This window comes from Drosophila santomea, chromosome 2L (genome assembly GCF_016746245.2).
Source record: "Drosophila santomea strain STO CAGO 1482 chromosome 2L, Prin_Dsan_1.1, whole genome shotgun sequence".
NCBI classification, from domain to species: Eukaryota; Metazoa; Arthropoda; class Insecta; order Diptera; family Drosophilidae; genus Drosophila; species Drosophila santomea.
In genome coordinates this window covers 19,793,529-19,910,821 of record NC_053016.2, presented here as the reverse complement: position 1 = coordinate 19,910,821, position 117,293 = coordinate 19,793,529, and the positions used below count along the sequence as shown (strand labels likewise).

At 40.1% G+C, this 117,293-nt stretch overlaps 14 protein-coding genes across 24 annotated transcripts; 5 read left to right on the top strand and 9 right to left on the bottom strand.

Annotated features, from left to right (window-relative positions):
* Positions 1 to 1,542: 1,542 nt before the first annotated feature.
* On the bottom strand, positions 1,543 to 44,298 carry LOC120448769 (voltage-dependent calcium channel subunit alpha-2/delta-3). 2 transcript variants are annotated; one of them, XM_039630957.1, is made up of 17 exons: positions 43,704 to 44,298; positions 40,146 to 40,676; positions 32,603 to 32,684; positions 20,661 to 20,771; positions 9,640 to 10,113; positions 9,067 to 9,348; positions 8,304 to 9,011; positions 8,028 to 8,241; positions 7,764 to 7,969; positions 7,443 to 7,672; positions 6,979 to 7,011; positions 6,693 to 6,797; positions 6,361 to 6,622; positions 5,803 to 6,288; positions 5,583 to 5,738; positions 5,366 to 5,522; positions 1,543 to 5,298 (listed from the first exon to the last, which is right to left on the bottom strand). In XM_039630957.1, the coding sequence occupies exons 2-17, from the start codon at positions 40,256 to 40,258 to the stop codon at positions 5,105 to 5,107; spliced, it is 3,813 nt and encodes a 1,270-aa protein (XP_039486891.1). In that variant the 5' UTR covers positions 40,259 to 40,676; positions 43,704 to 44,298; the 3' UTR covers positions 1,543 to 5,104. The 2 variants fall into 2 exon arrangements, with proteins under 2 accessions (XP_039486891.1, XP_039486899.1); XM_039630965.1 differs by lacking the exon at positions 6,979 to 7,011.
* On the bottom strand, positions 15,319 to 15,780 carry LOC120448784. Its single transcript, XM_039630977.2, has one exon. The coding sequence runs from the start codon at positions 15,716 to 15,718 to the stop codon at positions 15,539 to 15,541; it is 180 nt and encodes a 59-aa protein (XP_039486911.1). The 5' UTR covers positions 15,719 to 15,780; the 3' UTR covers positions 15,319 to 15,538.
* LOC120443942 (phenoloxidase-activating factor 2-like) lies at positions 17,815 to 19,686 on the top strand (the record flags this gene model as incomplete). Its single annotated transcript, XM_039623389.1, has 2 exons — positions 17,815 to 18,087; positions 18,178 to 19,686. Coding segments are annotated over 2 exons (1,581 nt in total), but the record flags the coding sequence as incomplete, so codon positions are not given.
* LOC120443941 (phenoloxidase-activating factor 2-like) lies at positions 29,474 to 30,410 on the top strand (the record flags this gene model as incomplete). The annotated part of the gene is made up of 2 exons (XM_039623388.1): positions 29,474 to 29,530; positions 29,595 to 30,410. Coding segments are annotated over exons 1-2 (873 nt in total), but the record flags the coding sequence as incomplete, so codon positions are not given.
* A 1,100-nt stretch (positions 44,299 to 45,398) lies between the features above and the next one.
* On the bottom strand, positions 45,399 to 65,401 carry LOC120452106 (G1/S-specific cyclin-E). Of its 4 annotated transcripts, none has more exons than XM_039636185.2 (6): positions 64,972 to 65,401; positions 57,932 to 58,059; positions 54,778 to 55,141; positions 46,767 to 48,037; positions 46,476 to 46,701; positions 45,399 to 46,354 (listed from the first exon to the last, which is right to left on the bottom strand). In XM_039636185.2, the coding sequence occupies exons 2-6, from the start codon at positions 57,949 to 57,951 to the stop codon at positions 46,082 to 46,084; spliced, it is 2,154 nt and encodes a 717-aa protein (XP_039492119.1). In that variant the 5' UTR covers positions 57,952 to 58,059; positions 64,972 to 65,401; the 3' UTR covers positions 45,399 to 46,081. The 4 variants fall into 4 exon arrangements, with proteins under 4 accessions (XP_039492119.1, XP_039492127.1, XP_039492125.1 ...); XM_039636193.2 differs by having other exon boundaries at positions 65,142 to 65,401; XM_039636191.2 differs by lacking the exon at positions 64,972 to 65,401 and adding an exon at positions 63,587 to 63,743.
* Positions 65,402 to 66,893: 1,492 nt separating this feature from the next.
* LOC120458438 lies at positions 66,894 to 68,343 on the bottom strand. The gene is made up of 3 exons (XM_039646081.2): positions 67,970 to 68,343; positions 67,798 to 67,899; positions 66,894 to 67,139 (listed from the first exon to the last, which is right to left on the bottom strand). Exons 1-3 carry the CDS (start codon positions 68,222 to 68,224, stop codon positions 66,993 to 66,995), a joined length of 504 nt encoding a protein of 167 aa, XP_039502015.1. The 5' UTR covers positions 68,225 to 68,343; the 3' UTR covers positions 66,894 to 66,992.
* Positions 68,344 to 69,218: 875 nt separating this feature from the next.
* LOC120444058 (exosome RNA helicase MTR4) lies at positions 69,219 to 73,252 on the top strand. The gene is made up of 2 exons (XM_039623565.1): positions 69,219 to 70,388; positions 70,445 to 73,252. Exons 1-2 carry the CDS (start codon positions 69,305 to 69,307, stop codon positions 72,514 to 72,516), a joined length of 3,156 nt encoding a protein of 1,051 aa, XP_039479499.1. The 5' UTR covers positions 69,219 to 69,304; the 3' UTR covers positions 72,517 to 73,252.
* LOC120444060 (neuroligin-like protein glit-1) lies at positions 72,873 to 81,748 on the bottom strand. 4 transcript variants are annotated; one of them, XR_005615616.1, is made up of 7 exons: positions 77,466 to 77,638; positions 77,271 to 77,403; positions 76,373 to 76,801; positions 75,038 to 76,257; positions 74,658 to 74,969; positions 73,897 to 74,592; positions 72,873 to 73,831 (listed from the first exon to the last, which is right to left on the bottom strand). XR_005615616.1 is itself a non-coding variant. In XM_039623566.1 (7 exons), the coding sequence occupies exons 2-7, from the start codon at positions 77,630 to 77,632 to the stop codon at positions 73,989 to 73,991; spliced, it is 2,865 nt and encodes a 954-aa protein (XP_039479500.1). In that variant the 5' UTR covers positions 77,633 to 77,638; positions 81,684 to 81,748; the 3' UTR covers positions 72,873 to 73,988. The 4 variants fall into 4 exon arrangements, 2 of the variants coding, with proteins under 2 accessions (XP_039479500.1, XP_039479501.1); XR_005615615.1 differs by having other exon boundaries at positions 72,873 to 73,789; XM_039623566.1 differs by adding an exon at positions 81,684 to 81,748 and having other exon boundaries at positions 72,873 to 74,592.
* Positions 81,749 to 83,188: 1,440 nt separating this feature from the next.
* Positions 83,189 to 84,786, top strand: LOC120456066 (leucine carboxyl methyltransferase 1). 2 transcript variants are annotated; one of them, XM_039642658.2, is made up of 4 exons: positions 83,189 to 83,582; positions 83,740 to 84,165; positions 84,229 to 84,545; positions 84,629 to 84,786. In XM_039642658.2, the coding sequence occupies exons 1-4, from the start codon at positions 83,337 to 83,339 to the stop codon at positions 84,663 to 84,665; spliced, it is 1,026 nt and encodes a 341-aa protein (XP_039498592.1). In that variant the 5' UTR covers positions 83,189 to 83,336; the 3' UTR covers positions 84,666 to 84,786. The 2 variants fall into 2 exon arrangements, with proteins under 2 accessions (XP_039498592.1, XP_039498601.1); XM_039642667.2 differs by having other exon boundaries at positions 83,190 to 83,582; positions 84,229 to 84,533.
* Positions 84,787 to 85,056: 270 nt separating this feature from the next.
* Positions 85,057 to 86,869, bottom strand: LOC120456060 (zinc finger protein weckle). Its single transcript, XM_039642647.2, has 4 exons — positions 86,666 to 86,869; positions 85,715 to 86,602; positions 85,309 to 85,655; positions 85,057 to 85,235 (listed from the first exon to the last, which is right to left on the bottom strand). Exons 1-4 carry the CDS (start codon positions 86,789 to 86,791, stop codon positions 85,199 to 85,201), a joined length of 1,398 nt encoding a protein of 465 aa, XP_039498581.1. The 5' UTR covers positions 86,792 to 86,869; the 3' UTR covers positions 85,057 to 85,198.
* A 650-nt stretch (positions 86,870 to 87,519) lies between these two features.
* Positions 87,520 to 90,118, bottom strand: LOC120458107. Its single transcript, XM_039645636.2, has 5 exons — positions 89,999 to 90,118; positions 89,846 to 89,941; positions 89,559 to 89,791; positions 89,382 to 89,504; positions 87,520 to 89,278 (listed from the first exon to the last, which is right to left on the bottom strand). The coding sequence occupies exons 1-5, from the start codon at positions 90,011 to 90,013 to the stop codon at positions 87,649 to 87,651; spliced, it is 2,097 nt and encodes a 698-aa protein (XP_039501570.1). The 5' UTR covers positions 90,014 to 90,118; the 3' UTR covers positions 87,520 to 87,648.
* Positions 90,119 to 90,223: 105 nt separating this feature from the next.
* On the bottom strand, positions 90,224 to 91,650 carry LOC120458108. Of its 2 annotated transcripts, none has more exons than XM_039645637.2 (4): positions 91,425 to 91,650; positions 90,988 to 91,378; positions 90,517 to 90,691; positions 90,224 to 90,459 (listed from the first exon to the last, which is right to left on the bottom strand). In XM_039645637.2, exons 1-4 carry the CDS (start codon positions 91,501 to 91,503, stop codon positions 90,283 to 90,285), a joined length of 822 nt encoding a protein of 273 aa, XP_039501571.1. In that variant the 5' UTR covers positions 91,504 to 91,650; the 3' UTR covers positions 90,224 to 90,282. The 2 variants fall into 2 exon arrangements, with proteins under 2 accessions (XP_039501571.1, XP_039501572.1); XM_039645638.2 differs by having other exon boundaries at positions 90,226 to 90,459; positions 90,988 to 91,363; positions 91,425 to 91,646.
* Positions 91,651 to 95,715: 4,065 nt separating this feature from the next.
* Positions 95,716 to 95,957, bottom strand: LOC120458763. Its single transcript, XM_039646538.1, has one exon. The coding sequence runs from the start codon at positions 95,950 to 95,952 to the stop codon at positions 95,716 to 95,718; it is 237 nt and encodes a 78-aa protein (XP_039502472.1). The 5' UTR covers positions 95,953 to 95,957.
* A 7,351-nt stretch (positions 95,958 to 103,308) lies between these two features.
* LOC120458238 lies at positions 103,309 to 109,482 on the top strand. Of its 2 annotated transcripts, XM_039645823.1 has the most exons (3): positions 103,309 to 103,424; positions 103,490 to 105,116; positions 105,189 to 109,482. In XM_039645823.1, exons 2-3 carry the CDS (start codon positions 103,514 to 103,516, stop codon positions 109,412 to 109,414), a joined length of 5,829 nt encoding a protein of 1,942 aa, XP_039501757.1. In that variant the 5' UTR covers positions 103,309 to 103,424; positions 103,490 to 103,513; the 3' UTR covers positions 109,415 to 109,482. The 2 variants fall into 2 exon arrangements, with proteins under 2 accessions (XP_039501757.1, XP_039501756.1); XM_039645822.1 differs by having other exon boundaries at positions 103,490 to 109,482.
* The last annotated feature ends 7,811 nt before the right edge of the window (positions 109,483 to 117,293 follow it).

The window sequence follows — 117,293 nt, the reverse complement described above, 5'->3', positions numbered from 1 at the left end:
TGGCTGGCCAGTGTCGAGCAAATAACCACGACAAATAACCGAAATCATACAAAATGCAATTGCAGCCACACACAAAAAGCCAAGAATTCTTTTTAGTCGTTCTTCAAATCGTTTCCCAATAAAATGGAAACCGTTGATTTTTTTGCCCGCTGTTCGGATTTATTTAATTTGCATATCGAAAAAAAAGTATAATTCTTTTGCGTAGACTAATTTTCACAGTCGTACTTCTTTTAATTGATTAGTTCTATATTTTAAATTTTGTATTGTTTGCTTTCCAAAAATATTTTTCATAGGCCTCTAGGTATGAAATCAGATTCTTGTTCAACAGTAGCTATATAGCAAGTGACCGTGAAGCCTTCAGATTGAATTCAATTAAACTCTTCATAAAGTACACGTGTTTTAATTAATTACATATTGTACATATATGAATGCAATAAAATTTTGCTAGTTTAAAAGCAAATTTATTTGTTCAATGATAAATCTATGTGAAGTTCAATCCAGGCTCAGGCCTGCCAACGAGTCCCGGGAGCCTTCTAGTTCGCCAATTAAATCAAATACATAATTGATAAGCGGCTAATTTAACGGCTCGACGCACAGAGCTGAAATGGCAACAATACGGGGCAATAATGACAGGAGTAACAATATGCACGAAGGGTCGAATTAATGACAAGTAACAGGATAACGATTTCAGCACGAACTCAAACACAATGGCAGCCAGCTCAAGCCGAAACTAAAGTCCCACTCCCACTGACATTTATAGTTTATTTGATTTGAATTTTGTTGACAGTACATAGAGTGCAAATATTCTCCACAGTTGCAGGTCCGTTTTGTTTGGCTAAAAAGTTTTTCAATAAGATGGTGTATGTTTGCGTCGGCCTTATAAATAAGTTAAACAGTTATGCGAAATTTAGTTGATTACCAAATGTATAATTTGAGCTTATCCTTGGGGAAGGATCACGTGCCACAAAAACAGACTTCTATATCGCAATTTGGCATTTGAATTGTGTTTGCCATTCGTAATTGCGTACCGGAAGTGCAGGACGTCATTAATGATGCTCCCAATGCATTGCAATGCATTTTGATTCCGTGCTGTTGCTTCGTTTGAGGGTGGGTTATGTTTAACAATGCAGGCGAAAGATTTACTGGCGCCACCTGCACGGCCATTTCCCTTACCAAATGACAGCTTTAGAGAAAGCTTTATAAAAAACTTCACATGCTGGTGACGCTGGCGTTCAAAAATGGCAACTCAAAATGTTTAACAAGAGACTTGCTTTGAATTTATATTTAGTTGGCTAATATACATATATAGAAATTAAGAAAACAAAAACAAAACATTTTATATAAATGGCTCAACCATCGAGACACATTTATTTTGGCGCCATCTACATGATGCAACGGACTTCTAATAATGGAGGTGGATTTCTTATGTCTTTAATAAACTATTCGAAGAAAAAGTAGATAGAGTTTTGAACAACAAAAAATTCCCTTGCACAATAAAAAACAAAGGCTAATTATTTTATAATACTTTTTGTCATTTATTTCTTCATTCTCTGTTTCCTTATGCGCTTTTTCTGTTTCTTCGTTTATATTATGTATTTATAATATTTTTAGTTGTTCATCTTCCTGTTTAATGTTAAATCTTAACATGGTTTTAAATATATTATTTATGTATACCATTTACATATAATTTCCAGTTTGTAATTAGAATAATGAGCAAGTTTATATTAATTTATAGTTAATTTATGTAAGTATGCGGTTTACTTTGTTATTTTTCCCTTAACAATTAGACTTTCGCAAATGTGTGTTTATTTTGAATAATGTTAAATAGTTTTCACGTTTTGTAAACTATTACGCAAAATTCTTTGTAGACTTCTTGTACAAAATAACAGGTTAAGATGTGCCATTGGTGAGCGTATTTTAATGTGAGATTTCTTGTAAAACAAATAAAATTTGTTGTTATCCATATTTTAAGCCCTTTTGAATAATTTTGATAGTTATTTTCCGCCATTTTGTGGGTCTCTGGAACATATTAATGACTTACATGTGTATACGTATTTATATGTATTCCATACTGCTTTTCATCTGTATTTAAATTTTATATTTTCAAATCTCATAATGACAAATTTAATGGAACAACAATTGTACAATTTAAAAGTTGCTTTGGGTTTATTTTAGTCTAATTTTAATGTTCGACAGCAATAACAGAATTTTTACAATGATTAGTACTTGATAGGATGACTTTAAATTAAAGTCAGTAAATGTTTCTGCTTTTTAATATTTCATAAATGCTAAGTTCTTAGATTTTGTCTAATATGTTTCTCGGTCTCAATTCAACTCTAAATATGGTAATTAAAATGAGAAAAATTAAGGTAAGAAAGGAACGGCAAATCATGAATAATAAATTTTACGGATTTCTTGTGTGAGGTGAGAGAGATGAATATTCAAGGACATTTTTTATTACATGGTATATATGAGATTCTTTTTGTTTTCGTTTTGTTTCGGATGGTTTTATATAAATTTTCCATATGAAAAGATGCTTGTATATAGGGATTATAGAGAGCAAAAGTGAGTTCATATTTTAATAGTAGGTCGTTTTGTTTCCCTTTTCTTGTAGTTTTGTTTTAGCAAAAAGCACGATTTCCAAAAAGCAAAAATCGCATGTCAAAAAATTTGATTTAATTCGTAAGTTAATAATATTAGTATAATTCTTTTTCCTTTGGTTTTCCATTTTATTAAGACCAATAAACATTACTTCGCTTTGTTTTCGTGTTTCTCAATATATTCATATTCCTTTAGAAAATTATGGACTACATATACAAACATTCGATTTCCTTATAAAAATAAACAAACATAGCAAATCTTGCAGAACATTACTATTTTATTATATATTCCAGTAGATATAAATTTCGTGTTATTTATAATTTTTTTTGTGTGTTTGATATGGAATTTCAGTTTTGCAAAAAGTTGAATATACCTTTATTACTTTTGAGTTGAAGTTATGCGAATAAATTGAATGCCATTTTACAGTGGATTTATGGTGAACAGTAGTGAGTGAGAATGTAGCTGATACCGGAAGATACCAGCAGAGTGGGAAAAAAAAAGGGGAAATGTTGTATAGCGATCTTAACTGTACTGTGTATTGTGTTCTGCCTTCGGTGGCCTACCAGGTATTTCCATTGTCGTTTCCCACACATTCCCACCCACGCCACTTAAAGTCAGTCAAGGTTCCCAGCCATACACGCAAACAATCACTAAACATCCAATCATGCACGCACTCCAGCTCAGATTACGCATACTGGTGTCTTACCTTCGTACTGCCACACCGTCCAATCAATCGACATTATTAACGTTTAACAAACAGCTCTTATGAGTTATGACTTACAAATGAGTACTCGGTTTAGGTTGTATGTTAAATTTAGGTTTATTACATATTTGCTATATATTAAATATTCTGCTAATTCTTCTTCTAATGCTTGTATGATCCTCCTTTCAATGCTCCCCTTCCTGCCGGTGCCGCCCATTAGCCAGCCCTAACTACCTACATTGTCTAACCTTCTAATGGGTGTACGAATGTTTATTTTCCATTTTTTTTGCGTTTCCTCCGCCCTCTTTCAGCTTAAAGCTAAACAAGAGGAGCGGAGCGAAACTTTTGAAATTGTGTATGCTTGGTTAATGACTTTTTGAGTTAAATGTTTTAATATATATATTTCCTTATATAATCGTATTTTTTAGTGTTAGTTAATTAGTAGGTATTGATTTATAAATTGTTTTACTTTGTATGGATTTCATTTTCGTTAAGTATTTGTAATGGAAGACATTTTTTATACAAGTTTAAGACACAGAAAATATTCTTTCTTTATATTTGGTATATTTTTGTAAGTGTTTTTTTGTGTTTAAAGTGAGTGAGATTGAGTGTCGGTGTGAATATGTAAGTGTTTCATGTAATTTGCTTTTTATATAGTGTTGTTTATTAGTTTGGAAAAGAAATGTATTTTTATTTCAGAACTCCGATAGATATGTAAATTTCTATGTAGACCTAATAACTTAACAAAAGGAAACGCAAAAACACACTGTATAGTCTAATGTAATTAAAACAATTAAACTAATTGATTTGGTTTTTGCGCTTCGCTATTTGTTATATGAATGAGGTTTGTATAAAAATGTATATAAAATAAATTTTTATTCCCTCTCCACTTTGTTCTTTTTTTTTGTGTTTTCTGCAAAACTAATCAAATATTTATATAATAATTAACTTGGTTTTCTTTTGTATTCGTTTTGTTTCTGTTCAAATTTGGTTGTCAGCCATATACATATGTAACTGCCTACATATTTTTTCCGGTTTTGCTTTTGTTCTTAATGTGTTTTTGTTATTTTTACATTGCTGTCGGGTATTTCAAGTCTTACATTTGTTCAGTGAATTCGATTTTATTTGGTTGTAAAATATATAATACTTAATATTTGTGCGTACGCAGTTGAGTGCAAAATTAACTCCGTTTATTTAGTATTTAAGTTGTACGACAAAAAAACCGGAAAGAAATGAAATATTTATCGGTAGGAATTTTGCTCATGCTGAATATTTTTGATACTATTTACATAATCCGACTGATAACTATTTTACCTTCATTATTACATTTATTTATTTATTTATTTATTTTGCACTGGTTCTTGAAATTGCGCATCATATTGAATGATTAAATCAATTAATAATTTTTAAAGAAAAGTTCGATCTCTAAAGCTTTGGACTAAACAATTATTTTTTAAATGCTAATCGTATTGCACACATACATACAGAATTTATGTTTAGCTATCTTTTTTTCTAATCGTCCTGGAAATTATTGTCTACAAACATAAGGATATAAACTCGATAGTGTTATCAATTAACGTTGCTCGTTTGCAAATCTTCTAATAAATATTTGATTTTTCTCTTACCAGGTTCAGTGGCAAGAGGTTTTCTAACAGCTTTCACTTCTACCCCAAATTAACAAACTCTAACTGCTTATTTCCTTCGAAAAGAAATTCTGGTGCCCTTAAGGTCTCCTCCGCTATTTGCTTTCAACACATATTTAGTGCAAACTTAATTTCCAAAACTTGTTTAGTACTCATATCACGCGTTGGCCAGCACAAAGGTCACGGTCACCATCAAAAGATGGGCCACAATCACCGATCCAGACATGTGCAGCAGGGTGCTACCACGCCCACATTGCTGAATTTCGATCTCCTCCGGATGATAGTTGATGCACTTTTTGGGGCGCCTTCGGGACTCTTGCTCCTGTCCCTGGCGTCTCGTACTGCAGGCTCCTAGAATTAAAAAAAAAAAATTTTACTTTAAGAATGGTTTCTTCATATACATCCCAGTGTTACCCACCGATTACGCCCGCCTCCTCCAAGGGCTCAATGTCCAGTTGCTTGGAGCCACATGGACACAAGGTGTCCACCACCAACAGGATCAGATTGCTGTGCGGGATCTTTTGAACGCTGAAAGGACGCTCGCATCCAGACACATGACAGTTGGTTAGTTTACCCTGAAAAATAGAGACATTTCATTACATTTCCATTTCGTTTCTCCATTGGTCTTTATTTACTTTGAGTGGATTGTTTTGACCACCCTGATTCAGGCGCTCCGGCTGAAGCATATAGAGATCCGTGCGGAGATCACAACGTCTGGCATTGTGAGGGTCTGGTGAAAATCTAGGTCCAACGTGAGGTTTATGCTGTCTAGGCGGTGGTGTCGTATATTCCTATGATAATAAAAATGTTTTATTTGCAGATCCTATCCGATTGTAAAATGAAATTTCTACTCACCACGTCGGCTGTGGTGAAGAATTCGTCCATTTCCTGATCCACCTGCATATTGTATTCGTTTTCATTACCGAACTCGTATTCATCAGAGTAATTGTTGTCCACGAAAACCACATCCTCGTTGTCATAAGTATACTCTTCCTGCGGCCAGGCACGCAGCGAAGCAGGCATAAGGGACAACCAGGCGGCACTTAGGGCCAAAAGGTGATTGAAGAACCAGGATCCAAGGCGATTGGGTTTTAAAATTCCCCCCGCAGCCGTATATGGATTATCCGCATCGGAGCAGACACCCTGATAATCGTTCACCGTAACTCTCTTGTAAATGCGATCCTGCACCAAGGAATCCATAATGGTGCCATCGATCTGCCCAAAGAACTTGCCCGTGTGCTCCATCTCTTCGGATATGATCACAAATCCACTGTTGTCTAGAACATAGCAGTCCAAATTGTCCGAAGCACAGGTTCTCTTGCAACCAGTCATTCCAGTGCACTAAAAGGATAAAAGTTTCAATAAAATCCTTAAGCCATAATAATAATTATTATAAATTAATAAGACACTTACGGCTGAGGTGATGTTTATAAAATGCTTCGCTAAAGAATCGTGCTGAAACTGCAGACCCACAACTCCGGCTGCAGCTTTGTGACCTCGATGCTCCACAAATATGGCATGGGAGGCGGTCACCAGAGTGGCGTTCGACTTAATGGCATAGCCCGATCCAAAGGGAACGCTGTATACAAAACTGTCTGGTTCCACCGAATGTTGGTCAATGGCCCTCTTATACCAGGATGTGTCCATGGCTCTAACATTATCTTCGCTGAAGTGACTGTTAGAACATGGAGTAGAAAACAATTAAGATATCTTCACAAATTATTACAAATAAATTGAATACTAACGGCTCGGGGGTATCCTCAGGTCGCTTTACATGATCAATCCACCGGAGGAGACCCGATCTCGTAGCCACGAAAGAAGTAGCGACCACAAACTTCTGGTAGCCTTGCCTAAGATTAAACATGAATATATTTAAGTTTCATTGGAATCTATAAGGTTCTAATTAATTGGGGCCAGCGCAAGATATTTCTAAGGAATGTTTATTCAAGCCTTCTTCATGTGGCTGGTCCTCTAAAGCGATTGCATTTCTTTATTCTACTCCAACTTTAACCAAATTACTCTTCGATTTACCTCTTTAGGATTGCCATCAATGTGGCGATGGGACTATAGAAATTATTCATATAAGAGTGGTGCGTATCAGTTTAAATTGCATTTGTTCAAAAAAACATTTTCAAATTATTTGCGTTAGGGAAAATTTTTGCATTATGGTTATTCAGGTGAGACAGTGCAGAGATTAGCAAAACAGAAAAAGTGTTTGCCATTATAGAAATAGAGTGAGGAAAATATATGCGGAGAGAAAATGGTTTTTGTGCTTTAGTAAAATGCGACAAAAAATTAAGAGATCATTCTTAAACTTTTAAATAAATGTATATACAAAAATATTTTAAGTGTGCGTCTAAAACTAATAATAATAAATAACTTGCACATACTTAATTTGGAAGAACAAAAAAACTTTAATACAGACAAAAATATGTGGTTTATTAAAACAAAAATAAAAAAAAAAGAGATATCTATCATATTCCATTCAAACTTACTGCTTATCCTCCTTTCCGCTGGAGGATCCAGTCGTGTTCCTATCGAGTCCATCAGTTACCATGGCATCGCGCACCAAACTCTGGAGGAGGGCTCGATCGCAAAAGTACGGCTCAGCCTTGCGAGATCCCTGAGAGTTTTGGTGCTGCGATCCAAAGTGGCTCGATCCTGGCGCATTGCCGTTGGAGCCACTGTGCATGTTGTGATGTGGCTGCGGCGACTTAGGTCGAACCTGATTCAAGACGAGATTTTTCGTATAAGTAAAGCAGCCAGCTGAGATAGCCACCATGAGAGAACCCGTTCTCCCAAGTCAGATTGCTTACCGACATCCACTTCCAGCCGGGGCGTCCAGCACGAGACAGAAAGTGCAATACCTGCTCCTCCGGCGATCCGAAACTGGGCTCCTGATCGCGCGAGGAGTACTCACCGGAGCTCTCCCTTTCCTTCTCCAGATCACTCACGCTATTGTACTCACAATACACCCAGTCGGGATGTACGCGCCAGTTGTCTCCCTTAAAGTATTCAGTAACTGAAAAGAAAGAAGTGTATTAGTTGCAAAATCAGAAGGGTACCACAGAACATCTTACCATTGTTACGCGAATGCCGAATCTCTTGCTGGGAGACAAACTCATGGCTACCGTATTTCTCCGGGAGCACAATAGCCAGTGTGAATGGTGTATCCTCGATGGGGCCGTAGAAGTACCGATGTGTCCTGGTCGAAACCCTTTTTGATTCATCGTAATGGTTCATCACAGTGAACTCCGTCTCCCCCTCCTTGGGTTTTATCATGTCACCGCGCATCTTATAAAGAAACAACAAATTTAGAATACATCATGTTATAAAATATAAATGTTGTTACCCACCTCGTTTAATAGGTTCTTATTTATTTCAATGGGTTCGTTATTGTTGCCGAACTCCGTCTCCGGCAGTTCCAACTCCGTGATGTCGACCGAGGCGTACTTGGGCTTCAGCTGGTCGATATACTGGTTGGCATCGCCTAAAGGACGCAGATCCGGATGGTAGAGCACCCGTCCGTTGTTATCTACGATAAACGAATAGCCATTCGGTCCCAGCTTGTGCTGGGGGATCACCTTGCGGATCTCCTCGATGGGAACATCGGTGCCCACCACGCCCAGCAGATTGGCAACGCGCACCGAATGGTTCCGTCTATCGAAGACCGGAGTTGAAACTGTCGTCACCAGGCGTCGCTGGTACTCCGAATCGCGGCCAAGTCCTCCTGACTTTCCAGCCACAAACACTGGACTCCAGTGGACCGGATGGTCCGCCTGGTACATGATCATTGGACGAGCCATCACCAGGGCATAGTCAATCACCTTTCGGCGAGCTTCATCGTAATCGTTGATCTGGACGAAGAATCCCTTGTTCGAGCAGGCCATGTCGTGGAGATTACTCCTGCTTCCGGAATCGCTGCCAATCAGGTAGGTAAATATTCGGACGGGCATGTGTGGCCAGTTGTACTGCTTAATAACGTCCTTGTGCGACTCCGAGGTGCTTTCCGTGATCAACATGATGGCCTGATTGCACTGACTCCCAGCCCCAGATTGGTTGTACTAAATCGGGGTACTCGTTAATTTTGCTATAACCATGAATATATGAACCGTTTACCTTGTGCAGCAAACTGAAAGCGTACTCCAGACCCGCTGTAAAGTTCGCCGTATCCTGCAGCTTGATGGCCTTTACCGCGGACTTGATCTCCTGGATGTTGTCGGGCGTGGCCCGAACCATGCGGTCCTTGAAACACGGCACTGGGGTTTTTACCACCTCTGAGAAGGTAATGAGGTTCACGAAATCATCTTCACCAAGGGTGTCCAATATGTTGAAGGCGGTGGCCATCCCCAGGTCGAAGGACTTCTCTGTCATGCTCGACGATGCATCCAAAAGAATCATCTGATTGGAAGAAGGCCCAAGTCCAGTTAGTTATTTATCATTCATCATTAACTTTGCTTATACTAATAGTAACATAAACGTATAATTAAGTAATACAAAATAACAGTCTGGAAAACAAAACATAACGGTTGGTTTCCTAGTTTAGGTCGTGGAAAACTAAAAACGTTTTATTAAATATTTAATATGCTCTTTTGATTAATTCCAAATATATATAATTTGTATAGTTTTCGTGACATAGCAGCGGTAGTATATAATATAACAAAAATATAATATAACATTATATATACTCACAATGTCCTTGGGCGACGAGGCGGCCTGGACGAACCAATTGTGCGTGCGGAAGTCGTGGATGAGCTTGCTGCCCTTGGAGCCCTCCGGGGGCCAGGCGGTGCCCGGGAAGCGGCGCAGAAAGCCTGTGGAGGAGCCGAAGTATTGCCACGACAATGCCGGATCTTGCTCTAAGTTGTTCTGGAACAGCGGATCCAAATGGCTGCTCCACTGCAGCGACGACTTCACGTCCGGCTCATCCAAGTCGACGCCGTGCGGGACCAGAATCGAGCTTAGACTGAGATTGACCGGCAGGCGCTCGAAGCGCCGCATGAACCGGATGTCCATGTGGCGGGCTCCGTCCGCCAGCTTCCCATCGGCATTGTATTCGTTGATCCGCCGGGCATCGTAGTGCTGCTGTCCTCCCAACGGCGATTCCGCCTGCCCCTGGCCCTCCAGCTCTGATAGGGCTGCCTGCTCGGCGGAGTCCATCAGGCGCTGAAAAAAGAGTTATTTGGTTTCAGTCACTGTCATCAATCTGCTTAAATATATCCCTAGGGGTTGGAGAATAGGGGCAAGTTGCAAAACTTTCCGCGCTTTATGCAATTTATTCTTTTCGCTACGACTTAAATTGCACAAAGCTCTGGAGTTTGCATGGCTTCATTCCGCCTTCTTTTTGACAAACTTTTAGTTCGAGTTGGTTGTGTATGTGAAGCTTAATTCAAAGCGCTAGTTATCCACGCGGAAATATCATTCCTGCACAGTGTTCGGTATGCAGTTCAAAAGTATGCCACATTTTGAAATACATATGCACATCTTTTAATAATGGTGTATACTCTTGCTAATAGTAAATTTATTCGTGCTCGTAGAGTATGACGGCAGGTATACCTTCGTTAAAAAGTATGTATATTTTCTGGATGAAGTTTACTGTCCGAGTCGATCTCGTCATGTCCGTTCGAGCGCTGTGATCTCGGTAACTATAAAAACTAGAAAGTTGAGATTTTTCCTGGTGAAGCGGAATCAAGTGCCCACAAACCATCCCAAACGGTTAGCCCACATATTTATAAGGTTTTGCAGTTTTTTATTTTATTATTGGTTTTCCAAATGTCTATCGACATAGCAAAAACGTACGCAAGCCATCCAAAACTCTTATGCAAAACTTTGGAAAATTTTTTTGATATCACTATCTATAACAATTTGTAGCCCATCATAATCCAGTCGGAATCAGAAAAAATGACCTAGAAGCTGCAGAGGGTCTAGCTAAGTTAAGGCATAAATTATCTTCACAAATTAAGCTTGGTGCCCACAGTATACATTTTCATAAGACGCAAACAAGAACTCTAGCTGCAACGAAATTAGACCCAAAGGGGGCAGATCCCCACTCCGAAGGAGGACAAACACCTGCAGATATAGACACCACTGGGGATGGGCCACGCCCCTTTTAATCCCACTCCCGCACGGGAAAATAAGGATAGGGAATGGGAACTTAGGTGCACCTGAAGATGCTGCAGTGGCTGTCGAGCTAAGCTGCATGTGGGTGCATTGAAATAGTTCAACTACTTTTGCACAATGGGGACGCAGAGCAGGAAAATAAAATAAAAATGCTCGAGCCCTGGTGTTCTCGGTGCATGGGAACAACCAGTCCGAGTCTGAAGAAGATTTCAATGTAAATTGGCTGCCGTTGGGCAAACGCTGGTGCCACGGGAATGTGTCAGCGGCTATGGTAGGTATTGGGGAAAGAATGCCAGATAGAACGGGAGTAGTGGTGGTGGTGGGATAGAAAGTTGTTGCACCGAAAACTTCTTTCCAGGTGGAGCCCCAACTCTCAAAGTTATTTGCACATTTTCCGAGAGTTCGAATTAGTTAAGGAGTCTTAAAGTTTGCCCAAAAAGGTGTTGAGTAGCGAGCTAGTTAAGGCATTAAATAATAAACACTGCAAAAGTGAGTCAATAGAAAGGAGCACACTGGTAGTAAGTGGCAAGGAAGTTTCTATCGGATTTCGAGTCTTCGGTTAGCTGCAACCAGCTGAAAGTTGGTTTCAATGGCTAAAGGGCGGGAAAAATAGCAAAAGTTCCTTCAAAGTAGTTATTCAATTTTGCCAACTCCGATGTTGTCTGAAACTACAGGGAATATGGTTTTAGAAGTAAGATAACCACTAAATTGCATTCTACATTTATTAATACTACATGTTTTTAAAATTCATTGATAACAATGGTTAATGAAAAATTGTTTTCCCCCCCTTTCCATTAACTTAAAAGCTGTTTAAAAAGAAATCATTGCTTCATGAATAGTACTCTCCAAGATGTCATTCATATGAACCCGTAGTTATTTGCGCCGACCAACGATGTCATACCTATGTAAATAATTGCCAACATGCGTAGTCGCTTTGTCTAACACAACTTGGGATGGAACATGAATAAGTTCAGCAGACAAAACATGGCCGTGTATTATACAATTTTTGTTGTATATTTTTACTTCAACAATATTATGCACTTATGGAAAGGTCGAGGCAGTGCCGCCCCTAAGCAATGCACAGGAAGGGGGCTGAAAAATAAAAAAGGAGAGGTGTCTGTGTGGCGAAAAGGGTTGCATAGATGGATGGAATGGGTGGGCTTTTCGCTTGGCGACCCGACCCTGAGCAATGCCCTCTCGCACACGATTCTTAGTTGACACCAGCTGGCTTCCCTGTCGCTCGTCTGTGCAGCTGTCGACATCTTAACATTCAAAAGCCAACAATGACAACGCCAAAGATGGCTGCGAATGGGTATGGGTCTGGTTTTGCTTCTGGGTCTGGAAGACCGAGGCCGAGACTGAGACCGAGGAGACTTGCTCAAATGTCAGCGGTGCAGTGTATGGGTGGTGCCGGAATTAGCAAAATGCAGCTACTTGCACGCAATTTGTTCGCCAGAACTATAAGGGGTCTGGGCGTTGGCTGGAGGAGCAACAGCCTGAAAGTGTGCTGTGCAAAAAACTGAGGACTGGCTGGCAAAAAACGAATACGAGTTGACCATTTGCCAAGTGAAAAGCCAAATCCAGGCGAATGATTTTTCGGTCCAGTTTTTTCCTCTCCTACTGGATAATGCGAGATATGTGTTTAAGCCACCTTCCCTTCCCTGGCCCATGACCATACTCAGCGAATTTTTTCCCAATATATTTGCCATCTGAATGGACGTGCCAAATGTTGGAGCAATAAGTTTTGCAGCCGAAAAAGAAATTTATATTACGTTTTAATATGAGTTCACCTTAATATTTAAAGACGTGGAGGTGGAGGTTTCAGATGTTCTTTGAATGAAAGCCCCTGATTAGTATAAGTAGACCAGTTGAAAAAAAAACTAACTGACATCAAGTGGGTGGCACCTGTTCCGTTACCTGTCCTCTTCAAGTCGACTCTGTTCTGCTTTGGTCTTTCTGTCCTGGCCAAATCTGTTGGGAATTTTTAGCCACAAATGCGACTGGATGACTGGGATCTGACGACGCATTCACACTTTTATTTGATGCTTTCTACTTTGGGGATTATAAACACCTTTTCTCCCAGCCAAAGTGCAACTGGGTGGTTTGGGTGGTGGGTGGTGGAAGGTTTCTTTTTTATTTCAGACTAGAACTTCTGTTAGAAAGAAGGTTTCTTTTTTATTTCAGACTCGAACTTCTGTTAGAAAGAATAGTCTTTGGAGTAAGGGCTTTGCGTTGCTTAACGTTTACGAAAGAAATACCGAATTAAATAAACACATGATAGACCTATTTGTAAACCTATTATATCAAAATCCACCTTATCTTTTTTCAATTAAAAACCAATATACATACATATATATTATTTGTTTTGAAACTAGATTGTGCCATTGTTCTTAATATAAAACTCTGTAAAGTGTGCCACTTCTAAGCCACTTTTTGCGGAGTCATCTTCGCTACTATTGAATGTAACGATCCGTAAATCTATCCCAAGTGCAATTACAACTTTGAGTAAGTGTCAACAAATTTGGTGCTGCCATTTTGAAGATTCTTTTTTCTCTCGTCTTTTTAGCGGAAGGCAAATGCTTTTAGTGTAAAGACATTTTTTGCATCGTTGTTGCATGTTTCTATTTAAAAAAAACCCAAACAGCCTTCCAATATACTCAATACCCATAGACATACCCACTTGCCCTCCATCTAGCTATCCATCTCTCTCTCGCTCTAGCAACGTCTGGCCTCTCGCTTGCACAATGTCAACGTCAAAGTGCAAGTGGCATTATGGCAAAGAAGTCAACATCGCACAGGATGTGGGAGTGGACGGGTGAGTTTGGGTGGTGGGTGGTGTGGCTAAAACGAAAACTAACCAAACAGAGGCACTGCGCAAAAAGTTGTGTCTGTTGGTTTTTCATATACAGGAAAATACTCTAAATATTTTTATCAGGCTATTATGTGCATTGCATTAAATGCATTAAATGTATAAACCTGGTATATATAATTAAATAAACTAAAATCTAAATCACTTTTTTTTAATAAGATTGAAAATTTCATTATTTAGAAATATCAATTTTAAACTATTTCAAAGATAATAAAGGCACATTAATCAAAAAGTAAAATATCACCATATCACTTCAATTCGGAAAGAGGCCAGAGGGCCAGCACTGTTCAAAAATAAATGTCACCAAGAGCAGCGGGCGTGGCACTGTTTTTTTTCCGCCATTAAATGCAATTTTAAAGTCAATTTTAGCTTGCAAACGAATGCAAATAAATGCTGTCAGCGACAGGACGCGATTAAAGGAAAAAGTGAGGTCCTTAAAGGTTTCTGGTTGCAGTGGCTCAGTTAGTGGTTCAGCTAAAACGCCATTGACAGGCGTTAAAAGATATCGAATTAGCAACGGCGATTGCCGTTTGTCTGCATACAAATTATTACGTATACGCCTCCGAGCAAAGTGGAAAATGAGATGCGTGAGTGCATGTGTGCGTACGAGTATTTGCGGCATCTGCAGTTCCCTTTATGTTTACAGGCAATTAGCATTTTAATGCCGCACCAAACAAAGGGCAACTGCAGGTGCCCAACCGAGTGATGTGATGCGATGCGCTGCAAGGCCAATGGTGTCAATGGGGACTGGGAAAGATAGAGGCTGCACACATAGGGCTGGGATAATAACGTCGATGGAGGTTATCGCTCAGGTGAAGGGGGTAGGGGCCTGCAGGTGCTCGGCTGGTCGCGCTCAAGCTGCTTTTCATTATTTTTCATGTTCGACATGAGCGCAAATTGTCGAGAGCAGGCAAAGGGGCTCCAAATACTGTAGCAGTTAGTACGCAGATCCCAGCCAGAGTCGATTTAAGTACCATAAAATGTGCTCACAACTATATCCGTCCATGAGTATCACTTTAAATTAAACACAAATCCTCTTAACAATTAAATTTCTATGATTCGCAAGAAAAGCATTTTTAGGTCTTCACCTCTTAAAATATTGCGATAGTCATAAATCAAACAAGTTGCCTTTTTAAAGATTTACAAATAAAATAAATATTTTCCTTGATTATCTATCTTACAACAAAAGTATGTTAAACACTGAACTATATGAATAAATATTTCCTTTAAAATTACTAGAACCCAAAGCTTTATTTCCTTTAAAATGACTAGAACCCACAGCAAAATTATAAGAGCTTACTTGGATAAACAAGGAAACCATTATTTACTTTCATTACAATAAAACGTATAATTAACGCGTTTTAGTTTTCACGAGTGGGGAATTAAATTGTTAATAGGTATTTTATTCAATGAACTAATAAGAGTAAATATTCTGAATGCTTAATAAACAAAAAACCAGTTTTAAGAAGTGTTTTCCGATATTTTTTTCTATTGTATCATGCGCCTGCATCTGCAGTTGCTTATTGCCAAATAATCATCCAAATTTCAATTAGAATCAGTTGTGCATATATTTTATAAAATTAGATATACTAATGAATAAAACTATCCACGTTGATGCTCTTTGTTTATACACTCCAGGTATCTTTCAATTTCTAACGTGTTGATATGCAGGTCCCCGTTTTTGGCAAAAAATCCACCTTGACATCCTTGAGGCGCTGCCATGCAACATCCAACAATAAGGCAGCCAATTAGCAAGAGGAATACAAAGGTCCGCGAATCCATTTCAATGTTAACTGCTTGTGGCGAATGGCGAAGAGATACTGGTCACTTATTTTAGCTTTAAGTCCAGAATATATACGAAAATATTGCAATCGCGAAATTCCCAGAGATAAGCTAAAAACAAGAGAGAACGCTATAGTCGAGTTCCCCGACTATCTGATACCCGTTACTCAGCTAGTGGAAGGGAGAAGGAGAGTCTTAAACACAGTTTTTGGCGGTTTGTAGGCGTTATAGTGGGCGTGGCAGAAAGTTTTTTGGCAAATCGATAGAAATTTACAAGACCAATATAAAAATGAAAAAATATCAAAACATTTTTCAAAAGTGTGGGCGTAGCAGCTTTGGGCGGTTTGAGGGCGTTAGAGTGGGCGTGGCAAAAAGTTTTTTGGTAAATCGATAGAAAATTACAAGACTAATACAAAAATGAAAAAATTTCAAAACATTTTTCAAAAGTGTGGGCGTGGCAGTTTTGGACGGTTTGTGGGCGTTAGAGTGGGCGTGGCAACATGAATCGACAAACTTGCGCTGCTTCTGTCTCTGGAGTCTGTATGCTTAATCTCAACTTTCTAGCTTTTGTAGTTCCTGAGATCTCGACGTTCATACGGACGGACAGACGGACAGACGGACAGAAGGACGGACAGACGGACATGGCCAGATCAACTCGGCTATTGTTCCTGATCAAGAATATATATACTTTATATGGTCGGAAACGCTTCCTTCTGCCTGTTACATACTTTTCAACGAATCTAGTATACCCTTTTACTCTACGAGTAACGTGTATAATTATAACAGATCTCTCCGAGGTCAAAACACGTTGCTTGCGACAGAGAATTCCAATACGAACTAAACTTTTAATTAACTCAGTTGTATTAACAGGTCAATAAAAATATTTTTCTCTAGCCCAAGTAGCAATTATAAGCCGCCATGGCAACGTCTCTGGTAATCATATCTCGTCCGTCAGCTTTAAGCCAACAAACCGGTATGATTCCTCTGGCGATTATGAAGTTGGCATTTCCCAGAAACTGCTTCCACATATACAGCAAAGAATAGCCGTATTTAGTATCAGCAAGTACACAGCCCAGAATTTGACGTTGGTTTCTTATTTTGGGGATGATGACAAAGTTAAAGCCGGCTGCACATTTGAGTTCAAGCTTTTATTGTATTTTTCCTTTGAAGAACAAATATGTAGTACATAAATATTTATTTTCCGTCATTTGGCTTCAACTTTTGGACCGTTCCTATATGATATAGTTGTCCGAATTCAATCAGACTAAAACCGAACTTATATATTGTCAAATAAGAACTTCTGACTGTTATTAATAAAATCAATATAATGATCACGGGTTTACAAATTAAGAACAAATAAAAAATTATTTGTATATACCACACACTGTATTTTTTGTGCCCGGATCAGTGCTGCCGGAGGGTCAGATAATGCGCTGATTGATTGATAACCTGTAAATTGTGTTCGACTTTTTCCAGCCCTGCCATAAATTTGTGAATAATTTCATAGCACTGTGAAACCTAAATCATGTGTTACATTTACATTCATATTTACATACTTCTTATTTATTTAGGATATATTAACAGAAGTTTCGGCAATAGTCTAACGTTAATTATAATTCCATTATATAAATGCAAGAAGATCATGCTGTTGGGCATTAAGTGCAATTTCCCATTGAGGGCTCAGGAGGAAACTTTCCATCAGACGAATTGCCTGACATCGAAGACGAATGACTATAGGCAGAGAAAGGAACTGAAAGAAGTGAAAAGCCCTAGTTTATTATAAAGCAAACTTTTCCGAAACAATCAATCAAAATGATTCGCTTGAAATACATTCAACGGAGTCAATTTTTTTAACAAGCCAGTGACATTAAATAGGTATAAAATATGGTAAATGGTACAATTTATTTATAAGATATAATCTCGGCTAGTAATCCTGAACCAGAATATATGTATGTATATATAATCTTGAATTGGCGATGTATAACATTTGCCCCACAGAAAGACATAACTCAACTCTATGTATGCAATCAGAACACATAAATAATTATATATAAATGTATACATTAATGCGATAACGCTGGTCTTTTTTCATATCAAAAAGTCCGCTGAATATTCTGCTATTAGTTTATTTCGCAACGTTGAGTGGAGTGGATTTAATGTACGGAATTATTTTAATAGTGTGCCTCATCCTGCTCGCTGGTCATGTCCAGTCGCAGGATCAGGAACTTTACCAAAATTGCGGTGGATCATGGGATCACCATTGCGTCCCACGTCACTTGTGCAAGTTTCAACTTGATTTTCGATCGACAATATCATACCGCAACCTAGGATGTGTTTCCACAGCGATATGCTGCCCCAGGAACCTAACAGTAAGCTTTAAAATGTATTGGGACGCCATTAGTCTTATATACCTAAATACCTTCGACTCAAATATAACTTTATTACATATGTTATTCCAGATCAGCGCGCCAACCTTCGTCCAGTTTCAGCCTATGAATGATCCCGAATGCGGATTTATCAACCCGAATGGTGTGACCTTTTCATTTAGTCAGGAAACGATCTTTGCCCAGGAGGCGGAGATACCATGGATGGTGGCCTTGCTGGATGCCACAACCCGCAAATACGTGGCTGGTGGCGCCCTTATCGCTCCATATACGGTGATCACGGTCAAGCAAAAGATCGAAAATATGAACGCCAACCAGCTTGTTGTGCGGGCCGGCGAATGGGACTTTGATACCAATACCGAGCAGCTTCCTCATGTAGACGTTCCTATTCGGTCGATTGTCCGTCATCCTGGCTTTAATACATCAACCGGGGCCAATAATGTGGCGCTTGTGTTTCTCGTCAGATGGCTTGAAAAATCCCGGCACATAAATCCAATATGCTTGCCCACGGCTCCAAAGAATTTTGACTTCAGTCGCTGCATATTTACCGGCTGGGGTAAGAAGTCCTTTGATGATTCCACCTACATGAATATCATGAAGAAAGTCGAATTACCGGTGGTCCCAAACCATCTCTGTCAGCAGAAACTTCAACGTTTTAACGGAGACGATTTCGTCGTCGACAACAGCCTAATGTGCGCAGGCGGGGAGCCTGGAAAGGATTCATGCTTCGGTGATGGTGGGTCTCCACTAGCCTGCCCGATGAAAAACGATCCGCAGCGCTATGAACTGGCTGGCATTGTAAACTTCGGCATAAACTGCGGATTACCAGACGTCCCAGGTGTTTATACAAATGTGGCCAGCGTTATCCAGTGGATTCTTATGGAAACAGGCAACGCCCCCCAGCCTGAAAAGCGCGAGGACGTTCCCTATGCAAGCACAGTAGCTGGGGAAATCGGGCAACTAAACCTGTGGAATCAACCGAACTATGAAATAAACTTTCCAAATATAGCAACCAATGGATGGCAGATCCAAGAAGCTAATCCAGAACTGGCCTCTAAAAATAGTAATAGTAAAAATCAGCTAATTACTTATTACCCGGTTACAGAAGACGAGAGACCACTAAACCTGTTGAATCAAACGAACTATAGAAGAGACTTTCCAAATATTGCAACCAATGGATGGCAGATCCAAGAAGCTAATCCAGAACATGCCAATGGAAATAGTAATAGTAAAAGTCACTCGTTTACAGAAATCGAAAAGCCCAATTATTATGAATTTCCAGGAAATGATCAACAAATTGTTAAACCCCCTCAGCAAGACAACGACTCAGATGATTTCAATAGTATAAATCATTCGAAAATGGTATACGAGTTCGTACCATAAATTTGTATAATGAATTCATTTTAAATAATGCGAAAATCTTTGATTTGTATTACAAGATGTGAACGGCTAATAATTATGCCGGTCTGGAATACTCTGTGTTTTTGCAAAAACTGTTTTTTATAAAAGATATTTATATATTGTTTTACCCAATAGATACATTTGTTCGAAACCTTTTCAATAGAGCGTTATGTGAAAATTGTATACTTTTTTGGTGTATTTAATGCAAGAACCTAGTTGATATTAGCTGGATTTGCTTTTTCTTAGTCATTCAGAACCAATTGAATTTTTATCGACAATTCACTGTATATTATTAACCCATCGTGGCCCGTGCAAATTACCCGGATAGTGGGGGACTTCATTGACACGCAGTGGACACAGTGGAGTGCCACAAAGAGAGACAGACCGCAAGGACCGCAGAATGGGGATGTCCTCTGTGGCGTGGGCGTGGCCGGCAGTTAGTCCTTTCGCCAGGAGCGGGGCTTTCCGTCCCGTGACATTGCTCGACACGCACACGCAGCAGCTGCGGGCACCATCAAAAACTTGGGCTTGTGGCGGGCGCGCTTTAAATTCAATTTTGCGCCGACCCTACAGATTCACCACCGCCAGTACCACCATCGCAATCAGACTGGCCCCACGGCAATTTATTGTTTTCCACTTTACGCCAGTGTCCCACTGGAGACGGTGTCCTGTGTCCGCGTGTTATTATTTTGTCGTGTTTTTTAGTGCCGTCCTCAAATTTGAGAGTTGGTGGGGGTCGTCACAATTCCCTTGAGCTTTTTGAGAGATTGAGCCACTTGTCAATTGTAGGCACTTCCGATTAACAGAAAGTTTCGGGATGGTACAGTAAAAACCAAAATCGGAACACAATTTCTTTATTACCATATCACGTAAGAGTAATCGTCTTTTCTAGCTGTGCTATTTATTTGGATAAAAGATTGAAGATCTGCTGATTTTGTTTGTTACTGTTGTTAATTAACACTTACAACAAAAAAGCTTATTTATATTTTCCCCAAAAATATACATACAAAAATTTTCTTTCAATCTTAAAAGCTTTGGGGTACGCAAAAAACATTAAAAAAAAATTTATTCAGTTCCAATTTTACAAAAATTTTGGTAAGTGTACCAGAGCAGGAATGTTTGGTGGTTTGAGGGAAGAGTAGAAGATTTTCACTTACCATGACAGCATTGCGCTTGAAATCCATAAAGTTCTTTACCTCGGCGGCCAATTCACGCAGAAGGATAATACCATCCTTGCGCTTTACTTCGATTTCGGTGTCCTTGAAGCGCTGTTAATGAAAAACGAAATCATCAGATACACAATTCTCAGTACATTCTACAGGCATAAACTATACAAGTGATGAGCGCAGGTTCGCGAAAGCAAAAAAGGGTTAAGGGGCCATAAAACTTTTGCGCTTTCTTATTGTCCAACATAAAAGGTTGATGTACCTCGGAAATGGCAATCTGAACCTGAAATTACTTAAGTGGGCGGAGTTTCTATGGCTTCAGGCGACTCTTAAATTGATACTAAATTGATTTTAATGTATCTTATTAATTAAATAAGGTTTTCATTAGATAAAGGTAGGGTTTTGGTGACATTCTCTTTTAAGCCATCCAGCTGCTCATAAAATGAAAAATTGATCGAGTTAAGAGATCGAATAAAGTTTAACTAACCACTAAAATTTAATTAAATTTAATTTGTAAACACAGTCCAAAATGCACTTCTTCACTATTATTAAAAAATTCGCCACTGCGTAATTCTTATAAAATTTTACAATTCATTGCACTTGTCCTCATACAACACTCTCACAAATGAAACTTATGCTAACTGAAGTGAGACACGCACACATTCTAGCTTAAGATTGAAGCAGAGACACGCATTTAAAGGCCAAGTTAGTGGCTCTGATTTTCCTCACCAGTTACTAGAGCCAACACACGCACACGAAGATGCCCATCGCCATTATAATGATTTTTCTATTAAACGTGTTGTCATCTGCTTAAATGGAAAATTCTGACGAGTTTTCTTCTCTGTTAGTTTTTCTCTCTGGTAAATTCCCATAGTCATAATCAAAAGACCAGAGTAGCAGGCAAATGGAAAAGAAATGGGCTTCGCAGGCAAATGCATTTTATGACTTTTCCATTCATTTAAGTGGCACAAATTAGCAATTTAGAAGTGGAGTTATACGGGGGCGTCGGCCACGCCCATTTCAAATTGTCACTTTTCAAACAAACTGTCAGTTAAATTATATTAAGCTAAAAGTCCTGTGTGCGTCTATACATGTCCCAAGCGAATTAATTAGGAAACTTTTTTAACTGATTCAGTGCCAGCAGCAGCAGCAGACAAGAAACTGCTTGGCTATGAATACATATACGTTCCCAAAAAAATTTAATTCAAATTAAATATAACTATAATATTGTACAACAATTATAAGCTCTTATTTGCTTTGCGCAAATTTCCTTGCTAACTAAATTAAGTGAAGACCATATTAATCAATCCCTTTGACAATTTGTTAGGGATCACTTTATTATACCCGTTACTCGTAGAGTAAAAGGGTATACTAGATTCGTTGAAAAGTATTTAACAGTCAGAAGGAAGCGTTTCCGACCATATAAAGTATATATATTCTTGATCCGGATCAATAGCCGAGTTGATCTGGACATGTCCGTCTGTCCGTATGAACGTCGAGATCTCAGGAACTACAAAAGCTAGAAAGTTGAGATTAAGCATACAGACTCCAGAGACATAGACGCAGCGCAAGTTTGTCGATTCATGTTGCCACGCCCACTCTAACGCCCACAAACCGCCCAAAACTGCCACGCCCACACTTTTAAAAAATGTTTTGATATTTTTTCATTTAAGTATTGGTCTTTTAAATTTCTATCGATTCGCCAAAAAACTTTTTGCCACGCCCACTCTAACGCCCACAAACCGCTTAAACCTGCCACGCCCACACTTTAAAAAAATGTTTTGATATTTTTTCAGTTTTGTATTGGTCTGGTAAATTTCTATCGATTTGCAAAAAAACTTTTTGCCACGCCCACTCTAACGCCCACAAACCGCCCAAAGCTGCCACGCCCACACTTTTGAAAAATGTTTTGATATTTCATTTTTGTATTAGTGTCGTAAATTTCTATCAATTTCCCAAAAAAAAATTTTGCCACGCCCACTCTAACGCCCACAAATCGCCAAAAACTGTTGAAGACTCTCCTTCGCGCTTCCACTAGCTGAGTAACGGGTATCAGATAGTCGGGGAACTCGACTATAGCGTTCTCTCTTGTTTTTGTATTAGTCTTGTTGATTTTTATCGATTTGCCAACAAATTTTTTTCCACGCCCACTGTAACGCCCAAAAAAATACTGTATTACTGGCACAAGGAGCTTATCCCCCGCTTTGTCTTACTTGTAATATCACTGAGCATTAAAAATTCCGATTGCAATTGACTCACATGTAAAAGCTTTGAAATAGCGGAATTACATTTACTAAGAAAATAATTTAAATTTTGAAGTCGTTAACAAAGATCTCTTTAAGGGAAATTCAAATTAGAAGTTTAACGCTAGCCAAACATCTAAATTAATCCAATTTCAAGCACTTTTCCTTGGTACGAAAATCGATCCTCCACAGTTTTAACCGCTAGGATGATTTATGGTTGCAAAAACCATTAGCAAACTATTTCCAATTCAAAGCCAATGGTCAAAAATGGAGTAGAGCAAGGTTAAATCGAATAGACAATCCATGGGGTTAGGAAAATGCATTAAAAAATTAAAAGAATGTCAAGCAAGAAGCCGAAGCTTAACAAAAAAACAAGAGAGAACGCTATAGTCGAGTTCCCCGACTAGTTTTTTTGCAAATCGATAGAAATTTACAAGACTAATACAAAAATGAAAAAATATCAAAACATTTTTCAAAAGTATGGGCGTGGCAGCTTTGGGCGGTTTGTGGCCGTTAGAGTGGGCGTGGCAAAAAGTTTCTTTGCAAATCAATAGAAATTTAAAAGACTAACTTGCGCTGCTTCTATGTCTTGGGAGTCTGTATGCTTAATCTCAACTTTCTAGCTTTTGTAGTTCCTGAGATCTCGACGTTCATACGGACAGACGGAAAATGAAAAAATATCAAAACATTTTCTAAAAGTGTGGGCGTGGCAGTTTTGGGCGGTTTGTGGGCGTTAGAGTAGGCGTGGCAACATGAATCAACAAACTAGCGCTGCTTCTATTACTCTGGAGTCTGTATGCTTGCTCTCAACTTTCTAGCTTTTGTAGTTCCTGAGATCTCGACGTTCATACGGACGGACAGACGGACGGACAGACGGACGGACAGACGGACGGACAGACGGACATGGCCAGATCGACTCGGCTATTGATCCAGATCAAGAATATATATACTTAATATGGTCGGAAACGCTTCCTTCTGCCTGTTACATACTTTTCAACGAATCTAGTATACCCTTTTACTCTACGAGTAACAGGTATAAAAAGAATCAATAAAGGAAAAAGTTTTTACTTCTAGATATATCTATATGCGAGGCTAGCACGATATTAGCCATGTCTGCACGGCCACGCCCACAAAAACCTCACCCAACTTTCATACGACGGCAACATTTTATAAAGCAATTTCCACGCGAGCAACATCGAAATGCAATGCACGCCTGAAGGACACACGCGTGTATGTGTGTGTGTAGCAGTGTCCTGTCACGATGCGAAATGCCGGGGAGTGTGGTGGGGGAGGCGCTGCAAGGGTTGTGGCGCAAAAAACTATATACAATATGTATACAATATGGGTAGCACTCGAAGAGCGAGAATAGCAGCAGCAGCATCCATAGAAAGTTTTCATATTGCGGTTGACTCTGGAAAATGTTGCGCAAGGAGGAGCCCTCCAGCGGACCTCTGTCAACCACCCCACCCACCGTCCTTATCGCCCAACCACCCACAGGCGGGTGCGTATGCAGCTGGTGCAGAATTTAAACTGGAGCAAGGACATCCGGGGGCGGAACTGCGAGAGAGGAGCATTCCTGAGCTTTGGCTTCTGCTCCTGTTGAATTCCATCTTAAGTTAAGCAGCTTACGCATGCAGCTGCGAATGCAACAGCCAATGCAACAGCAGCGTCGGCTACCTGGACCTGAACTCTGGCAGAACTCAGATGGAAATTTTAAACTTCTTTTGCACTGAAACAAACAAACTTTCAGATTTGAAAAACTTTATTGAACACTTATTCTGTACATTCTCCATAAAAATTTCATTATTGAAAAAATCCCACAGAGGTTTTGCATTTCGATTAAAAACGGAAATAAAAGGTCATTCTTAGGGTTATCAACGGTTAATTAACGAAAAAAAACCAAATGGTCTTGCGTTGAAGATTATTTATATATAAAAGGTTATAATATTTTTTAGCCATACAATCTAATTGCTTTTAATTTTGCTTACAAAAGGAATATAACATTGCCAAAGAACTTCATATCTATGGCATTGTGTGTTCGACAATAATTAAAGTAAGCATTCCCACCAGTGCACTTGTAGCGTTGGGAATATTGACTTTCACCCTGGCTTTCTCTTGTCTGAGTTATAATGCTCTAAAGAGCCACGACGAGCTCCGACAGCGGAGAAACTCCTTGGTCTGGTTTGGCATTTTGTGGCATGGTCTGGAAATGCGCTAATTAGATTTTAATGAAGATGTCGCTGTCGCTCCTCAACTCCTGTTTGTAGCCCCAACGAATCTTAGCGCCCCAACCCTTCGGAACTGCGAGCAACAATATCTCGCATCAACGCGCATGTTTCCCTGTTCACTGAAGTAGAGATTTCTTAAACTAGTTTCTCAGCACAGACATGTTTTTATATTTTTCCTCTTTTTTTTTTGCATATTAAAGTATGTAGTTGATGCTAATTGATTTCTCCCACTGATAATTTAAATTATATTTTACTCAGAGATTTCTTAAAGATTTCTTAAACTAGTTTCTCAGCACAGACATGTTTTTATATTTTTCCTCTTTTTTTTTTGCATATTAAAGTATGTAGTTGATGCTAATTGATTTCTCCCACTGATAATTTAAATTATATTTTACTCACGAACTGCATTTAAGTTTTAATGAGCGTGTTTTCCTTGTTTTTAACGACGAGGTAAAAAGTTAGTTTGTTTCAGCAGACATTCTGTCTCGTATTAATTAGTTTAAAGGGCAGTGTTTCCTAACTCATAAAGCAGTGCGACTATTAAACGTATTTGGAACCTAATTTCAATTAGGGTAAAGGGAAAAAACTGCCTAGAAAACCAGTCTTTTATTATTCTGTAGCTAATTAAGAAAATATATAACCTACCGGGAGTTGAGTCATTCCAGCTGGCATTTGCTTCATCCATTTAATGGATAAACCCCCAAAGGATTTAATGAAATTAAATATTTAATTTGTTTTATACTTTCATTAAGGACCAGTTCCGAGAAGTATCCGCCCACCTAACATTTATTTGCCGGCAGCTGTATGTCATGCTCGCATTTTCGCCACCAAACGACAACGACAGACTTAAATATTTGCATAGACAAGACGTGGCCATACACCGACGTACATCTATACATATATACATACATATACATATATATATATATATATGAAGAGGATCAAGGACTGTGTGGGTCTGCGGCCCGAATGCATTTTGGACCGCACAAAAGCCAGTGGAGAGTAGCTCCATGAAGGAGCTGAGCTGCCCTCGGCCATTCCGGTGGATCCCCTATGTCCAACCCTCTCAAGTGCGTCGCCTAGTCGTCGCCTTGATTTACGATTAGTCTCTTTGCAGTCCGCAACACTGTTCGCCACACACTTAGTTAGCCAAACACACAAAACCAACTCGATCTCTCTGAGCCCAAGCACGGTCTCCGCCCCCATTTAAGCCACAAGGCCCTTCACAAGGCCTTTGTATTTGTCACCAAACTCTGGGAAATGGAGCAGAATCGTCGCGTGGGAGTTGCATGCTTATGTGTAGTTTGTATCGGCGGAGTGGGCAACCACTTTCCCAAACAAATGACCAACAATCTGCATTTTGTAGCCCAGCCCCTACACACGAGAAATTTTAATTGCTTAGACGGCGTGCAGAATGCAGACGCAAAGAAAGGGGTTCTTACTTAATTTAAATCACAACTAAATCGTAATATCGAGCAGTGAGCGCAATATAAATTATTTAAAAACAAGAGAGAACGCTATAGTCGAGTTCCCCGACTATCTGATACCCGTTACTCAGCTAGTGGATGTGCGAAGAAGAAATTTCAACACTGACAGTTTTTGGCGGTTTGTGGGCGTTAGTTTTTTTTGCAAATTGATAGAAATTTACAAGGCTAATACAAAAATGAAAAAATATCAAAATATTTTTCAAAAGTGTGGGCGTGGCAGCTTTGGGCGGCTTGTGGGCGTTAGAGTGGGCGTGGCAAAAAGTTTTTTTGCAAATCGATAAAAATTTACAAGACTAATACAAAAATGAAAAAAAATCAAAACATTTTTCAAAAGTGTGGGCGTGGCAGTTTTGCGCGGTTTGTGGGCGTTAGAGTGGGCGTGGCAACATGAATCGACAAACTTGCGCTGCTTCTATGTCTCTGGAGTCTGTATGCTTAATATCAACTTTCTAGCTTTTGTAGTTCCTGAGATCTCAGCGTTCATACGGACGGGCAGACGGACGGACAGACGGACAGACGGACAGACGGACGGACAGACGGACATGGCCAGATCGACTCGGCTATTGATCCGGATGAAGAATATATATACTTAATATGGTCGGAAACGCTTCCTTCTGCCTGTTACATACTTTTCAACGAATCTAGTATACCCTTTTACTCTACGAGTAACGGGTATAATAAAACATTTTGTATGGTTAATTGTGCTAAGCTGAAACTTAAAACTTGGTTTTGATGCTGTAGAGAGAAGCTTTAAGAATTAAGATTTTCTCTTACGAACATGAGCTCGACTTACAGATGGTTTACTTTTACCTTGAATAAGCATAGAGAAGAATGCCAAGTAGAAGAGCTGAAAAGCTGGCAAAGGCAGAAAACAATAATTTGCATGCCACTTACAGTGGGAGTCGACTGGGAAAATGAAATAGAGGAGGGAAAATGGAAAGTTGTAAGGGATAGCGAGGGCTGGACGCCGAAGAAAAACGACAGCACGCGCCAGTTTTGTTTTCTTATATTTTTCGCTGTTTTAAAAGTTTGGTATTTCATGCGAAATGAGGGCACGCTTAAATTTATTTGCCTGCAAAGCAAGTAGAAAAAGAAAACGCAATTTCCACATAAATTTGACCCATATTTTACTGCAAGTGATGTGAGATGCGAGCCCAGCTGTTAGACAATGATCAGCAGCACTGTTAGCTGCACATCATCATTTTCCATAATGACAATACAATCCTGTCATTTTGTCCATTTGTGTTGCCATGTTGTCGATAAACCCTTTTCTTTTCAGTCACTTTTGACAGAAAGTGGCTGCCGTATGCAAGTTATTTGGTTGTGTAATGCGGATGTCACCTCAATTTTCGTTGAAATATCTTGGGTAATGCTCAGCGGCTCAATAATATAAAAACTGACTTATTATAGCAGATCAAATACATGGTAGTAGTACAATGAAAGTAGCGGTAAGTCACGAAATAACAACATATTTGACTTGATATAGTTCCAATAATTAAATAGAATAAAAGCCGATTTTAAAATAAACAAGAGAGAACGCTATAGTCGAGTTCCCCGACTATCTGATACCCTAGCTAGTGGAAGACCGAAAGAGAGACGGACAGACGGACTCACAGACGGACATCGCCAGATCGACTCGGCTATTGATCCTGATCAAGAATATATATACTTTATATTGTCGGAAACGCTTCCTTCTGCCTGTTACATACTTTTCAACGAATCTAGTATACCCTTTTACTCTACGAGTAACGGGTATAGTTATTAATAAGCTCAGCTAGCAGAAAAGCTGACACTTTTAATAAAGTTTCTTTGAACTTGCTTATAAGCGATAACAATGTACCATTTCATTCACAATCATTTATTTGCGTAGGAAAATTAACATCGAATTCTGATTTAATAGTATTAGCAACAAGATTATTTATAATATTTGTTAATCTTTAGCAGACTAGATCGACCTTACTGCGCAGTGTACAGGAACTACTAAATACTTTATAGAAGTTGTCAATAATTCATTATTTTATAAATCGTGATAAAAAATATGGCAGAGAGAGTATGCCAAATTCGCATTTGCCATTGAATCCGGTTGAATGTTGTACCCGTCTGAAAAACATATTTCATGACTTAGCTAGATACTTTTTTTAGCTAGTCAGCGCTAAGCACTTTTGAGCCAAAAGAATACGGAAAATAAAATAAATGAATATGCGTTACGCACAGGCATTCCGCACAAATACACGCACACACACTCCCTCCCATTCTCATTGTGTTTCTCCTTCGTCGCAGCCATTTTGTCTTCGGATTGCTGTTGTCCTTGGTGTCCTTGTTGTCCTGCGACGCCTTTCGCATAACTAAACGTGTGCGCTGCATTTGTTTTACTTTTTATGGCGCTTCTTTAAAACGCCGAACGGAAAAAACAGCTACCCAAAATAGCAAAGAAAAAGCAGCTACAGTAAAACAACAAGAAAAAGCGATTAAATAAAAAGAAGAAAAACTGTGTGCGGTCCACTCCTACAATGTGGCCCACTTTCCTTTTTAATATTCATTTTTTCCAATTTTGTCGATAACAACATATTTTTTTAAAGAACAACCATACAAAAAGCTACTGTGTCAGCAATTAAATGAAGAAGAAAATGACCTTAAGAGAGATGCCACTTTTTCAATAATAATTTTTTTTTATTTAGTTCGTCAAAAATTTCTACTATCTGTTGTATGCACATAAAAAGCAAATAATCTTTCTCCCGAAAAACAAAATTATCTATTATTTCAAATCTTTCGTTTGATTATATAGGCTTTCGGAACGTGTAGCTAAAAATGTTATTTTAATTTGAATTGAGTTTCGGAGAGCTAACATGTTCGCTTGGACACTAATAGTGGCACTTTTTGTTTTTGGCGCGGCGGAAAATGAAGTACAAATATAATTAGTTTTTATTCAGATTTAACTAGTGTCTTTAAATCCTTAATCAATTATAGCAAGTCGACCTTTTGCCAGTACCTACAAAGTGCGGACAAGCCAATCCAAATGCTTTGAAAGTGGACTTTAATGTTACTGATGGTCAAGCAAAACCAGCCGAATTTCCGTGGACCATAGCTGTGATCCACAATGACAGCTTAGTAGGTGTTGGCTCTTTAATTGCCCCAAACGTAGTTCTCACAGCGGCCCATCGGATATTCAATAAAGACGTGAAGGATCTTATCGTCAGCGCGGGAGAATGGAAGTACGCAGATCCTTTGGAAAAATATCCAATTGAAGAGGCGGATGTGTCAGAAATGGTTATTCATGAGTTGTTTGATTATCGGAAAGGAGAAAACAACTTGGCGCTGCTCTTCCTAAAGGATCATTTCCCAATCACATTCAAGATTAATACCATCTGTTTGCCCACCCAGAGAAGATCGCATACTTCCAGTCGCTGTGTGGTGGCTGGTTGGGGTAAAAAACGGTTCAGCGATAAGAAACAAACAAGCATCCTGAAAAAAATTGATTTACCGATCGTACCCAGGGATGCATGTCAGGAGAAGTTGCGAAAAACCAGGCTGGGCCCAAACTTTACACTGCCTCGTGGGTTGATTTGTGCCGGTGGCGAGAAGGACCTTGATGCATGCACCGGCGATGGTGGTGCAGCTCTTTTCTGTCCAATGACCGAGGATCCCCAGCAGTTTGAGCAAATTGGCATAGTCAACTGGGGCGTGGGTTGTAACGAAAAAAACTTTCCGGGGACTTATACAGATGTTTTTGAATTTAAGCCATGGATTGATAAGCATTTGGAAGTTAATATATATTTACCCGATAATAATTAATATGCAATTATATAATTATTTGAATCCAAAATATAGTTCATCCCACTTCTACTACTTCTAAACCATTTTTTTTTTATTTTTCAATCATTTTAAAATACACAGAACGCTATAGTCGGGTTCCCCGACTATCTGATACCTGTTACTTAGCTTGTGAAATGTTCCAAAACATTTTTCAAAAGTATGGGCGTGGCAGTTTTGGGCGGATTTTGGGCGTTAGCGTGAGCGTGGCAAAAAGTTTTTCTGCAGATCAAATTAAATGTACAATACCAAAAAGAAAAGAAAAAAATATCAAAACTTTTTAAACTTGCGCTGCGTCTATGTATCTGGAGTCTGTATACTTAATCTCAACTTTCTAGCTTTTTTAGTTCCTGGGATCTCGACGTTCATACGGACAGACAGACGGACGGACAGACGGACAGACGGACATGGCCAGATCGACTCGGCTATTGATCCTGATCAAGAATATATATACTTCATATGGTCGGAAACGCTTCCTCCTGCCTGTTACATACTTTTCAACGAATCTAGTATACCCTTTTACTCTACGAGTAACGGGTATTAATAGCGTTGAAGGTTGATGCCAAAGCGAAAGACGTTAACAAGGCCGACGTTAACACAACCACTAACAACAAAGGTATCGTAAAAAAACACGCAAAGACAGATCAACCTACACACGCACAAACTGGTATGATATAATGTTCATAAGGCACATAGAAATACATGCCCACACACACATAGACACGGACCAATTCAGCCAACCGAACAACGCGGCGAGTACTTGATATTTAATTCAATCTGGGCAAAGGTTTTCATTTTTTGCCGTTGTAAGCGACGTGCGCTTTAAATTAACACAAACAAACGTTGTCAGCGACAGCCACACACAGCAGCACACGCACACCGAAACACCATACACACACTTACACCCACAACGGGCCCAGCAACAACAATGACACACACACGTACAGCAGAGCAATAGCAACAAGGCACTTGACAATTACAGACTCAATGACAGTCACAGCCAGCAAATTTATTTGCATTTTAGCTGCCTTTCTGGCTCCGAATCCTGTCGCTTCCTCCGCAGCACTCCTTTCTCTCACGTCCCCTTGTCCCGCCAGGATCCTTGTCCTTTCTACTGCCCTGTTTCGCTGCATAATTTACCCGATATTTATACCCTTATTTGGGGCCGGCTGGGCCTTCAGCAAGTCCAGCCCATACTATACTTCATTTAAAAAAGGCCCATGCGCTTATTTCAATCCATCAACACTTTTAATGTCACTGAAAAATTGGTTTAACCTGTGAATAAAAAGTATTTTTAAGGCTTTATTTCGGAGTATTAAGTCAGTGTACACTTTCTTGGCTATTTCCATGATCAATATTATAAAAGCTTTAACAAATTATTATACATTGATTCATGATATTAGGTGATTCAAAGTAAAAATTTGTACTAATAAATAATTTTGAAAGCATAACTTAAAAACTATTGGCTCTTTGTTTTAAGCTCCTTAAACACTATAACAACATCACTACTTCTGTTTAATCATAAAATAAAATAATGTAGAGTATAGGAAAACGCTTGTCTTCTGTATGCAAATCCGCAGAAACGTAATATCCTCGCACATAATGCCAACGTATAGTATACAGTCGGCCAGTAAAAGCAGTCCACTAACTTAGGCACGTCTGATTAAACGCGAAAGTACGCGACTTTCTGAAACCATCTTCCTCTACCGCAGGCCACGCAGTCAACCGAATCCAAATGGCAGCGTGGCGTATACTTATATCAGCCCGCTTAACCCACGATTTAACCCCCCCAATTAGCCTTATTTGTGTTTAAATTGCATTAGGGCCAACAGCAGGCAACAAATCCAAACAAAACAACATACACCATATCAGAGGAACCAAATAAGAACGTCAAAGGAACACACAAAAAATTGACGCATTTGCTAGTTAAGCTCCCTCTAAGCCGAGCCATTCGAAGCTTTTATCGATATACGAGTATACTTGCTTTTCGATAACTAAGTGGCCACAGAGATTAAGTGAATTTGTTTCGACTAAACCCCAGTCAAACAATCGTAGCCATTAACCCAGGCGATTGGTCGTACCCACATGTCAGCATTATCAGATACATATGCTTATATTATCACAGCCATCGAATTTCTAGAAATTTCGTCCACGTAATTACTTACACTTTTGATCTCGTTCATTTTGGTAAATTGTCGTCCAAACTCCCACAAGTCAACGCCGAACTTCAATGCCCAATTGCGAACCCTGAAAATGTAAGTATAAAATGGATGAGTTTAATCAAAATTAAATTTGCACAAGTCTAATAATAATAATTCTAAAAGTAAAGTTAATGTTGTTATTTGTTGTATATTAACCGTTTTGTTGTGTTCAATGAAACTTGGGATTTAAGTGTAAGTTTCCACATTTGCTTAATGTACAGAATACAAGTATCGTTAAAATCGTACAGGTCATTAGCCTACAACTCATCGACATGAGGCTGATTTTAAATCAATTAAAATCGATTTAAAATTTCGCATAAATTATTTCCAACTCATTATGTTTAAGTCTACGATTGTTTAATGATAGCATTATATATTTTGCTGCGGAAATATTGCAGCCAATGTTTGTATAAATACATAATAAGTATAAATATAAATATAAATGTACTTGACAACATATTTGGACTGTATTTGCTAATAGGTAATAGGTAGTCCAGTAATCCAATTCACTAGAGAAAAACCCAAGACAGTAGGAAAACTCATTACAGAGGACCATCGAATGGGACGGGGGAAACTCTCAAGAGTCAAGGGGTAACAACAGGACCAACAGCCAACTATTGTGAAAACATTTGCCAAACATTTATAATCTAAACGCGAAAGTCAAAAGCAAAACAAAAGCAGCCCAACGAGTGCTCATAAACCAAGTCCATAGAGGGGGGAAATACGTCTACAGCAACAGAAAATTGAAAATACGGAAGGACCCGAAGTCGGAGTGTTGATACAACCAAGGAAAACGAAAAAAAAGGAATATTATAAAAAAAATTACGAACGAAACAACGAGCAAAAAGAAAATCAAGTTGAGCCAGAGTAAAGACCTTGCAGAATAATGCCCCCGAAAATATTTGGACAATTTTATGGCATTATCTGCAATATCAATACTGTGGCAAAGAGGGGAAGGTAGGTAAAGCCAAGGAAACTTGAACCGCAGCCCCGTTGCGTATACGCAATGTTGATTATGTTGGGCCGACGGCGAGCCACCATACCAACGAGCTCTCTCTCTCTCTCTCCCTGCAATCTAGATACAAAATAAGCGCATGTTTATATGGTATACGGCCAACAAGGAAGGAGGGTGGTGAAAATTTGGTTGGGGGTGAAGAGACAGCAGATTGCGATGGGAAGGATGTGCAACTGCAGTCAAGCGGGCTACAGACAAAGTTTTATGGCTCGAACGATGCCAAAAATGAATTTAAATTATATGAAAATTGTATTATAAACGGAAACTCCAGAAGAGCCAGAAACCAGAAGCAGCAGCATCTCTTCCCCCATCTTCGTGGCCCGCAGCAATAAAGCGTAGACAATGGAGCGAAGTAAAGTGGCCAACAAAGTGATTGAAATTGGATAATGCTGATGGCTGGCAACAACAAAGAGCTGGCAAAATGAAGGTATGGTCAAGTGGTCACAATTAAACGATATCCACACCGTGGACTTGTTAACTATAGACGGGTTGTTGAAACAAACGAGTTAAAACGAATGTAATATAAATGTTAATGACGCTTTCAAGTTGTAGAGATCGTAATGAAGTAGAATAATAAGAAAGTATATTAAGTAGTTTAAGAGTAGACCCCAACTATGTAATTGAAAATATCGAAGACAGGCTTGGCGAACAAAAAAACCAACAATTAGCCAGATTTTCTCAAAATAAAATCATGTTAACAAACACAGAATATTTGACACAACATTCTTGAAGCCCAAGAGCAACTTTTTAAAACCATTGAAAAATATATTTGCAGTTATCTAAAACAAAAATTCGGGCTTAAATATAGCACTTACTTCTATTATACTTTAAATTTATAAAAAATACGCAAGAAATCCACACACATACGCACAAAATATGGCGAATGCATACATACACATCAAAAGTAACACGCAAAACATTGAAAATCGGGTCCAAAGCCGCAAACTGCAGTGAAAGGCCATAAACGTCATCTTTTTGGCCTGAAGTAGAAGATATTCTTTTTGTAGATTCTTTGAATTCTTTCTGGTGCTTGTGGTGGCCGGCAAAACAAAAAGTCATATTTCTACACATAGATATTCCTTCCTCTTTTGTATTTTTGTTGCTTGGCCAGAAACTTGACAATGGCTAAAACTATGTATACGAGTGTATGTTCGTGACGATGAGGCGGTGGGTGCTCAGGTGTATTTGTAGTGACTTTCAATTCTGTCTCAGCTTTTTGAGCACGAACCAACTACGTATGTCATGCTCAAGCACCTTATGTATATGCATACCGAAAGCCATTGAACCAGTTCCATTGCCTTTTTCACTGTTTTGTTCAGCTCGGTCGTTTCACGTTTGTCTAAGCAGTTTCTCACTTTTCGGGTGAAGAGTTTATGCTGAGGCAGGTGGAAATAGACTGGCGGTGGTAGTAGTAGTCCCTTAGAGTAGGTCAATGGGTTTTTTCCATTTTGCATCATTGAAATGGAAATGAGTCCCCTTCTGACGCTGCCAACAGACTTGAATGCGCAATCACAAGAGCGCACTTCAATGCAACCCTCAGCGGGTGCAGAGATACTAAGAAGTTCGAGCAAATACCATGCGGAAAATAGAATTTGATTCCAGTAGAACTAACTTAAACCTGTTATGTACCCAGTATACACGAAGTGCAATTTTTAACCGATTGCTATTACCCCTAGGCAAAATAACCAATTTTCCCATTCAATTAATTTAGCTACACCCGTTACTCGTAGTATGTATGTATATATATTCTTGATCAGAGAATCAGTATCAGGATCAGTATCAGGATCAGTAGCCGAGTGGATCTGGCCATGTCCGTCCGTCTGTCTGTCCGTATGAACGTCGGGATCTCAGGAACTACAAAAGCTAGAAAGTTGAGATTAAGCATACAGACATATAACTTAGAAGCAGTGCAAGTCTGTCGATTCATGTTGCCACGCCCACTTTAACGCCCACAAGCCGCCAAAAACTGTCAGTGTGGAAATTTTTCCTTCGCACTTCCACCAGCTGAGTAACGGGTATCAGATAGTCGGGGAACTCGACTATAGCGTTCTCTCTTGGTTTTACTGGATACGTGATAGTTCGTTTTTATAAACATCTATGACAAAACTGTGAATCAACTAAATTACGGAGAGTCACTCATTTCTTTTGGCCAGCTTAGTTAAATCTATAAAGATATGGATGCTTTCGTTTTTCATGGTCGATTTTCTTGGCAACAATTCAGTGTGAAGACTGCATAGATCGTAATTAATTTGTCGAAACACGACAAATAATACTATTTGGTAATTACGGCTGGTGGCAGGTGGAAATTAAAAACCAAAATAATGCGCTAGACACGGCACTGTAGTCGCTTCTGTTTGTGTCTCTGGTTCAGCTTTAGCTTTATGCACTTTCACTGTCATTTGTCATAAGTAGTTAGTGCTCTGTTTGCTTCCTTTTTGTTGATTTTTCTTTATTTATTCACTTAAGCCGCCTGTCCACGGTAATTAGATCTGTCACGACCAAGAGAAAGAGAAGAATTGTGTCTTATGCAAAATGGTTTAAATCAGCAAATGTGCCAGATGCACAAAACAATAACATCAAATAGAGAGTACAAATTCGATGTAACTCACAAAAAAGTTATTAATATATTTTTTAATAAAATTGAAAATTACATCACTGTGGGTAGTCCACTATCCTATACCCGTTACTCAACTAGTAAGGGTGCGGGTCAGAAATTTAAAAATTCTTTTGAAATATGAATAATAATTGTAAAAAAAAATCAAATTTTTTTAATATTATGAATATTAAAGAATTTTTTTTTTTAGAACGGGCGTGGCAACGTTCTGCAAAGAGTAGGCGTCACTATAAACTGCTTAGTTAATTTCACGAAGAAAAATTCGTTTACCACGCCCATTCTAACGCCCACAAACCGTCCAAAACTGTCACGCCCACAGTTGATTTTTTATAATTATATTTATAACCTTTAGTCATAGAGTAAAAGGGTATACTAGATTCGTTGAAAAGTATGTAACAGGCAGAAGGAAGCGTTTCCGACCATATGAAGTATATATACGTCCACACTTTTTCATTTTTGTATTGGTTTTGTAAAGTACTATCGATTTGCAAAATAACTTTTTGCCACGCCCACGCCAACGCCCACAAACCGCCAAAAACTGTCAGTGTTGAGGACTCTCCTTCGCACTTCCACTAGCTGAGTAAAGGGTATCAGATAGTCGGGGAACTCGACTATAGCGTTCTTTCTTGTTTTTTTTTGCCATTTTCTATCGATATGCCAAAAAGGTTTTTGATTCTTATTCGCACTCCCACTAGCTCAGTAACGGGTATCTGATATTCAATTTTAGCGTTCTTTGTTTTAATGCAATACTTAATTTCTCAAACATTTCAGTAATAATGTTCGTTAAAATTGTATTAAACAATAAGAACAGTTCGTTTCAACAAAAGAAAAACTAATCGTTTTTTAACACAAATTTTTTTTTTGGACATGCAACTTATATTTTAGGGTCCTGAAGCTAAGAAGCGTTTTTATTTTATAAATTTAATAATATAAATTATAAATTAGCCAAATATATCTCCTTATTTATTAAGAACTGTTCCAAATGGACAATTTAAAAGCCTCTCCGGCATATAGCGAAAGTCTTTCAATTCGCTTAATTGCTACCGAGTTATGTGAGTCCTCGAATCGATCGCTCATCTGCAGGCCGTGTCACAAAACGAATCATGTAACAATCGTGTTGACACAGGACAGCATGTCCTCTCTTCCACGATTTAAAGTTTTCTGGCCGCGGCACGTGACCCATAAGACGCTGTTAATGCAACTGCCTTCGAATGAAAAAGCATACGAAGGAGGAAGGGGATGCTTAAGCAAACGGGGCATGCATTAAAATGGCGATGGAAGATGGCTGCAACTACAACTGAAAATGAGGCAAGTGAATGGGCAGGCGAAGTGGAGAGGCCTATGGAAAACCCGTTCAGTTCGTGAAGGCCAGTCCAAAGGGAAAGCGAGCCAGCCGAGGAAGAACAACGTTTTCGACTTCGCCTTCAATGGGCAGTGGGATTTGGGTCAGAGCAAGGCATTGGGCACAGTAATATTTGCCTGCTATAGGACCAGAATCCAGAAACAGGACCAACTTCATCATCGTCACCATCGGGGCATGCCAAGACATAATCGTCAAAGCTGGACCCTCAAGGCAGAGGAAACTCGAGCGGCCGGCTTGCTTTCGCCTCCTGCCAGCAAAGTTGAAATAAATTTAATTGAATTTCTGCAGTGACATAAAGCAAACGACAACGTGGACGCCAGGGTAGAAACGGGGAGAAAGCAGCGAAAGCAAAAGTTTGTTTTTCAAATTAATGAAATTTATTTTACGCATGTGCCACAACATGTCAGCAGTCCGAAAATAACGAGAATTGAAGAGAAGTCAAGAAGTTATTATAAAAGGTCTCGAATTTTAACCAAAAGTTAAAACTGATAGGCCGGAAACGGAGATTAGCTTTTAGAATACTTGCCTAATAGGTTAACAGGCGGATAACAGCGGTTCAGAAAAAGAACTTTAATTTATTTCAATTAAAACAAGAGAGAACGCTATAGTCGAGTTCCCCGACTATCTGATACCCGTTACTCAGCTAGTGGAAGGGAGAAGGAGAGTCTTAAACACAGTTTTTGGCGGTTTGTAGGCGTTTTAGTGGGCGTGGCAGAAAGTTTTTTGGCAAATCGATAGAAATTTACAAGACTAATACAAAAATGAAAAAATATCAAAACATTTTTCAAATGTGTGGGCGTAGCAGCTTTGGGCGGTTTGTGGGCGTTAGAGTTGGCGTGGCAACATAAATCGACAAACTTGCGCTGCGTCTATGTCTCTGAAGTAGTTCCTGAGATCACAGCGTTCATACGGACGGACAGACAGACGGACAGACGGACAGACGGACAGACGGACGGACAGACAGACGGACGGACGGACAGACGGACATGGCTATTGATCCTGATCAAGAATATATATACTTTATATGGTCGGAAACGCTTCCTTCTGCCTGTTACATACTTTTCAACGAATCTAGTATACCCTTTTACTCTACGAGTAACGGGTATAATAAAGTAGCTCCAGGAAAGCATGAACTAAACAAAAGTTTAAACAATGTAACCACCGCAAAAATTAGTTTATTATTGTCCTCGTTCTTTTTTCCTTGCACAGCAAAGCTAACCGAAAAGCAGAACTGCTTCAACAAATAACTAATTGAATTTCAACACAAAAACCCCATGCCAACATTAATTTCAATAAATAAAAGTGACATTAGATACAAAAACAGAGCCCCCAAAAAAATCACTTAGTGTGTCTGTTCCGGTTTCTGGTCTCTGCCAACCCATCGACCCCCGACATTCCCATCAGACGACAGTTGTCCTTCCCTGCAAATGGCAGTTGGTTTTTGGGTTAATTAGCCAAGTGAGCGTTGCGGTTACGTGTGCTGTCTTTCTCTGCATCACCGAACCACCGCACCACCCATCAGCCGCCGTGTGAAGCTAATTGCAAAATCCTATTATATATCCATTAGATACGCACACTGTGAACCGTCAGGCAAAAAGTATCGCGTCGCCACATCAGAAAGTCAGACCCTCATATGTTCTCTACCAGAATGTATAAAGTTTATAAACATCTTGTCGTATACTTAATGGGGAAGCACTTCCTTCATTTATGCCATTTTGTCATTCATTATTTTTCATTTATGAACATTTTTAATGAAACTGGCTGTTTCTAAGGCTTTTTCGTCAATATGCTTCTCGTACGAAAACGATAACTATAACTATAAAGATCAAGCAAGAAGGATGAGCGGATTTTATTTCAATCTGTGCGTGATAAACAAAGTAATAATCATAAATAAAATAAATAAATCGGTCTATGAACGCAAACGAATGGCAAAAGTTTTACACGAGAGACTTTAGAGCACATAAAATCCTGATACATGAACATATTTATATACAATTTAATTACTGAACTGAAACGTTATGGATTATTAAAAAATGTTTTTTTTTTATTTTCGATATGCAATAAATGCCAAATATTTTAAAGTTTTATCAATTTAATGGGAATGTGTAATGAAAATTACAAAACCCAGAATTTTTAAATTTAATAGTTATCATTTATTTAATTGAACTGGTAAAATTAATTTTTTGTTGCTTCTTAGCCTCTAATCTAGCCTCTATCTCACTTTACTCGTCAACACACCAATTATTTATGCAACAAATACCGCCCAATCAAGAGTAAAAACTGTTTAAATTTGCATACGTGTTTCAGCAGTTTGTTGGATTGTTTGCGAGAAATCGGGGTACATTATATATATATATAAAACAATGAGAAGGGGATAAACGTTTCAGGCACAATAAACAAATTTTCAATTAATTTCCTGTCCGAGGAAATTGCCAAAATATTTGGCAAAATGCATAATTGAAAGTGTTGGTACTCCCAGTCGGATGTCAGATACTGGATGATGAATAATACTTACTCGTTGTGCGGTATATCCTCATCCTGATCGGCGGATGCAACAAATATGTGCATTTGGAATATAAGCACACCCAGCACAATGGCCACGAAGCAGCTCCAATGTTTGCTCTCCATTTTTGCTTGTTTTGCTGTCCGTTTGCGTATTTATGTGGATCAATTTATTTTGGATTGTTCACGATTAAATCCCGTGTTTGCGGCTAGACTCACTATCGATTGCTTTTAAATTCCAAATGTATAAATTCTTTTTGTTGTTTCGTGCTCGGCACATGGGTTGAACACCACAGAACAGTTCAAATATTATATGAAATATACTTCCCGGTTTAATTGATTTTTTTCACCTATTCACACTTTTTGAATGCGTTTTCATATAATTGCTATAATCGCTTGAAAGTCACAAATTTTTTGTTGCCAAAAGTCTGTATTGTATTTTCCGGGTAAGTTTAACATTGTTTTATACCTATTTTCCCGGGTTTTGTTTTCTGTTCACTAGTGTTAATTGAGCTGGGATATGTCGTTAAGTGTGTGTTTTAACCTGAAAAAGAAAAAATATTTATTATTTAATGCCAAAATGGTTATCAAGTTAAGGTAATAGCTTAAAGAACACTCTTACAATCTCTTACACTCTTACGGTTGTAATGACTAAATTGTACATTTAGTATATGAAAAAGTATGTAAGTTCTATCCGCTGTTTCTGTTTAAATTTCGAAGAGGTAAAGTACAACGAGATCTATGGATACATTAATCTATCCAAAAATTAAATATACGAAAATTTGACCTGCGGCCTTGCTATATGTATTTATTTCATAAATAAGCCAAATAGAATTGGTTTACAAATAGTTTTATTTTGACTCACAAACAGACCAAAAATATTTCAGTAATATATGTTTTTACGATTTTGGTTGTGGGTGGGGACAAGGGCTGAGGCTGGTCCTCTGGCTCCATGTGGATTTGACCTAGAAATGCGTTTCCACCCACCGCCCCACACAAACACATATCCACTAGCATAACTCACGCACACAAATGCAGAAAGGCGCAACTTCGTGATGTATTCGATCTCGAACTCGAATCTGACGTACATGCGCAGTATGAGAAGGCGGCTACACACATTCACCCGTACTCCTGGATTCGCCAGAGAATCGTGCTTTTTTGTATGGGCATGCCACCCCCTAACAGGGCGCACATTGCCCAGAACCCTTGTGTGCGTCCCCAAGGATATCGCGTAATAATTTTCATTAAACACGCTGCAAGCCATTGCCTGTTTTGCAGGCCAACAACAACCACATCCGCAAGAAAGACAGAAAGAAAGACAATTTATTGCGGCCAATACGCACTCAGACATCTATAAACCCGCCTCTGCGTCCTCCACCTCCGCATATCTAAATATGTGTGTATATAACCGGATTTCGCACGCTTTTCTGATTCCCTCTCCCGTTTTCTCATCTGCCTCAACATCAAAAAGTTTGACAGAAGTGGAGCGCCATCCACACTGGGAATGCGACATCGAACCGGCACCACATGCAAAACCAACTGAAAGTCAACGACTTTGTTTCAGGCCCTCAAAAGTAGGCAACTTTACTCATAGTCTAACCATTGTTGCCTCATATGCCACAACTTGTTTAAATCTTTGCCCAAAAAAATTCTTAATTATGTGAAATCTTAATTTTTTAGCATCTAACACATTGTTTTATAGTTAAAACTACTTGTTCCATCAATCGCATCTGGCCAATCACCAAATCGGTCGAAAAACTTACAACGATTACTGAAACTAATACGAGAAGCCCTAAGTTCCCGAGAGAAATAGAAGGTATTAAAAAAAAAAAATAAAATTCCATCAATCAAAGGATTCTGAATCAAAAAATGTTTCACATAAGATCCTACAACTAAAAATTACATGAACATATAGAAACTTTATAAATGCCGAAAGCATCGTGAAACATTTTGACGATATCTTATTGTTAATTATAATCTCCATTAGGACCTAAAATATCTTTAATTGCAGTCCAGAAATGATAAATTGACTTGACCTCAAAAAGATACTCCAGTATAGCTCTAATACATTAGGATTAATTAAATGAAAAATACAACTGCATAAATAATTGCCTAACTGAAAAATCGCACATTTAAGATCAAACCATCATAGTTGCTATCCGAAGAGGTCTGGAGTAAGAAAGATGAAACAAGATAATAGTGATAATAAAAATAAAAGCATGTGCAACGTGGCGTATACGCAACGTTGGCATCAGGCAACGTCAAACGGACGAACCCATTGTTGGAAAGTGAAAGTTTATAGTTGGCGCACGTTCATAAAGTTTTGCGTGTTATACAAAAGATTTATTATATCGCATATATCGGTAGCTCCTGCCATTCTTTTTTCCATTTCCCTATCCTGCGCATTCGTCCTTTCCCATCCCGATTTCCCCCCACACACATTGTGCCTCTCTATTTTGTTTGCCTTTGCCGTTTTATGTTTGGCCTGACTTTCTGGTTTTGTTTGGTCCACACGGAGCGGCAGCTTAAAAGCAATATGGCCTTGGGAGTTTTCGTAATGGAATTAATGTGCCTGTGAAAATTTCAATAGGACGGAGTACAAAACTTTGTACAACCAAAAACGGATATGTCTGTGTGTCTGGCTGGATAAAATGTTTATAAATTATAAATCTGTTCAATGTTCGCCCTCAAACAGGCCATATGACATATTTATTGTCACATTTTAAAAGACCATTTATTTATGTATTAGTTGGCCATTGGCTGAGCAGACTATGATTACTGATATGAAAACTGAATAGGTAAATAAGAAGATTTTTTGGGAACAATTTCGATCTAATTATTTGCAAAACAATGTGATAACTTAGCCCATGAGATCGAAATTTTTTGCTAATGATTTTTAATAGGTAGACATCTTTGACAGAGAGATCTTTGACAGAGACGAAAAGGGACATAAAAACGTGATGCCCAATAATAAAATAAAATCCTGAAAATGACTTCCCGCACACACATCCTAGCATGCAGCGTATATATTTGCTATATATGGGTAAACATCTTACAACGGTGCAGAGGCAAGGAGCCTTGGATGGGGATTTATGGGGAGTTGGGGAATTGGAAGGCCAACCAGACGTTACGGGGTATTGGTCAAGCCTTGAGATTTTACGCAGCTGCGTAAGCTGCGTGGCTATAGTACAGGATAAACCGTTATTATGTGCCCTGTGCACACTGGCAGGGTGTGAGTGTTAGTGCTAGTGTTGGTGTGTTTGTGAGGGAGTGTGCGTAGTAGTAATAGTAAAACGGCGTAGCAAACTTCTTTGGGCGCGCAAAACGCAAGGACCTCCACGAGCACACATGCACATACGCACACTCTAAAGCAGCATTTCTTCTACGCTCGAACTGTGATTTATGCTCATAGCAATGAAAACTTTGGCGAATTTATGGGAATTTAGTGATTTTCGGCAACGCTTTCGTTAGTAATTTGGCTTTTTGTTTTGCACATTTTATTGTGCAATCAACGGGGGCACCCTGGTTCTCTCCAAAGGACTCTCTTTCTCTCGCCCACTTTCTCACTTACTTGATGCTCCGGTGCGCGCCAATTTCGCAATTTCGAATTTCGAAGTCGAGTGTGCGAAAGTCTTGACCAAAAACAAAGTGGCCAAGGTGGCTAAGTGGGTGGGTGGTGCAGCAGGGCGCAGATTTGCCGACACTTTTTACTACGCGACTTTCGAACTGGAGAAAGCGGCGCGAATCGACGCGAGAACGAGAAGCGCGAACAGAGAGACGAGACGAGACGAGACGAGAGATTTATTTTGCTGCGCGGCTTCGTCCCTTCGGCTTTTTGGCGCTCACAATTATTGCACCACCACAGGCACTCGCTCACGTACATACATTATACATATACACAGATATCTGTATTGGATTTTTTTCAAAGTTTGGATTTTGAAGATATCCTTCGGGGTACAGAGATTTTCGAACTGGCTTTGAAACTTTCAACCAAACTTGAGGGCCAGTCAAAGCCCGTTAAGCCTTGTAGTGTGAAAATTAATATTGCACTTTGGGTTGGTACTTCATTCCTCTTTATGTTTTATCGGTTTAGCGGATTGCATTGGGCAGAATGGAACTTTCGTTTGGACGCGGTTTCTGCTCGGAACGCATCCACACTCGTCAGATTCTCGCCACGAACTGAGTGCGCTCTTGGGGCCAGATAGCCGCTCTTGGGGCAAGATTCCTCGATACCTCGCTATTCGAAATCGCTCCTCTCAACTCGAATTTGGTCAAAACGGTAGGGGTTGCTTTCCGCCAGTGCTGCCAGATGACTTCGTTACCCTCTGTTAACCTCTACCACATCGCTAGCGGTTTAGAATGTTAGCAGTTAGCAATGATATCGATATGAACGATATAAAGATCAACCGTTGGTAAGTGTCGCCTTTATTTGAAATATAAAGCGGTTCATTTGAATGGTGTTTCATTAAACAGAGTAGCTTCTGAAATGACCTACAGATAGTAAATTACCCATATATTTGTATATAATGAAGGCAAAAATTTTGTGACAAAATGAAAGGACTGCCTATTTTTGCGTATTTCATATTTCTATTTTTTATATTATATAATGATGGTGTGCCATTTTTTTTGTAAACATATTTACCATGTTGGGTTGCCAACTGGATCCCTTGAAAAATTAAACATTTGAATTGATTTTATTTACAAAAGTATATTTATTTACTCATTTAATTCCACTTGATTTTTTTAGTTTATGATTTTGCGATATTTATTAACACCAAATCATGAATATAAGCGTAGTTCTGAAATTAGTTAAAATCAACTTCATAATTTTAAAATGATTATTGCTTTTAAAACTACAAATAAAACATAGATTCTATTTTTTTGTTTGCTTTTCTTTAAGTTGTTTTTTGTTTGTTTTTGTTTTCATTCCAGCCTTAATTGTATGAACACTTACATGTTATTTACGCCTAAACTAACGAATAATAATATTTTTCTACTCTGCATGGTTGCCTTTTGAATGTACATAAAATATTTTAAGCCATATAAAGAATTGTACACTTATATAATAATATATTATATGCGTTTCAGTTACGGTGAATTCTTGTTTTTGTGCGTTTTGTTTTATGTACATGATATATTTGCTTAGCAAATTATGGCAAATTAGTCTAATTAAAACAATTGTACAATGATGTATATGAATACATAGTCTGTTCTGGGGGTTCAATTCATGAATATATATTTCTTTACTTCTTCCATTGCCATATTCTTTGTCACTCCATGTCAGCTGTGGACTTGTCTTGTTTGTTGATTCATTGTTAGTAGTATTAATGGTCGAATGAAATGCATAAGAAGGGTTAGTGGGATTACCTCGACTTACATGCTAAATTTAGTTGGTTAGTCAAGTATTGTGTTCTGGGCTTCTGCTGCCCCTCTCCTGTTTGTCAGTTTAGTTTTGTTAGTTGCTGCTTGGTGATTGATAATGAATGACTGACTAACAGCTGGACATGTCTGATTGCGAACAAAGTTTTTTTTTTTCATTTTTGAGGAGCCCAACTCAGTTTGTGAGTGAATGCTGGATAGTGTTATGTTCCATTCTAGCAGGTAATATTCTAATGATTAATTAGTTTTGCCTGGTCTATACTCTAAGTGTGTGTATATATATGCTTGAGCGCATTATAGATAGTGTACATTAAAAATTATATTTCTGATTTTCTATAAATACACAAAGTTAAATATTAAACTGAGCGAGGAAAATGATTGTAGCGCGAGTTGAGAATCAAGAACGCGTGGGTAATTTCAAATTAAATATGTTTTTAGCATAGGAATTAGGCAACTAATAACTTTTCACTTAACAAAAATAATTTAAATATAAGAAACACTTAACGTAAAGACTGTTTGGGCGGGTGTGGTGAGTGTGAGAGGATGATGGCCAAGATCAGTGCCAATCTCTCAGCGATTGCTTCTACTGCTGCAGCTGGTAACCGAATTTTTGCTGCTGCTCATGACGCTCTTGTTGCTGGCAGTGCTGCAGCAAGTCGTTGTGGAAGAGATGCCGCTCCTGGCCGCCGTCTCATCGACCTCATCGCCCAGGTACTCGTCCGGTTTGTGACTAGAGGCCGGAGGCGTCAGTAGGCTCTCGGGAGCGCGTAGCGCGGTGGCCGGGGAAGCTTGAATCCTAGCGTGCATGGCATGCGCCGCCTCCTGGGCCATTAGCACTTCGTCCTGAAAGGTAGAAGTTTCAATAAGTAACTGAAGGTATAAAGTACGCTATATGCTCAGGGCGTATCAAGCATGCAACACTTTTGGACGTATGCACATGTTTTATATATACTTAGATACTTACATACATATCCATGGTTGTAGTGTGCGTTTGGATGATGTGCGAGTCGTCAGTGACAATATTGGGGCAGATGAGGCCCAGGCCAAATTTGTTGCTTACTTGCTCATTCTGCTCGTTCAGCTGCACGTAGGGGGCCTTCTGGGAGATCACTCGGAAGAATGGCTCCATCCAGCGAGCGCAAGGTTGAATCACCTGCCAATCCAGGCCAGAACAGCGCAAAGCCGCCTCGCTAAAATCGAAAAATATTCGGTAAAATAACAAATTCGTATGGGAAATATGCTCCAGCTAACTTACCGACTAAATGTATGACTGATGGCGGCGGCAGCCAGCACCGAATAGGAGTAGTTGGCCATGCCCACATCCAGGGTGCACAGATCTAGCAGCTGTGACGTCTGCACAAACTCAAAGCCAGAGAATTGCGGGTATATAAAGGCCTCGTCCGCCTCCGCGGCCTTTTGCCTGCCAATCTGGGAGAACGAGGCCGGTGTGCGGTTGTTCACATTCAGTTGCATATAGACGCCCAGCCAGCCGGTTATGGTAATAGGGCTGATGTCCCAGTCGAGCGCCTGCAGCAGGATCTTCTCGTGGTTAAGGATGTCCCGCTCTGTGCAGGCACCATCCGTCACATAAGCAAACTCCCCGATCTTTGGCGGATAAATCTCCTCTACCTTGGCGGCCACAAACAGGCAGGTGATACCGATCAACTGCAAGTGTGTCTTCTGCACCTTGTGCGCCACATGCAAATAGCGATCCAGGTAGTCGACGGCCAAGTAGAAGGTCTCACGATGCAGCTTGTAAACTTCACAGACCTCGATCAACCAGTCCAAGAGGATGGCTCGCATACGTGGCTGCAGTCCGGGATGCTGTTCCAGCATCGAGATGCTGCGCAGACGCGAGTCCTGCTCATCCCGATGACACATTAAGCGCCAAACATCGGCGGCGTTAGCCCAGGCGAGTGCAGGGAGTGGGCACTGGCGCAGACCGTTCTCCACCGCCGGCGACATGGGCGCCCGCATATTGATCATCAAGTCACTGACCGGATGCTGGATCTGCTCCTGATGATTCGACAGGCCGGGAGTACACTCTCCATTCACCGCCTGTTGCTGACTGCAGCCAGAGGAGGCTGGAGAAATTGTGGAAGAGTAGATCTCCTCGTCGTCATCGTCCTCCTCGACATCATCCTCCTCATCCTCGTCGTACGAATAGTCCTCGCAGCTATCGTCCAAAAGGTCATCGTCCTCCGCCTTCTGTGTGACCCCCGTAGTGGTCACCACCTGCTCCACTGCGTAGCGCACCATCACTGGCGTTTGCTTGCTTCCACGATCTGGACTCGGCGGACTGTCCGGGCTGTCCGGCAGCGGACTATGTGGCGCCTCCGGGAGCTCCTCGGCCGGTGAGCTACGTATGCTGAGCAGCTCCTGGGTGCTCTGGCCATCAACCGAGACAACGGGCGAGGTGTATACCGAAGAGGCCACCGACGAAAGATTGCCCTGGTCGCTGCCGTACAGAGCGGGCAGTCGCTGCTGCCGCTTGGCTGATGGAGGCTCAAAACCGAGTTCAGGGTCCTTAAAATGAAGCAGAGTAAAGTAAATGATGAGTAAACTAAGTAAACCACCATCTCTTTTTAATAAACTAGAGTTTGTATGATTAATAAGATAGTAGTCGAATCACATGTGATTATTGGGCAATTAACGATTGACTTCAGATATTACATTCTACAGTACTAGTTCATATTTGTGAAAGATGTAAGCGAGCGACCATTACCATTTCAATAAATTTGCGCTTCTGTTCCAACTTCATAATAACATGAACAAATGAGTAGAGAGGATACTCAAGTCGAGAACAGGATCCCACGGGTGGAGGAATTAGAAACGTGCTCCGAATTTAATTAGCGAAGGAGGTTTGGAGAAATTTATGTGGGCACGCCTGTCAAAATTGGTAATCCTTGATAGATGGACTACTGCTGGACCCAATGCACCCGCACAAAATGAAAGCCAGGAGTTCACACAAAAGATCAAGGACTATGGAATGGCATGGAGGTAAGACAATAGCACTTGGTTGGATTTTCTCGTGGAAACGGGTTTCGTTTTGATCTTTGTTTCTTTTGGATATTTTTTGTATAATCAACACGATGTCGTTTATTGCACTTTTTGCTTTGATGTTATAAATTTAGTAGCAGTCTTTGGAAATAATTTGTTGCGTTGCTTCTTTGGTATGATTAAATAATTGTGCAAACAGATTTTTGGTTATAGCATTAAAACATTTTTGGCTTCGTTTTTTGTTTCTTTTAGTTGTTGTTGGTGGGTGATCTTGGCGAATCCGGTTCTTAAATTAGTTCTTTGCACTCGCTGTGTGTGGTTTGTATAAATATATATATCAGTCTTAACATTGGCTACTTGGCAACGAATAATTTTGATTTTGGTTTCAGTTCGTATGGGTATTTCGTATTTTGTATCTTGTATATTTATTTTATTTTATTTTTAGTTAACTCCGCTCTTGACTGGATCGAGTACCAATCGCGTTGACATGCGCTGTGCAACTGAGCTCGACGTTCACCGTTCCAGATCGCCGATCCCCGAATTCCCCGATTCCCGATCGTCGTTATCCTGCCCAACGAATGCAACGGTCTCAAAAATAGGGGTTGCTTTTCTTCGTCTACTGCTGCAACAACAGCGGTAAAACAGGATCGCCAAACCAACTTGCCGTCCCTTTTCCTCGGGGGTTGGTTCCCGAAGATATCCGTACTTCTTGAGACGACGACGACTTATGTTGTTTTTGCCTTTGCAGCATTGCATTTTTCGCCTCTGGGTGTTTATCACCATCAGCCCAACAACAAATCCCACAGACGGCTGTGGCTCCAGATCCTTTTTACAATTATTTTTGTCAACATATTCGTCCAGGTAGACGCAAGACGTTTAGAAAATCACTACCTATGTATGTACATAACTCTCATAACCACCATAATAGTACATAGGGAGTATATAAATTACTTTTCGCTAGCACCATAGCTTTTGGCTCGAGCTGCCATCGGCTGCATTAAAACCATCCTGCATTTTGGAGGCTACAAAAAATAAATTATCTTTTGGCATTGATCAGAGGGATGGGGCGGTGCCAAAGCCAAAGTAGAGCGATCCTAATGGAACCTCAGTCACTTATAAGATTAGAGCACAAAAATGACACAAAAAAAAGAAACCGAAAATAGTAACGAAAATCGAAAACAATCGAGATCCTTGACCATTGTTCTTGCAGACAGATGATGGAAAACAGAAGCCAAAATCAGAAAGTCCCTAAGTACAATAAAATGTATTCAGCATGGGACACAGATGCCATTCGGTTGGATTGCTGATATCATAAAAAATACATTTACGAGTGTATTTCCATTAAAAAAAGTTTGGCAAAGTTTCAGAAGTCAGTTCAACAAAACTATTGTTTCTTAGACTTCTCTATTTAAACTGTTTAATAAAAGCATTGTTAGTTCGTTTTGAATGTTTAAATTTATAAAGTACCAGCTGGGCGGGTAACTTTATAAGAAAATACACTAAAAAATATATATTACAAATATTTAAAATTGCCATATCTGGCCATTAAATTAGCAATAAACTAATACAAAAGATATTAAATCCATGATCCAAATCAATTTTTTCCGCAATATCCTCCGGTTTATGATTGGAGTTGATCTTTCCTTTGGTTGAAAAAGGTGTGCACACCAAATAATTTATCAAATACCGACTGCATTTCATCAACTTTCTTAACAGTCAATCTCACACGTCGTAAAAGCCTAACAATTGCAACCAACCCTGCTGTCCATCCAAGATTTTCACATAATTCCTTGGGCAAAAATGGGGAAAATATTGCGATATTTATGTGACAATTTTAATTGTCTGAGTAGGTTTGCCTTTTCCCGACAAACATACCGAGCAGAACTCCCCTCCTGGAGTCGAGGATAAATACATTTTTTTTGAGGCAAGACAGAAAGGTCCAAGACGCATGACAAATTTAATTTCTTATTCTTCTGGCCATCAAACTGCAACAACCCTCCGAGCAGAAGATGAAGTAGGTAACCGGGAATGGCAATCGTAGAACAAAAACCAAAATGAAAACGGACATGGATATGGACATGGACATGAACATGGACACATGTCAAGGCACCCAGATGCAATGTAATTAAAATCAAAGCGTGCAATGGCCTAAGAAGCCATCTCCCTGCACAATGGACATTCTGCACCTCTAGCCTTATTATTTCACATCTTTTTCCTTTTGGTGCGTGGACATTGCATCTGCCGTTTGGATTTGGTCAAGCGTTATAGAATCAGAAAGATTATGCATCAAAATTCCCAGTTTACTCAACGACATGACGGATTCCAAGAGAAAGATCGGCGGAGTGTGAGAAATTAGTGAACTGTAAAGTGGGCTGGAATCTGGACCACTATGGACCCGGAGGGTTGCATCCCAAGTTTAACAAGGGTTAAACTGGGTTGTTGCCCTTAAGCCACCGCCACCGCCGCCGCTGCCTCAAGGATTTAAGTCCCTACTTCAAGGAGGCAGCTGCTGCAATCGTCCTTCACATCTCGATCAGCTCCTTCAAAATCGCAGCCCACAAGAAATGGCACCCAAAAACATCTCTCGAGATCTCACTGGGAGGGAGACCATGGGTCGCCAGGGACAGATGATGCAGTTCCTCGAGTTATGGGTACATACGAAAAGCAGTCAAGAAGCGATTCGATTGTTAGGCGACAACCTCTGCTGCGTCGTCAACCTCAATACTCGATGTCCTGGTGCCCCATTGTGTCTCTCTCCCTCTCCCTTTTGCCTACCTTATAAAGTCCTGCGCTTATGTGTCGTAATCTTTCGACGGCCGTCTGCTCGAAACCGAAACACCTTTAGTTTTCAGACCTTTGCGTGGGTCCAGGTGTAACTTTTTCACCGCTGCATTCGTGTAATATGCTGCATTGTTGTTTCCTTTTATCTTTCTTTCTTACATTTTTTTTTCAATTCTCCCCCAAGTCTTTTGATAACATTTAATTTTTGTCTACCTTGTGCGGTAGTTGTTTATATTTTTTCAGTTTGCAGTTCTTCGAAATTCAGGATCAAGCTCGGGTTTTGTTTTCAAATATTTCATTTTCATGAAGGACTCAAAAAGCTGACAAATTACAATTGCCCCAATGATCATTCAAAATTAGCTCTAGTCCTGTCCACTTTCGGGACATCGCCGTTGCTCTGCTTTTAATAAATGGTATGCAAACAACATGCTAGAGGACAAATCCCTGAAGGACCATAATAAACACTCATATTTCCAACCAATTCAACTGACCCCTGGTCAGTCAAGAAAGGGTTAATCCAACACATCACTTTCGCGGTGACATTTATCATCGGGGAAATGAAAAAATTCGGTGGCCAAAAGGGACGGTGAAATAGCTTGGACATGTAATTAATCATGCAATTGGTTAGATCCATGACAAAACGAATTAAAGCATAACCCATTGGTGAATCGGGAGGAGGGTAAGTGGACAAAGGACAAACCGCGAATGAATTTGTATGCGAAAAATGAGTTTGATTAATGCCCAGGAAAGACATTTTCCTTTAGGGGATATGTGAACATCTTCGGTGATGGATATAGTCACTGAAATAAGTTTATTTGCACACGCTTAGGAGCTTTACAAAATATAATATCATATGATTTATGTATCCTGGCCTAGTTATGTTTTCAAACCTTATCTGATCAAAAACTAGTTTTTTATCAGAAGAATCTTGTGTGTAATTAATCTGAAAACAGATCGCTCCCCAAGCGTACTTCTATCTCTTGTTTACCTCCAGCTAAATAAAATCCTCTCTGAAATCAAAAACTTTGAATAACAAAGCAGGCGATGCGTGATCCCAAACCGGGATACAATCTGGGAAAGAGAAACTTGAATTCAGTTTCCCACAATGTCCCGATACTGACTTGACAGAAATCAAGACCCGCACTTGATTGCATCGCAAGGAAACCCGGGCGAACGCAACCCAACTCCCCTTTCTGAGAAATCGGGACAAAAGAAACATAGAAGTTTCCCAAAAAAAGACAAAGAACTTTCGCCGATTTCATGCCTGCCATGTAAAGAGTAAGAAAAAGGGGTTTACATTACACTGACAAATTGGTAAAATAATACCATAATTTTGATCCTGTGCCAGCAGCAAAACAAATATTGTATAATATTTCAAGACCGCATTCCGAAGCAGGAGCGTTGTAAGTGTCCCGAAAGCAGATGACACAAGAGTTTTACGAAGGAGCCGTATGATTTGCATAAAAGTTTAACGGAAATCTAATGAGCAGACGTCGCAGGATCGGGCAACGCATTTGCATAAGGATAACATGTCCCGAAACGGGGTAGCAAAATGCAACCCAGTTGGAAAGCATTATTCATGCGCCGAATCTTCTGCAGAAGCAAATGTCGTCTCGATGAATATTTAATTAGAGGCGAAAGGAAAGGGAAGAACTCGGCCCAGTGATCCTTGAAAAGGATAAGGCGTTGCTCAACCCCTCCATTGGTTCATTCGTGTGTTGCGGTTTCAGCTCTGTCCCATTCCGGTAGTCACCACGATCCCTTGATACTGTCTTGATCTAGTTCTTCTGCCTCAAGCTAACCTATAACTATCGCAATTTCAAATTCTTACCACGGCCCTAACGGACATTTGCCGCCGCCTTGACTTCGGAAAACCCACCCCTGGAGAACTCGGACTTGGGCTCAAGGTGTGCGCGCATGCGCGACGACGCCTTCTGTCCTTGTTCTGCGTCTCCTGCGCCTGCTCCGGCTCTTTTGTCCTGGCGTGCATATGCGCGGCATACTGCCAAAGACCCTTCAGAATTCCCTTACTCAACGAAGTTCGCCTCGAGGGGGCCAAACACTTCCTTGCCATCCACTTTTTTCGTAAGGGAATGACATTTGTTCGGCAGGGAAGCAGGCGCAGAAACGTTGCAAAAACAAAAAATAAAAACAGCAAAAAATAATCCAGGAAGATATTTTTTTTTCAGCAGCAGACGGTTAAATACCCTTGTATGAAATATTCTCAATTTGAGCCAACTACATGATATTTGTAAGGAACTGATAAGTAGGTTAAACTGAACAAAAAAATGAAGAGCCCTTCTAGTTTTTTGTTTTATAAATAAATGTTAACAACAAAATACAAATCGGACCTATTTATTAAGACCAGAACTGAAAAGCCGATCTATACTCTGGTATAATTCAAGATACCCTTCCAGAGGGTAGCAAACCAACAAACAAGAAAACCATTTCTGCAAGTTCATTGCACGTATAGGATAATATTCTCTCCCCTCCATATTTCATGTGGCACTGAAAAAAATCCTTTGCACCAACACAGCTGCCCATCGTCAGGAGCCGCCAGGAGACGAGGAAGCCATTGTTCTCCGCTGTGATTGCAGCTACTTGAGAAGAGATCTGACTTCAAGGCTTCCAGGCTTCCAAGGATGCTGCTAAATGAGCCCTTTCAGTAAGTAGCGTTTATTTTTGGGCTCATCTTTGCATTGTGCCAGCGCCAAAGTGCCAAGTAGCTGTCTACGTGCTCAACGGCTTATTTGGCTAGAACTCAAGCAGCGAAAGATCAAATGAAGATCGCCAGCCAAGCGAGTGGAAGCCACCAGAAAGGGCTGTGCATTCAAATGGAAGTACAAATAAAAGATCGTTTGCCAAACATACAAAAATAAGGATTTGTTTAGCGATGATCGGTGATCAATGAAGACATTTGGGAAACTCTAATCAAATAGATAAGTATACAAAATGGCTACTGCTCAAAATCCCTAATATTATTCAGAAATCAACGCCATATTAAAGTACTGAACAGGCTGTTCAGTTATAATCTTAGTTTTATATTATTAGATCATAACAAATTCGATTTTACAGCCTTAAACTCAATCGTTGAGTCTATAAAATATAATCTTCGAGGATCTTCAAATCATTGAATTAAAATAGACTCTACTTTAGGCTAGAATCAAATTGCGTACTACGCGCTTCTATTTCAATAAAAGGAAATCACCCATGGACGAGAATTAAGCGAACAGAGAACGACCAGAGTTCAATAGGTCGGTAATGTGAACATTTAATTAAATTCAAGTCCATAGGAACTTTTGCAACACATGAGTTGATCATCGGCTTCCTAGATTGCTTGGAAGTCAGCGACGCCCTCTTGGCGTTTCCCTGATAAGATTGCAAAATTCAACGAGGTCACATGGCATGATAAAGCACTTCATTCATAAAACTTATCTGCTGTGTCTGGCTTTATGTTTAAAGTACGATTCGTATGGATTACGTACCTTGGCATCTTCGTTTGAATCGCTGCTTAAACGCCGTTTACGTTTGCCATTGCCATTGGAAGTCGCTGCTGTGGATGCTGCAATGTTCTGGCTATCACAAGAGCACATCTCGACGGCTCTGGAAGCTGCTGATGTTCCTGGTAGTTCTTCGGTTCGCTGGGACGCTGAAGAGGATGTGCTTGGGATTGGATTTGGATTTGGATTTGGATTTGGATTTGGTTGTGGGATTGGGATTGGGCTAACACTGCTGCTACTGTTACTACTGCTGCTGACGACGACGACAATGCTGCTGCCGACTTCTCCGTTGCTGGGGGCGCTTGTGACTATGCTGTTATTTGGCTCAGTGCTGCTGGTAGAAGAAACACTGGAAAAGAAAGAGAGTGGAATTAGCACTGGTACAGTGGTTCATCTTTAATAAAAAATATGTTTAATTTTACTTCTCATTTAAACACTAAAGGTTTAAATCACAAAAGTACAACAAATTATTTTATTTAATATCCTTAAACAGCAGTTAATAGATAGTTATACATATATATTTCCTTCAAATCGATCTAAAGCGTCCCCCATATTTTGGTAAGCCCAAACCACAGTACGATTTTCTGGGGCTCAGCTATTTCGAATTTCTCCTCTTTTTTGCAAAATAGAGAAATTCAATATGCCACGGAGGCAAGGCTGCAAAACACATAGGGGCGTTCTAAAATAGATACAAACGAAACGAACATAAATTCATTGAATTTTGACACGGCATTCGAATCGCGATGCGAGGCTCGAGATTAAGGCGCCCAACGGATACATTAATATTTAACATCCGGGAAATTGAAATCGAGATGACTGATCGGGGGAAATGGAAATGGGATCGTTGTGAGGGCCCGAGGAAAGCCTTTCCTCCTTGAGATAGAGCAATTTTGGCAAATTTGCATGCACATTAGCATAATGCAAGAGGCTGGCAAACGGGAAAAATACCATTTTCTATGCTTCAAAGGACAGATGTTATATCCTTGCGCCTCAACTCTCAAGTGTTGCGAAGCAAGCAACTGCACTTTAAGCAATTCGATGCGCGAATTTTCGCAATTTGAGCGAGGAGCTCAGGAGAAAAAACGAAATTTAACCCTTGGGACCAAAAACCCTTCTTAAGGAACTCGTGTAAAGGGATAATACAAAAAAGGGCTGCTGCACATAAATTCAAATGCTTTAGCCATTTCTTTCTTGGCCAGAGGCTCGGCACTGCAGCCTCCTGTTTTGATCCTTGCCCTGCACTATCGATCGGGTTTAATGGTTTAATGAACAAGAAAAAGTAATCACGTAGTAAATTACGAGGAAATGGAATCGCTTAAAAATGAGTTATGACGAGAAAGGACTAATGGAGCGTACGTGCACGCGGCCTGCAAGTTTTTCCCGCTTTCTTTCTGTATACTAAGTGTTTCGGGGTCAGGGGTTTCCAGTCATCTCCGCGGCTTAGGGTTCAAACTGAAATTTGTCATTTCGAGGTGAAAGTTTCCTTTCCTTTGCGGCAAAGCCAGATACCTTGTTTCGGTTTCGTTTCCCCTTTTATTCCTTTTCAAATCCGAATCCCTGTAGGCAGCAAAGGGTAGGGTGACTATCTTGGAGATGACGTGAAGAATTTCCAAGAAGCAGTTCCTGGAATCTGGTCCAGTGGATAATAAGTGGACTATCGAGGGATCGATCTTTTTCACATGATAAATTAAAGAACGGCGACTTTCGGATTAGAAATAAGTTATTTATGCGTTTACTTTGTATCCACGAAACAGTTATGTCTGGGATTTCATGTGGAGCCATACTGGTTGCTCCTAACTCCATAGGTTAATTTAATATAACATGTTATAGTACATTAACTTGTACTACTCCATGCCCTCAAAAGTATGCAACGAAATCGGAATAGCCTCAGACGAAACTTCCGTGACATTTTTGATAAATTCCGTTATAGATGGCAGGGAAATAGTTTGGCAACACATACCAATAATTATGTCGCACACAAGCTGACCACGAAATATGTCCATAAAATGGACTATCACTTAAGTGATCGCAGTGATCAGTGGGTCGGAGGGGGTGGCAGTGGGTGATGATGATGATGTTGTTGATGTGGAATGGAAAAAGGGGACGCAACTGACAAAACCAAATGACTGGGCAATTATGCAATTATGGTCATGCGCAGGCACCTACAAGTAAAAGAGTATATAGTGCAGGGTGAAAACATATTAAACTCAATTAATTTTTGTCCAGGACATGACTTAAAAAGCCACAAAAAGTGTGTGTCTGCAGTGACAGCATTATCAACCCGACCAAACTAACCCCCTCAAAACCCAACCCTCTGAATGACCAAGCTGACCCGAACCGTCCCACAACTAAACACTTTTCTAATGACATTTTCGCGCGCAATTATATACTAATCACACGCAGGACCTCGAAAAGGTCCTGCAATGGTCCTGTAAAGGTATGCAGAGTGTTGAGGAATGCGGCACTTGGTTATCAACGCTGCTTCGACTTTAACACCTACAAACAGATGGCTTTTTTGGAAATTGACAGTGAAAATACATTTTAGATTATCGCACTTGAGTCAGAAGGTTGGAACAGTAGGATCCCGAGCGGTTGTAGCTCCTGCGGGTCCTACTTTCCCGCGGAGTATTCGGGCATAACCAGTTGGGCTCTGTCGCTTCATAATTACGAAATAGCTATTAGATAAACATCACTTTTGGTTAAGAGAATTAAAGGGAGACGCTCTGCCCGCTGCCTACCAGGATAGTTAGTGGTAAAAAGGAAGTCGATCGGATGTCGCCACAGGAAGTCGCCGAGCGTTAGAAACAAATGGTAGTATAGACCTTTGGGGAGTCTCATTCATGTGGGGTGCTAATTAGTTTGGTCAGAGCTGTGGAGGAAATGGAAGTCACGAAAAGTGTTTGATGGGAAAAGGAAATGTCTAAGGAAATACCGCAGGTTCGCTTAAACTAAGATCTTCACAAAAAATACATCTTCACAATAAAATTCCTTAATACAGCTTAAAACATAACAAAAATTATTGTTTTGTAATATAGACTTTATTTATATTAAGAAGAGTTTTACAAGAATTTTTTGAAAAATAGAGTACTTGTTTAACGGTAAGTTTTTCAAATTAATAAAATGCTCATAATAAACTTACCTCTTGGCATTTAAACCCATAATTGTACGGCCTTACTAGGCCGTCAAGGTTGTTTATTCTGAATTTGGTTTTAAGGCTGCTCGTCAAAAGCAGAAATGTTTTGAGAATACTGAATGACTTAAAAGGAACTGCAAATAAATTAAAAAAAGTATAAACTTAATATAGGTCATCAATTGTAAAGAAATAATTTTAAAATTATAACGCGAATATAAAATATTAAGATAATTGAGTCTAGGTCTATGGTCATCACATGGGACGCGTTGTCGAGTTTTTACGATTTCACAAACCTATCAACAGTTAGTCCAACACTGTATGCAGATCCTTGTGGAAAAAAAACATATGATCCTTAAGAGAAACTCACACACAACATGTGGTCGAGGAGTTTTCTCGCTTTGAAACCCCAAACAAATTTGTTTACTCGAGTTTTTCTCGAATAACATAAATACACCAACTTTTTGCTTTTAGCAAAACAAACGAAAGTAAATATTCCTCTTTGGGGTGCAAAGTGTGTCTAAGATATTCAAATTACTTAAATAAAAAGAATAGGAAGACTCTTCTAGGGTTGGGTCATCTTAACAGGTAGTCACGAAATGGTCATCTTTTTTATAAGAATAGAATTTCCACGAGTCTCGATTGATGCCTTCTGCTGCAGTTTCAGCTTCAGCTGCTCCATTTGCATTTTCCCTACACTGCGAGAACGCTAGGCATATTACAAAAAATGAAAGTGCTATTAAATATGTCACTCCGTAAGCTTGCATGCATTAACTTGTTTAAGCCTCTTCTATATGTCCCAATGCATTACTTAGTAGCTAATTAAATTTTTTGAGTGTACCAATGTCAGGTGCATCGCATTCGGCGCATGCGCAACGTCCGCATTTTCTAGTGGTTTACAACGCTTAATTACATCGAGGAGCGGAGTCCTTATTGCCCCGATGCACCTGTTGTGGCTAGAGTTGATCGCTGACCTTCTGTTAGAAGTGCAGGATGAGTTCGATGCGATGCGGGGCAGGTGAGTGGAGTGGATGGAGCTGGGAGAGGGGAAAAGGGGAAGGGAGCGGCAGCTGTTGAAGGTCCTACCCCAACTAAAAGGATTCTGGAAATGTCTCTGCTGTTGCTTTTGTAACTGCAATTGACTTCCCCCCTCGCTAATTGTATCCTGTCGCGTTTCCTTTTCCCCTTCCCCATCCCCTCCTCGCTTCCTTTCTTCTTCTTTGCTTCATTTATTTTCCTTTGCCGAGTGACATATGGGCCTGGCGTTATATTTGCCACGATTTATGGACCTCCCTTCGGCCTACCATTCAGTTAGACACCTTTTTCCTACCCCATATGCGAATGCTTTTTAGCCAACGACTTTCTTCCCTTACTTTCTTGTTCTTACGCAACGAATTGTCTATTTTCCTCACTTTTTGCCTCGCTTTTCCTTTTCGTTTTCCTGCCTTTTCTCATGCACAATATTTTGCTGTTTCCAACCATCATTTTCACACTAATTGCGGATATGCCTCCTAATTAATTGGGTTCCCTTTTCTTCCCCGAACTCCTTTTAAAGCATTTTTGCTTTCTTAGTTTTCAACCCCCTGATTATTCCATATACAACAATGAAGTTTCCGAAAAAGATCTATAAATTCTTGTGTCTCTCTGGTCATTTTGGAATATTTATAAAATCTAAAAACCCTATTTTTTAGAACATCTAAATAGGTGCAAAGCCTAAAACAGTGAATAAGGTCAACATTTGAACAGTAATCGCAAAAAAAGGAACCAAAGTAACAGAAAATAATGGTATTTATCTTTTAGTTAAAATAAAAAAATGCCCGTTTTAGTTATTAATCTAAGATCATAAGTATTCGGATTAATGTAATCCATATTTACATATTTTGTAAATCACGGGATAATTATCACAAATGGTTTAAAATTAATATTCATTAATAAGGATACATGCAAACAAATATCCTCTAGTTTTACAACGCAGTTGACAGGGGATCTTGGCAAACAAATGACTGTATTATCGCTAGACCAATTCTTCTTGTCCAAATACCAGTGACTAAGATGGTTCCCTAACTAATTGCAAGAACTGCCCACACACAGGCTGCAACTTCCTCTAATGAAGATTAAGTGAAGAAGGCTGCGAGTTCGGGGGAAATCCGCGGCGACAGGTATACAAATATGAATAAGGCCGCGGATCGAGCGGATAAACTTAGGGGTTTCCTTTCCTCACTGCGCCTAATTAAAGGTGCACGATGCATGGGTGAATCTGTTTACCTGGACGGGGTCCTCCAAGGTCATTTAACTGGAAAACCGAGTGTAGAAAATATTTTTTCGGCAAATGCAAAGGCCCCTCATCGTGGAATATTTGCTTTGTGCCGAAGATTTCCCACAAGGAAATGGGACCAAGTCTAGAGATACAATATGAAATGCAACTTGAGGCAATGCAAAGAAGAATGCGCAAAATGCGCAAAGGAGAGCGCAAAAACATATACAAAAATGTTTGTATGTATTTCAAGTATATACCATACTATACTCGTATACATATGTAGAGGGAAAACAGGTCTCGAGTTATCCGGCGTCTTCAACTGTCTGGCCTGCAATTTTTGTGCGTCCTTTTGGGCTGCATTTTGGGCTCTGCACATGCGGAGCGGCGAGATACATTCCTGAGATACTCGAGATAAATACGAATGCATCTGGGTATCTGTGGCTCTGTGGCTCTGTGTTGTGGTTTGGCCACAGCTCTTGCAATTAGTCGGAACTCGGAGGACCGAAAGTCTGCAAGAGTTGTGCAACCACGAGCTCCATAGTACTGGGGATACTGGTGGAGTAGTTCATTGAGATGATATTATCACAAAACGAAAGCCCAAACCATATCTCCTTTACTCTATACCTGATTAATATGATAATCTATCTTCGAGAATTGCTGGGCTCCAAACAACTGATGTCTCTTTGGCATATTTTTGCAAAGATGATGGAATTTCGATACCAGATCTTCGATACTTTAGTCAAACCCTTAAATGTGTTTAATTATTAACGGTCTATTGGCCAAAGATCGGAGTTTTGCTTTAGTCGCACACACCACCCCTACCCTAACTACAGGGTACTGCCAAAGAAAACAGGAAAGTCGATCCCCGACGAGGTCTCCTCGACTGCGCGCACCAGCGTATCTGTGAGTCCGAGCATCTGAGTATCTGTGTGCGCGTATCTGAAGAGCGCCGCCTGGGCAAAACGGCGTGTGAAAGTAAAGCCGGGCCAGCCGATGGAGGAGAACAAATCGAAGTTCTTGAATGGAGCGGCGGCAACGACGGCGGCGGCGTTCCAGTTCCAGGAACCGACGGCCTTGAAGTAGCCGTTAGGACATCGGGACGCGCTCAATTGACTATTTAGTTTATATTTAGCAGCGTCTAAAAGGATGCCCACAGCGATTCAGCCAGCTCAAGTGGTCTGCGTCCTGTGTTCCCCGCGCCCAGCTCCCAAACTCGCCAGTCGGACTATCCTTTGTTTGTCTGGGAATAACTGGAAACTGTTTATCATTGTTGTTCCTGCCCTCATACATACGGCTTCACCTCATTCCGATTCCGAATCGGATTCTTCTGCCGCAGCGAGAAAAATGTGTATGGACTATAAAAATGGCCACATATACATATGAACCATTTCTTTAAGGAGTTAGTATTCACAACTCATCCTTTTAGATAGCATGTAATATTTGTAAAACATTCCGCACTTGTAATTGAGAAATATTGATGGTATTTTACCAGGAATTCGGTTTAATATGGCCAGGCCAGTTGATATGTGTGATTCCATTAACCATTCACGCATGTATGATGAGAAAATATTCCAGATCAGTCTGGGTTCTCTTCTCATCTAGAAAATGCTTTGATGACCTACCGCTTTCGAAGGTGGGAAGCACTTGATCCCGAGAAGAATTGAAAGGTGATGACGGGGATTTGAATAGGTGATGCAAGGAGTGTTTAGATGGGTCAAACAAACGAGTATCCCATCACCTGGTCGACAAAATTGGGAAAATATATACAAAGTTTCGAACTCCCATTACTAATGCTATTACTTTTTCAAAATCACTTCTAAGAAAATGAATTTTTCCCTATGATTTAAACTCCACAAATCCACTCTAAAAAGACGGATATTCGGCGTGATCATGACATAATCGAAAAATTAAGTATACAAAAATCCACCCTATCAACAATACAACGCCCATCCCCGCACACACCCCCGCCAGGCGGGCGCAATAAGCAAAAACGCAAAAAAGCGCCAAAAAATGCAAAAAAAAATAAAGAAACCAAAAAATTGCGAAGAAAACAACAACATCGTGAATTGCGACAGGTAAATGGAAACAGAAGAGGAGAGAATAGAAGAGAACGAAGTTGGCGCGAAGCAAGGTGGAGAAGAAGGGGAAGCGAAAGCAAATTGCAGAGAAATATCAATGAACTCCATTCTCCACTAAGCAGTCTATCTCGTTTACTCATCATCGGTTAGGACCGCGTACATAGAGTTACTACTCAGTAAAAAATTATACACATCCTGATTTTACAATAATTAAAATTCGACTAATATATGTGTGACAAATACAGCCGTGAAAATATGTGTATGTAAATATGTATGTATATGTTTGTATGTTAACACGGATTTTTGGGCAAGGGCTAAATTTATTGCCAATTTCCGTGTACCAAAGACTTTTGCGCCACTTTTGACATAATTGGTTTTGTTCTTTACTCTTTTTCCCCATTCTGCTTTGACCTCTGCTTCGTGTTCGTCAAGTTTTGCGTTGAACTTTTCCCGCCGTCGCTGCCTCTGCCGCAGTTGACGTTGACGTCGGTAGCGCAGTACTAAAACGTTTTTGTTTGTTGTTGGGAAGGGGAAAATAACTTGACTCGCTGTTCTGATTGGAATAAAACGGAAGAGCGCGAGAGAAAGAGAGCTTCCCCTCTCTCTTAGCAAGCGCATTTCTTCCAAGTGTGTGTGTGCTTGAGTGTGTTATTGGAGGAAGCGTACATAAATGAAATGAACATAGGGGAAAGAATGGAGAAACACAAAGTGGCGCGAATTAGGCGTTTGGGCTGGCGCAGTTTTGTTTTACCGCCCAAAATCTATGCGAATGGCGGGAAAAAGTGCAATTCGGGCGGGAGAAAGATTAGAAAGTTGGCCGAGACAGCAGGGCAAGCCAATAAGCTGTATTTCCATCCTTCTATGATAAGAAAAATCCAATAGTTCACTGAACTCCCATTAAGCTTAAGAAACTCTGTGCACTCTTAGAAGTGATTGGAATTGGCTTTTATCAATTTTATAGGATCTTCCCATTTTTTCCCATTGAATAACAGTAATATCGAATAGGAAACATTCGGCTATAGTGCACTCTTATTGGAATTTTCTAAACACTAGAACTATTTACGGGTAATCATTGGTACTCGGGCACCTCGTCTCTTGCCAATCAGAAAGCAACGGTTAAATCCTACAGCGTGTCAATTTTCTTATGAGAGGATGTTGTATTTGTAGCAAAAAATGCAAAGACACGACGGCAAACGCTGCGTTCTCTTCCACTCTCTCCTTTACCGTTCCACACACACTTGTCACACACCACACACGCGTCATACATTTTTTTCCACTCGGAATTTCATATTGCCGTTTCCAATCAGACCATTGTGCAATTGGGTTTACCTTCTAATAAGCGGAAAATGCTCGATATTCCCGGTGTTTTCACTTGTTTTTCTTAAAGGGAATTGAACAACGATTTTCAAGAGTTTTTCGTCGTCGTCGTCGTCACACGCCGGCCACGAAAAAACTTCACGAGCAGCGGAGCGGCGGCAGCAAAGTGATCGCTTTGAACCGAAAAAAATTGGTGGAACTGGGTATCACAAGCAGCGACGTCGACTGCGACGGCGACTGCGGCGAGTGTGCAAGAGGAACGCGCCAAAACAAGCTGATCCGAAGCGCCAAAAAATGCAACAAACACAGGGGGCAACTTTGTTGTACTCTAGGGGAGCGACGGAGATGGGGCGAGCATCTCCCGCGCAAAGAACAGGGCGTGAGAGAGCGAGACGGGGCGATGAAGCCGCTGGTGGCAAGCTTCGCATTTTATTGAATGGAGTCTGCAATTGGAGTCCCCAACAGGCTAGTCAGACTACAATTGGAGGTTCGACGGCCAAACAGCTGGGTGGTCGAAAAACAGCTGACGAGGATGCCAGAAGGGCAGATTTATTGGGATATATCGTGGTTAAGAGGAAATACTCCAGATTTTTTTCTGTGTCAGATTCCCATTAAAATTCATACACGACCTTCACAAAATAAAATATTTAAATTTTAATATTTCTGTTTTTTTTTTTTAATTTTTAGACTGCTCTAAGATTATTCAAGATCAAAAGAAAAGTATCTTTAAGTGTATTCCTTATTCAGTAAAATTTTATTTACATATTAATTCTTTAGAACCGTTAAAATACTTTATTTAATACGCTTTTTTAGTAGCTTTTTTAAAATGCAAGCTAAAAACATCTGACGAAATGACTGAGGGCCAACCAGGTGGCAACGCTGCTCTGAAACCAAACAAACTGCTACCACTTTGTTGTTGTCATCGATTAACATTCGAGCATTTTTGGCACCAGCTTCGAGAGCTGATTAATCCGACAAGCTAAATGAAAACCTATGCGTGCCTGTAACCAATTGAAAGATTAAAGCTCGCGGAATCTGATTTTTCACTAAAATCAAAAATCCCGTTTAATTCGGGCAAAATGGAATCGATTGAACTTGGCGATTTCCCGCGCGCGGGAACCCAACGTCGCCGCGCGCTGCTGACAGCGATGACAGCTGCGCGCACAAAGAGAAGGCGCGGAAGAGAGCGCGAGAGGAGCGAAGGGGCAGGGGAACATAGAGAGAGGAAAAAAACGTCGACGTCGCTGCTCACGTTTTTTTTTTCCATTACTTTTCGACTGGTAGAATGTAGATGGAGAAAAAAGGCCTAAAGGAGATCGCTCAATACGCAAGTTCACGAACTTTTGAACCCTGCACCTGCTTCAAATCGAGTTGGCCAAATGGCCGGGATCACTCACCTGCTGGTGGGCAGGATTTGGGCCAATTCTCGGGGGGATTGCACACTGAAAAACACACGCGGGCTGGAATGCTGATGAAAAAATTGCACACACCGCCGCACACACACACGCGCACGCACACACACCAGTGCACGCCAGCCAGCAAGACAGTTTCACCTCCTTTTTGTCACCTTTCTGGGTCGTTTTCTCGTGGTTCTGCGGTCTTTTTCACGGCCAGGTCAACCCCACGCCAGTCAAGGCCAATTCGATGCGATCGCCGTTGGCCAGCACAATTTTAATTTAGGCGCAAGCACACTTTTTCGGCCTTTTCAGCGACTCGAAAGTAACACAATAATCGACATACGGCACTGCGACGAGATCGAAATCGAGAGAGCGAAGCAGCGATCGGATATTTCGACCAGCGCAGAAAGAGCAAATAGTCACACAATAAAAAAAGGCCATAATCATCTGGCCACACGGCGCAAAGAGAGTCGATGTTTAGCGGTAGCAGCGTTGCCACCTCGGCCGATCGCGTCGCGGGATTTTTATTGGGCGCGTTATTTGAAGCTCTAATTGTACACTTTGATGTGGAGTTGTCAGGTTTTCATTTACCTTGTATGAATATAACTTTATTTTACAATTAAACATGACTTTTAATGCACTGTATATTCCATGTGCTCATATCTGGAATTAGGGTTTTCCTTATGGCGCGCTCCATTTGAAACAATAAAAGGTGTGCAAAATGTTTAATGTTGGTTTGATGATTTTTCAACAAAGAACTTACATTATGTAATTTCAGTTGTAAGGACGATTCGCTTATATTTTAATTGTTATGTATTCATTTTAATCATGCGAGTATCTATTAATCAAATTTAGAAAGAACACTTACGATTTTGTTATTCTATTTATTCCATCTATTCCATTTTTACTCGCAGCTTACATGTTTTGGCGCGCTTTTCAAACGATAACGGCTGTACTTAAAAAGTTCACGCTTTTATATTTTTTAAACTCTTTGTTGCTTGATTCACATATTTACACATACTGCGTTGACCAGACTAGTAAAGACTTTAAAGAACGCAGACAAATTCAAGTTCATAAGCGCGGAATATTTAAATTTGTTGGGGTTTTTCAAACCCCTTTACTGAATTACAATTTTATCTATTAAACAAGCATTTTATTAACAATATTCTCCAATCCTTACCGAAGATGTTTCCTTGCAGCGCTTTATGGTTAATTTAGTTTTTTATAGTTACTACAGGAATTTTAATGGGATACTTCTTTAGAAGATTAAAAATCCATATTATTTATATAGTATTATATCTTATAAATATTTTTGAGTTTTGATCGATTTAGGTTTTGAAAATGTATTTTTCAATTAGTCACTTCTATATACCTGTAATTTTGAGTACTCTTTTATTAATTCACTTTATCACGTTTGATATTACATTTTCGTACGCAAACATTAAAGTTTAGGTGAAATGTATTACTTTTCAAATTTAAAAAGTTTGTTAGTTTAATCAAAAAAATACTTTAATGACACATTAAAAAAAAAATTTAATTACTGCTGATGCCCACTTTTTCACTTAATTATTATTACTATTATTACTATTATTTACGTTTTTGGACGTTTTTATCATCAAGCTTTAATTTGATTAAATGCCATATTTAATTTGATTAAACGCCATTTGCCACACCTGATTAGAAAATCTCATTTTCTTTGAGCTTCGACCGCTGCCTGGTTTCTTCGTCAGCTCGAAAAGCCAAATAAAAGAAAGCTGCCGATAATTAACAATTTCAGCGAATTGAGCACACCTCCAAAGTGCTAGGGTTGCTTTTTGGCAGAGTAACAGCCAAAAAAGAATATCCGCCAAGCGCAGCAGAAAAACCTCTTCTTCAGCAGCGAAGCCATGGCAAAACCACAATCCACTCTCAATCTCCTCCTCTGTGTTTTTGTTTCCATATTTATTGCGATTTTTGTTTTGATATTATTAATTTACGTTTCAAACTTAAGCAAAATCACTAAGCCAGCTCGGGGAAGATCTTCAAGCTTTCAGAGGCGACTCGTTGAATCCGCGAGCCGCGTAATCGGATGGCGCCGATCGATCGGAGACCTTGGGATAGCCCTCATCTCCAGGCACGCACTGCTTGCGCGAGTGGATCACACGAAAGCCGCCCTTCCGGGTCCAATCCTTAAATAAAAGGTTAGGCGTTCATTTAGCTATAATTATGTAGTATAAACGATGAAGCAGTAAATTTGTTGAAGAAAGGAGATCTTATTAACTTGCTTATGTAGGCTTGCAGCCTCAGGAATTTTATCGAATTTCCTTAATTTACCGAGTCACAAATGTAAATTTTAAGACTATCTTAACTTTGGAATGGCTTTGATAGCTTTCGTTGACATTATATATACTAAGAGATCTTTATAAATCTATTAAAATAATTTTGTCCAATCTGCCAATTTAAAATATTTAAGATATCCGCTGATAAAAACTTAATCAGTTTTTCAAGGTTTTTACAGTTTTTGCCAGTTCATAACAGTGCTAGTTTAAATCTGAAGTTGTAGTGTCAATACTTAAGTCCCTGCTTTTGTGCATGCTTAAATATGTACATCTATGTATATATTTAAAATTCTTTACATGGCGTTATAAAATTATAATTTTAAACTACGTCATTGTATGAGGACATCCTTTTCTTATTGTTATATTTAACACTCTAGTCCTGAAATTATTTTCCCTACGAATTTTTCTGGAGTAACTTTGGTTGATCTATTACTCTTAGGTATCTGGCACCAGTTTGCATGGAATGACTTATGGCTAAGCCAACTTGAATCCTTAGCCCATTACTCACATTCTGGTTGTACTTGAAGTAGTAGGCGCCGGCGTAGATTCCGGTGAGGGCGAGAAGAGCCTTTCCGGTCCAGTAGCGCACTGTGAACGCCCTCTGGAAGCCCTGCAGGTGGGGGAACGGATACTCCTCCGGTCAAAAACTTGATTACATAATACCCACGACAATAACTTACCAGGACGGGCTCCAAAACATTGCAGACCTTGTCCAGGGGAGCGCGGTAGAAGCGCTTGATGGGGTTGTTCAGCTCCAGCTCCAGGGCGGGCACCTTGCGCGGTCCATGGTGCAGCTCTTGGTCCTTCAGCCACTGTTTGCGCCAGGCGCGTTCCTCCGGCGACATGCCAATCAGGCGCTCCCGCTCCCGCACCATGCGGCCCGCAATGACCATCGGCTTCACGCCGCCCGTTTCCGAGGCACCACCAGCTACCATTTTGCACCGTTTGTTCGTGGACTCTGCGATGTGGACGTCCGAAAACGCCAACAATTGTATAATTTAATCGGACAGCGACAATGGAAAAACAGAACAGCTGTTGTCGCCAGTGTGGCCGCACTCTCAAATATACCAGAAACTGCTCCGCACGGGACCGAACTGTGGACTTTTTTGTACTCGTTACTCGTTACTCTACGAGGGTATACTAGATCCGTTGAATAGTATGCAACATATAGAAGAACCCATAAGTACCCTTAAAGCATATACATATGTATATTATATATATTCTTCTACAAACATGCCAAAATCTAAAAAAAAAAAATTTAAAAAATTCGTTCTTTCTTTATTATTTTTATTATTTTTATTATTTGTTAACAAAAATAAATTTAATTTCTACCTTGCACTCGTAACTCGACTATACCATTTCAAATTCAACAGCTTATTCATTTATTTATTTGTATTCACTTTACTTACTATATGATTATTCCTATGAAGCAAAATAATATACGCTTTCCTACTTACCAACTAAAATCTGCAACGGTATTAAAAGATTTCCAAAGTACACAACAGACGCCTTAATTTAAGCAAACACATACAAAATGTATATAAACCCCGTTAAAAAGCCAGGCTTTAGAATCGTTTGATCTAGCGTGTCCGTCCTACCAACTCCACAGCAAATAAACAATCAACATTAACTACTTCGTCATTTATTTGTCTGCTCTGTTGCCTGGTTTTACCCAATATGTACATATGTACATAGCTACTTAAAAAACACCTGCGTTAACCGAATGTTTGACTGTCCAATGCATAACATATATTATAGTGACTGTATATCGTGCGAATTTAATTTGAGGATACCAAAATAGCATATTTAAGTTATAAAGTATAAGTTTTATTCTAAATAATTTTAAGTACTTCAAAAATATATTTTCCCTCAAAATAGTCAGATGGTCGTCACTTACACTGGTCAGTAGAATCGATAACAATTCCTATCGCGTTATCGGCTCTTCACATGTTTTGCGGCGTGCGTTGAAATAGTTCGTAAAATCAGGCAAACAGGCAGTTAGTACAGATTAAGACATGGATATAGAAGAGCTGTTCGACTGCTTTGATGAAGTGTCGCCGGCAGTGCCGCCACCGGTAGGTAACCAGGAGGAGAAGCCCTCGGGGAGCGGTGGCGCCAAAAAGGGCAGCAAACGGCAAGCGGAGGACACCGCTTCTGCGAAATCCTCCAAAGAATCAGAAGGAGTTGACAAAGAGGACGACAATGAAGAGCCGACCAAGCGACTGAGGCAGGAGGAGTCAAAGGGTGCGTTGGATGACGACGACGCAGATGATGAACCCACTCGTACCATCGATTTGGAGGATTCTGCGGCTCTGGAAGCCCTGCGGACCAGGATTGTGACCCACTTATTGGACGCACCCAAGTCATGCACCCACGAGGTTGCCGCCCATCCCGACCAGGAGTACATACCACTACAGCCGTTCAGCGGCGTGCCTGCGAAGGAGTACCCCTTCGTGCTCGATCCGTTCCAGCGCCAGGCGATTCTGTGCATTGACAACAGTCAGAGTGTCCTGGTTTCCGCCCACACGTCAGCCGGAAAGACCGTGGTTGCGGAGTATGCCATAGCAAAATCATTGGCTGCCAAGCAGCGGGTTATATACACCACTCCCATCAAGGCTCTGTCCAACCAGAAGTTCCGCGAATTCACTGACGAATTTAAGGACGTAGGTCTCGTTACCGGTGATGTGACCATAAATCCATCGGCCTCCTGTTTGATCATGACCACTGAGATTCTGCGGAACATGTTGTACCGCGGAAGCGAGATCATGCGCGAGGTGGGCTGGGTGATCTTCGACGAGATTCACTACATGCGCGACAAGGAGCGCGGTGTTGTTTGGGAGGAAACGCTCATCCTTCTGCCAGACAACGTGCGATATGTCTTTCTTTCGGCCACTATTCCCAATGCTCGGCAGTTCGCAGAGTGGGTGTGCCACCTGCACAAGCAGCCATGTCATGTAGTCTACACTGACTACCGTCCCACTCCTCTGCAGCACTACATCTTCCCGGCCGGAGGGGATGGTATCCATCTTATCGTCGACGAAAAGGGGCAGTTCAAGGAAGATAACTTCACCACTGCAATGGCAGTGCTCGCCAATGCAGGTAAATTAAGGATAAAAAAAACTATTCCAAACATTGTTTAATTTGAATTTTTTCAGGTGAGGCTGGGAAAGGAGATCAGAAAGGGCGCAATGGTGGCATTAAAGGAACTAATGCCGGACAAACAAATATCTTTAAAATCGTCAAGATGATCATGGAGCGCAATTTTGCACCGGTAATTATTTTCTCGTTTAGCAAGAAGGACTGCGAGATCTATGCCATGCAGATGGCCAAGCTGGACTTTAACACTCCGGACGAAAAGAAACTAGTCGACGAGGTGTTCAACAATGCCATGGACGTGCTCTCGGAGGAGGATCGTCGCCTGCCTCAGGTGGAAAACGTATTGCCGTTGTTGCGTCGAGGCATTGGCATCCATCACGGCGGTCTGCTGCCCATTCTGAAGGAGACCATAGAGATTCTGTTTGGCGAAGGTCTGATCAAGGCCCTGTTCGCCACCGAAACGTTTGCCATGGGCCTTAACATGCCGGCTAGAACTGTGCTATTTACGGCTCCACGTAAGTTCGATGGCAAGGACTTTCGATGGATCAGCTCTGGCGAGTACATCCAGATGGCGGGACGTGCCGGTCGACGAGGTTTGGATGACAAGGGCATCGTCATCCTCATGATCGACGAAAAAGTTTCGCCAGCCGTTGGTCGTGACATTGTTCAGGGCAAGGCAGATCCAATCAATTCGGCTTTCCATCTTACATACAATATGGTGCTAAATTTGCTACGCGTGGAGGAAATCAATCCGGAGTATATGCTGGAACGCAGTTTCTATCAATTCCAGAATCAAGCTGCACTGCCCGGGCTGCATGACCAGGTGGAACAGAAGACGATGGAGCTGAACAAGTTGACTATCAAGGACGAGCACAACATTGCCTCCTACCATCACATACGCTCCCAGCTGGATCAGCACGGCAAGCAGTTTCGTCAGTGGATAACGAAGCCACAATACCTTTTGCCGTTTTTGCAGCCTGGCAGGTTGGTCAAGGTAGCAGCCGGCTCGCAGGAGTACGACTGGGGGATTGTGCTGAACTTTAAGAAACAAGACCAAAGCCGCAAGAACCCTTTAAAGTGTGAGCCCAGCGTCACCATTGATGTGTTACTGCACGTTAGTGAAGCGGCCGCCAAAACCGGGGACACGGAGCCATGCAAACCGAACGAACGTGGATGCATGGAGGTGGTACCGGTGGCCCACACCCTCATCACTCAGATAAGCTCAATTCGCGTGTACTTCCCCAACGATCTGCGCAGTGCTGACAATCGGCGAGCCGTGCTGAAGACCATCCAGGAGGCAAAGAAACGTTTCCCCAAGGGACCACCGGTCCTCAATCCCATCGATGACATGAACATCAAAGAACGAGAGTTTCGCGATATTGTCAATACCATTGCCCAATTCGAGACGCGACTGGAGGAGCATCCGCTGCACAAGTCACCGGAATTAGAGCGCATTCACCGGCGGTACCAGGACAAGCTAGCGCTGCAATCGCAGCTGCAAGACCTAAAGGCCGAGCTAAAGGCTGCCCGCAGTCTGCTGCAGATGGAGGAGTTGAAGCATCGCAAGCGTGTGCTTCGGCGCATGGGCTACTGCAAACCTGGCGACGTCATTGAGTTTAAGGGCCGTGTTGCCTGCGAACTGAGCTCGGCGGATGAACTTCTCATGACCGAGATGATCTTTAACGGAGTATTTAACGACCTCACCGCTCCGCAAGCCGTGGCACTCCTCTCCTGCTTTGTTTGCGACGAGAAGTCCAGCGAGTCGGTGAAAAGCGCCACAGAGCTATCGGGACCACTACGCTCGATGCAAGATCTGGCGCGGCGCATTGCCAAGGTGTCCACGGAATGCAAACTTGATCTGGACGCCGATACGTACGTGGACAAATTTAAGCCCTTCCTGATGGACGTGGTGCTGGCGTGGTGCAAGGGCTCCAGTTTCCTTGCGGTCTGCAAGATGACCGACATCTTCGAAGGCTCCATCATCCGATGCATGAGGCGACTGGAGGAGCTTCTGCGTCAGATGTGTCAGGCCTCGAAAACCATTGGCAACACTGACTTGGAAAACAAGTTCTCCGAAGGAATAAGGTTGCTCAAGCGTGACATTGTATTTGCCGCGTCGTTGTATCTATAAGATTTTAGGAAAATCTATTTTAAGGCCCAACTACCACTTCCATTCCAATCGTATTTTATTGGAATTGAAGTTGTTTCTAATATCCATTGAGCTGTTTCCCAGCTTCATCTTTGATTGTAGATTTACTTATGAGAAACAAAAACGAATAACTTTACTGTAAGATTTCCGAACCTTGCAATTATTCTTTGGTTAAAATATCGGCCAAATCCTGACTTTTTTAAAGCCGATAACCTTTGTATATTATTAGAATGTTAATATCATGGCCGTGGATTAAATAAATAAGACCATGAGATCTAACACTAATTTACCTAGAAATACCATTTGTTTTATTTCAAAGCCAAAAAACAACATCCGAGTAATGTAAAAATATTTATTAATAGACAAATACATTAATCTTATCTAAAGTACATATAATGTGTTTAAAACATTATGCTTTCTATCGTGTAACACATGAAGATATATACAAAAAAACAATGTACACGATACTTTTAAAAACATAAAGTTATTGGACGGTTCACACTGATTTGTATGGTCATTTTGCTTATATGCGACACACAAAACATATAGAAAGTATATAACTAGGAGTACATTTATGTATGTATGAAAGGCACACTTAGTGGGTACATGGATGAGGGACACTGTTCGTTAAGAACTAGTGATGCGTCCATCGGAGACAATTACCAGAAATTAAGGCACTGTAGGTATTGCTCTTGATGATGTGTGGGAGTGGCTAGGATCTAATGGTTAACATGATATTCTTATGATACGGAACGCGACAGTGTTATGAATTTTGTATTATAAAATAGCAGGTTTTAAATAATGTAATGCATTATTTTTAATAACGTTAATTTATTTCTTTCTATAACAATTCAAATAATATGTATGCTCTTATGTAAATTTCATTCGATATTACTACCACTAAAAGGGAGTTTAGTAAAAGTTAAGCTCAATATTTGTTACAAAAAACATTTTTAGTTTTCATTATATTTCCTATATTAAAATATTTCGTATTGTACATTAAAATTATATATGTATATACACGTGAAGGCCGATTATAAGGCTATGGAATGTCATTGATATGGATTTGTATTCGTTGGGTTATCAAACTTACGAACAAGTAAACTTAAAGTAAGGCATAAGAAATACAGGTTTTCCTAAATATAACTCAAAACTGAGATCTCAAAGATCTGTTTAAAAACCTAGTATAAATACAAAATAAAACGTACATTTTTCGGAAATAACTAACTTACTTTAATTAAAATCCCGGGAGGAACTGTAAGAATGTAGGTTTTTGTAAGTAATGTGATTTTTTATACTAAGATCAACAATACAAAGAAAGATTTATTGGTATAGATCCCGGTCATAAAAACTTCGACCTACCTGGTGTTCTTCCTTCTGGATTGTTGATTGGCTCTGTAATTGGACGATTCGGCGGACTCCCTAAGCGCATCCTGCGCTTAGAGAGCGGTTACTTATACGGAAGTCTGAGGCACTCCTTCCACCAGCTGGGTTCTCCTCGGCTGAGCCGCTGGCTGGGAACTCAAGGTGGCTGTTGTGGTGTGCACGGTGCTTCGGGCAGAGGGCACGGGAGTGGTGCTCCGACTGCTGCCCGAGACACTGGCGGCGGTGGGAACTCTTTTAGCCGGCTCCGCCTGCAACTGCGTCACGGGCGTGCTGGAAAGTGGCTGCAGCAGACGCTTCTCTTCCACTGGAGCCGCTACCTTTGCCGTCGAACCATTTTGCTGGGATCGTGGCGTGGCTGCCCTTTCAGCTTGCTTCACCAAATGACCATTGGTTTCTTTGAGCGAGATCCCAGATTTAAGGGACGCCTGGCTGCTGGACTTTTGGGTCATGGCCAGAGAGCTGGGTGAGCGCAACGAGGTGGTGTCCGTGTGCGCCTTGCTGGCCAGGGTTTTGGTGGATGGAGAGTCCCGGTACTCGTAGATATTATCCCTAGAGCGCAGGGCATGGTGGTTGGTCACCATATGGGCATTGTCGACTCCACGCGTGTCCGCTTCCGCTTCCAAGCCCTCACCATTGATAAAGACATCTTCGTCGTAGAAGCGATCCGATTGGCTTTAGATTGGAGTTGGGATGTAGGATTATATTATGGTATAGTGCTATTTTCAGCCGAATCTTACCGCTTGGCATTGCGCCACATGATGCAGCAGATGACCACCAAGACAATAAGGAAGAAACAGGTCACGGACATGCTCCAGAAGGCGATCTGCAGCGGCTCCTTGGGCTCCCACCAGTACTCCGTTGTGGGTGGATAGGTGGGCACCAGCACGCCGATAACTGTGGGCAAGTACTGCGTCCAGAAGGCGCACTCCGTCTGCCGATAATTGAGCAGGATGGAGGAGTTGTAAGTGGTGTTGATGTTCAAGTACCGAATCTCTCCCTGATAGGCTCTCTGGAAATGCATGCCTAGCACCTGTTGTGGCGTCGGATTGCTGGAATTTAAGCACATTGTGTTAGGTTTGTAGGTATAGTAATTGTAGCAATCGGTGTAGGTACTTACCCATATCTAGCAAAATTCGAGTAGGTCTGCATGAAAAAGTGGCTCATATTGCGATCATTATCCGTCCACATGTTGCGCTGCAGGTGCTCCTTTTTGGGAAAGAATTCGGTGTCCATGAAGGGCGCTCCGGTAAGGAAATAACGCTCGGTGTCGTGTGGATACTTCCGCCACTGTGGCAGATTCAGTGCCTCCACGGTGGTGTTCAGTACGTACATATAGACCGGTACCTTCTGCTCCAACATCAGCTTGACCATCTGATCCACCGGTGCTCGGTAGTACAGGTCACTCAGCATGTTGATGTACTGGTCCCGGATTATGGTGTTATTATTGGGATCCGGCCAGAAGGTGTACATGTACTTGATAGCCTCGTAAACTCCGTTCGGATTAAGGGTATAGTTGTAGCGGAAAACGTGTTCCCTTATTTTCTGATCAAAGAAGCGTCCATCTAGTTCATAGTAAGGACTTAAGGATTCGTTTTGGGCCACAAAAAAAGCAGCTTCCTGTGTGGTCACCCCCGTCATGTACTGAATATTCCGGTTGAATTTACCTGCCCGGATTAGGGTTTCCGGAGTTTGGGTAAGGAATCGCCAGTCCTTTTCGCGCCATCCCTCGTACCAATCGTCGCCGGGCAACGTAAAGTTGTGGTCCAGAACTGGACCCCATGGAAAGCTACCCACCTGGGGAGAGAACTCGGCGTTTCCCAGCTCGTAGAAACTGCGTCCAGTGCGCAGGCAGTTGACCAACTTCCATGAGGATTCGATGGAGCAGCCCAGTAGCTGTCCCAGCACGCGACTCGTGTTCTGAGCGCGATACTTGTCCTGGATCAGAGCCCAATCCGCTAGAGCCGATCCGGACTGTGCGATCACACGCCGCACAATGTTCCGCGTCTGTGGTGCCACCATCAGGAGACCAGCCGAGGCGCCTCCCGCTCCCGGACCGAATAGAGTGATGGCATTCCGGTCACCGTTGAAGAACTCAATATTGTCATGGATCCAACGCAGCGCCATCGCCTGATCGAGGATTCCATAGTTCCCGGGCGAGTTCTCATCACCAGTTGAAAGGAATCCCAGAGCACCAAGGCGGTAGTTCAGGGTCACCACCACCACGTCGTAGAACGAGGCCAGAATATGGCCCTGGAATAGGTTGGAGGCTCCACGGATGAACTCGCCACCATGGATATACACCATTACAGGGTACTTTTGGGCCACACCAGCACCAGTCTAACAAGGTAGAAGAAATATAAAAATTTATTTGTTATTTTTATTAATATTTTATATGATTCTCTACAGCGGTTCTTAAGTTTTAATGATAATGCGTGATTTAGTTCAAGCCTACCTTCGGCGAATACACGTTCAAGTAGAGGCAATCCTCATCCATGTCCATGACTCCCTTTGTGGCTCCCGTATACCGCACAGGCTGGGGACAGGCGGGTCCAAAGTCGACGGCCTGGAGCAGCTGCCAGCCTCGATGGACGCGGGGTGGCTTGAACCTGCCCTCGAAAGTGGGCGGCAGGGCGTAGGGAATACCCAGGAACACCGAACACTCGCCCATCACACGGTCCACGGTCGAATGATAGGGACGATAGAAGGACTTGGGGTCTGGGTTGTCGTACATGTACGCCTTGAAGCCCTGCACCTGGCCATAGTTTGTGGTCACGAATACATCCCGTTCCAGGGTCAACGAATCCCGGCGCTGCTTGCCCTGCAAGTCCTCTCGCCATCCGGCCAACACTCCCGGAAACTGGGTCCGAGCATTCGGATCGTTCTGGGATGGGAAATTGGGGAAATATGAGACCATCATTAGCCCATTTATCGTGGTGGAACAAATAGAGACTCTGAGCCGATCAATGAATGGGCGACATGTGTAATTGATTAAGTCGCGGTGGCATGAAAACTTAATTAAGATTATTGCTTTGATATTGGAACGTTCTGTTGATCGGACAAACTCCCTCTCTCAATGACTTGGCATTGTTCGCTTACGGATCTTTCGGCACGGTTCTATGGTATGGGGGTCAGTTTTTTGTGTCACGACAGTTAATTGATAAAGCTCGAGTTGGGACCCAACATAAAATATTTGTCTCATTTTACAATGCAGCATTGGGTATTTTATATCAAAATATTCATGAAAGTTCAATATCTTAATTATTACACAATTACGAAGAGAGTTTTTATTCACGGGTCGGGTAAAGCCTTAATTTCCAGTTGATACTTAACCTATATGATTCTCTGCTTACCGGATCGAATCGAAAGCGATCTTCATTCGGCATTCCCTGTGGATATTGGCCAGGTGGATTTCTGCCCGGATAGTTGGCTCCATAGCCATTGGGCTGATAGTGACCATATCGGCGATCGTTGAACGTGTAAGTTCTGTAAGAATCAAACGTAAGTACTTACAATAGCTGATAAGCCGAACGGAAACCATGACTAACCTGTAATCTGGATCCCCTGGATTTGGCCAATGGTAGTCAACGCCCGGGCGGGAATAAAACCTGGGGTCTCTTGTCTGTCCCTTTGTCTGCATAAAACAAATGCTGAATAGCACAAGAAGCGCTAGAAGCCATTTTAATTTATCGCGGTATTTCAATTTGTGCATCATGGTGACCTAGAAAAGTAAAAAAAAGAGGTGAAGAGAAATATTCAAAAGGTTAAGTGAAGTTCTTACAAAATTACTGAATCTCTCTTTGCTCTCTTTAAAAATTAGTTTTTAAGTACTTTTTGGTTTTTCATATTTTTCTTGCCCTTATTGTAAGTAGTTTTTCCCGCATATTATGGGTTTTTCATGTTGTAAATACATTAACAATCGTTTCGGATCACGTTGACGGTCAGCCAGAAACTACATTGAACTACTACTATAAACAAACAGAATGAAAACAAATCTCGGCTCTGAGTTCCAGTAAGAGTGACCAAACTGGTTTTCCATTACGTTGTTGGCTCAATTTTCTTGGCACTCCAATCCATTCCGGCATTAGAAGAGGCCGAGAGACCGACAAACCCGTTTGAATGCTTGCTCGAAAAAAGCGCTAAAAATAAGTTACAGCATAAAATGCGACTTCAGCGTGGAGTCGAGTGGAGAGACCCCATACACTGAATGTTACGTGCTCTGTCTGGGCTTTTGGGAACGGCGTCAATGGGTTAATTGCACCGATAATAGAGAAAGGTCATCGGTGTAAAATGGTTGTGAGCCAATGGGTGGCAAGTAAATTGTTTAAGAAAATGTTGGTTTCCGAATTCGATGGACCATGACTTAAGTAAGTCTTCAAATCGATCTGGCACTAGCCAACAAACTTAAGAAAAGGAAATGAACTACTGTCGAACATTCTAAGAAGTGAAGTCATGAAGACTGATTATTAATATAAAATTCATTATTAATATATTTGTGTCGGGCGTTTCCGGCCAATCCAACCCCTAATACGTGTGAAAATGCCGCAAAAGAAAAAGTGAGTAAATATATAAACACCTGGCTACTCCAAAATTGTCTGTGTATGAATTTTGCTCTTGGCATTTGATTGCCAATGCAGTCTATGTCGTATCGATGCAACAGAGCCGTCGTTACCCTGGTTGCATTATGTTTTAGAGGTACAGGTCGGGCCAAAACAATGGAGATGACTATTCGAATATCCGTAGAACGTACATAAGATGTAGGTAAGCCTGGTGCTATTGTACTGACTGCGAGTGTGTGAAATGTGGCACAAGGACTCGTACATGTACGGGTGCATTAACCTGCCTGTGGACGCCTCAAGTTACCCGGTTATTCGATGATACGACGGCTCAACCCTCGAAGGGTATCTAAAAAGTTACGGAAGTGCAAACGCCTGCACAAAAGTATTTGTGCAGTTTATAGCGAAACTGGTTGGGAACTTTCAGATCGGATTTCGTGTCGAAAATTCGATGGCGTTTGTTGCTGTTGCTGTTGCCCGTGGATGAATCATTTGTAGAAGTTTTGCTTTTTCGCAATCACCAAAGCAAACAATAAACGCAACGATAACGCTGAAAGTGAAGCGCAGGTGCGCCTGTGTGCGTGCCTATCTCTGTGGCCGTGTGTGTATCTGTGTGTTGGCCCACTACACAGGTGTTGTTGCTACCAATGCACAGTGGTTCCTCTTGTATGGAGACGCGGCCATAAATACTTCCAGTGCAGTTAGAAACCTCAAATTTAACCTCAGGGATCCAATAGTGCTTCAGTAAGCATGGTGTAAAAATTGTTAGGATTGGAGCCCCCTTCCCCACCAAAATGCAAAAAAACCCCTTTTCAAGCACCTATAAGTAGGCAATAATTTTTTTTAGCAAATAAAACCAGGTTAATTCGTGTATATTTTTGACAAATGGGCAGGCAGACAAATATATATACTTTATGGAGTCTTATTCTTCTCTCTATTCTCTTCTTCTTTATTTTTGTTGTTTGGAAAAAACTAATGAAAAATATAAAAATGCATATTAGAAATTAATTTAATACTTTATTATTAATTTTACAATGTTTCCTCTAGCAAACTATAAACAGATTCAAGCAAAGTTGACTTATCCTTTTTCTCAAGGTCCCTCTGTCCGGTTATAAACGGATCGGAGCGTAGAAGGAGTGCATTCAAAATGTCGGTGTTTGTAATAATCCGTGACATTTTCCGGCTGTGATAAAGTCTACATTTTTTAATTTCTTTGTTGTTTGATTCCGCAGCTTCCTCGGAAAGCTCTCCAATTGATATAATTGCATGTTCTATAATTGCAGATCCATGAATTAATACCTTGTGAACTGTAGCCGGCAAATAGTACCATGAATATTTTTTTGTCAGTTGCTTGGCAGTTTCTAAAGCGTATTCATTAAATTTCTTGGCATTAATTTTGTAGCCCGATGCAAGGATTCCCGAGGATTCCTCAAAATCAAGTTTTTGACGTCCACGATGTGGACTTTGTACCCTTTGCTGATATTTTTTAGAGATGTTTTTCACTGGAATTGATTCGTTTTGATTCAGCCAATCAGACTTATATTTGAGTACTGACGATTTCTTTCGATCATAGCGTGTCCAATAATCAGCAATTTGTTTACAAAGGTTTGGAATACATTGCATATGTTCGGTCAATTCAACTATGTAGCCTTTAGTCTTAATTTCATCTCGTACAGCAGTGATAATTTCTTGTATTTTTTCTGTATAGATACCCTTTTTTGTGCACCATAAATTAAAAATGTGATGGCGTTCAAACACACACTGATACAAATCGCCGTCTTAAGCCAAGTCAAATTTACACAGAAAAAATGACAAAATAATTAATTAAATGAGCATTGAAAATTTTACACATACACGAAAGACAAAATCACACAGACAGCACAATAAAAAGGCAAAACAGAGACTTCGTTGGCAAATTTGACTTTGAAAAAATAAGAGATTGGGTTAGTATATTAACGATAACAAGCACATCCGCAACTTTCCGCAAAATTCTCGAAGAGTTTTATTACCTCAAGAAACTCTTTAATACAATGACATAAACATTTATTTCGGGGTATCGGCGGGACACAACTAAAACTTTACGTAAACATGAAAAAGACGTTCACAAAATACACAAAAAAGGTTAAATCAAATATAATTACAAAAAAAGTGTTAAATCAATGAAATTAACTTAACATAATGAATTTATAAAAGTAAATACCTTCAAATTTAAACTGCATTTTAAATTATATCAATCAGATAAGTATTACTGACGCTTTACCTTTTTGAAGTTCGCTCTGTTATTAAGAAGAATGCAATTCGTCCAACTACGCTTCGCAAATGAGCTTGTGCTTGCGACTTCAATTCTATTTTTAGAAAGTCCCGTTAGCTTTCTAGAAAAAACCGGTTTTGTCTTGTATTGTCTGGACATTTTAGAGATGATTTGTTTACTTTTTGCGCAAATCTATTCTGGTTCATATTTTTTGAATTTTGGCCTCTGGGGGAACCACTGTGCAATGCACAGAAAAGAATGGGATGCACTTTTGAACATGTTTTACGGATATTTTTCTAGATACTTTCCGGTACTTTAGAATGAATTAAGTAAACATTTTATGAGCAGCTTATATTATTTAAAGTTCTTTTTTATCTTTTTAAATTTGTTTTTAAACAAATGTTTAATATACTGAAATAGTATTATGTTTTTGTCTTCATATTTTTTATTGCTATTGTATTCTCTCTGTGTGGCTTAATCTCACTGTTTTTACAGTTATGCTCCAATTGATGACGTTGCCGTGGCAACTTGTTGCGGCTTCTAACCGTCATTTCACTATCTAATCGCGATTTTCCAACCATTACCACTCGCAGTTTAGTTTTAACTTTTGTGCTTTTTCTCACTCACAATAACTTTCTTAGCCAACGCCCAGAAAAGGTAACAAACAAAAAAACACCAACCAAAAACAAGACTAAATACAAGTCGAGAAAAAACGTAACGCAGCTGAAATGTCCGTTTTTGAGTCGGAGACTGAAACTCAGGTAAGCCAGGTAAGCGCAATGTGCCGTCAAAAAACCACTTCTCACGCACACCAACGCACGAAACTCAGTTAACACTCACACTCAGTGGCCGGCTGTTACCAACGATTCGCACACAGATACTCGTACACCTGACCGACCGTTTCTTTCGTTGTATTGGGCGCGCGCAGCTTTAAACGCCCCTGCGCTCCGAACTCTCACCTGTGCGCAGTACCGCCAGAACGCAGTCAACCAATCGACCGACTCTTTCAAACGCTGCCGACGAACTGACGAGCCAAGCAAATGCAAACCCAAACTCAAACGCAAACGCAACCCGAATCGGAAGAGAGCCAGCTCTGCCAGCTGACCAGGAGCGGAACTCGACTTGGCGTGGGTGCTTTTGGTGGTGACACAGGGGCGGAGTGGGGGCAGCAGATCGGGGGCGCCTTGTTAGATGGGCTCGCAAAATAAAAGATCGAGGAAATCCAATAATCGCAAGTAATAAATAATCAGCAAAAACATTAAAAATAAACATATCACAAACATAAGTCAATAAAGCATTTAAAAAAATGATAATAAAAAAAATATCTTTAATATTACTTTACGCAAATATGGATAAGATGGAGAAAACTTCATCGTTCACATAATTTTGTTTAAGTAACATCCATAGATATTAAATATTTATAATTTTAAAGTTCAGTTTAGTGAAGTTTTTGTGTTCTTTTAAAGAAATATAAAACTTGGTTCTATAATTTTATGAATAAAGTAATGCAAAAAGTTATGCAACAAGCAATAAGAATTATTACTATAATAAGAGTAAGGCTTGTCTTTTATTAACACTTACTAAAACAAAATAAAACCAAGTAATTATTAACAAATTAAAGTCTTGTCATCCAAAGGAAGCGGTTCTGGACAAAGTAGAGTAATGATTTATCTTTGCATGACAAAACGGAATAAAATTTTGCATAATTTCTAATTAAATTCTTTTATATAGGACGGCGGCCCAGACGATGGATGGATGGGATGTGATTCACGCTTCGAGCTCCGCACCGCGAAGCCAATTGGCGATCGGTTCACATTTTGACCCCGACTTATTGAGCGGGTTGCTGGGCGTAGCTGCTAATTTTAATTATAACCCGAGCGGCAGAGCTTCCGATGTCAAAGATGCGGGAAGCAATTAAAGCACTTGTGCATTGAGACGCTTTGTTTACAATGTTGACCCTTAGTTTATTAATGAAGTGCTTAAGTCAATTAGGGTAAAGAAAAACTGCATTTGTTTTACTGAGGAGCAAACACTGGCAAATAACCCGAAAGCGTGTTACAAAAATACTTGTCAAATTGGCATTAAAATCAATAACAGAGTGGGTACGGATTTGGAATTGCCCAGAAATTAAAAACATTCTAAGCGAAGAAAGAAAGATAAACACGACATTATGAGACCTAAACCTTGTTATTCCCGAAAATTATCTGATGCTTGTAAAGTAATATTATGAAGTTTTCCTGACACAATTGTTAGCATATGGATTTTAAAGCTAGGAGATTTTCACAAATTAACTTGCTATATATTTTAATCTGTGGCATGAAGTGGATATGGATACTAGAAGTGCAATATAACTTTACTATGTTCTTTGGTATATTTTAAATGTGCGCGCCAAGCCATCGCTAATCGAGCTATTGGTCGGCCTATCTATCGGACAGGCTCCAAGAGCTATACAACACTGCGTACTGTTATCGCTTATCGACTTCTGCAGCTGTTTTCAAGAGAGAAAAAACTCTAAACAGGAAAACAAGGATTTTGGAACTCGTGTTAGCCGCCGGAGCTGATTGTAAATAAGGACCCAACTGGAAACCACCGAGCACATCAACCGCAGAGCCATGGAGCCGCCAGCGTCGGCCGGAATTTCCGGCTCGACGCACAAATTCCATCCGTGCGATGAGGCTGTGATAGCCACCAACGACGATGCCAGCGATTGCAAGCGATGTGCGGTGCGATTGGGCTACTGGAAGGATGACTACATCGGGTACTTTGTGCGTAATCAGGAACGCAAGGCGCCGGAGATCAATCGCGGCTATTTTGCCCGGGTCAAGGGCGTGGAGATGTGCGTCGAGAAGTTTCTAAAGGTCAGTTCATCTGCCGCGGCTCCCAACTGTCTGGCACGTGCCAAGGTCATCCTGTTGCATTGCTGCATCAAGGCCGTGCCCGTCATGCCCTCTACACCGCGCATGTCCATGCCAGTCTGACCTTGCCTTAACCGTCTCCCACCCATTGTCCGTGCAGAAAACCTCGGGCAACTGCCAGATCATTAATTTGGGCTGCGGATTCGACACACTCTACTTCCGGCTGAGGGACACCGCCCACCAGGTGAAGAACTTCATAGAGCTGGACTTCCCCACGGTCACCGCCCGCAAGTGCTATACAATAAAGCGCAACAAGGCCCTGCTAGCCAGGATTCACGACGAGGATGGAGAGGTTCGGCTCAGTCCCACAGATCTCCACGGACCCAGCTACCACCTGATGGGCGTTGACCTGCGTAACCTCGACGAGGTGGACAGCAAGCTGCAGCAGGCAGAAGTTGATTACTCCCTGCCCACCATATTCCTCGCCGAGTGCGTTCTGGTTTATATCGAGGCGCAAAACTGCCGGAACCTGCTGAAGTGGATTGCGCAAAAGTTCCAAGCAGCAGTCTTCGTCAACTACGAGCAGGTTGGCATGTGCCTCTGTTTGTTTCTCATCCATGTATTGTATACAATTCTTTGACCGCTGCAGGTCAACATGAACGACCGCTTCGGCGATGTGATGCTCAACAATCTGCGCGGACGGGGCTGCAGCCTGGCCGGCGTAGAATCCTGCTTGTCGCTGGATACGCAGAGAAACCGCTTTAAGGACAGCGGCTGGACCGGCGCCCGTGCCTGGGACATGGTGCAGGTGTACGAGAGCATCTCGGCGGCAGAAAGGCAGCGTATCGAGCGGCTGGAAATGCTGGACGAGGGTGAACTGTTACTTCAGCTCTTCCAGCACTACTGCCTGGTGGTCGCCTGGCTGGGCGTGGCCTTCCAGGACATAGATATCACGTGCGTGCCAGTGTAAACATTCGTACCTAACCGACAGCGGCCTTTTACGATTTCCGGTTAATCAAAATGACTTCTTTTCTTTTATTTCCACGCAGCGTCGAGGAGTTAATGTCCTCCCTGAACATTGACTAGGGGTGGTGAGGGAGGAAAAAATAAAGGGCCAACCTACTTGGATGCCCTATTTTCTCTTTCCGCTGTTTGGAAGGCCATGCCAAAATATTTTGCTTCTCAACGTGTTAAACTAAACAGCAAATAATTATAGCAAAACCATCGAAATCAAAACATGTTTAGATATTTATCTTACACAGACCAACTCACAAATGATTTAATTTGTATTATTTTAGTTGTTCCTTATATTTTTTCTCGTGTTACATTTTTATTATTTAATCGCTTAATATTTACTATTTTATCACCGAGCTATGGCACAAAATATTGAGAGGTGATCAATACGCCATCCATTCATTCCCCAATTTAAGTGTGCGTTTAAAGTGTAAATGTATCTTGAAACTAATTAAAAACCAACTTAATTGCAAAAACGGCAGTATTGTTTAATGAAGTGTAAATATAAATGTTCCTGGGGGGATACACATTACTGCGTACTAGAAATTAAACAATTATACGGGTCTATGCTATAAAGTTTTGTTAACCAATTGAATGTTTACGCTCTAATCATCCTTTTTGACCTTCGCCATCTCGCGAGTTCTGCAAATTAAAATGTAGGCCAAAATTAAGCAAAACAATACAATTATAATAACTGCGAAGGACTGATGCTTACATTGCCCGAAGTTCCTCCAATGTTGGCACTGGTATACGTGAAGATTCGGTTTCATCCTCCTTGGACGCCTGTTCCGGGTGCTTTTTCCATTTGTGGGATCGGCAGTTGGTGTTGCTGGCGAACGCCTTCCCACAGTATTTGCATACATAAGGTCTGAGGCCTGTGTGTCCAAGGAGATGGATCTTCAAGGCCGTGGAGTTCTTGCAGCCGCTGCCACAAACCTCGCACTTAAAGCGTCTTTCCTCCGTGTGCACATACTTGTGCTTGTTAAGAATTGCCCGAGTCTGCAGTTTTTTGCCGCAGATATTACACTCAAACCTGGGCTCACCATGTGTCTGGCTGTGCACCTAGAAATGATATTAAAATCACATGATTTAGTTGGACATAAGATTATTCGATTACCTACCCTCAGCCTGGCTTTGTTCTTAAAACCAGCATTGCACACGGGGCATATACAGGGCTTCTCATCCGTGTGAACCAGCTGGTGCTCCACCAACGATGTGAAGGTCTTCAAACCCTTTCCGCAGTGGTCGCAAACGAACCTCTTTGGACCGCCGTGCATGTCGTGCTTGTGCCTGCGCAGAGCCATGAAGGACATAAAGGTCTCGTCGCAGGCTTTGCAGGTGAAGTCGACAAAAGGCGAACTATGGGAGCCATCCTCTTGGGGCGACATGCTCAATTCGAATGTCTTGTCATTTGGTTCTTGGGAAGTTAAATTCTTGCTGTCGTTCAGCCTCCTCTGCTTGCTTGTACCCTTGGGTCTGCCTCTTTTCCGTTTCACAGGCGGCGGTGATAGGGCCTCATCTTCGTCTGGGATGGACTCGTCATCCTCCAAATCGGCTGGACTATACATCTCCGAATTTCGCTTAACAACGTTCTGCTGCCTGCGACGGCGTTTTGTTTGACTTTCAGGTATTGATGCATTAGATAAGGGTGCCACTTCAGGTTCGGATTTCCACTGTTTGAGATTAGCTCGTCTCCGAACGGGCTGTACATCAAAATCTGGAGACGGAGATGCGGAATGTTCTGTTATCGTTAGCTCCTCGACCAAGGAACTCTTGTCATCCGCATCGTCTATGTCCAGGAACTCAAGCTCCTGCTTGCATGCCGGCGGAAGGCCATATTCCAGACGCAGTGCGTCCAAGTCCTGGCTATCCTGCGGATCCGAGTGTCGAAGGAGCTCAAAAATGGCTTGCACTTTGGTAACGCTTTCCGAGAAGGTGAGCAGCTGGCCAATCACCGCGTAGCACTCCTCGCACAACATGCTTCCCAGTTCCGGTTCTTCGAGGGTCATCTGCGTGTGTGGGAAAATAATGTATCAGAAATCTGGAGGTTGGGCAAACAAATAATAACCTACCTCTACATCAAAACATTTGCTGATGATCTTTACCAGATCGTCGTCCCGCTCGCGTACTTTATACACAACGTCGTCGCGGGCGCACAGGCGACACCAGTATATCCAATCGCTCGTAGGAACTCCCATGGCCAATCCTCAACAGAAACCCAACAGCTTAGTACAGTATGCCCTCGGATCTTGACTAAATTTACGAACGCCGATTACAGGTCAGCTGATTGGTGCGGAAATCAAAATCGATTAAATGGTAAACGCCATCCGATGATTTTCACGATATCGATAAATCCAAAACAACAAGTTGTTGCGGCTATTTTCAAAATGTCCTCGGTTTGAATTCAAAAGGTGATTTTTTTGGAATTAACAAGCTACGTATTCATTATTATTTTTAATTTATCTGTAGGTAACTTAAGACTTAAAAAATGTATTTCAGTTTTAAATTTACATTTAGTTCTTGTCTATCTCTCGTAAAAGATATAGCAACAAGTTTTCTTTAATTCATCAATATAGAATAAGTTCCAAAAGGAAAATCTAAAAAACCAATTAATGTCATGGTTTGTTTTGTCATATATTGTATTCCAAATACATACGTTTTAGCTTGAAAAACAATACCTAAAATTTCTCACATGAACTACTAAAAGGGTTTCCACATATGTATATCTGATGGTAGAGATCCATAGATTGAAGGCAATCCAGAAAAATAACATCAATAAATCAATACTAAAAAAAAATAATCATTTGTTTTGACGTTGAAGTAATAAACTGGCCGTTGTTCTGGTTAAACAACACATTTTACTGTATATAATGAAAGTAAAGCCGCAATTTACCTCGGATTTAAACCATTTTTTAAATCATGCAAATGAGTTTCTAGATAATGATTTAATATAAATAATATAATAATTACACCTAAACATATAACTGCATAAACTGGATATACCAAAAACGGATTCTAACACATTTGCTTAATATTTACAAAATGGAGTGATAAACTACATTTCGTCTTCCATCTCGGCCGCCTCGTTTTCCGCCCAACTTTCTATGGTGTAATAGGCTTTGAGGGTCAATTCGTCGTCCAGCGTTAGCTCGCCCAGGACCAAAGGGCCCAATTGTTTGGCCACCATAACGTCTTGCCAAAATCTGCTGCAATTTCTGGCCAGCGTGATTTTCTTCAGCTCCTCAGCGAACTTGTCGTACTCCAAAAAGGTGTTGAAATCTATACAGCTCTGTCGGTACAGGGTGATGATCTCGCCCAGTTGCTCAATGTTATGTTTCTTGCGCTCCAGCAGTGTGATAATCACCACGCGGGTATCGGCAGCCAGCCCCTGAAAGCGGGCATCCCGCTCAGTGGCATTAGTGAGGGAGCAAACGCTGGCCAGGACTCGTTTAAAATCGCAGCAAGGTTCGATCAATCCCATTCCGTCTGATGGCATCGGGAGTTCCTTCTCTGCTGGTTCCGGCTTGACTGTCACACCATTCGCTGCCTGCTCCTTGGCCAGTAGCTTTTCCTGCCAGGCCCGACTGTAGCGCAATGGAAATAGCTTTTTTACAGTAGCGGCCGCTCTCTTTGACTTCTCCTCCAGGGGTTCTGGCACTCGCCAGAATACATCCGTGAAGTTTTTGTCCTTAAGCGCTACGTCATCCTTGTTGTTATTATGGATAACCTTGCGCTCTAGGACGTCCATAACATTCTGCTCAAAGATGCTGGGGAGTGCGTCGAAGGGCAGCAGATCATTCTGCGCCCACGGACGTGGCTGCTGCGTGTCCCGCAGTGTGCACTCCAGATCGGTGCTATCGATTAACTGGTCTATGGCATCTAGCTGCTCCTTGCTGCACTCCGTCTTGGCGGTTCGTAGTGCGGGAAAATCCCAGAAGTGGTGCTGAGACGTGTAGGAAACCTCCAGCATATACAATGTAGCGGGATGGGTATCGTCTGCTAGGCGAGGCAGCAGCACAACCATTTGCGGTCTATTAAACTTGGTGCTGAATATTTTCCAGCATAGGATGGCCCGATCGGAACAAACGAGCGCGCGCACCAGAGCGTCCAGCTTCACCGCGGCAGATTGGTTCTGTTTCTGGTGTACCAGAAGGTACAAGGACTCGCCACAGAAGTACTCATCCGGGACGGCATTCCTTTTGATGAACCCAAAAAAGTGCAGACCAGGTGAGTGTGGGTCCTTTGACTCTAGCACGGCCTCGTCATATGGCACCGGAGTGCCGCCCAGCATGTAACCAGTTATTAGATTTTCCGGCAGCGGCGTTACTTCGGTGCCCTTGATAAAATGCCGAGTCTCCCGAATTACTATCTCGTCCTTCTCCGCCCAGACCTTTACCAGCTTCACTGGCGTCTGGTTCTTCATGGCGATAATGCCCTGCAGGCTAATGGAGATCTTGCTGCCAATGCTCAGCTTGGCGTTCCACACCCAGGGTCGCCTGTTGGTCACCTTGAAGACGGTATGCAGTGCCTCCTTGAAGCTGCACAACGTGGCATTGCATCGGGGAACGAGGCTGAGGACATGCTTCTGGCTCTTCAGCTCATCGGGGGCGCATTTGCGCGAAAAGTTGAAGATGGCCTGCGGCTGAGAGGTCTCGGCATTGTCTACGTAGGCTATGTTGTGCGTTCTGAATGAATTAAACGTTCAAAGGAATGAATTTTTGGTCAGAAAAGCTACATTTGTGGTCTAGTTACACAGTATACTGTTTTGAATAAAATAAATATTCTTACCCCACAATTAACTCAATGTTTTCGGTAAGTAATTCGTCGGTGATTTCGTTGAACTTCTCGTAATCCTGTGGAAAGTCGTTGAAATCGAAGAGCAGGAGAATCCTTCGTCTGGCGACTCTAAAGCTGCAAGGAATATTCCATAAAACAGGATGCTTAAGTATAAGCTAAGCTACCTACGAGGCTGCTGTTTGCTGAAGATCCAGGGCCGCCTGAAGACCATTTAGCCATTCTCCTTCCTCGCAGGCCGTCTTATTTACAAACTGGAAGAAGTCAAGCAAGAGCTGCCAGCTGCAAAGCCTTGGATCACCAAAGGGAACCACATGTGGGTGGGAAGCAGCATCAGTTTTCTTCTCATTGGTGTCGCAACCCACCAGGACGAACGACACGTAGTCCTTCCTATCGCACACTATCTGGAATGGATTCAGTTAACATTATGCACTGAACTCCCAAGGTATTTCACACACCTTGTCCTTAAGAATCTCAGCCACACACTTTGCGGATTTGAGCTTGACTTCTTCGGCGGCACATGTTCGCACATCCAGCACAATTATAAGGCATTCCTGGAAATCAAAATATGCAGGTAAGTTAATGCTAAGTGCAATAATTTGTAAACTCACCTTATTAGACGCCATTCAAAAACTTTATATTTAATGTCTCTAATATGTTTTTAAATTTCACAACAATAATACCTTACAGCCGATAAGAGAAAACCCTGCCGGTCTACTGACCAAATGCACTAATGCCTATCGCATATCGATAGTTCCAAAACCGCGTTGCCAACTTACTAATTCCGTACTGTTACTTTTCAAAAAAAATGTCAATTTTATTTATAATTATAAATAGTAATTATATTTGGTTCTGGTTCAAATATACTAATAAAATAGTAAACAATAGTTAGTTTCTATATCTTTCCGTAAGTCTGCAGCTTTTCCAGATACTCCGCATTTTGGCTCAGGTGATTGAATATCAAGTTCGTATCCAGGACGTTTGTCCCAGGACCTCCATATTCCGCGGGCAGACTTTCGTAGCCAACCATTTCGCGGAGCTTGCTAAGATGTCGCCCGTCGTGGGTAAAGATCTTTAAACCGACACATTTAGAGTTAACCAGTTGAAACCTCGGGTATGTTAGTATTACCTTTTCCTTGAATTCCTTGTTCATGAAGGGCATAAACAAAGTGGAGGTTACGTGCATGAGGAAACCTCTTTGTATTATATGTACAATACGCTGACTGAAAGGCAGAACTCCGTTCTTTTCGTTCACCACCTTCATAAACGCTGGCGAAAATTGTCGCAGAAAATTTCGGGTTGTACTGGGAAGTAACAATCGAGATTACTATTAAATCTTGAATACCGTCTTCTTTGATAAGAAAACGAAGGGTGATAAAATTGTTCAAATTATATCATTTGCCTTAGAAATGAAAATTAACTAAATAACTGGACTAAACTTATGACTGGAAGATATTTTAAGAAACATTTGAAAACACAAATAAAAAAGGGCCCAGCACCAATAACAATGTTAAAGATAAAATTTATCATAAATGCATAACAACTGTGTAAGAATAACCAGGAATAAAGAATTAAACTAAATTTATACGATATAACCCACCCTTGGAGATCACAAATGACCGTAATTCCATTCTGTTGGACACGTGGCAGCAGCAGGAGCGACTCGAAGATCAGGTCGTCCATCTCGACGAGACTCTGCAGATAGTCGGGGTAATCCCGGAACCCATCCACCGTCTTGAAGACCACCAGCACCCGTCCATTGCGATCCACCTGGGGCATTACGTAGCGACAGTGGGTGCCGTAGAAGAGCTGACGATAGTGCTCAATGGGGTGGCGGGCCACCCAGGTGGGATGGCGCATCTTGAACTCATAGTAGGCGTGTATGGCCTGGTAGGCCTTGATTGTGTCCCAGCGTGTGTAGTGCAGAAACTTGGTCAGCAGGGTGTCCTCGGTGCCCACACTTAGATCCTCGCACTCTGAAACAGTTTCGCCTGGGTGATCGAATAGAGGATTTCACACACACCATTTTTAGCTTACTCTCCACCAGTTGTCTGAGTTGCTTAATTTTGAAAATCTGCTCGGCCGTGTGCTCGACTCGGGTGGTGAGGAAAAGCATTTTAGACTTCGAATTTTGAACGAAATATCGTCCAAAGGTATTTTAGAATTCTGATCGATTGCTTTCAATATCCAGAAGTTTCACTTTTACCCAATTAATCCGCTAACGATCCGCACTCGCAACGCAAACAACGCTCACTGACTAAAATATCCACGAAATGCGATTTGGTATAGATGTCTTATTTGCTTTATAACCGGCGCGTGCTCAAATTGCTAATGGTTCTAAATCGATCAGAAATATATACCTAGTTGTCAGCTTGAACTTGGCTTCTTTGGTGCTTTATTGCTTTTAATATGAAATGTAATCCTTAAAAAAGTAAATCAAATTCACAAATTAATTATATAATAATTATAATTACGAACTCCTCCATAAACGAATGGTATTTAATCTCTGACGTTCTAAACAGCATAACACAAAGCTTACGAATCCAAAGGCACTCAGACCGATGACCTCCACTGCTGCAAACGCCTCTTCTTTGCTGGAGTTATCAACTTGACCTGACCACGTATCTTAGCCACAATTCAATTAACCCGCAAGGCGGCAAGGCAAAGGAGCTGGGCGTTGAGAAAAAATCAAGTGGAAAAGCGGAAAAAGTAGTCAACACGCGAAAGAAACTATAAGTACGATAATTGAAGAAAGTGTCAGTTACACACGATGCTACGTGACTTAATAATGCCCCTTGTCTGCTCATAATAGCGGTCACAACGTGTTGCTTCATCTACAGATCTATATAATGTTATGTTTGTATGTGATACTTTTCCATCTATATACCACATTTAAGTTATTTTTTTTAGCTCTTTCTTCTTTTCATTTCTTTCTTTAAGTCAATTCTGAAATTATAACTCTAAAATAAATACCCATACCGCTTAAATCTGCCTAGCATTCACTGTTATTTATAAGTGGCTTCATGTTTATCTACGTGCCAAAAATTTGTCCATTAACGGGTATCTGATAGTCAGGTTACTCGACTTAAGCAAAGTCTGTTTAATTTTTTGTTTGTAAAGTCTGAGTACTTTTCAAACGGGGCAGGTGTATGCCCATTAGAGAGGTTTTCCAAAGGCGCCTAAATCGTGACTTTCATCGAAATGTTGAAATTAACATTGATACCGGAATGACAAATTAATAATAATGGTTTGGTTATTGTGATGGCATTGTAACTGCTTACATTTGCACATATTCATATACGACTATGCATATTATTTTAATTGGCTTAACGCAATATTTATATAACAGCGCTAATGTTTATTAATTTTATATTGTTGGTTGATTAGCAGTTTTTAGTTTTTAAAGCTAATTACTAACAAATGAATTTAAACCAATTTGAGATTTGACAATTCATAACGTTTCGGTTGGCTGGAATGCAATTTGCATTTATTTCAATAATTTAACAAAACTTCCCACCCATGAAACTGCTAAAATTGGTCTCGCTTTTGATTTTTAGCATTTCATGTAATTCAAATTAGCCCTATACAAATGTTTTGCCAGTGACTTTTTGTAATAATTCGAAATCTATAAATATTGAATTTAATTTGAATGCTAAATAACAAACATTTGGGTTTTGCGGTTTGTTTTTGGCCAGTGAGTAGCGATTGTTTGCACGCAGATTAAATTGCGGTCACCTGGATTGCAGAGCTTATGATGGTAATGAAGTTGCACTTATTCACCAAAGAACCATTCGTCTTATTAGGGAAGCCAATCAAGATCGGAAAAACTAGGAAATAAGGGTCTTATAAACAGCTTAACATTATTATGGTTACGCCATACACAAAATTAAGGAATTAATTTATATTGCTTGCAGCTTGGGACTAAGTGTGATTTTAAATATTTTATTTTTCAGCCAATAAGGGAATAGTTCTGAAAATTTTAGAGAAGGCCGAGTTTTCTGCGTGCCTCAAAATAGCATTGAGAGAGGCATCAACATATCACATTGATGCCCACAAATCACAGTGCCTCTTGTACTGGTGACCCCAAAAACCAAATAAAAACAAGAGAGAATGCCATAGTTGATTTGCCTGACTATCAGATACGCGTTTCCCAGCTGGTGGAAGTGAGTACAAGAAAATTTCAACATTTTTCAAGTGTGGGCGTGGCAGTATTGGGCGGTTAGTGGGAGTGAGAGTTGACGTGGCAACATGGGTCAACATACTTGCGCTGGATGCATTCTTAATCTCAACTTTCTATCTTTTAAAGTTTCTGAGATCTCGACTCTCATAGGGACGGACCATGGCTAGAGCGACTCCGCTTTTAATCCTGATCAGAAATATATGTACTTTTTATGGTCGAGGACGCTTCCTTTTGCATGTTACATACTGTTCAACGAATCTAGTATACCCTTATACTCTTCGAGCAACCGGTATAAAAATGCTTCATCCTAGAGGAAAAACTCCCAGAATACAGAACAAATTACAAGTGTTGTAAAGTGTCATTTTTCAACAGGACGGGCGGGCAATGTAGAAATAATCATAATGGCCCAGAGCATATTTGAGGAGAAATCTTGTAGAAACAATAGCAGGGAGCTCAAAAAAAAGGCTGCAAAAGGGAAAACAAGAAAAATGTGAGGAAATTTCGCTGGTACAAGAAAGGTCCGTAAAAGTAGAAAAAATCGAAGGAAAAACTAAACCAAATTCCAATTTGTCAGGAATTTGTTCAATTTTAGTTATGCGGTGGCCGGGGACCGCATAAGTGGAAGTGGACCTCCCCGAAGGTCCACTCAACCCCTCACTCGACCACCATCTGCATGTCCCACACGTGCCGCCATGCAAAACCCATAAGCATAAGGGGACCACCACCATCACCATCACCAGCACCACCAAAACCACCGCCCACTGGCCATTAAAGAGCTGCCACGACAAATCGCACACATTTAACACGCACACTGAACCAAGGGGGTTTGAAGGGACCGAAGGACCCCTGTGGGGGAAAAAACTGCATACTTAACAGGCCCACAAAAAACCAGCATTGGAAACAGCTGGTCGCAATGGCTCAAACAACGTCGACAACTGGCCAACTCAAAGGACAATCGCTAGCGATGGGTTGTATAGGTAAACAATGTTCTAACGCTCCCAGAATTTCATATGCCAGCTTAGATGTAGAGTATATTATTTGTGATGCTCGGCTTACTTGATATTTCTGATTCTAGAGAAATTTAATGTTCATTTGAAATATTCATTAATTTTATTTGCTGTCATATTTTAATATGAGTGTTCTTTAAATATATTAACTGTAAATATCTAATAGAAGTCCATTTATAAATTGCTTTTCCTAATTCCAAATAAAATCGTATCATTTTTATTTGAATAGTTTAGTACTTACTCACATCCCATCGCTAACTGAACCCAGCCATAGTTTTCCTCCGCCTGCGGCCTTTCCTAATGATATTTGTATGCCGCTGCAGTCATGTGCAACCGTTGGACCCGAAAACCTAAACTACATAAATGGGCTTAAAGAACTCACCCGAAGACTGCTCCCTCGCTTTTCACAGTGAGCTTGCCAATTTTCTCGCTGTGGGTATAAGAAATGAGCAAAGTTGAAGCTCGCGGCTTGGTAAACCTGGTGTAAATTGATCGTTTTCATTTTAATTTCTTTTATTGGCAATAAGCGCTGTCTACTGGCGATAAGCTGGAAAAATGATTGCTTAGATTTATGCTAAGTGCTGGGCGACGACGATGGCCAATGGCGTTTTTGTATTGCCCAGGAATGGGCAGATATTTACCTCTCACTACACTTGATAAATATTGGCAATAACAAACAAAAATTTCAACGAAAAAAAGGAAAAGCACTCAATGGTTGTTGTTTTCGTAAAATGTTTTTCAGGGGGCAACGAGAGGGAGATTTTTGTTATTTCCACTCCCCCAGCTGCCCAAATCCCGTCTCCCCTATGGATTTGTGGCTGTGGGGCTTACGAAATCTGCCTGCGCCGGAGCTTCGAGAGTTTTAATTGAATTTTGAGTGGTGTATTTAGGGATTTGTTATTTATAATAGGAAGAGCACACAGCCGGGGGTCCAAGGAAAATGGCACTGGCAAGGTCCGATGAAGTGTGCAGCGTGATGAAAACGTACGGCGGCACTTCCACAGTATTACATTTCAATTTGTATAAAAACGTAAAGCCGAAAAATGGCATTTAGATACGCATATATAGCAAATGATTGCTAATATAAAATATTTATTTATTTCAGCCTTTGTTAATTCCAACGTTAATTTGCAGATTACAACTATTGATTAGCAATAAACAAATTGCAGCAGTGAACCATCCAAAATTGAATAGTTTGAAGTGTGAAAGTGATTTCATCCAAACAATAAGAGCTCAACTGCCAGGTATTCATAATTAGACGCATCCAGATAAAATAAACTGAAATAATCTCAATTTTGCGGCGATGTGTAAGGTTTGCCAAATCGATTCCTGCATCCTTGAAATGTTGGTAAAGATCCTTATTTGCCAATCTCATCATTGAGAGTTATGTGTGACTTTTATTCGCAGTGACTTAAAAATAAATATATAGGAGAATTAAAAAGCATGGCTGAATAATTTTGAAGAAAAGTCCCAGAAATATCGTTAACTTCTATTTAAAAAACGCGTTTTAATATTGGGTTGTAAAACGCAATTTCCTTAAGCTTTTCTTAGTTTTCCAAAACTAATTAATGATTTACTGCAATGCTTTAAATTGCTTGGCATCAACTTCCGTTTGCATTTAAAAGGAGAATAAAATGGTACATTTTTTACTTGCCAGAAACAAATGGTTGAGTATTATTGTTTGGATCTCAACGCAAATTGTGTTATAAAAAGCAATTTGTTAGCGCCATAAAAGCTTGACCCCGTCATTCTTTTTTCCAATTCCGTTCGCTTTTTATTACAGTGGATGACCAATTTGAAGAGCAATATGTGTGGGTCGGATCAAAGCAGTTGTTTTGGCACCCCAATCATCGGGAATCAAACCGACCAACTGGTTTCCTATAGTAATACATGTGAATGCGTCTCCCTGCTCCTCGGTGGAATTCACAGCAGCTATTTATTTTGGCCAACATTTGCGGCACATGTCGCCTGTGGAGTGGATATGGTTTTGTTTTCCTTTTTACGACTGTGAGTGCATTTGTTGTTCATTTCATTTAAATTACCCTGTGGCTGACCTCCTTGTCACAACATGTCGGTAGAGTCATATTGGAACTGCTTTGTATCCCTGCGCAATCCACAATCAAGTGCTCATTGTGAGTTTTTTTCCCCAATTTTGCCATTTTTTTTATTGGGCTTTTTGTGGTTTTTTAATCAAGCTGTAGGTAAACAAATTTTGGCTAGCCAATTGTTGTGCGGCTTATCATTCATTGTTGTATTTCGATTGCAATTAAAAAGGGAAAAATGAAATAGAAAATTCATTGATGATGCAACCAACAAGAAATGGTGTACAAACGACTGGCAATATATTAAATTTCAAACTACATAGTTACAAAATCGACTTCTTATTAGTTTTAATTTGAAAGAAAGACTGATGGGTAAACTGTTCAATAAATTAATACCCTCCAATAATTAAGGTATGATATAAAACGTATTGATATTGAACAGATGAGGGATTGTTGAATATATTTAAGCCGCTTAAGTTATTAAAAATGTATTTCTTTGATGCTGTTTATCACTTACTTGCCAACCATCGCAAATAAAAGACCCCAACATATATATACGACTATGCATGTACACGGCACTTAAAAGTTATGACATATTCTTTGGCTCAACACACTCAAATGTGTGGAAACTCATGAGTATTATACATTTTACGATTGCGTTATATGTCTGCTAAAGTATGTAAAATTATTATTTGTCTGGTTGTCTCTGTGTGCTTGCATACTTTGTACTTATTTCAGTCAGTCAGATAAAAAAAAAATACAAAAAAAGATGTACGGCGTTTTATTATATTTAAATTACACAAAGCATTAAATATAATTCACTCACCACGCTCCATTTACTAAGGCTATGTGAAGGCGAAGGCACACACGAAGGCATTACTGTCTGCGCACATAAGTATGCAACAACAAAATGCCGTTGAAAATCGCTGTAATACTTTTTCATCAATTATATGATGCGCAAAAATATATATGCTGAGATTTACAATATCAAACATGGCTAACACAGACACAAGCACTGCCAGAGCCTTGGCAACACACACATAGCACACACACAAATACGAATATATGCCGACATGCTCTAGATGGCAAGCGCGTCATACTTTACTACTTACTAAATCCATTACAAAGTATTTACGTAGAAAATTGCTTTATATCTCTGCATATCTCTCAGTCGACGTCATCGTCGTTGTTATATCCCTGCGATTCTGTGTGTGTATGTGTGTAAGAATGTAGAAGCTCCGATAGGACGAAAAAAAGAACTTTAAGTACGTGGGAATAATAGTAGAGGAAAAAATCTTTTTAGTTGCGTCGCACTCCCTGGGAAAACTCAACCAAGAAACTCCCAAGGTAGTCGACATTTCTACCCCGCAGCCCGCCGAGTCCCCTTCCACAGTTTGGAGGCGAAAAGGCTGTGTGCAGCAATTTATGCGTTTTTTTCTTAAATGTCAGTGGCAAATAAGAAAATATTAAAATAGATTTGTGCACTCTGAACGCAAAGACAATGGCTTGCCATTTACACTGAGAGTTCCCTTAAAGCATTGTACTGTTAGTTAAGGTTTAATACAACAATGCACTTAATTTTTAAAAACATTATTAGATGTGTCTCAAAGTACCTTACTCCTTCTTATAAGTAATTACAAAATTCTTAGAATTTCTATGGTTTATTTTGTTTATTTCATGGCTATACTTTAAAAATGTTCCAAGAATTCCTATATACTCGTATAACATCCCCTTTGGTAGAAATATTTTTTCCAGTTTGACGAGTCCTCTGATGATTTCCATTGCCAAGATGTTGACGGTAAATCACAACCAGCTTCCCTCTATCTCAGCCAGCATGCAGTCATAAAAAATGAAGGAAAAAGCGTACCAAAAGCCAAAGTAGTAGGTTGCTGGCAGCGGAGTGTGAGCGTAAGTGTGTGTAATTCATAGCGGATTTGCTTGCCGAGGGAATTATTCATGCGCACTTGATTGTGCACACAACAATGGAGCTGATCGTAATCAGTGTCTCGTCATCATCATCGCAAACTACTGTAGCAGCGGTCAAGAAATATTTCCCTACTGTGATTATCTGATGATAAATACACTGTAGGATTTAGAATAGTATCTGGAAAGCAGAGTTGTAGTTTCTTAAAAAAAAGTGAATTCTTCTTAAGAGTTTCCCAAGAGTCGCCTTCTTCTTTAAACAGATACTTCGGGCTCCAATCTCACATAAACAACAATAAAAATAAGTAAAACGATATAACATATAACAAATAAATTTGTCGTGCAGCGGTGCAAAAAGGCAAAAGCTGCCTTGAATTGCACTACGAATCACTCTAGCGTGCTATCAATTACTGTGGCAAGTGTTGCACGTGCCACCGACACCGATCCGGTTGGGAGTCCTCTCCAACTTGTCCCACTTCCCATCCTTCCTCCTGGCACCTTGTAGGTCCTCGTCCTTTCATCTAGCCTGAACAGCTTGCTCATCTCATTGTGTTCCTTGGCATTTGCTCGCTGGCTTTCTATTCCAATTTTTCGCTTTACAATGCCCTGTATTAGGCGGCTAAAGGAGTATGATTTACTTTATTCACAGAATATATTTTAGATCTGAACAGGAAGCCTGCTAAACTTATAGAAGAATAGTTCATTCCATGCTGAATAAAACTCTCTCACTTAAGAATTCGGTTGTGGATATTTAAATCGTTCCTTTTAATGTCACAGCCATTCGTATATTGAAATCTTCCGAGCTTTTGCTATGAAAATGTGTAAATAATCTTCGATTGATGGGTATCCCATGGTCAAGTCACTTGAGGAGATGTATCTTTTGGTTTCCTTTTCTAATTTCTCGCCGTACTTCGGTCGTTGTCTTGGCTGCACTAGTCCGGCGTTCTGTAAGTGGGATGAACATCGCTGCATTTTCTTGACAATTTCTTAGCTTTTTTCTGCTGATGCTCCCTTCTTTTTGAGTGCTTTCAATTGTTGCACAATTTTTTAATTTGCTGCGTGGCTAAAGAAATAAAAGAGTTGCGTTGCACAGGGAATTTTAATCTAAAGTGGGTGGCTTACGAATCTGCCCGTAAAATTGTAAAACTTCAACATTTAACGATTTTGCAATATAGGTTTTAATAATTGACGCCCGCCAAGCCAATTTAAATGACATCTGGACACGAAGTCCCTGATATTTTAATATATGCATTCAATTAACCACAAATGAGCACACAGTTTTCACATATTTAGGCCGCACTCGAATGCCAAACAACGTCATAATAACTCAACTGGCCACAAAACAAAACAAACTTCACATCTCGTTCGTGTGCGTGTAATGCATTCGAATTGCAAGGCTCTTGAGTAAATTGCAATTTAATTTTATACAATTTGCCGTAAGCCGAAATGCTTAATTTGTATTGAAGCATAATGTCCTTAGGTCTACTAATCCCCAATGCTGGTGCCATTATAATTCAAAATAAGCCAAACATCAAAGGCAGTTTGTCAAGGTAACACAACAATGCTTGAATACCCTTAAGGGCTGTCTCAATACTAATAAGAGAACATATGCTTTTTATTCAAGAACATTTATTTTACACTTTAAAAGAGTCAAATGCCATGTCAGTTCAGTTAGCAAACTTAGCCACAGCCGTAGTAGAAGCCACCGCTCGCATAAAATGCCAAAATCTAATAAGCATTAAATTGCAACCTGCATTGGCACAGAGAGGAAACGAAAGATGACAACCAGTTGCAATTACAATGTAATTACAAGCGACAGACGGAGAAGGTTTTAAATTTTATATGTGCCGGGCCATTGCATTGCCTGGATCCGGATCTCCGACTAGTATTAGAGTGCATGAGGATGCGTTGCATTTAAGCAGCAGCTTATGCCATAAACATGGGATATGGGATGGCTCTCAATGTCTGCCATAAAACGACGCTTGAAGTGTGGCACGTAATTGCTCGACCCTTTGTCCCTTCTGCTCTTTCATGATTTTAATTAGTATTAAGACTCTAAGTCCGTGTTTTGATTCTTTAAGCGCTTGCCACGTGCGCTCGGTAAATGTAAACTAAACCGGAGTCTTAGCCGACACAGATATCCAGAGATGTTTGGCAATCAAAACTTGGTAGTAGCTGTAAATTAATTTCCTGGCCGGCTAATGCAGCAATTGCAGTTTCCAGCCTCAATTATCGCAAACTTGCTGCAGTGCATAAATTTTGATTCGCACACCGGTCGAATCCAGAAATTGATGATTAATTTTGTGTGGTGTGCAGTTCCATATCAATTGGCTTCGGGGAGCACAAATCTTATGTGGTATACATGCAAGACCTCTGTTATGATTGGCTTAATTTATGGTTTTAAAATTCTGCATTATCGAAGTTGTAAAACTCAACATTGATATTAAAGAACTCGTAGTACTTCGATTGAAATGACGCCAAAGTAAAGACGCGAAGAACAAGACTCCCATCCCCATGTACCAATTGATAAAAACATGGCTCTCAAAACGCCCAGATCATTAAAAAACAGAATGTGTGACGTTGCAATTGCAGCTCGGCGACAAACAATGCGGATGAAAATGTGCCAAATCAGCGCAAACAACTGTGGGGCGTCTCCCAAGGAAATGTCAAATCAAATTTATTGACTTTCATTGTTCGTCGAAATGGAGGCAGTGACTCCAGCTGGCGGCCCGGGCTCATTGAAATGTGAAAAGCCAATGACAGGGGACGAAGGGCTAACAATGTGCACCTTTTTTTATTATTTTCTGTTCCAGGATCCTCTGGCTGGATTCTACTCTTGGCACTTGTCGATTTGTCCTGCACATTTCCCATTCCCAATCCGTGTTTGTGCGCGATTAAAGCGCCGCTTAGCACGTTTGAATGCCTTCCATCCGATTTTACCTCCGCAATTTCGGATTCCCTGAGACAATCAGTAGAGCTTTCTTCTCAGTCCCCCTGCAGTATTACGAATTACACGCTGAGAAATACAAAGTATAAATATAATCTCCTTTATAAATCTGCATACAATTGGCACCAAACATACTTGTAACTTAAAAATAATAGCGTTTAATATTATAAAAATATAAGATTAGTGTTAATAAGATCGAGTAGCTGGAATTTATAAAAAATTTTATTTGGAATATATTGCTTTAGCATTTAACTTTTTATTTCTAATTTTAAATGCTTTCGTTTTCAGTGTTTTCGCACAACTGCACACAATGCCTGCTGGCAGAGCTATAAAAATCATATGATTCCTTTTATTGCAAGGGGTTTAGTTTTCTGCAGCTACGTCTTTCTTTGTGCCCAGCTAAGTTTGACAATTATTTGCATTGTTCAGTGAAGTCGTTTGTTCAACATGCACATGAATCGGTAACTACAACATAAGAGAGTCCCTAGTTATAGTTCACAAGCGGACAAGTTGGGTTTGTTAGGCAGACCGATTCTATTGTGCACTGTCCATTGAATTTGTCGGCTGGGAGAATAGAGCCAATTCTGCAAAGGACAAAAAATGGAAGAGCGATGTAAAGGAGTAGTCTTTGATTCCGCGAATAGGGATATTTATCCTTGGTGTGTCATAAGTAGGTCACGAAGGCGGAGGATATCTTAATTAATATTAAAGGGAATGAAAATATAATTTCAAAAATTTGCATAAACAATTAAGACGCTATAAATGAAGTGTCTGAAATATAAGTTCCTAGAGGAATGGCGAAGATGCAAGCAACCTAGCGGCGGTTTGTGATCCTGATCAAGAATATGTAAACTTTTAATGCATATTTCTGCCTTTCTAACGAATCTAGTCCACTTTAGTCGTATACGAGAATGTGCACCGTTATTTGGATTACACTTTACTATCATTTGGAAACTCATGTTAAAGCTGACATCTTACACGTCAGAGATGACCCATTCTTCAGACATAGCCAAGCTCATTCTCAAGCACTTAAATATACTATATACATATATCAGTTAGAGAAGCAACAGTTCTTGCATTTTTCAAAAAATCACTTTATAATGTAGACTGCTGTCTGGCTATACAACCAATTTTCCTCACACGAATATGCAAAATAAATGTTCTTCGTTTGACCCGAATGCCTGTTGCCTTTGTCATTTGAAATTCCGTCCAGGATGAGAGCGGCCTGTTGCCAAAAACGGAGCGAGTTCTTTCAGACACAAATTTTTTTGGAGCCCCGCCTTTTTAAATGGCTCTTTCCGGTTCTGGTTCCGGTTGCGTTACGTTTGACTTGCCTGCACGTAAATTTCGTGCCATTTTGCGGAAGAAAATTCGGGGCTGTTCTCCACGCTAACTCGCTCAACTGCTTCACTCATGTCGGCGGTAAATTTTAGTACAATGCATATATAATCTTTTTCACTTATCTTTGCATAGTTTCCTTTTGCTGCAGCCCAGAAACTTTTTACGGTCTGAGGTTAAAAGTAGCGTCATACATTTCCAGCACCCCCAACTCTCCACCCCAAGTACTCGAGATTCGCGGCGCGTTGAGAGCTATGTAATGAATGAAAAGTTGGCAGGGAGTTGCAAAAGGTTGCAAAAGGTTGCGGTTGCTTCTATTCCGGCTGAAACTGAAAAAGGTGCGCAGGCATCGCAATTTTTTGCTGAATGGCTTGCTTTAGTTCTTTTTTAGTTGTCGACAATCTTGTGACAGATTTATGGGTTAATTATTGTGAATGGCGCTGCGGAACTAGGAATAGAAAACAAGGAGAAAACTAAAATCTCATTTGCTTGATTACACTCATGTAGCACTGAAAATCCTGTTAGTCAGATATTAATCAAGTTTCGGAATTAAGTCACAAATTTAAATAAAATGTGCCAAAATTCGATATCTTGTTAGTGGTAAGATGTTTTTAATTAGTTTTACTATTGTATAAAGTATGGATGCTGCTATATTTGTTCCTTAGATTATCTGATATCAATTTTCAAAAATGGAGATACAGCCAATTAAAATTGCACTAGATGAGGAAATGGCTGGTTTTTTTAAGCAACCCCCTGGAGAGGATGGCAGTACCGAGGCCTATGATCTTCATATGGGAATCTTGGAGTTGAGTGTTAGTCTTGGTAACTTTACCCACGATGTGGAAAAATCGGTACATTTCATAGCCGAAAGCAATACGCCCTTGAACAGTTCCTTTGAGTTGGTATTCCTCAATGATTTTCGGATGCAATTCGAACGGTTGCAACAAGGAAAGGATCCAGAGGAAAGAACTCTTCACGAAACTCGGGGGGACTTGTTTATGCGCCTCTATAAGGAACTGGTGGATATAGAGCCGGATGAGATACAGCGATGCGAGTACCTAAAACTGTTCTATGATCTATTCGATTCAGTGCAACCAAAACTAAACGGACTTCAAGGGCCATTTACTTATCGCATGGAACTTATCGATCGTATGCATGGCCAGGTTCAAAGCATACTGGAACGACTTGGTCGAACTCCAGATGCCAAAGAAATATCCTCCGACTCCGAAATGAATATTTATTTGGAATCGAAAAGGTTTCGAAATGAAGTAAACACCCAAAGCTTACCTATGATTGTGGGCTTGAATAAGGAAATATGTTATCAGGACCAAGAACTCAAGTTACGCAATGTGCATCATGAAATATTACATGTGGAAGGTTATAGATTAATTGAAAGTTATACTAAAATAATTTCCTTCCCTTTAATGGGCATCAGAATTGATGACGGATTTACTGTGGTTACTTATAAAAAAGAAAGATCTGAACCAAGAGACACGTCCGCAAAACCGAAAACTTTCAAAAATGGTTTGAAAGTGGAAATGATCTCACCTAATTTTCATGAAAACAATATTTCTATTGCTTCAGAGGATTTGGCTAACATTTCTTGTATCGATCAGGTTCTTTTAGCTGTATATGATTATATTAATTGTAATGAAACTGCCTCCTCCATGGGTCCAGTGGAAAATTCTATTCGCATTTTGGGTAGCTGCTCTGACAATCATTTTGTACTCGTTTCTTCAGCTGTTTGTAATGAAAAAGGCTTGAAGAGTACTAATGAACATGCAATTTATACAAAGGAAGAACTTTATGATGGCACAGATAAAATAAATGATACATTTCCCAAAGAAATAGAGGTATCTAAAAGTTGTTTAGCTAAAGACGTTAACTTAGATCGGAGGGATGTTGAGAATATTATTCCATTTACCTTTGAACAAAATCTAATTGGTCATAACAAAATTTCATTTTCTATGAGTTGTGTAGATAAACATGTTGTATGTAGTGTGGAAAAGAACATTTCTGGAAACGCATCGTATAGCGCTTTTACTGATGATCTTAATAAAAAAAATGATTATTGTAACACTTCAAATATTTCAGAAAAATCTAAATCGCGTACCTCCATAAACTCGGAGTTCAAGCTGTATGATTCTAATATTAGTCCTAAAAGTGCTCAACCTCTTCCTTATAATACTAGTGCTACATGTTCAATGAATAGTTTATATAAAGGAGCATTTAAAATTCCTATAGGAGTTCATTCTTGTAAGTCTTCTCAAGCTGCTCTCAAAAATATTACTGGTAAATTATTCGTAAACAAATTTGATAAACATACTCAAAGCAATCTTAAAAAGATGAATGATTTATTTGTAGATTACAAAAATAAACTGGATGCAATGAACGAAGTAGTTGAAAAACAAATGCCGGCTACAGAAATAAAATGTCAAGCATTTTTTGAATCCGAAGAAATGGACGCAACTGTATTGTCAAAGCCGGAGGATCAGAGTTTGAATCAACTAAGACAAGCAGTAAGTGATATAAAAATAAATATCTTGAAAGAAGTGGATAAGTCCCTGGAACTGACCCTTTATAATTCTTCTCACATACTATTGAAAAAACCGTCCAAAGAATCAACTAAGAATGAGACGAAAAACTACGGTCGAAATTCCAGATTTACAGACGGGCTTCGATTGCAATATCCAAGAGCTCTTTCCCGTATTACTTGTAGACCTAAGGATTCGGTCAACATAATACCCCAAAACAAATCGTGTAAGTCTAATAACACCCCAGTGAGTACAAAAAAGGCTACATCCAATCTATGTCCGAGAAAAAAAATTGATAAGTCCTTGCCAAAATCTTATAAAAATAATCAAGCAGCTGCATTACATAAGAAAGTGGTCAAATGTGATAATGATCCAAACGACATTAACTGCAAGAACAGCCCCTTTGTTAAGAGTGCTCTGAGATTGAAGGCAACACCAGTAATATCTGAACAATATTTAGCTAGAGGGGATAGTGAGAACATGATTGAACCGATAATAAGTGAACTTACACAATCGGTTGGAGAATTCAAGCAGAGCGTTATAAAAGTGGAAGATTCAAACTGCTTGCATGTTGAAAGCAGCAGAAATGAAGATATTGCAGATTTATTTGCAGACCCGAAAGATTTAAGTTTATCAACTCATAATTTAAACATTGATATTTTTGAGGAGTGTTGTGATCCGGATAATTTTGACACGATTTCACCGATTTTAAGTCGAGTAAATCAAACGGTTAGAGAAGTTAAAGTAAACGTTTTAAATGAAAATGATAATGTTGACATATTTAAAGATAGAAACAGCAGACAAAAGATCTGTTCAGATTGGGTTGAAAATTCGGATGAATTAAGCTCAACTTCATGTAAATTAAAAATTGATGTATGTACGGAAGGTTGCGATTTAAGAAATAACACAGAGAATTTAAATGAATTCGGTTACGAGGAAAATATTTCACCAGCATTAAGTCAAATTACCCAAACGAGTAATCTTGTTAGGCAGCAAGTTGTAAAAAAGATGGACAAGTTTCTGTCCGATATTTCCGGGATAAATATTCCTATAAAAAATGAAAAAGATTTTCTCATGTTAGATGAGAGGCGTAGTGAAGGTTCGAAAGAACTTAATCCATCTTCATGTAATTTAAGCACTAATATCTTGGAGGGATTCTCCGATATAAGTCAAAGGTTAACTTCAGGTCACCAACCCGATGATCAAGACAAACTTTCACCGATATTAGGTCAAATTACAAAAACAGTTAGTAATGTCAAGATCAACATTTTAAATGAAGTGGTTAAATCTTTGTCGGAAATAACCTTAAGAAGTGTTTCTGCCGTTTTACAGAATCGCAAATCTAATGAATATTTAAGTAAGCAGCAACAAAACCAGGAATTAAATTATACAACAGATGACGGTACTTTGTTTGGTTTGTCTGAGGAAAATGTGGTTAAGGTAAATCCTTTAAAAAATGTTGAATCATCTTTATCTGAATGGCCTTTAAAAAATCCTTCTGATGCTATTATTGGAAAACCGCTCTCGAGAAACGTAAAACACATGTCTGAGACTTCAGAATTATGCGAATGCTCTGAAACACAGCTGTCAAGTAAAAACAGTAATCAAATTCTTTATTTATGTAAGAATTGTAATGTGAAGGTAAACTATTCAAAGGAGGAGGATAAATACATTGCTGAAGGTTTTAGTATAAATAAAAGAAAATGCAAAGTGACTGAGAGGAATGATTGGATTACTTATAAGGCTACTTCTGCAGAGTGCAGTAGAAAACCTAGACCCAAATGGCACCATCAACGTTATGTTATTGCCGCCCCTCGCGTTATAGTTAAGTCCTTTAAGTCGAACCCTGCATATGAGTGGCCCCCTGAAGATCCAAATGGTCCTGATTTATATGAGCAACTGGATCAATTCATTGAGATCACGGGCCAAAAAAAATATTGTGCAGACGGTGATCTAATTACCGCATCGATACAACATCGGTTAAGTCAGGTTCTAAAACGTATCATAAGAAAAGCGCCTAAAGATATGAACTTCCCCGATTTGATGACTATTGTGGGGAAAGCTAAGTTGGAACAGTTGCTAACTAGAAAGGAACAAACTGCATATGATTCCTTGCGGTGGCAGTCGCGGGATAAAGGTAATCACGATTTATCTGCAGAGGGTCTATTCACTGATGCTCTCCATGGAATGATGGGCTACGGATCGCCCCATTTGAAGGTATCCCCATTAACAGGAAGACTTCTATTGCGTTCACCCCAGCATCAGAAGAATATAAGTGAGTCCTATCTGCTGTTGACCGTCGGCTACTTGGGATACTGTTATCGGGAGCTAAAAGAACATCATGTCATGCTTGCCGAACAGGGTGAAACTGCTGTTGCTCTTGGAAAATGTCTACAAAAGTATCTACTTAATTTCCACCAATTTTATGATGTACAGAAAAGAAATCCCTGCTCACTGCTTGCCTTGTATCGCAGAACTCGAAATTTTCAGTGGCAATTCGAGTGGTTATTAGAGGTGTTTAACAATGTTCAGAAAGCAAAGTCTGTTGTGGTCTCCCTTTATGAGGAATCAAGCCGAAGAATCGGATTTCAAAGAAACTTACTTCTCAAATGGCTAAGAGTTATAATTCAACCATTTATATTTAATCTCCACCAATGGCTTCGGAACGGTCGACTGCCTTCTACTAATCTCGATAAGTTTCTCATAGAACAAACTAAATCTTTAAAGATAGATGAATTTTGGCAAAAACGCTACCGGATCACAGAGTTTTTCTGTGGTATTTTTGACCTTCACTTAAATGAAATTCTGATAAGTGTAGGCAAAACTTTGGAATACTCAGATAAGTATTTGGCCATTAACGTTGAAACTTGTCTGCCTAGAAACGAACTTCGTAGCATGTTGTTTGAGACATTGGATCAGTTTTTTCGGCATGGCGATCAGGAACCACTCTACCATTTTGTTAGAAAACTGCACTTGGAAGTATCCAGCAAGGTCCTAAAACATCTTCGGAAGATTAGGACCAATCCGGAGCACCTGTTTTCTGAGCTCCATAAGTACATAATGCTTTCGGATCTTAAGTTTACCAATGAGTTCCTTAATATGTTCGAGCCCATCCTTGGTGATACCGAGAGTTCCTTCAATATACGACTTTTTAACGAAATGAAAGATAGAATTTTGCACAATCCAGTTCCGGACATCTATATAGATAAGAGCCAGTCGGAGGGATCCAGGTGTTGGTCAATGCTTATACTCCGATGGAAGATGCCGGTCCATTGGAAAGCTTTACTCGGCGCGGAATCCAAGGAGTACGAGGCTATATTCACCGCAATGTGGAGATTCCATTATGTTCACTATGTGCTCTGTGAAAGAATACATAGACAACAGATGCAGTTTCGCAATCGTATTGCATTAAAAAGCTTGGAAGACCTTAATGACACATTCAAATGTTTCTCCAAGTTGATAAACGCCTGTATGCGCTTGATGAATGTTCTAAGGGAGTATTTTTTGGACTATTTATTGGAGCCAGCATTCGCGAGACTTTTGTTCGCCTGCAAGCACGCAAATACCGTCGACCAATTACTGGACGCCAATAGACAATATTTAAGGACCATCATGCTGGGGTCCCTGCAAACAAAAAATCTACGAAAACCCCATCAATATCTGGAGCGACTTTATGATCTCATACTTAAGCTTGATGATAAGCAGCAAAAGTTCTTAAGACTAAGTCAAATTTCAGTGGACTATGTGATAAAAGTTCGCGTAAGCAAACCACAAAGCATAGTTTCCAACTATTACAGGGAACGAATGCTGCAGTTTCGTTGGACCTGTCAAAATTACTCGGATGTAATAAATGAGATGAGAGATCAATTTGATTCGGCAATGATAAGCTTTTTATTTAGTCTTCACTTAGCTGATGAGGACTCATTGAGGAGGCTAGCCAAAAGATTGGACCCCGAGCGCTATTATATGGAAAAGGATAATAGATTGGGTCTGGTACAATTTTTTGAGTTTAAGAGGAAAAACAAAAAATCACTTAAAATTACTTATATTGTTTAATAATTTTATATTTCAATATTTTCTATTTATTACTGGCTTTTGTAAAATGTGCACATGATGTCACCTTGGTCGCTAAATTAACTTAATAAATCTTTGTAAATTGTATAAAAAGCTTTTTTTTTTATTGATTTCGCCGCTTATATGTGTTTTAATGTTGTATTTTATAAATCTTCTTGAATGACAGCATATATTAATAACATCTTCAGAATAGCAATAGATAAAATAAGTTCTTTGTCAGCATTGACATTGTCAATAACGTTTAACTCCTTGCTCAGGAAATAATTCGCTTAGCAAAAAGAATGCGAGATAAACTTTTTTAAACGCACCTTCTAAAAATAAATGGGATTTTAATTGAAAATTAAGAATCGACTTAGCAATGTTTGCATTGTGCAGCAACTGGAAAAGCCTTTTGTTATGCAAATTTTCCTTATATTGTGGTCCCGTGTGAATAGAAACAGAATGGGATAGACAATCCAAGCGACTGGAGGTTCATTTAAATTAAAGAAAATAATGGAAAATTTACTTTTTGGCTTAGGCTTTGGCCAAATGGAATTTCCAACGCTGGACGAGTTGCGATTTGGCCTCCTAAGAATTGTAATTGCTCTGCGAAAATTAAATCATATTTGTGTCTTCACTTTTCATATTTTTATGAACAAGTTAAGCCAACACTTTTCTAACAGCTCTCATCTGCATAACTTAATTTTCGGAGAATCCGCATTCGAATATCTTTGCGCTCAAATCTCGACCAAAGAAATGAACAATGGCGAAAGGATGGCCCAGTCTTGAGCTCTTTTGTTATCTGACAAACACAGCTGGCAGTCATCTCAGCCAGTTCTCCACATATCAGCGACTGAGCTGAATGAATTATAAAGCACAGCCGCCCTCACAAAAAAAAAACGAATTTCAAGAAGATAATTGAGCCCAGGCAAAAGGCATTTAATAAACTTGATTGGCATGCCAGGAACGAGTGACACTTGGGAGAAGGTTAGCAAGGTCCTGACTCATGTCGCTTTTCACAAAAAAGTTAACCGGGTGACTTGCGACTTCCACGACTGATGATTAGGGAAATTAATTTCATAGGAAATTGCTTGCTTCCGATGCGTTTTGGTTGATAAACGAGCAATTTATTATGTGTGTGGATGTGTGGGCTACGTTTCTTTTTATACTCTCAACACAATACACCAACGATACAAGTGTTCAACAATTTTTAATCTACTTTTTATATTTGCATTATAACTGAATGTTAGTTTATTTCAGTTGCTAAATTTTATATGTGTATATTGCTTTCGTTTATTAAGTAGTAGTTTATACAATACGCAGTAAAGAATATTAGTTAAATACCCCTACCTAATTAAAAGCAACACATTTTTGTTTTTCATATTAAATATTGTCTTATTAAATGTAGTATTATTTCAAATTACATCTATTTATAATGTAGGATCTATAATTGAGCGTAATTGTTGTCTTGTCTTTTGTATTCCCTGCAATGTTCTTAATAACTTGCAAACCAATCCCAAACAACTATTTTATTGTCGTGCGTTACTTCAAATGAAACTATAAAATTTATTATTATGCCCGTTGACATACTTAAACTGTTCTAGGCAATATATTTCATTACGAAATTGCCATTCTGGCTTACAACATCTCTCCGCACCCCAGTCAATATTATTGACAATTTGTTGTCAGTTTTTCTCGCCCAAACACGGAGCAATTTATGTGGCCGGGTCTGGGGCTTTATGAAATACTTCTCATTACTGGGGGTCCGTGGAGGGAGGGTAGAAATGGTCAACGGCCGATGGCTGAAACATATTCGAACTATTTTCATTTCAATTGCAAACGGTTTGGCGCAGAGAAATCAATTGAATTGCCATTTCACATATGAAATGGTCATTTGTCAATGGACAACAATTGGAGGGCGTGGTCGCAGCTGGTTTGGATGGTGGATACTGGATGCGGTCAGTCAAAATGGCCGCATAAATATGTCCTTCTTGTCCCGACTGTGTGAACGATCCTCTGGCATTCTCCCATTATTCCCACTCCCCAGTTCCATGGCTAAATTGTTGGTCGTTATTAAATTTCCGCTGCGTTGAGTTCTCATTTCCGTTCCAATGGCCAATGCAGCTGACCGTCGTTGAATGCTCAACGCATGTTGGCCTGGGACATAGATATATGTACATACATACATACATAGCCGTACCCAAAGACACACACACACGTGCGTTATATAAATATTTTCGGTTCTAGATGGATAAACAATAAGGGGTTGGCCGTTCGCATCCAATGCGTAATATTCGATTATTGTTTTTATCATAATTTTTAAGGGCCTGCACAATAATTCCCATTTATCCCGTATTTGTGGCGATCAAAAATTGATTCTACAATTGAAATGCATGTTAGTATATGTATATATACATACGTACACGCGGCTTTTTAGCCAAATTGAAACTAATTGAAATATGTGGATTGCACGAAGCAGCGAGAAGAGGAAAGTGGGCAGAACTTTAGCCATAAATTTCAATAAAACTGCATTTTTGGTATTTTCCCTTATTCCATTTGCAGTTTTACTGTTCGTGTGTGTCTTAAATGTTTCATTGGCAATACGTTTACGCAGTGACCTCATTTGTTGTTGTTTCGTCAGCATAAATTTTACATTACGCTTTATTTGTGTTCATGCAATCATTAATGTTTGTATAAAAAAATGTGCTCTTATATAATAATAAGACTGCTTTATTAGATGGGAAACTGCTTAAGAGTTAGGTTACCCTTAAAGACCATTTAATGTTAGGCGTTTTAATGAAAATATAATGCAATGCCCATCAAAGGGGCTCCCTTCGTTGTATCCCAGGGGTCTTCTTTAATGGTTGGCTTTCCTTTGTGGCTGCTGCTTGGCCAAAAAAGAAGAAATAAATAACAAAATTATTCAAAATTATGGGTCAACTCTCCCCAACTCTTTCCCAATTCTGACTTAGCCCTGGTGCGCGTGAACGTCATATTTCCCGCCTTTATACTTTTATACTTATCCGAGTTTTTATCCATCTTCTGCCGTTACAAAGTAAAATCTTAGAAAATGCATTAAAAGGGCGCCAAGTATATATTAAAATTTCCGTGCGAGTGAAAAGAGCAAGCTTAGGCAATTTTATTATTATTATTTCACCGACTAAACAAAGCCAGTTAATGGCTTCAGCTGCCGGACAATGGTTGTTTATTTATGCCCTGCGCTAATGGACAGCGCGGAATCGCTGAAAGAGTTTGCTTTGGTGGATATTATTTATTATCGCTGCCACCGCTGTGAACAATAGATGTAATATTTATTCATTTACCTATTGATTTATGGCCTGGCATTTAAATCAAAATCAAGGCAAGAATGCTTAACATTTTATCAATTTGATAAGCCTATTTATTATGATGTTTTCACTTTTCACCGCTGAAGTGGCGTCGTCCCCGCTTGATAAAATTTATGCCTTTACTGACCACAAAAGATTCATCTTCATTTCATCTGTCCAAGCCTGTCCTACAAAGGCTCGCCCCTTCTCCTATCGCCCTGCCACCCATGCTTGATTAGTTGATGACACTTTGTGCGAAAGACTGAACTCTGAAATAGCCTTGCATATGGTTCTGAGCACTTAAACGTGCACTTAAAAATGTACTTTGCTGGCTTTTTACCCATTGTGATTAAATATGATGAAATATGATCATAAGGTGCTACTTGACACAACTAACATGACTAATAAACATAAATAAATTAAAATATTTAGCACATTAAGAAATAGAGGAAATGTTGGATAAATTGCATTCTGATAGTTTAATGCAATTCATTTAACATTCCTTTATATATTATTTTGATTTAAGAATTTTTCTACTCTTAAAATAAAAAATTATAAATAATTCTTACATTAATTTTTTAATGGAAATCCTTTAGCTTTTCGCTGAGTGATTGTGTGTTCATATGTGTGTGCATCCCTCTCCATAACTTTCCCAGGGCGATATATCTTCCTCTGTGCTGCTTGTGGTTAATTTGATAAATATGCACGCGTTTATTCAAATCAATCAGAGTCAGGCGCCGACGAGAACTGGTGGAGGAACCTCCTCGCTTGAGGAGGACAAGTCATCGACTTCCCGCTTCTGATTATCTCTACTCCTCCATTCACTTTGCATCTTGTGGTATATAAATTCCAGCTGTTTTCCTCCACACATATGCATGTGTATAATAATCCGCATACGCAGGCTCTCGTCGTAGTTTTCATTAATGTGCGGTTAACTATAATGAGCCTGGTATATAGAAGCGAATCTTGTACGATATCAGTTTGTTCTTAAATAGGCCAATTTATTATGTTGGAAACTGAAATTATCTCAGCTACATAAGTCGTTTTGAAAATAGAAGACTTGGTGTATTATTTTAGGTGCTATCAGTCGAAGTAAAAACTTATATTGTCAACATTTTAATTTAACTTTATTTAACTTAAATAAACTTATTTTAAATAAACTTTATTTAACTTAAATAAATGTTAAATAACTAAATTAAAAAAAGTTTTAAAATTAAGAGAAGACACTGCAAAGGTACCTGTAAAATTTTTTTTCATCTCTCATGCAAAACGTGCTTTCTTCTAACCACAAACCACGGTCCTCCTTTTGTAATACCTTCGGTAAATTAACTGCTCCACATTTGCAACTTTATTTGAAGGGGTTGTTCGCCCAGCCACGTGGCGCATATGTGGGAAAAAATTTGAGCGGCGTGACCGCAATAAATCACAATTGAATATGACACAGGTAAGTTGACTCTTAAAACACTGTGGACCAAAGACGGTTTGTTTATGGGGCTGCTATGCACGCTTGTCTAATGAGTTTGGAAGTCGTGAGATATAACAATTGTGAGGCATAAAGTATGCAAGAGCTTCCACAGCTTACAGTGTTTACCTTCAAGAGGGCGGACAATCAGCATAAACTCCAAACGCAATCAAAATGTTGAAATAAACTTAACAAATCCCAAGTAAAGTTTGTTGTTATTCTATTTCGCTGCACATTTTCTCCACCTGTCAGCGGGTAAAATTTGTTCGCCATGTTTAGTTCGCCAACGCGTTGACTTCGCATCTCCTCCACGAGTTTCTCCGTTGTACACTGCGTATACGTTATAAATTTTACAATTGCCAGAGGAAAAGTGTCCGCAAAAGTGTAATTGTAATGTTTGCTCTCTGGCTGCCTTTATCTTAGACCATGTGCAAGGTTTTAGTTGGAATTTCTTGTATTTGCCGAGGTCTTGGAAATGTGAGCGAGGACAGGTCCTTAATCTATGCTACACATTTTTTGTCACCAAAGTAGTGTGTGCGCAGTGCGCAGTTATACGTACACGAAATTGCCAGTTTTAGTTTGTAAAAGGGTGCCAAGTGTTGACTTGGGGGTCCATTGATAGTAAGGTTGTTTCAAGGTGTATACACAGGAATTGAGTATCAGAATCGCTTGAAATGAAACGAATTCTCAGCCATTGCATTGGCCCAACCTTTTACAAGTCCCCTTCGACTGTCCAATAAATGTCAGGCATACATCTTGATATCCAATTTTAATTTTCTTTAATCACGCACTTGATGACATACCCGACACGTGTCTCTAAGAGAATTCATTAAAAAAATTTCTTTGATAAAAGTACTAAAATCTGTTTGCAATTCATTAAACGATTGGAAAAGTTTCACTTGAATTTGACATGCGAAAGTGTCAAATTACATTACGTTAATTTGGATTCCTTTCGCAGGCGCACATTTTTTTGAGTTGCCTGCACTTGGAGTTTTTTTTAAGTAGCAGGACAGTTACAATTGTAGAAATACGTTTTTAAATATATGTTCTTCTTCTTTTAAATTAAAGTAAACTAAAGTAAAGCCTTGAATATTTAATAAAAAGGCTATGCGAAACTTGAAACATCCCGTCCTGAATATTTTCCTGTAAAAATTGCATTATTTGTGTGCATCCAGCAGCTCTTATTGCTCGTTTTGCTGCCCAATTTATTTTCATTTTTAATTTCCTGACGTTTGGAGATTATTAAATGTTATTAGCTTACTAGTTTATTGGATTTCATGGTTTGCAGGCACGGTGTTTCTGTGCCATATTGACAGAGCTGGTTTGGTTGCATTTATGTACGGCAATCAAACAGAATTCTAATTTCGAATCCGCTTTTTAAAACGCAAACCCCAAAATGGTGTCCAGACTTTAGATTTTACATTTTTAACTGATATAGAGTACATGGTCTGATCAAATATCCTTTGAGTTGTGTTGCTAGCGCCGTTGCCTGACTAATTTTCGCTAATGCAAAGAAGAAGCGGCAGCTGAGTGAAAATGGGTAGGGGTGGCATAAAAAAACTAATAAAATTTACGTTTATCCCTGAAAAGGCACTCGAAAATGCGCGCCTAATGCGCCCCTCTTCGGATGACGATGATGCTGATGGGGATGTTGGTGATGATGATGACGCGAAAGGCAGCTGAGCTTGGAAGACCTTAATATAGACAAGCACAGGACATGCCCCAAAAAGGCGAGACCTTCCATCCATCCATCCCAATCCCAGCTAAAGTGCCATCGAATTTCAATTCAATTTGCGAGGCAAGGCATTCGCTAAGGGTGCGAAAAAATTTCTATAGCATATTTTTGCGCGCCGCGTTTGACTTGAGCTGAATGAAGGTCGTTTGGAGGGGGAATGCGTGGTTCGTTGGGCGTCCTGAGCATGGGGGCGTGGTCCGGTGTATGAGTAATATTTGCGCAAAGGGTTAGCGAGATATTGATAGTCGCGAGAATAAGTAAGTCCGCTTTTGAAGGATTCAGGGTTTTGCCTCACAATTTCTCGTCTTTTCGCCTGTTTTCCTCTTTATTATATCACGTTTTCAACATAAATGCGTTAAGTGGGGACTTGGACTAACGGTTTGGGGGGGTGCTCGAAGGCGTATTTGAAAAGCGCTTAAATTCAGTTGAGCGGTCTTTCTTACTTATTTTTTTTTTTTCTAAATAATAGGTCTTGAGAATCTTCTTAAATATTATAGGCGTGTGGGAGCCCTTCTCTTTGTTGGCTTAAAGTCATATGAGCCCTTCGGGCTTTCAATCGTGTTACTCTGGCGCAATTTTGATGACACTTGGGCCTGCTTTAGAGAGTTTGCTCTGCTCATACTGACAGGGCTTATCCTTCAGTTTATATTATAAGCTTCGAAAGTGAAAGAATAATTGAAAGGAACTTTCGTGAGTTTCATTTCAATGGAAATGGGATGCCACGTTGAAAACCGAAGAAGCCCTATAATGAAAGGTAAAAAGTTTTTAAATTATTTATCTAACTTATAATATTTATAAAACAAACAAAAATGTCAATATTTAAGGATATGAAAGCATTTCAAACATTTGTCTATTTTATGTTGTCTAAAAATATTTAATAAATGACATAAAACTCTTAAAATTCATGTATCAAATGTAGTTTTGGTATTGGTTTTAAACTATTTTTTTTGCTTTCATTTGGTGTAACGCCGTATGTTTACCTTCAACATTGCCGTTTGCCATTCCTATCCACCATTCATACTTTTATTGTGCCAGCTGTTCCAGATTTATATGAAAAACTTGCAAGAAACCCAAGCATAGTTCTTTCCAATTTGGCTGGCGATTTTTTCCGTTTAGTTGTGAGCAAAATGTGTGTTTTAGTGGCTTGGCATTAGCATGTTGGTTATACATAAAGCTGGGCATCTGGCACAAAAAGTCTTGCAGGGGGCATTATAAAAACGCTTGCAATGCTTTGCTTCGTATTGAGAAAGAGAAAAGGTATCAAAAAATATGGTGAAATTGGTATGTTTTCGACTTTTGGCGTCGCCAATTTATGGTCCCCAAGTATGTGGCTTTATTTTTTGGCCTCGTTCCTCGTTC

Coding starts and splice junctions, on each gene's coding strand:
- LOC120458108 (XM_039645637.2), bottom strand. CDS start 91,503: ATGCTTTTCCTCACCACCCGAGTCGAGCACACGGCCGAGCAGATTTTC. Junction 90,692..90,987: donor GTCATTTGTGATCTCCAAGG/GTGGGTTATATC, acceptor GTTACTTCCCAG/TACAACCCGAAATTTTCTGC. Junction 90,460..90,516: donor ACAAGGAATTCAAGGAAAAG/GTAATACTAACA, acceptor GTCGGTTTAAAG/ATCTTTACCCACGACGGGCG.
- LOC120456060 (XM_039642647.2), bottom strand. CDS start 86,791: ATGGGAGTTCCTACGAGCGATTGGATATACTGGTGTCGCCTGTGCGCC. Junction 86,603..86,665: donor GCAAATGTTTTGATGTAGAG/GTAGGTTATTAT, acceptor CCACACACGCAG/ATGACCCTCGAAGAACCGGA. Junction 85,236..85,308: donor TTGGAGGAACTTCGGGCAAT/GTAAGCATCAGT, acceptor TTTAATTTGCAG/AACTCGCGAGATGGCGAAGG.
- LOC120448769 (XM_039630957.1), bottom strand. CDS start 40,258: ATGGAGAGCAAACATTGGAGCTGCTTCGTGGCCATTGTGCTGGGTGTG. Junction 32,685..40,145: donor GAGGATATACCGCACAACGA/GTAAGTATTATT, acceptor TTACATTTTCAG/GGTTCGCAATTGGGCATTGA. Junction 5,739..5,802: donor TCTTCACCACAGCCGACGTG/GTGAGTAGAAAT, acceptor TTATTATCATAG/GAATATACGACACCACCGCC.
- LOC120458238 (XM_039645822.1), top strand. CDS start 103,514: ATGGAGATACAGCCAATTAAAATTGCACTAGATGAGGAAATGGCTGGT.
- LOC120456066 (XM_039642658.2), top strand. CDS start 83,337: ATGGAGCCGCCAGCGTCGGCCGGAATTTCCGGCTCGACGCACAAATTC. Junction 83,583..83,739: donor GCGTCGAGAAGTTTCTAAAG/GTCAGTTCATCT, acceptor TTGTCCGTGCAG/AAAACCTCGGGCAACTGCCA. Junction 84,546..84,628: donor GATATCACGTGCGTGCCAGT/GTAAACATTCGT, acceptor ATTTCCACGCAG/CGTCGAGGAGTTAATGTCCT.
- LOC120452106 (XM_039636185.2), bottom strand. CDS start 57,951: ATGGGTTTAAATGCCAAGAG. Junction 46,702..46,766: donor ATCAGTCATACATTTAGTCG/GTAAGTTAGCTG, acceptor TTTCGATTTTAG/CGAGGCGGCTTTGCGCTGTT. Junction 46,355..46,475: donor CTACAACCATGGATATGTAT/GTAAGTATCTAA, acceptor TCTACCTTTCAG/GACGAAGTGCTAATGGCCCA.
- LOC120444058 (XM_039623565.1), top strand. CDS start 69,305: ATGGATATAGAAGAGCTGTTCGACTGCTTTGATGAAGTGTCGCCGGCA. Junction 70,389..70,444: donor GGCAGTGCTCGCCAATGCAG/GTAAATTAAGGA, acceptor GAATTTTTTCAG/GTGAGGCTGGGAAAGGAGAT.
- LOC120444060 (XM_039623566.1), bottom strand. CDS start 77,632: ATGATGCACAAATTGAAATACCGCGATAAATTAAAATGGCTTCTAGCG. Junction 76,802..77,270: donor ATCGCTTTCGATTCGATCCG/GTAAGCAGAGAA, acceptor TTCCCATCCCAG/AACGATCCGAATGCTCGGAC. Junction 76,258..76,372: donor TGAACGTGTATTCGCCGAAG/GTAGGCTTGAAC, acceptor CTACCTTGTTAG/ACTGGTGCTGGTGTGGCCCA.
- LOC120448784 (XM_039630977.2), bottom strand. CDS start 15,718: ATGGATTCGCGGACCTTTGTATTCCTCTTGCTAATTGGCTGCCTTATT.
- LOC120458438 (XM_039646081.2), bottom strand. CDS start 68,224: ATGGTAGCTGGTGGTGCCTCGGAAACGGGCGGCGTGAAGCCGATGGTC. Junction 67,900..67,969: donor ATGTTTTGGAGCCCGTCCTG/GTAAGTTATTGT, acceptor CCCCACCTGCAG/GGCTTCCAGAGGGCGTTCAC. Junction 67,140..67,797: donor ACTTCAAGTACAACCAGAAT/GTGAGTAATGGG, acceptor CTTTTATTTAAG/GATTGGACCCGGAAGGGCGG.
- LOC120458763 (XM_039646538.1), bottom strand. CDS start 95,952: ATGATGAGATTGGCAAATAAGGATCTTTACCAACATTTCAAGGATGCA.
- LOC120458107 (XM_039645636.2), bottom strand. Junction 89,505..89,558: donor CTTCAGCAAACAGCAGCCTC/GTAGGTAGCTTA, acceptor TATTCCTTGCAG/CTTTAGAGTCGCCAGACGAA. Junction 89,279..89,381: donor AACATTGAGTTAATTGTGGG/GTAAGAATATTT, acceptor TAATTCATTCAG/AACGCACAACATAGCCTACG.